This window comes from Schistocerca serialis, chromosome 10, assembly GCF_023864345.2.
Source record: "Schistocerca serialis cubense isolate TAMUIC-IGC-003099 chromosome 10, iqSchSeri2.2, whole genome shotgun sequence".
Classification (NCBI taxonomy): domain Eukaryota; kingdom Metazoa; phylum Arthropoda; class Insecta; order Orthoptera; family Acrididae; genus Schistocerca; species Schistocerca serialis.
In genome coordinates, this window is record NC_064647.1 from 79,629,233 (window position 1) to 79,773,411 (window position 144,179).

The following is a 144,179-nucleotide window of genomic DNA, read 5'->3' on the forward strand; positions in this document are numbered from 1 at the left end:
GACGCTCTGTAGCGCCCTTGGATTACGTTACTCGACACGGCTTACCCTACTCGACTTATTCCTCAAGACACTCTCTACAGCCTTTGAATTTCGCTTCATTTCTGGAAACACCCTGCACCTCGTTTTCATTTGACTGGCCCGTAAATGTTTATCTTCAGAGTTCTAACTCCACTGGATCACAGTTTGCTAATTACTGGTTCGTTAGACGTCCAGTAATTAATATAAGGGAGCATTGTCAATGAGTTACGTGTTTATTTTGAAAATAAAGAAACATACATCATACTTACTTTTGAGCCAACGTGTTGTCAACATAAATTTTCTGAAAACAATCATCCGTCCGACCGCAGTTGTAGGCACACGAGTTCTTACTAAAACCTCGTAGCTCACGACATTATTGTGCATTAAATGGATCTTGCTGGGAGTGTTGGCTGGCAGACAAAGAAATTAGATACCATTTGTGGTCCTATAGGGAGCACAGTTAACTCGTTGGCCACATATAGAAAATTATTAAAAAAGCAGCTAGGCAGCAGCAAAATGTGATAAATATGTGCATTTTTTGAGGCTTGAGCAAAGTTTTTAATTTTTCTTGCGAAACTTGCATGATAAGGTAAATAGTGTAATGTAGCACATAGTCCATCGACCAAAAAAAAAAAAATATATAATGTGCTCTTAAACTACTGTCGTCGTGAGAGTATATAGACAGACTGGTCAGAGACGGCCGCTACTTAAATAGGGGAGTGGCAGACTGCAAGAAGGGCTTGTAGAAGGAAGCGACTGTGGACAGGAGGAAGCAAATAATAATAAAGAAATGAGTATAATACTTTAAAAGTAAAACAAAATACAGCAACACACGGCATTTAAAAGTAAACAGGGCACACGACATTCAGAGAACCTATGATCTAAGACAAGTCGAGTTTTGGAAAGCCAGTGATGGAAAACAAGTGGAAATAACAAGTGCATCTCCACATGCAAACAAGATGTTTACACGACATGAAGCCTCATATACATAGCATGGCCTGTGTTTCTACTAAGTGAAGCTCACATATATGACGACAAGTGACTGCGCTAGATTCATACACATTTCAACACATCGAACACGTTCTGAACGCAAAAAGAAATCCAGCAGACCTCAGAAAACATGTTCCTACGATTTTCACCAATAATATTGACGAGATACACAGAGGAGACAAAAGTCGTGGGAAAGCGATATGCACGTATGCAAACGGCGGTGGTATCGCATACACATGGTAAAAAAGGGCAGTGCATTGGCGGAGCTGTCATTTGCACTCAGATGATTCATGTGAAAAGGTTTACGGCGTGATTATAGCTGCAAGATGGGAATTAATAGACCTTGAACGCGGAGTGGTAGGTGGAGCTAGACACATGAGACATTCCATTTCGGAAATCGTTAGGGAGTTCTATATTTAGAGAACCACATTGTCAAGAGGAATTACCTCTCACCAGGGACAACTCAATGTCTGACAGCCTTCACTTAATGGCCGGGAACAGCTTGAGAGATTGCAGGGCACTCTCACATCTGATTCGGTGAAGGGAATACGATCTATGGCGATTTGACTTCATACATTCTGATGAAATGATGGGCAGCAGTTTATGGTCTTGTTTGTGTGCTCTAGGGAAAGAAATACGGTAAGCTTTACCTGCGTCCAAAGGAACAGGGTACTGACTTAAACGACTGCAGTAAAAGCACAGTGTTGGTGGGGCGACAAAGCGCTTTTTTTTCTGAGGAACGATGAAGAGACATTTCCAGACAGCCGCGTGCAGCGGTCACACTGTGCAAAACACATTAGCTTTGGTGCCAGCTGTCCAGGTATACGGCCTAGCGCCAAAAAGTCGCCGACAGCGCATTGTAGGCCTTGTTAGTGAGCAAGCCGCCAAAAGAAATTTAAACGTTCTGCAAATGTCCATGGGACAGGGAAACTGGGGCCCAGATGTCGAGACACTGTTTCAAAACATGTTTCGTCAATGCAAGTTTATGGCCATTCTTTGCAAACTTTGAAATGTACGCAACAGGGGAGATAACAAGCTGTTTATGGAGGGCTGTGCTTCCACCCTGTATTGTGTTCGCAAAAGACACAGAAAACGTGTGGGAAAGAGCCGCGAAGCTGAATTTTTTTCCATTTTCTGCCAATTAACTTTAAGTCTCTGATTGGTCAAATCGGTTTGCAGTGCCAAGACCATTCACCGATCTTAGAATGCTGGGCTCCAGCTCGTGATTGGCTTGTGCGAAATTGGGGGAAGTCAAAAAAGAGAAATGTGATTTCGGAACCGAGCTGAGGAGGCAACACAGAGAAAGGGAGATCAGCACTCTTGTACAAGTCTCTTGTAGTGGCGCTTTGCTAGTAAAGAACTGCAGGTCTCTACCTAAACGGTGAGACTTGTGTCCTTCGCTAGTGTGCGACTTAGAGCCTGTGACAGTCACCTTCTGAACCATCAGAGGTACTGCTTATATAATCATGGTCACAACGAGTGATGCGTGGGCGTACTTATTTGTCTTGAGTGGGTCGTGTAAACATTTGACGTATTCCAACACGCACAGTCGTAGCACAGAGTCAAATTGGTTTGGCAGACCACCAAACGGTTCCACCTGCACACTGGAATCTGTCTGGGTTTCAGAGGCTCTTAGGGAAGTACCTGCGTTCTGAATTAACCGAACGCGAGACCGCGTACTTGCATTTTTCGGGAACGCGCATTTAATAACAGATTGCCGCCGTCCATGACTTCAGTCGCCGAACGAATCGTAGTGTGGCGCCTTGACCAGTAGGATAGTAAAGTATTCGCTGCTGCGACGGAGGGCTATAATATATATTTCTCAGCACCCTGGTCTTTCGAACCATATTTTGCCTTGTTTTGATATGGTAGAATATAGATGCTTGGTGGTGGCGTAGTTTGATGCCATAACCTGGATGGAGTGAGATAGAGCGAGTAGTGTTCTGGTTAGTGTCGTGTGTCGATCCCTAGCAGATCACTTTGTCCACCATAGATCCCATTTTAGTAAGGCTTTTGTTAAATAAATATTTTTTGTACGATGTTTCTTTAATAATTTTGTTGTCTTTTCTTGTTTAAGATCAATAAATCGATGCCGGCCGCGGTGGTCTAGCGGTTCTAGGCGCTCAGTCCAGAACCGCGCGACTGCTACGGTCGCAGGTTCGAATCCTGCCTCGGGCATGGATGTGTATGATGTCCTTAGGTTAGTTAGGTTTAAGTAGTTCTAAGTTCTAGGGGACTGATGACCACAGATGTTAAGTCCCATAGTGCTCAGAGCCATTCAATAAATCGATTGTGAATCAGACTAAAACTTCTCCCTGAGTTCTGATTAACAGTTCCTTCGCATTTTTATGGCAGTATAAATCAGAGACATAAGGAGTAGCTTTTTCATTTGGTGTCCACTGCGTAGATCTCTTACTTCATTAACAGTAATCTTCTTTCAAGCTTCTTTTACGTAGAGTGTCGGTGCTAATGGACAACCAGCACTGTGTGAAATAACCGCAGAAATCAATGTGCGACGTACTACGATAGTATCCTTTGGGACATTGCGGCGAAATTTGGAGTTAATGGGCTGTGGCAGCAGACGACTGGCGCGAGTGCCTTGCAGACAGAGAGACATCGCCTGTATCTCCGCTCCTGGCTCCTTACCGTACCAGTTGGTCTCTAGACGAATGGAAAACCATGTCGTGGTCAAGTAAGTCCCGACTTCAGTTGGCAGTTGCCGATGGTAGGGTTCGACACAACATAAAGCTATGGACCCTGGTTGTCAACAAGGCACTGTTGTGGTTCCATAATGGTGTGGGCCGTGTTTACGTGGAATAGACTAGGTCCTCTGGTCTAGATGAATTGGTCAGTGACTAGAAATGGTTGTGTTAGGCTACCTCGAGACCATAGACTTAATATTCCCAAACAGGAATGCGCCATGTCATCTGGCCACACTTATTCGCGCCTGGTTTCAAGAGCACTGGGGACAATTCGAGGGAGTGATTTGGTCAACCATATCGCCGCACCTGAATTCCATCAAACAGTTATGGGACCTAATAGGTCAGTTCATGCATAAAATCTTGTAACGGCAACATCTTCGCAATTTTGGAGGGCTATAGAGATAGCATGGCTCAGAATGTCTGCAGGGGACTTACAACGACTGCTGCACTACGCCGGGAGAAGGAGGTCCTATACGATATTAGGTGGTATTGGATGACTTGTCAGCTCAGTGTACTTTGCGTCAGTCTGTTGAAGGCGCCCGGTGGCCGAAGCACATCAACGAATTATTAAATATGTCACTGAGACAAATACACAATTAAATTATGTGATAATAATAATAATAATAATAATGGCGTGTGACGAGGGCCTCCCGTCGGGTAGACCGCTCGTCTAAGTCTTTCGATTTGACGCCACTTCGGCGACTTGCGCGTCGATGGGGATGAAATGATAATGATTAGGATACTTTCTTTTCACTTTTTTTTTCACTAGCTGCTTATATTTTATGACCCACCGTATTATTTCTTATGGTGGGTCGTATGTTGCCACTTAGCCGCTGTGACTGGGTCCGGGGTCCGGTGTGACTGAAAGTGACACCACACCGGCTCCCGTCCCCACTCACACCGTTGCCCGTGTCCCGCCACGTGGAGGCGGGCTCTATTTGTTTACATCCATTTGATATCTTTTTTTTGTGCAGCATTAGAAAAACTTATAACTAATACAAAATCAATTGAGATATTAATAAACAAAACGAAATTAAATATTTAGAAAGAAGGAAAGAAGAGAATTGAATAGAGAACAGATAAGTATAATATTGCCCGTCACCTGGTTGTGGGCGGCGGCCCGGATCTTGGAATGACCCTCAAGGCGCTGGCCATCGCTCACCATGCCTTTAACGTCTACCATCCTAAAAACTAACTTAACTAGAAGAGATTAGGGTACGTTAAAGCTAGAAACTAAGACTAAGACCTCCATGTCCAACCTGCTAAACTATTTACGATACACAATAGAGAGGTAACTGATTTTGTGCTTGGCGATTAGGACAACACCCAGTCCCTGAGTGGAGAAAATCTCCGATCCAGCCGGGAATCGAACCCGGGCCCTTAGGATTGACAGTCTGTCGCGCTGACCACTCGGCTACCGGGGGCGGACAATTACATTATGTAAGTGGAATTATGACCGCTGCATCTGCTTTTTCGTTTGTGCAGTATATTTCCGGGAGGAATACCATTACGCAACATAGAAGAAATTTCGTAAGGATAGTCTACAAACATGGAATCCACCTGGTTACTCACATCTGCGGCTGTTAGAACAGGTGATACAGTTTTATTGAGGCAGAAATTAATGGTTCTACATCTACGTGATTACTCTGCAATTCACATTTAAGTGCTTGGCAGAGGGTTCATCGAACCACATTCATACTATCTCTCTACCATTTCACTCCCGAACAGCGCGCGGGAGAAACGAATACCTATACCTTTCTGTTCGAGCTCTGATTTCTCTTATTTTATTTCGATGATCATTCCTACCTATATAGGTTGGGCTCAACAAAATATTTTCGCATTCAGAAGGGAAGGTTGCTTTAATGACTTCCATCCCAACTCGCGTATCATATCTGCCACACTCTCTCCCCTATTACGTGATAATACAAAACGAGCTGCCCTTTTTTGCACCCTCCGTCAATCCCACCTGGTAAGGATCCCACACCGCGCAGCAATATTCTAACAGAGGACGAACGAATGTAGTGTAAGCTGTCTCTTTAGTGGACTTGTTGCATCTTCTAAGTGTCCTGCCAATGAAACGCAACCTTTGGCTCGCCTTCCCCACAATACTATCTATGTGGTCTTTCCAACAGAAGTTGTTCGTGATTTTAACACCCAGGTACTTAGTTGAATTGACAGCCATGAGAATTGTACTATTTATCGAGTAATCGAATTCCAACGGATTTCTTTTGGAACTCATGTGGATCACCTCACACTTTTCGTTATTTAGCGTCAACTGCCACCTGCCACACCATACAGCAATCTTTTCTAAATCGCTTTGCAACTGATACTGGTCTTCGGATGACCTTACTAGACGGAGAATTACAGCATCATCTGCGAACAACCTAAGAGAATTGCTCAGATTGTCACCCTGGACATCTATATAGATAAGGAACAGCAGAGGTCTCAGGACGCTTCCCTGGGGAACACCTGATATCACTTCAGTTTGCCGTCTATTACTACTAACTGCGACCTTCCTAACAGGGAATCACGAATCCAGTCGCACAACTGACACGATACCCCATAGGCCAGTAGCTTGATTAGAAGTCGCTTGTGAAGAACGGTGTCAAAAGCTTTCCGGAAATCTAGAAATACGGAATCAACTTGAGATGCCCTGTCGATAGCGGCCATTACTTCGTACGAATAAAGAGCTAGCTGCGTTGCACAAGAACGATGTTTTCTGAAACAATGCTGATTACGTATTAATAGATCGTTCCCTTCGAGGTGATTCATAATGTTTGAATACAACCCTACTGCAAACTGATCTCAATGATATAGGTGTGTAGTTCGATGGATTACTCCTACTACCCTTCTTAAGCACTGGTGCGACCTGCGCAATTTTCCAATCTGTAGGTACAGATCTATCGGTGAGCGAGCGGTTGTAGATGATTGCTAAGTAGGGAGCAATTGTATCAGCGTAATCTGAAAGGAACCTAACCGGTAGACAATCTGGACCTGAAGACTTGCCCGTATCAAGCGATCTGAGTTGCTTCGCAACCCCTAAGGTATCTACTTCGAAGAAACTCATGCTAGCAGCTGTTCGTGCTTCAAATTCTGGAATATTCCATTCGTCCTTTTTTTTTATTATTCGTGCAAGACTTCCTCCCTTGCTAAATCTACGAGATCGAAGTTAGATCGCGAAAAGAAAAGAAAGAAAGAAAAAAAAAGAAAGGTTGGAGACTTCGTTAGGTGTGCGACGAGCAGGAACGGCGGAATAAAAGGGATGCTTCCGCCTCTCCGTAGCGACAGGTAGGGAACAAATATATAACCCGTAACGAGTGCAGCCGCCGCAATATCAGAGCGGCGCCGCGCCGCGCAGCTAACAACGCACTTGGCCGCGTTATTACTGTGTGTGCGTGTCTTATTGCTGGCTGCCTGCCTGCCCGGATTCTCCAGGCCGCTCCAGCCCGCGCCTTCCAGTGGTCGGGCGGGTCGAGGCGTTGTGGGCGGTGGGCGGTTTTTCTATCGGCGACACACGCCGAAGCCACCGCCGCTGGTTGATCGCGGCTTTCTGAAGGAAAAAAAAAAAATAAAAGGGCCGGGGGGGGGGGGGGGGGGGGGGGCATCGACGTGGCTGGCAAGTCGCGAATGGCGGCGGAGCGCGGGAAGACGCAGTTCTTTTATTTCTGCACCGCTCACCTCACGCCCGTCGCTGGCCTAGCTTTCTGTCTTCCTCCCCGATCCTCTTTCTCTCTCTCTCTTTCACACCAGACCACCCCCCACTCACCCCCGCCCCTTGCTTTCTCTTTGCAATTTCCGTCACCTATTCAGCAGGCACGCCCCCACCGCCCGCGCGTCTGACACACACACACACACACACACGTCCGCACATGCACACCTACGCACCTCTTTCTGCCCCCCAGTCTTTGTCGCAATTTACCGGTGACAAGTGCGGTTCTCGCGAATTCGTCTCCCAGCAGCCTTTGAGGACGTCCCATCAGTCTCTCCCTTCGTCCCTCCCCCCCCCCCCCTCAAACTCTATCTTTTTCTGTTTTTATTCCACATTGTACCCCCACCCTTTTCTTTCCTCCAGTATCGTACCGTGAGGCGACAAGAAGAAAGAGGGAGACACACACGCATCGGAAGATGGAGAAATAAAAAATCTCGTTGAGCACATCCAGTGACAATGCCAGCGACCTGGTCTCTCCGAGTTCCTTTGTTGTCGGTTGTGCCAGATTGCAAGGTGTAGCGATTGACTGTCTTCATCAGAAGGCAGAGCAGGCAGCGTAACTGGAACGACAAGCGTACAACCGACTCGTGTCCTACTACGAAAGACTCTGCCACATTAACTGTATTGATTACCAACGATACAAAACGCCTTGTACAAAACAACGGAACTACTGCTGTAAAACATTTTTGATACGTCGTGGTATGGGAAAACTTAACCAAAACGTAAGGTAAGCAGAGCTCAAGGCTGCAGGGAGTGAAAGAGTCGACCCAAATGAGATTACAGTTTCAAACACAATTTAATTTTATTAAACATTAAAAATCACATGTTGATTGACCAATACAATAAGTTACTGAAAGGAATGACTTTAATCATTCGGCCAGAAGGGCTAATCAAATATAACCACAAATGCTGTTTTGATAATGCTACAAGAATGCAAAACCAACAGTTAATTTACTTCGCCCAAAGGAGCAGTAAAGACCAAAAGACAAATTCATATACCAAAGATTTTTTTTTTAATGAAACAAGCTAACAAGATAAAATTAATAACCAAAAAGAGGTAGTGACGTCGCCACTCGGTCTGAAGGGCCGAAATATCAGTAGTTATAAATATTTGTGAATGGTTGAAGTTAGTGAGTTACAACTTAAAACCAGCCCGTGCTCCTCACCACTAGGAAAAATTTACAATCAGCTCTGCTAGGACTGCCTGCTTTAGCAGTATGGCACAGACCAGCAGAACAACTAGAAACTTCACCAACGTGGTGAATCGTCCACATAGGGCATGACAGCAACTCTCTATAATACATAAAATAAAAATTACTAAACATTGAAACACATAGTTCAAAATATAACGCTTATCTAGGCAGGAACTGTTAATGACGCCCACTGGCCTTCGTAAATCTTCGACTTAGTAAATGTGACGGCCAGTACTAAATAATAACACCACTCAGCAAATTGTAAAATACAAGATCGTTATTGCACTTGGGTCAGAATAAAATTTCAACCACAGATAATAGTTTAGGTTCAGTTACTAAGGCACAGAGAGTTAACACTCTTTTCTAGTGATAGTTACACTTGACAATATAGCAGCAGATCATTGAATCGGGATTTCAGGCACGCCAGAGTCTACTAAAATGGCGAAACACCATGGCACACGACCTTAGAGCACAACACACCCGACGACACGAGTAGAAGTAGTGAGAGACACATCAAGTCAAGAAATTCTCACCGTTAGTCCAGAAGGCAGACAAGCATTCTGCGACAGGTTGCAACCAGCACCAACTCGAGTTATGTCAATCGCCCAAGTTCCGTCATAGCAACGCGGACGCGCCGCGTCAACAGTTGCCACGCCGAGCTTCCTTATCACACAGCCCGTCCAGAACGGCTGCCGCCGTCCCGAGTACACACGCTCGTAGCAATCACGTGCGTTTACAGGCAGTTATACCACCTTTCCCGCTACATTGCGCTGCCACACAACCGAAAACTAAACTCCCCGTCTCACTCCGGCAGCAGCACTCGATACTCTCGTCGTCAGCAGGTCTCTCCCAAGAACGCAGCGCCCTCCGAAATTTAAAAGTAAACGGGCCAATCGCGGCAGAGCAAAGCCAAGGTTCCGGAAGACGACACATCACACCTAGGCAAAGATGAAGATGATAAGGTTCAATTTTATTTCAGTAATATACATACTTAGCTATTGCCACTCTCAATGTACTCCCTTCCTCTGCCCCTACAACGCTGAAGACGAGTTTTCCTTTGATGGAAATAGCGCTAGGCGTCCCCATCTGTGAACTCCTTGATCACGCGTGCCGCTTTTTCTTTCACTGCTTCAACTGACTGAAATCATGTTCCCTTTACTGTAGATTTGATCTTGAGAAACAGATAAAAGCCACATGATGCTAGGTCAGGCGAATAAGGTGCGTGGTCTAACATGTCTCTAGAAACATTTTAACAGACAGTGCGGCAGGAGCTGGTGCGTTGTGTTAGAAACCATTACTTGTTTCTTCCACATTTGGGTTTTTTTTTTCTTATTTTCGCACGGATTTCAGCAAGAACTTCAAAGCAGTAATGTTGACTAATAGTTAGACCTTCAGTAACCGAGTGAAGAAACACAGTTCTACGAGTATCGGAAACAACAATCACCATCACTTTGAACGTTAATTTGCTCATTCGAGCTTTTTTCACTCTCGGTGAATTGGGCTCTCCCAGTGCATGGATTGGAGCATAGTTTCTGAACCATAAGTAAGAAATTTGGAGATTTGTGTTAAGTTCCTGAGACCAAAGTGCTGAGGTCATCGGTCCGTAGGCTTACACGCTACTAAATCTAACCTAAACTAACTTACGGTGAGGATGACACACCCACCCATGCCCGAGCGAGGACTCCAACCTCCACCCGGAAGGTAGGGGGTGGGAGGAGCCGCGCGAACCATGGCAAGACGCCTCAGACCGCGCGGCTACCCCACGTCGCCGTAACTAAAACTGTAGATGGAAACAGAGATTGCAGTTTATCCAGCAAATGATTAAGAACGTAGGTTGCATGTGTGCTCTGGGATGAAGAGGTTGGCACAGGAGAGGAATTCGTGGCGGGCCGCATCAAATCAGTCAGAAGACTGATGGCTTAAAAAAAAAAAAAAAAAAACTTTACTCTGGCAATTCCTACACTTTCAACAATCGATCGTATACTCAATTACTCAATCGACGGTCAGATCGAATCGGATTACCTACTATCACGACATTTTCATCGGTTTTTTTATCATGAGGGGAGTCCCAGGCGTGAGTAGTCTTCAACGTCTTCTCAGCAATCTTGGAAACGCTTGGTCCACTCACAAACTCACGAATGTGATAAACAACCTTCGCGATACACTTGTTTTAGTAAAAGATAGGTTTCCGTAACAGTTTTTCTTTATTTCACATGAAACTTCACGATATTTCGCTGCTCAGATATAACACTTACCATTTTTCCGGCAAAATAAAATAACAGCTCTTACACAATTGAAGGCCACGGGCACACTCATTTGCCTGCAGACACCAGAGATGCTGCATTCTACTCAGGAGGCTTCAGGTTTCACAGATGTTGGCCGTTCGTCTGTGGCGCATGCGTACTTACTCTGTTACGGCACCAGACCCGTAATTTTACAGCCACACCTCGTATGTAAGCTCACCGGGCGAAATTTTACCCACGATGTAAATATTTCTGGCGCTGGGAGCCACCTCAGTTGAGATACGATGCATCAGCTGAGGCATAACGTCAGAAAGTAGACTGAGATACAAAAAATGGTATTGCGGCTATACCTTTCATGAGAAACTGGGTCGACTTGATAGCCTCGTAAGCTGACTGGCTGTCGTGATTGAAGATGCAGGGACTACCCTGGAGCCAGAGCGCCAGAAGTCATACATTCAGTTATTAATCTTTATTACAGCATAGTTCAGATTCCGTCGCGTACATGCGTGAAGTTAGCAAGAAAGAAGCATTTTATTTTTTATTATTGCTGCTTACTGTTGCGTTTTAATACACAGTTCGCAGACAGACTTCTCCTGCCTGGTATAACCAGGTTATCATTATCTAGCCCCTGTTTTAAATTCAGGGGAGCACATTCCTATACCTGATTTTCTTAGTAAGTACATCTGTAAGTTGGCTCCTCTGATAAGATGCTGCCCTACACCTGATAGTCTTAAATAATTGTGACTGTACAATTTAAAAGATGATGAATGAAAATGTTTAGCGAACTATTATACTACTTGTCATGTGTGTCCTTGTTGCATTTGCTAGGCCATTAGAGGCCATAAGGGTCTTCTCGTACCTGTGATATGCACCCACAGGTGCTTCATACTAGCATCTCACAGATTTTGAGCATATTATGTCTTTTTCATTTTTACTGTCAGCATTAGTTTTCCCAGAATGTGTTAATGATGGAGCTGTAATCCTAACGTACTCTGGCCTGCACGTATCTCCTTAGCCAATTGTTGCTGACGTTACACTTACAATGTCTGCATGACATTGTCATGGTATAGATTTGAGGATGATTCGGTAAGTATAGGAACTAGACCTGCACGTATTGCTACCTTCAGCAAGATAATTCATTTGCATGTACAAATAAACTGTAAATGTGGTAATGTAAGATGTAACAGTATCAATGATTCAGGTGAATCGTCATTCTGTGCCCTATGTTGAGATGTTACGAAAATGCTTGTGGTTGTTTTCTCTTAGGCCGGTAAATAATTTTTCCATTAGGTAATAATCAGTCCATTGTCAATGCTTTCAGTGACTGCAGTGTTGTATTTCAAAGAAGATTTAGCAACGGATGTAATGGCTTACTTACGCCACCTATTAGCCAAACGCGTGACTACCCATATTCGCCGCGCGAGGTAGCCGCGTGGTCTTGGGCGCCTTGCCACGGTTCGCGCGGCTTCCCCCGTCGGAGGTTCGAGTCCTCCCTCGGGCATGGGTATGTGTTGTCCTTAGCGTAAGTTAAAAGTTAGATTAAGTAATATGAAAGTCTACGGACCGATAACCTCAGCAGCCGGCCGCTGTGGCCGAGCGATTCTAGGCGCTGCTGCTACGGTCGCAAATTCGAATCCTTCCTCGGGCATGGATGTGTGTGATGTCCTTAGGTTACTTAGGTTTAAGTAGTTCTAAGTCTAGGGGACTGATGACCTCAGATGTTAAGCCCCGTAGTGCTTAGAGCCATTTTTGATAACCTCAGCAGTTTGGTCCATAGGAACTTTCCAAAAATTTCCAAATTTTACCCATCTGCGCTTCAGCCCAGTCTTTCCCGATGGGCCGCAACTTACGAGGTGCCGCGCACGAACGTGTTTGACAAGCCAATGTCGCGCCTTTTATTTATAAATGGTGTGTACTCTCATTATGGTTGTGCGATTCGTACACAGTAATACAGGTTGAGTCAAAAGGCACTTTACAACTATGGAAGGATGCAGAAATTTATTGGGATAACTTACACAATCGGTAGATGTGTCATTTTGTAGCAAATAACCTCAAGATACACATAACAGTGTCAAGCGCCATTTTGGTTCGATTTGACTACCATCCGTGATGCGGCAAACGTTTCACCGGTAATCAATTTCTCACTCGTTGCAGCAAATCGGGCGTAACTTGTGCAACGGCACCATATGTTCTAGTTGAGCCGTAGTAAAAACTGCTGTTTTGAAAAGCGCGCCGCAGCGCGTAGTGTAAAGCAGTCGCCTTCCGTTTCTGGCGGTGGCGCCGCTGTGGCAATCGCAGCTTTGGTGTCTTCCTCTGGTGTGAAATGGTTAAGGTTGCTTGTTCACGTGCATTTAAGGGGAGCTATGAGCTCGTCAGGGGGTCAGTCAGTCGGAGGCAGTTAGCCGGCCGTTGTGGCCGAGCGGTTCTAGGCACTTCAGTCCGGAACCGCGCTGCTGCTACGGTCGCAGGTTCGAATCCTGCCTCGGGCATGGATGTGTGTGCTGTCCTTAGGTTAGTTAGGTTTAAGTAGTTCTAAGTTCTAGGGGACTGATGACCGGAGATGTTAAGTCCCATAGTGCTCAGAGCCATTTGAACCACTTGGAGGCAGTTGCTCAACCAGGGCAGTCTGTCAGACTGGATGAGTCTGGTCAGTTGGCCAGCCAAGTTAGTCTGGGTTCAAATGGTTCAAATGGCTCTGAGCACTATGGGACTCAACTGCTGAGGTCATTAGTCCCCTAGAACTTAGAACTAGTTAAACCTAACTAACCTAAGGACATCACAAACATCCATGCCCGAGGCAGGATTCGAACCTGCGACCGTAGCCGTCTTGCGGTTCCAGACTGCAGCGCCTTTAACCGCACGGCCACTTCGGCCGGCAGTTAGTCTGGGTCTGTCTCTCGTCCGCATTGGTGAGGCGGTTAGTGTCTGTCGGTCGTCCGGAATGCTAGTATGTCTTAGGCCGCCAGTCTGCTCTAGTTTGCTCAGGCAACGGTCATTGGCGGTTGGATCGATCGGTTGGTCGGTCGCGCACTGAGACACCAGGTGACTTGTCCGCCTGGAGCGTCGGAGCATGTGAGGTGGCCACGTGAGTCCAGTGGACCGCGCCGTATAGCGAGGGGTAGTGGTTTCGCGGCCAACTCGAGAGCAACAGGAGTCAACCGACGACGTCGGTCTGGCCGGGGCGAGCTGCAAAGCAGTGAGGCGGGAGATAGGCGCGCCTTCCTGCGTCTTGAAGCGGCTGGCAACGGACGGTTCGGGAGAGCGTTTTGGGGGTGCTGCGCCAGGTCTTTGCCAGAAATCGCAGTTATTAGAAGTTAAGTGATTAGTGATATGTTGTTTCAGTTACTTGTTAAATTCTACTTGTGTTCTTGGTCAGTCTCTCGTCCCCAGCTTGCTCATCTGTCTCCCGTTCGTATTGGTTAGGCAGTTAGTGTCTGTCTGTCTGCCGTACGTTAATAGCTGACCCTGTTATGTTTGTCGGATTCGGTGTTAACGAATTTATTACTTAAAGGCCGAATTCTTGAAATATGTTTTTATCTTGCCTATCATCTTGCGAGGTGGTATATGTATAATGTAGAGCATGTTGTACATATTATGTAAGTCTGCATTTTATGGGTTTTATTTAAATAGTCATTTTAGGTTATAAGGTTGCCACCTTTCCACCGTAAGAGTCCTTTAAATAAAAAACAAATTGCACTTCCGGTGGCAAATAATTTGAGTGTTGTACCATTTTTAAATCAAGTTGCACCTTCGGTGGCAAGTTAATTTTTTAAATCTTAGTGTTTTGTACCATTTCCATCTCTCCTACGGGGTGCATAGTTTACGTGTTTGTATGAGTGTTAAAAATGTTTTAGATTAAAGTAATCTGGTGTGTTGCAGGTTTGCACCAGTGTACTCTTTCAGAGGTTGTTGTGAGCGGTCATGACTACGGCCGTGTTGAAAGGGAGCAGGAAAGCTTCTCAGCCCGAAGGCTCCTACTGTTAATATTGTTCTTTCTGCCTCTAAATAAAATTTTAACTTGATATTTCGAGGGTGCTTTTCTGCTTATAATTTTAAATCTGTTTTTGAAAAAGCTTTTAGGAATAAAATTCACATTTGTCAAAAGTAATTTCATTTTTCATCAGTTACTTCCTGGCAACTACTTCCACGCCCACCTAGTGTGATTAAATGTGTTAATGTTCTTGATGAATCGCTAGTAAATAAAGTAAATTCTTTAAGAAAAGATGTTGAGAGTAAAATTTCACGGTTCACTATTCTTCAGGTCAGCTAAATTGTTTGGTAGAGGAGGAACATGGATACGGTCTTTAGTGAAACCCCTGTGGTGTCAAGGCTGGGGAGCGAGGTGACCACACGACTGGCTTTTCATGGCCAATCAGCCAACCTGGGAAGCGATTATAGAGAAATCCGTGAGATGCACCGTCCTGCTGGTAGTAAAGCATCCCATCTCGGTTTTTTTGTGGACTGCGGCCTAAGCTCTCCCTAACATTTTCGAAGGGCGACCTGGTGGTTCATCATGTCACAGGAACAACACGTCTCAACAAAATAGTTGTGCCAAGAATAAATTGTAGGCCTACTTGGAGGTTATTCAGCGAAATCGGTGCGAAATTTATGCCCAACAGTTGTTGCAGAGTTCATGTCACGAAATCAAAACACACAGCGAGCGTGATTTGCAAGAATGAAGATAACCATTTTAACTGTGCTGCATAATGGCGCTGCTGGCGGTGGGCTGGAGTATGATGTACTACGTGAATCAAACTTGAGGTTCTTTGTTACAAAATGACACATCTGCCGATTCTGTTCTCAATAAATTTGTGTATCATTCCAAAGTTGCGTTAGTAGGCTTTTTAGGTTTTTATGTTGGTAACGTCACCTAGCGCTCTGTATGAAAATCACTGGCTGTGCTGTGTGCAGTCTGTGGCTGGTTGGCATTGTTGGAATATTCGCCATTGTAGTGTTGGGCAGCTGGATGTGAACAGCGCGTAGCGTTGCGCAGTTGGAGGTGAGCCGCCAGCAGTGGTGGATGTGGGGAGAAAGATGGCAGAATTTTGAGAGCGGACGATCTGGACGTGTGTCCGCCAGAAAGAATAAATTTGTAATACTGGATATCATGAACTGATACATGTATTATGACTTTTGAACACTATTAAGGTAAACACATTGTTTGTTCTCTATCAAAATCTTTCATTTGCTAACTGTGCCTATCAGTAGTTAGTACCTTCAGTAGTTAGAATCCTTTATTTAGCTGGCAGTATTAGCGCTCGCTGTATTGCAATAGTTCAAGTAACGAAGATTTTTGTGAGGTAAGTGATTCATGAAAGGTATAGGTTAATGTGAGTCAGGGCCATTCTTTTGTAGGTATTACTGAAAGTCAGACTGCGTTGCGCTAAAAATATTGTGTGTCAGTTTAGTGATGATCAGAATAAGTAAACAGAGAAATGTCTGAGTACGTTCAGTTTTGCTCAGCTGTTTGAAAATCAAATAACGTAAGGGGTTTACCAGCACAGCAATTCACTAATTTTTCTAAGGGGGCGTTTCATTTGTTAAGTCCTTTTTCACTCACCCTGTATTTCCAGAAGATATGAAAAAACAAAACAAGAAACCTGTGATTTAGTCATTATGTTTTTCCACTTATATACTGATTGTGCAGTTATCCATATTGTTACAGGAATAGTTTTCACCTAGTATACTGTACCTCCAAAAGTGACAACTAGACACTGTGAAAACAGCCGGTCGTTGAGGAAATTTCAAACGCGATCTTGTTATTAATCGCCAAATATCAGATCGCGACCAGAAACATGTGCAACTAATATAAAATTCAGATTTCGTTTATAATAATGGTGGGACACCTCACAATAATAAGCTGTCACCCACTCTGTTAAGATGCCATTTCAGTACCAATTCTGAATAACATTAGAATAAATACACCCAAATCTGTCCATGTGTCATCGGATTCCTGCCGTTTGACAGCTATTTGTTGTGATTCGAACGGACCAATTCAGCCGTTAAAACGTCTTAGTAGAGGTACTTCATAGTACCGTCATAAGGAATGGCGACTCAGCAAGCGGAGATTAATGAAACAGTAAGATGTGTTTTAGAAAATGTATTTTAGCCATCAGCTGTTTTATTTAACGTATGTGTCATCTAGCGGTTTCATTCGTTTACCATGATCACTGTATGATATCTTTTACCTTACGTCGAATGGCGATGCTCTATTAATGAAACCGGTGGTTGATACATAGGTTAAATAAAACAGCTGTTGGCTCTCACATGATGAAATGAAATCTCGTGTGTCTATGGCCTCCCGTCGGGTAGACCGGTCGCCGGGTGCAAGTGTTTTGAGTTGACGCCACTTTGGCGACTTGCGTTTCGATGAGGATGAGATGATGATAACACAACACCCTGAGCTGAGAAAACCTCCGACCCAGCCGGCAATCGAACCCAGGCCCCTTTGCACGGCATTCCATCACGCTGATCACTCGACTATCGGGGGATACCAGTTGATGAAAGCATTACAATGGGGATTATGGTTCAAAAGAAGAAATTAATGTGTTTAAGCTGGTAATATTAAACTCGTGGTTATTGATTTTATGTGTGTAGTGTCTCTGTTTATATGTCTGTGATGCACAATATCAGTTTCCAGAGCGGTGGCGACTAATCCCACAGCGTACGTACACTACTGTATATGAAAATTGCTACACCACGAAGATGATGTGTTACAGACGCGAAATTAAACCGACAGGAAGAAGATGAAGTGATATGCAAATAATGAGCTTTTCAGAGCATTCACACAAGGTTGGCGACGGTGGCGACACCTACAACGTGCTGACACGAAGAAAGTTGCCAACCAATTTCTCATACACAAACATAAGTTGATCGGCGTTGCCTGGTGAAACGTTGTTGTGAGGCCTCATGTAAGGAGGAGAAATGCGATCCATCACGTTTCCGACTTTGATAAAGGTCGGATTGTAGCCTATCGCGATTGCGGTTTATCGTATCGCGATATTGCTGCTCGCGTTGGTCGAGATCCAATGACTGTTAGCAGAATATGGAATCGGTGTGTTCAGGAGGGTAATATGGAACGGCGTGCTGGAACCCAACGGCCTCGTATCACTAGCAGTCGAGATGACAGGCATCTTTCCGCATGGCTGTAACGGATCGTGCAGCGACTTCTCGATCCCTGAGTCAACAGGTGGGGATCTTTGCAAGACAACAACAATCTGCACGAACAGTTCGACAACGTTTGCAGCAGCATGGACGATCAGCTCGGAGACCGTGGCTGCGGTTACCCTTGACGTTGCATCACAGACAGGAGCGCGTGCGATTGTGTACTCGACGACGAACCTGGGTGCACCAATGGCCAAATGTCATTTTTTCGGATGAGTCCAGGTTCTGTTTACAGCATCATGATGGTCGCATCCGTGTTTGGCGACATTGCAGTGAACGCACATTGGAAGCGTGTATCCGTCATCGCCATACTGGCGTATCACCCGGCGTGATGGTATGGTGTGCCATTGGTTACACGTCTCGGTCACCTCTTGTTCGCATTGACGGCACTTTGAACAGTGGACGTTACATTTCAGATGTATTACGATCCGTGGCTCTACCCTTCATTCGATCCTTGCGAAACCCTACATTTCAGCAGGATAATGCACGATTGCATGTTGCAGGTCCTGTGCGGGCCTTTATGGATACAGAAAATGTTCGACTGCTGCCCTGGCCAGCACATTCTCCAGATCTCTTCCAAGTCAAAACGTCTGGTCAATGGTGGCCGAGCAACTGACTTGTCACAATACGCCAGTCACTACTCTTGATGAACTGGGGTATCGCGTTGAAGCTGCATGGGCAGCTGTACCTGTACACTCCATCCAAGCTCTGTTTGATTCAATGCCCAGGCGCATCAAGGCCGTTATTACGGCCAGACGTGGTTGTTCTTGGTACTGATTTCTTAGCATCTATGCACCCAAATAGCGTGAAAATGTAATCACATGTCAGTTCTAGTATAAAATATTTGTCCAATGAATACCCGTTTATCATCTGCATTTCGTCTTGGTGTAGCAATTTTAATGGCCAGTAGTGTAATTTCGTACACTCAGACAACTTACTCTCGTGGAGTAGAAGCAGCTGCCGACTCCGACGGTTGTCTGTAAAATTCTTGAAACGTAAGAGAAAGAAAACTTATGTAGGATCTTCTCGAACTGGAAGACTGCGATTCGATGATTGCCTGCCAGTGAAATGAGTTCGTTTTCGCAGAGAAAACTTTCTCTATGCTTTTGAATTTGACCGTGTTATTGAAGCAGGTTCTACAGCATACATCGACGACCAAATGTTCGAAGTCCTATAGAAGCTTGTCGTACATTACAGTTCATAACAGAATCTTTCGATCAAAAACAAATACGCGAAATTACCTTTGAAATGCAACAGACTGTGTTATGGCTGTTATTAAACTCCACATTAACGGTACATGTCATTTACGAATCTCAAAAAACACAATATGGCGACTGACAGTGATCGTTTCATTGCACACACTCCATACACGTCCTCTGGTTATCCTGTCTCGCAACAAAGCCAGCTCACATACCGATTTCATTGCATTTCTTCGCTCGCCATGGAGCAGCGCGAAGTCAAGGAATAAATATTATGCTCGCGCAGCGAAACGCACCGCCACGCGATGTATATAGACTTTGAACAAATAACAATTGGAAAGTCGTTAAAGCAAACGGCTGCTTGATAAATGTCTCCTAAGCGCTGGTGCGGGCCAAGGGATGCTACGTGGGATGTGTGATTTCATTTGTAAGTGTAGTTTCTACAATGTTTGTTATTATAGACCTACTGTTTGTGAACAATACGGATGATTGAAACTGGCAGATTAAAACTGTGTGCCAGACCGAGACTCGAACTCGAGACCTTTGCCTTTCGCGGGAGGATGTAAAGCTATGAGGATAGGGCGTGAGTCGTTCTTGGGTAGCTCAGACGGCAGAGCACTTGTCCGCGAAAGGCAAAGTTCCCGAATTCGAGTCTCGGTCCGGCACACAGTTTTAATCTGCCAGGAAGTTTCATATCAGCGCACACTCCGCTGCAGAGTGAAAATCTCATTCTGAAAACGGATGATTGTATTCCACATTTCATTTACATTCGTGAACGTTTATTGCAACGAGCTTTATGATGAGTTTACGGCTTTCTCTCATTAATGTGAAATTAAAAACCGACATACTGCTGGATTTTACTCTTAACCAGTTGAATATTAGTGAAAATTAAAGGCTTGTTTCTAAGGTTATCTCGGAAGAAGGCCGCACCACGAAAATTAACTGATTAGATCCTGGGAAAAGTCACAAAATGAAGTAAGTTGTATGGGACTATCACCAATGAAACAAAATAGATAATTAGGATGCAGACGTTCCATCACGGATCGCAAGTCAGAATTAACATGTAAAATAGCGCAACAATAGACCTGGAAGAGATCAATATAAGACTCAAAAACTTTAGCACAATTTACTGCTGCTATTCATTATCATCTCCGCGAGCCTCATACATATTTGAATATAATGCTTGAACATTGCTCACAACGGAAATTCATAACGCCGAATCAACATCCCAAAAATGCAGCTGGTTTAATACACTGAAACAGAAAGCAGTGCAACTGTTCGTTACTGCCAGCTTGCTCAGCGTTCTAGCAGCACGGACGGGTGTAAATACCTGGTTTGGAACAGTTTTATGCTGTACTTCCTACGACCCCTACCAACAAAACTCGAAGAACAAAATAAATACCAACTAGTTTATATCTATTAAATACATTGGCGCGATAGCGGTCTTTTGTTGCGAGATAACATTGGTGCGGTAGCGGTATTTTGGTATAAATTTACATATAAAAAACCGTCACAGAATGTTCGATTGCCGCTTGGCAAGAGGAACGAGGAACTGAACAACATTACGCTCACCTCGAAACTCATACGGGAATCATACATACTTCAACAAGGAGAAGAAAACCGAGCAAAATCGGTTGCCTCCGTCGTACCTGTTGTCAGCAATTTCGCCTCTGCGTCTTCATCTCCTTGTGACTAGTTCCCATTAGCCGACCGTGCCATGACTCCGACGCACGTCATTATTCGTTTATTCGCTACTTATTATTCCACTCATAGTTTAATTTGCGAAAGGAAAACTGCATAAAGATATACACCGAAGTGGCCAGTAGACTGGTATCAGAAGATGCGAGGCCGCAGTAACTGCTCTGTATGTTACTGCGCGGCCAACGCGCGCCAACTGAGAGTGAAGTGTCAGTGGAACATCAGTGATATAGTGTTACAGCACACATCACGTGAAAGACAGTCTAGCTGATAGGACATTGTTTCCCTACGTTAGGGTTCAAATGGTTCAAATGGCTCTGAGCACTATGAGACTTCTGAGGTCATTAGTCCCATAGAACTTAGAACTACTTAGACGTTACACACATCCATGCCCGAGGCAGGATTCGAACCTGCGACCGTAGTGGTCGCGCCGTTCCAGACTGTAGCGCCTAGAACCGCTCGGCCACTCCGGCCGGCGCGACGTTAGGGAACTTGCAGCATATGTCAGACAGCGTCCGCAAGACTATCACCTAGAGTATTCAAAACTTTCTTCTTAACAGACAGTTCACCACTGGTCGTTCGTGACTGTAACTTATAGGTTAGGAATGCTTTTTGTTAGGTACGAAGGCGGATTAAATATAAACGGGATTTTATTTTTTATTTAAATTCATTTATCGAAAAACTCAAGGCAATGGCAATTTATTTTTCCACATTGTCCCCTGTTTTGGAAATGCATTTGTCCCATTGTATGGGCAGCTTTTTGATGCCCTCATCATTAAAAGAACTCGGTCGTGTCACCAACCATTTGCGCACGAAGTCTTCCACACTCTCGTCATCTTCAAATCGTCGCCCTCCTAGGGCTTCTTTAAGCGGTCCGAATCAATGGAAATCGCAGGGTGTTAAGTCAAGGATGTAAGCATGACAATGGAGTGTAGTCCAGTGCATTTCCTGTAGCTCGGAGACAGTTAGAGCTGCAGTATGGGATCGCGCATTGTCGGGGAGGAGGATGGCCTGTCGAATCGATTGGTCTCGTCTTTTGCCGTGATATGCAACTCTAGCCTTGTTCAACAGTTCGCAGAAGTAAGCAGCATTGATTGTGCTTCGCTCATGCAAAAAATCAATCAGCAAAATGCCTCGCTGAGCGATAAACACGGTTGAAAGAACCTCGGCAGCTGACAGTCGAGTCTTGGCTTTCACTGGTGCCGCCTCCCCTTTCCTCCACCACTGGCTTGTTTGGAATCTGGAGTGTAGTGTTGAACCCACGTTTCGTCGCAGGTGACGATTCGACTGAAAAATACGTCACCTTCTTCAGCAAACCTTGCTGTAAGCCTCTGGCAGACCTCCAAACGTCTCAACTTCAGATTTTCGGTCAAAAGTTTAGGGACACATCTGGAACACACTTTACGGAACTGTAGATCGTTTCTGATGATTGATTGACAGCTACCACAACTGATTCCGACTTTTTGTCCAATTTCTGATACTATCGCCCGTCGATTGTCGTCAATAATGTCTTTAACCGCTCGAATGCTTTTGTCTGCAATGCTAGTCCCAGAACGGCGGTCGTGTTGCTGATTTTCCACACGTTCTTGTCCTCCCTTGAGCTTTTTATGCCAGGCAAACACAAGCGTAATTGATAATGTTTCATCACCGAACTGTGCAGTCAACCTTTGGCAAATTTCCGCCTCTGTAACATCTTCAAGAGCAACAAATTTGATAGTTATGCGTTGCGCAATTGAGGGGTGCACCTGTTGCTCAGACATCGTGAGTGTCACTGACGAAACGGCGGGAAATATCTAACAGCACGGTCCCGCTTAAGCATAGTAGAAGGGCGGGACCGGTCCTACCAACTGTTAATGTTCAGGAACAAAAATCCCATTTGATCGCCCCTCGTATATGCGGTATTCAGTTACTGTATTTATTTTCCTGCTTGAACTCAACGAATTTCTAAGTCCGTTCTCGTGGACTAATCTGACTTCTAAAGGACTGTAATTACTGCAGTTCCAAAGAAGGCACGGCAGACTGGTATGGGTATTACAAACCCATCAGTTTAATAAGTCATGGTTCCAAATTCAGACACGATTTGTATGTAAGATAATGGAAAAACTGGTAGAAGTCGACCTCGAAAAAGATCAGTTTGGGTTCTGCAGAAGTCTAGGAACACGAGAAGCCACACTGCCCTTACGACTTCTAGAAAATAGAGCTTCATAGTACATGTAAATTTAGAGAAACTTTTCGACAATCTTAACTGTAATACACACTTTGAAATTATAAAGCCAGGAGTGGTAAAATACGGGGAGCAAATATTAATTTACTAGTTGGTCGGAAACCAGACTGTAGTTATAAGAAAAGTGCGGTATCGGCCGATGTCCGGTCGGCCACACTATAAAGTACGCGAGCCACCAGTTACGCCGCGTTTGGACTTCTAAAGGCGAGTGTACTTATATCCGAAAATTCAAGCACTGCCCCTTTCCGTGTGTTTGATAGTTGAACAACCTTTACAGACTTTCGTAATGGGCAGGGCTCGCCATCTTCTGAATAGACATTGTACTGACAAGCGACAGATTTATACATCTTTTGTATCCGTATAGATTTCTACATACAAATCTAGTTTTGGAAACTGACGCTGGCATTACGGCAACAATGTTATATATTATTTTTACCTTTTGATATTAGATGCAGAATAAAGGAATATATGAAATCTCTGCTCACCAACAGCATCTGTTCCTTGCTCCCGTATCCACGACACTGCATACAAAGGAAGACACAACAAACAGAAGGATATTGTGACGGTACGTCACATAAATTGACCATTGGAGAAAGGGAAATGAAGTTTTTGCTGTGCGACTTGTGAACTATAAATTATTTCAAGACTGTACGTGTGCGCGATGTATAAGAAAGATGAAAAAAGTTAAATAATACCCCCAAAAATCACAAACAGCGATGTGATGTAAAAATAAAAGCACGTTCTTTTTATCTGTGTAATGAAAATGAACATGACCAGAGACTATTGCTTTATTGAAAGCTCTCCTGTTCTTGTTTCGTCTAGAGTTAGGCCGCCACTGTAGCGCTGGATAATATTTAATGTAAATTTGGTTGTAATTTAGTAAAATACACTCATAATTGTTATTAGAAAGTGTGTATTATTGACTTAGTTGTCACTCCTCACAATCGCAACCATTAATTATAATTAACAACCTTTTTACAGAACTTCGTAGTGCAGGGAGCTCATCGTCCCTAGCAGGATACAGTCGGCCATTACGCTGACTGTATTATTTAATTAAAATTTCATGTCATTATATTAAATGTAAATGTGAGAGGTTTCTCTACCTTGATCTTACAATAGTCTCAAAGTTAACAGAATAAAAATGGTTTTCGTTTATTAATATTTAGAATACTGAATGAGTTCAGTAAGTTTCGACTTTGGGCGCGTAACGGCAGATGAGATTCTCTTCAGTTTTGCCTTGCAAATAATGAGCAAGAAAGATTGAAAATATTTTTATCCAATAGACTCCACATTATCTCAGTTAACCTTTATGTAGTTTGGTACATAAATGACCAGTAGCCCCTGAGACCTATATTAATAATTACAGTTTCCGTAAGAATACGCATATTTTATTTTCTAAATAGCAGCGCTCATGCAAACTATTTATTAGAAGGCGGTGAGTCACGCGTTGTGTTTAAAAAAATATTATATCGTACATACTTCGGGGCAGCCGATGTCCGTACGAGTGTTATCACGGTATAAGTTAATTAAAAGTCTCACAATATTTCAAGCCACCCCAACTGAAATCATAAAATATATAATTATAAAAATAAAAATATATAATTATCCCGTGATAAGAGCCCATCCATATCCATGTAGTTATACCGTGATAATACGAAAAGGACGAACTAGTAGAGAAGGGAGTGAGACAGGGTTGTCGACTCACCCCACAACTCTTACATCTGGACACTGAGCAAGTAATATACAAAAACACGGAGAAATTTGGAAAGTGAATCAAATGCCAGGGAAATAAAAACTTTGCCATTTACAGAGTGCACCGAAAGCTGCTGAAAATGACAAGTATTTGGAAGAGCAACTGAATGGAATGGATAGCATCTTCAAAAGAAGTTATAACACGAGCATCAATAAAAGTAAAATAAGGTAACGGAGTATAATGCTAAATCAGCTGATGGTGACAGACTTAGTAATAACATACCAAAAGTCGTGAGTGGTGCTTGGCTAGCTGAGCTGGTAGAGCACTTTCCCGCTGAAAGCAAAGGCCTCGAGCTGTAGTGTCCGTCCGGCACTCTGTTTTATTCTGGAAGGAAGTTTCGTATCATCGCATACTCCGCTGCAGAGTGAAAACTTCATTTTAGACACCAAAAATAATCGGTGAGTTTTGATGACTGTGGCTGAAGTAGTGAGGATATAAAGTGCAGAACGCCCATAGCAAGAAAAGCGTTTTTCAAAAAGAGATACGTATTTGCTAACACTGAACACAGATCTACGTATTAGGAACTCTTTTCTGACCTATTGTCAACATTTTGTGTTCAGTTTTTAATATTGAGATTTGCGTCACGGCAGGGGATACTCGTGTTTAAACACTTACCTGACGTACCTGGTCTGCCGAAGGCGATGGTATTTCGCAGTCTTGCCGATTAAAAAAAAAATTAAATGGAGGCATGTGATTAAAAAGTGACAAACGTAATTCACAAGTAGCACGGCATCTAGCTAAAGGTACGTTAAACGGTAAAATACTTTAGAATCATAATAAATTAATTAATGACATGCAATATCAGCCGGCCGCTGTGGCCGAGCGGTTCTAGGCGCTTCAGTCCAGAACTGCGCTGCTGCTACGCTGGCATGTTCGAATACTGCCTCGGGCATGGATGTGTATGGTGTCCTTAGGTTAGTTAGGTTTAAGTAGTTCTAAGTCTTGCGGACTGATGACCTGAGATGTTATGTCCCATAGTGCTTAGAGCCATTTCTCTGCAATGTCAATTTTTGCTAGCAGAAATTATCGTATGTTGTGAAGTTCACTTGTGTCCGATGTATGTTTGGGTGAATATTATATGTGCTTTACGAATGCAATGAAAATAAGTAGCAGAGAAACGTTATCAAGTAAGTAAAATAACATAAAAAAAGGATTGATGAAGGTGGATAGTGCCACAACTATTTTGGTTATGATTAGCGACACTATGCTTGTGGTGATTGGGTGGAGACAGCCCACACATGCAGGAATGAGCGGCTCTTATTTTAAAGGAAATCTCAATATGCGATATGTTTACCCTGCGTATTTCTCGGGTGTCCGGCCGGGTCACGTCGTAATTACTGGACGCTGTTTCGGCAGACAGGCTTGTTACCATCTTCAGGTATTCCCTGATACCGCTTATTTTGCTACTTAATATGCTGGCCGTTACCCCCTCCACCACTCCGCTCCTCTCGCTGTCGGTGCGGGTGCCACGGTGGATGTTGGCGATGGTGGGGGTAGCGGCGCACGGCTACAAAATCTGTTCTCCAGTGGCCGCGCTATCGCTGTCGGATGCGGAGTTCACTGTACGGCGAACGCTTTTCTTTTTCTATGATCAATGCAGGGTTTCACGCCTGTCTCAAGTGTAGGTCGCCATCTTTGTTAAAAGACCATCTTGGATCCTGATGTCAGTGACTTCTTTAATAACGCAATCCAAGAAGGAGGAAGATTGCCTAAATACACTCCTGGAAATGGAAAAAAGAACACATTGACACCGGTGTGTCAGACCCACCATACTTGCTCCGGACACTGCGAGACGGCTGTACAAGCAATGATCACACGCACGGCACAGCGGACACACCAGGAACCGCGGTGTTGGCCGTCGAATGGCGCTAGCTGCGCAGCATTTGTGCACCGCCGCCGTCAGTGTCAGCCAGTTTGCCGTGGCATACGGAGCTCCATCGCAGTCTTTAACACTGGTAGCATGCCGCGACAGCGTGGACGTGAACCGTATGTGCAGTTGACGGACTTTGAGCGAGGGCGTATAGTGGGCATGCGGGAGGCCGGGTGGACGTACCGCCGAATTGCTCAACACGTGGGGCGTGAGGTCTCCACAGTACATCGATGTTGTCTCCAGTGGTCGGCGGAAGGTGCACGTGCCCGTCGACCTGGGACCGGACCGCAGCGACGCTCGGATGCACGCCAAGACCGTAGGATCCTACGCAGTGCCGTAGGGGACCGCACCGCCACTTCCCAGCAAATTAGGGACACTGTTGCTCCTGGGGTATCGGCGAGGACCATTCGCAACCGTCTCCATGAAGCTGGGCTACGGTCCCGCACACCGTTAGGCCGTCTTCCGCTCACGCCCCAACATCGTGCAGCCCGCCTCCAGTGGTGTCGCGACAGGCGTGAATGGAGGGACGAATGGAGACGTGTCGTCTTCAGCGATGAGAGTCGCTTCTGCCTTGGTGCCAATGATGATCGTATGCGTGTTTGGCGCCGTGCAGGTGAGCGCCACAATCAGGACTTCATACGACCGAGGCACACAGGGCCAACACCCGGCATCATGGTGTGGGGAGCGATCTCCTACACTGGCCGTACACCACTGGTGATCGTCGAGGGGACACTGAATAGTGCACGGTACATCCAAACCGTCATCGAACCCATCGTTCTACCATTCCTTGACAGGCAAGGGAACTTGCTGTTCCAACAGGACAATGCACGTCCGCATGTATCCCGTGCCACCCAACGTGCTCTAGAAGGTGTAAGTCAACTACCCTGGCCAGCAAGATCTCCGGATCTGTCCCCCATTGAGCATGTTTGGGACTGGATGAAGCGTCGTCTCACGCGGTCTGCACGTCCAGCACGAACGCTGGTCCAACTGAGGCGCCAGGTGGAAATGGCATGGCAAGCCGTTCCACAGGACTACATCCAGCATCTCTACGATCGTCTCCATGGGAGAATAGCAGCCTGCATTGCTGCGAAAGGTGGATATACACTGTACTAGTGCCGACATTGTGCATGCTCTGTTGCCTGTGTCTATGTGCCTGTGGTTCTGTCAGTGTGATCATGTGATGTATCTGACCCCAGGAATGTGTCAATAAAGTTTCCCCTTCCTGGGACAATGAATTCACGGTGTTCTTATTTCAATTTCCAGGAATGTATTTTGGTGTTGCGGCAGCCAGTTTTTACACTATGATCGGCCGTGGCTGATTTGGTGGTCCGGTGTGTACGCTCGCGGCGCTTCTACTGTGAGTACAATTTTCCTAATGCCAGCGAACTCTCACTCTTCACACATAACGCGGCATGCAAAATATCCTGAAAAAGAAACGCGAAACAGAACAGTCCTGTGACGTAGTGTGACAATCGCCTACATCCAACGTCAAAGTCAGTCAACTACTCACAGACGGCAGCACTAGCAGTGGAGGGCATATAATTACGTGGGGGGGGGGACACGGAGAAGAGTGCAATCGTTGTCGTAATGCGGAAACTAAGCGATTGATCTGGTGTCCGAAAGGTCATGATCATTTGTTTTCGCACCAAGGGTGGAAGCACTTCCGAAACGGCTCAGTTTGTAAACTGTTCCCGCTACCGTGGTTTAAGTATACGTGCGTGGAAAAATGGCGTTATCCAAAAGAGGCGCAACACAGGCCATGGACGACAGAAGTGAAAAACAGCTGCGGCTATGTGAGCGGGCGAATAGGCGTGCAACTGTTGAGCAACTGACCGTCCAGATGTGCCAGAGACCTACCAAAAGTGTCTTTCTCGTTCTGGAAACATCTCCAAGGCTGTGACTAAGCCAAGTCTCCGCAATACCCTTTCTTTCAATAGTGCTAGTTCTGCAAGGTTCGTGGGAGAGCTTCTGTAAAGTTTGGAAGGTAGGAGACGAGTTACTGGCAGAAGTAAAGCTGTGAGGACGGGGCGTGAGTCGTGCTTGAGTAGCTCAGTTGGTAGAGCACTTGCCCGCGAAAGGCAAAGATCTCGAGTTCGAGTCTCGGTCTGGCACACAGTTTTAATCTGCCAGGCAGTTTCATATCGGCGCACACTCCGCTGCAGAGTGAACATCTCATTCTGGAAACATCCCCCAGGCTGTGGCTAAGCCATGTCTCCGCAATATCCTTTCTTTCAGGAGTGCTAGTTCTGCAAGGTTCGCAGGAGAGCTTCTGTAAAGTTTGGATGGTAGGAGACGAGGTACTGGCAGACGTAAAGCTGTGAGGACGGGGCGTGAGTCGTGCTTGGATAGCTCAGTTGGTAGAGCACTTGCCCGCGAAAGGCGACGGTCCCAAGTTCGAGTCTCGGTCCGGCACACAGTTTTAATCTGCCAGGAAGTTTCGTCTCCTTAACAACCTTCAGCTGTGTATGGGCCTCCGCAGCGGGCACCTGATTCATGCGCCCGTGGTGACTGCTGTTCGTCGGCAACGAAGACTGGAATTTGCACGCCAGTACCGCGACTGAGTGGAGAGAGGTGGTCCTTTCAGATGAAACATGTTTCATGTTCCATCGTACACACGACCAACGGTGTGTACACTTTGAAACGTCTGAAAGCAAGTGGTTCAAATGGCTCCAAGCACTATGGGACTTTATAACATCTGAGGTCATCAGTCCCATAGACTTAGAACTACTTAAACCTAAGCATATCACGCACATTGATGCCCAAGGCAGGATTCAAACCTGTGAATGTAGCAGCAGCGCGGTTCCGGACTGAAGCGCCTACAACCGCTCGGCCTCAACGGCTGGCCGTCTGAAAGCAAAGGCCCTACAATCAGGAGGGAGTGATTTGATCTGGGGAAAGTTTTTGTGGCATTCCCTGGGGAAATTCGTCATTGTGAAAGGCACAATAGATGAACAAAAGTGTGCACCTACCCTTGATGACCACGTCCACCTCTCCCTACAGTTTGTTATTCCTCGGCACGATGGCGTCTACCAGCAGTATAATGCAACGTTATATAACTGGCAGTGAATGTGAATGGTTCGAAGAGTGCAGAGGCAAATAGTTTCAGAAAAAAAAATCTGCGTGTAATCATCAGAAAAATTCATAAAATTTACCTTGATGGCGTGCAGAAGACGGTCGTCAACTGTATGACACAGTCAGGAATCATACTCTCTCACAGACACACACAGAGGCTCTACAGCAAAATTACAGATCTCGGCATATTACGACATTGTAGTATCTGAATATTAAGTAAAGACAGTGTAATACAACGGCCAATAATGTGATTGGCGAGTAGCAGCTCTGGCTGTTTGCCACTGAGTGTGTTTGGACTGAAACATATCTATTATTCCATTCTTTATTTAATTTTTCCAACTACAGTTTCATTAAAAGAAAATCTTGATACCGGAAGCCAAGCTGGGAGCCCCCGGTGAACGTGGAGTGAGATGGGCGCCAGATGTGAGGACCCGCCCAGTTCTGCCAGCGATGAGGTCGGTAGCAACGACAGCGCGCACTCCTCAGCTGATGAGAGTACAGGGTATACGGAAAACGAAAACACTCCTACTCTGAAACAGAGAACAGAGTAAGCAACTTGATCTCACCTCCAGCAGCAACACCACTGGCTGGCGACACTCAAAACCACACCAAAACATTCGGTAGACTGTTGTCTTAAAAATCAAGCAGGATCAGATTAAATAGCATTAAATGTCATAGCTACATGCACAATGGTTAAAAAAATTAACAGTCAAGTTACACTCGTACTTGAGAATTTTCCACGTGACAATAACAAAAGCTTCTTAGTGTAGACAGAATGGCGACCGCTTTCTGAACTTCTCCCGCAGCTACTTAACCTTGAGAGATCACTTATTAACTTCATCGAGTATTTTTGTTATTCGGTCGTCAGTTTCCTGACTGATTCAAATTAGTCAGGAGACCGGCGACAGGCAGTCTCCTGAGTCAAATCTTTCCTCTCAGAGTAGCGCTTGCAACCTACGTCCTCAATTATTTGCTGGATGTGTTCCAATTTCTGTCCTCTTCTACATCTTTTACCGTCTTCAGCATTCTCTAGTACCACGGAAGCTATTCCCTAACGTCTTAACACAGCCGACCATGGTGGCCGAGCGGCTCTAGGCGCTACAGTCTGGAACCGCGCGACCGCTACGGTCTCAGGTTCGAATCCTGCCTCGGACATGGATGTGTGTGATGTCCATAGGTTAATTACGTTTAAGTAGTTCTAAGTTCTAGGGAACGACCTCAAAAGTTATGTCCCATAGTGCTCAGAGCCATCTGAACCATTTCTTAACACATGTCTTATCTTCCTGTCCCTTCCACTTGCCACTGTTTTCCATATATATTCCGTTCCTCGCCGATTCTGGAGAGAGCCTCCTAACTCCTTAGCTTATAAGTCTACCGTATTTTGAACATTCTTCTGTAGCACATCTCAAATACTTCGAGTCTCTTCTGTTCCGGTTTTCCCAACAGTCTATGTTTCACTACCGATCAATGCTTTGCTTCAAACCTAAATTGTCACAAACTTCTTCCTCATATTGACGCTTATGTTTGATACTAGAGGACTTCTCTAGGCTAGTTTTACCAGTGCTAGTCTGAATTTTATGTCCTCCTGGCTCCTTCCTTTGCGCTTTATTTTGCTGCCCAGGTAGCAAAACTCCTTAATTTCATCTTCTTCGTGATCCGAATTCTATATCAAGTTTCTGGTTGTTCTTATTTCTGATGCTTCTCATTGCTTTCGTGATTCTTCGGTTTACTCCATCCGTATTCTGTACTCATTAGAGTGTTCGTTCCATTCAACAGGTCCTGTTATTCTACTTCGCTTTCACTGAGTATAGCAATGTCGTCAGTGAATCTCATCGTTGTTATCCTTTCATCCCGCATTTTAATGCCGCTCTTGAAGTTTTCTTGTGTTTCCATCACTGCTCCTTCGACATAGATTGAACGGTAAGGGTGAAAGACTACATCCCTGTCTTACACCCTTTTAAACGTGAGCATTTCGTTCTTCGTATTCCATTCTTACTGTTTCCTCCGAGTTCTCGTACATACAGCGTATCATCCATCTTTTCGTATAGCTTACCCCTATTTTTCTCAGAATTTCGAACATCTTGAATGACTACACTGTCTAACGCATTTGCAGGTGGACAAATCCTGTGGATGTGTCTCGATTTTTCTTCATCATCGACTCCGCTATCAACCGCAACGTCAGATGCCTTTACCTTTCGTGAAGCCAAACTGACCGTTATCTGATACATCCTCAATGTTCTTTCCCAGTCTTCTGTATATGCTTGTCACCAACTTGGATGCATGAGCTGTTCAGCTGACACTCGCACTTGTCGACTGAATTTAACGTCATTTAAAACTATGCCGGTGGGCACTTACAACAAGATACAAAACCCATGGGATAGGAATACGCACACATACCGATGGTGGCAGTATCCCATAAAAGGGCAATGCATAAGCGGAGCTCTCCTTTGAACTCAAGTGATTCAGATTCATGTTAAAAGGTTTCCACGTGATTATGGCCGCAGGACGGGAACTGCGAGACTGTACGCGGAATGGTATTTGCAGCTAGATACATGGCATAGCCACGCGAAGTGGCCGTGCGGTTGGAGGCGCCATGTCACGGACTGCGCGGCCCCTCACGCCGGGGGTTCGGGCACGGGTGTGTGTGTTGTCCTTAACGTAAGTTAAAGTAATGTGTAAGTCTACGGACCGATGACCTCGGCAGTTTGGTCCCTTAGAAATTCACACACATTTGAACACATGCCATATTCCATTCCGGAAATCGTTAGGGAATTCAATATTCCGCTTTCCATAATATCAAGAAAGTGACGACAGTACCAGATTTTAGCCATTACCTCTCACCAAGAACAACACAGTGGCCGAAGGCATGCAGTTAACGACCGAGAGCAGCTCGGTTTGTGTATGGTTGTCAGTGCTAATAGACTAGCAAGTTCCCCTCTCCTCCCCCCCCCCTCCACCTTCCTGGGTTGGGGTTGGGTTGTTTGGGGGAGGGGACCTAACAGCGTGGTCATCGGTCTCGGTCTTATCGGATTAGGGAAGGACGGGGAAGGAAGTCGGCCATGCCGTTTCAAAGGAACCATCCCGGCATTTGCCTGGAGCGATTTAGGGAAATCACGGGAAACCTAAACCAAGGTGGCCGGACGCGGGATTGAACAGTCGTCCTCCCGAATGCGAGTCCAGTGTGCTAAACACTGCGCCACATCGCTCGGTGAGAAGCAAGGCTACGTGAAATAACAGCAGAAATCAGTTTGAGACGTATGACGAACTTATCCGTTAGGACAGTGCAGCGAAGTTCGGCGCTAATGGCCTATGGCAGCAGACGACCGACGCGATCGCCTTCGCTGACGGCACGACGTCTGCAGCGCCTGTGTTGGGTTTTGATCAAACTGGTTGGACCCTAGACGACTGGAAAACTGTCGCCCGGTGAGATGAGTCCCGATTTCGATTAGTAAGAGCTGATGGCAGGGTTAGAGTCTGGCGCAGTACCCACGAAGCCATGGACGCAAATTGTCAACAAGGCATGCGCAAGCTAGTGGTGGCTCCATAATGGTGTTGGGCTGTGTTTACGTGAAATACACTGGGTAATTGTCTGGAAATGGCAATGTTCGGATACTTGGAAACTATTTTCAGCCATTCGTGAAGTTCCCACACAATAACGAAATTTATTATGGAAGACAATGAGCCATGTCACCGCGCCACAATTGTTCGCGACTGATTTGAAAAACATTCTGGTCTATTCGATCGAAAGATTTGCCCATCCAGATCGCCCGACTTGATCCCATCCAACATTCGTGAGACATAATTGAGAGGTCAGTTCGTGCACGATATACTGCACCGGCAACACTTTGTCAATTACGGATGGCTACAGAGGCAGCAATGCTCAATTCTTCTGCAGGAGTCTTCCAACAACTTGGTGGATCTATACCACGTCGAGTTATTCCACTGCGCAAAGGGATGTCCGACACTATATTAGGAACTATCGCATGGTTTTTGTCACCTTAGTGTATGGCAATATGCTCTACCTATAGCTTCAACTAGGTTTTCGGTTTAGAGCCTTTTTATAAACCAACCAGAGAAGCTGGAAAGAAAAAAATAGCTACAAAGAACGTCACGTGGGAATGACATAAGTACGAAGTGCAGGGGGATAAAACGAAATGGCTGCATGCAAATGTGAAGATCTCGAAACAGAAATGATTGTCAGAAGTACTGACAGAGCATATAGAAAAGTCAAAATAACCTTCGGTGAAATTAAAAGTAAGGGTGTTAACATTAAGAGTGCAATGAGGGTTCCGCTATTAAATGCATAGGAAAGAGTGGATAGGCGGAAAGAAAATTGAAGGCCTTCATGACGAGGAAGACTTGTCTGATAAATTGATTGAATAAGAATTAAAACAGCTTCGGAATGCTTATCATCGAAAACAGCAGAAGGGACAGATAACATTCCATCCGATTTTCTAAAATCATTTGGGGAATTAGCAACAAAACGATTATTGGCGTTGGTGTGTAGAATGTATGAGACTGGCGATATACCATCAGACTTTCGGAGAAACATCAATGACACAATTCCGAAGACTGCAAGAGACGACAAGTGCGAGAATTGTCATGCAATCAGGTTAACAGCACATGCATCCACGTCGATGACAAGACTAATAAACAGAAGAATGGAAAAGAAAACTGAGGAGCTGTTACATGACGATCAGTTTGGCTTTACGAAAGGTAAAGGCAACAGAGAGGCAATTCTGACATTTTGGTTGATAATGGAAGCAAGACCAAAGAATAATCAAATCCCGTTCATAGTACTTGTCGAACTGGAGAAAGCTTTGGCCATGGCAAAATGGTGCTACATGTTCGAAATTCTAAAAGAATTATGGATAAGCTATAGGGAAACACGGAAATACAATATGTTAAGAACCGAGTAGGAACAATAACAGTGGGTGACGAAGAACGAGGTGCTCGGATTAAAAAGGGTTTAAGACAGGGATGTAATCTTTTGCTCTTACTGTTCAATCCATAGATCGAAGAAACAATGACAGAAATAAAAGAAAGGTTCAAGAGAGGAATTGAAATTTGAGATGAAAGGATACCAATGATAAGATTCGCTAATGATGTTACTGTTGTAAGTGAAAGTGAAGAAGAATTACAGGATCTGCTAAAAGCAACGAACAGTCTAATGAGTACTGAATATGAATTGAGAGTGAATCGAAGAAAGAAGAAAGTAATGAGAAGTGGCAGAAATGAGAACAACGAGAAACTTAACATTAGGATTGATGGGCACGAAGCAGATGAAGTCTTTCTACCTAGGCAGCAAAATCACCCATGACGCTTGTAGCAAGGACGATGTAAAAAAAAGCAGACGAAGACCGGCAAAAAGGACATTCATAGCTAAGAGACGCCTACTATTATCAAATATAGACATTAATTTGAGGAAGACGTTTCTAAGATTGTATGTTTGGAGCACAACATTGTATGGCAGTGGGTGCTGAAGAAGAATGTTGAAAATTAGGTAGACTGATAGGATAAGGAATGAGTAGGTTCTCTGCAGAATCGACGAGGAAGGGAATATATGGAAAACACTGACAAGAAGAAGGGGCAGGATGGTAGAAGTATTAAGACTTCACGGAATAAAATGGTTCAAATGGCTCTGAGCACTATGGAACTCAACTGCTGAGGTTATTAGTCCCCTAGAGCTTAGAACTAGTTAAACCTAACTAACCTAAGGACATCACACACATCCATGCCCGAGGCAGGATTCGAACCTGCGACCGTAGCGGTCTCGCGGTTCCAGATTGCAGCGCCAGAACCGCGCGGCCACTTTTTTTTTTTTTTTTTTTTTTTTTAATGCATCCTCTGCCAAAAAGAAAGAAAACAAAAGATTTTAAAACAAATCACAAATTGAAAGGAACAGGGATGTTGTTTTTATTTATTTATTTATTTTCAATAAGGATCACTCTGTTAAAAGGAACATATAGACCATTTCATCGTATAGTATGTGCATTACATAGTGAGTGGTGAGAGAAGCGTGATGTTCATCATCAGCTGTCAAATGTGCACACCGACTGCACCCGGCACATTCCAACTGCGTGGGGGGTCAAGGAAGACTGCCTGAAGATAATTGGCAAAGGTTTTCCGATAGTGTGACCATCTATGAACCTCACTGTGGGCTTGCTGCAAGAAATACCAAAAGTCAAGTCGCGACGTGGCAGTATCCCCATAGAGGTACGCGATCGTCCAACCTTTGATCCAGATGATCGACTGTGATTTAGTCGCCGGAAAGTAGTCACTCTCTGGATGTAAGAAGGAAGCAGGTGTAATATGTTGCGGGGTCACACGGAGGTAGCAAGCCACCATCTGTCTTCCTAGGAGCCAGACGTCCTCCACCGCGATACAAGTTAAGCGGTGATGGTCGTCATCCACTTGGTGACATTTTCGGCATAGTGGAGTGTCCACTAGTCCAATTGCATGGAGCCGTTGGTGGGTGTTGAACTTGCCACAGGCGACAGAGAACCACAGTGCCCGAACGAAGGTAGGAAAGAATTTTTGGTGCACATGTCTCCAAATCTTCGGCCAATGCAACCTGGGGTGTTTCAGTTCAATTACATTACAACGTATCCGTCGTAGCAGCCAAACATAAAAATCCTTCGCGCATGGCGGTCTCGTGCGCGGAAGCTCGTCTCTGATATAACTAAGTTCCACGATAAATATTGAGACATGCGCAAAATGTGGCGTAATGTTGCCCACCGCCACCGGAGGTGTGAGGGACGCTGGAACCAGGAGATCCAGTAGGCGGGATGTAAGGGAATCACGCCCGCTACGCCATTGCTTATACATTGTGGCTAGAAGGAGCGCCGTCGCTCGGCAGTGAACATTCGTAAGTCCGAGTCCCCCCTTGTCCGTAGGGAGAGTGAGCGTTTCGTATCGCACCTTGAGGGGCGATCCAATCATCACGAAATAGCCTAGTGCTGATTGAAGTCGACGTCCGAGCGTGAGTGGTAGGGGCAGGATCTGCGAAATATGCACCATTCGAGAAACCACATAAGTGTTCAGGTACTCGACTCGCTGCAAAGGATCAAGGCGCCGTAGGAGATGTTGTCGGACCATGGTACGTGTTGTCTGTAAAATACGTCGGTAGTTAACTGCTGCACTATGTTTTACAGATGAGGTAAAGTCTATGCCGAGATAGCGGAATCGTTGCACATAAGGAAACGGACTGATTTCTTCCGGCGTAAGGCCCCTTCCCACCGGCATTGCCGCCGATTTGTTCATGTTCACTGCACTACCCGCGATCACACTGTGGTCCAACAACAGTTCAAGGACCGTCTTCACCTCTTCCTCAGAACGAACGAGCTGCAGGAGGTCGTCCGCATAGGCACGACATTTGAAGGTGTAGCCCCGTAGTTCCATCCCAGAAAGAGAATTGGTGAGCCTCCCAATTAATGGTTCCAACGCTATCGCGAACAGCAGCATCGAAAGAGGGCAGCCCTGGCGAATGGATCGTCGAATTTGAATGGGCCCTGCTATACGCCCATTAACCTGTACCAAGGATTGTGCGCCCCCGTAAATCCTTCTAATGAGACCAGTAAAACGGTCTGGAAAACCCATTTGTTCCAGTACAGCATACAGATAGTTGTGGCGCACCTTATCAAAAGCACTGTCAAAATCAACCGCCACCATCGCCGCTTTAAGCCGGCACTCCTCCGCCAGCGCTATCACATCACGGCATTCGCCAGTAGCTGTTTGCACATTCACCGATCCACCCGGTGTCGTCTGTTCCGGAGAGAGAACGCTACGAATTAACATACGACATCGGGACGCTAGCAACCGTGCAAAGATCTTACAGTCGGCATTAAGCAGGGTGATGGGGCGATAATGTGTGACCGTAATTCCTGGCTTCGGTTTATGTACTGGCACCAGGAGGCCTTCCATAAAAGTCGGTGGAATAGGCGCATCGGAATTTAACATCTCGTTGTACATTTCCGTCCATCGCGGTGCCATTTCGTTTCGAAATTCGCGATAGAATTCAGCAGGAAGCCCATCAATGCCTGGGGACCGATTCAACGCACCTTGTGCGATCGCATCATGTACTTCCTCACAGCTAATGGCTTCCAGTAAGGTTCCCGCGGCTTCCACCGTCAGTGTACGGGAGACGGACGTGGCTATACGGTCGAGGTCATCGAAAGAGGCTGCTTCTTCCCGATAGATGTGTTGGTAATGGTCGACGAATGCAGAGACAATGTCCGCTTGACGCGTCACTCTTCGGTCTTCGCGGGTGATTAACTCCCGTACCAAAACGCGTCGTCGGTGCTTTCGTTCATTCACGACGTGGTGCATGGAAGGAATCTCGTGCCTTATCGTATCGTGACATCTGGCGCGCACCATGGTTCCCTGAAGATGTTTCCGAGCTAAAGCCTCTAGTTTAGCTTTTATCCTTTTGCGTTCGATCCAGATGTCCTGTCCCGGCGGGCCATCATCCAGGTCGCGCAGTGCTGCAAAATAAAAGTCGGTGGTACGGCGGCGCCATTCTGCCATCTCCCTGCTATATGAGATGAACGTACGGCGAAGCGCCGGTTTAGCACAAGTCAGCCACCAATCAAGCTTCGTCGCATACCTTCCAACCCTTCGCTCGCACATCGTCCATGTCTCAAGGATCCGTTGACGGCATTCAGGATCATGTAGATGTTGAATGTTTAGTTTCCACGGGGCCTTACTGTTCGACACCTTTCTACGGGGAAGAAGCACCGTACAGATGTAAGCGCTGTGATCGGAAAACGCCAATGGCCAGCGTTCCGCGTCCTGGACATCATTTGCATGAGCCCGTGAGTTATAAATGCGATCTAATCTGCTCGCCGAATGACTTGTCACATAGGTGTATCCCGGTGCAGCTCCATGTCGTAATTCCCACGTGTCACTAAGTACAAGATCGTTGACAACGATTCGCAACTCCTGGCTGATGTTTGCTTGCGGCCATTGGTCTTTCTGGCTGAGAACACACTTGAAATCTCCACCAATTACTACACATTCATAACGTCCATGGAATAATGGAGCAATGTCTTCTGCATAAAATCGCGCCCTTTCCCGCCGCCGATTGTTTCCCGACGGTGCATAAAGATTGATGATGCGTGTCCCAAACGTCGTGAAAGCCATTCCCCTGGCCGACGGAAGATAACACACGTTTTCCACCGGGAAGCCATCTCGCACGTAAACTGCCACCCCACTCCCATTGTGATCTCCATGTGACGAATAGGATTGGTAGCCTGCGATGTATGGGAGTGCAGCTATGTGGACTTCCTGCAGCAAAGCAATATCCACATCAGATGCCCAAACCGTTTCCTTCAATAGGTGTATTTTGGCCGGTGAACGCACGTCATTGATATTTAATGTCGCAATACGGTTCGCATGGCGTTGAATCCCACTCTGTCGAGGCGCAACAACATCTCCCTGCACCGGCGCCGGGGCTGAGTTAGAAGACGTTCTCTCGCCCCTCTCCCTTCACCTTCAGCAATTATTAGTCCGTCTTCGTGAGTGCCGGCTGCCTCTCTATGACGTCCGGCGCCTCCTCAATATCCTCATACCACATCTTTTCAGGCTGTGATATATTCGTGTCCATAGCCACAGCATCTGCGTCTGGAGAGCCAACTGGCTGTGATTTCTCTTCAGAATCACCACGTCCCGGTACCGTCAATGTGACTGACCGCTGTGGGTCGGATCGAACAGTTCCCAGTACCTCATCCTGTTTCGTAGAGGCTGTTGTGTCGTCTTGGTCCACAGGCACATCGTCGTCGGGGCAAGGGGAGTCATCCCGAGGAGATGTCGTGCGACGCCGCCGTTTCCTCCTTTTCGGGGAACGCTGTTTGCGTGATCTTCCGTCCGTGTCCTCAGATTGCAGGGAATCACGGCTGCCCGACAGAAAAGCATCCGTAGGAACTGGAAGTGTTTCGAGTCCCATCGTTGAACTTGGTGGGAGTTCGGTCGAAACTAATGATGTCGTCTCAGAGTGCGTTTCAGACGGAACAGCATCCGTAGTGGTTGGAACTGCTTCTTGTACTATCGGTGTGCTGGGTGGGAGTTCGGTCTCATCTGATGTTGTCGCCGTAGATTGTATGCTCGACGGAGCAGCATGCTCTGTCATCCCGACGTCTGCGACAAGGTTTCGGAGAGTGCCGTCTTGATCTTCCACCGAGGCTGTGTCTTTTCGGTCATCAGCGGACGCAGTGAGGGCTTTGGCATAGGTGATCGGTAGTACTGTCATCGCCGGCGACGGCTCCCGCACATCTGAAGGCAGTTGCGTAATCCGCCGTTGCATACAGTTCGACCTGAGGTGTCCCTCCTGGCCACATCCAGAACATGTACGTGGTTGACCATCGTAAATCACCACCGCCCGACAACCACCAATTGTCAGATAGGACGGTACATGCTTCTGAAGATCAATAGTGATCTGCCGGGGTATGTGGCGAATTGTGTCCAGCGTTCTGCTGTGTGACCATGTACTGTGCCGTATGGCTTAAAAGCCTCGATAACTTCGTCAGCCGGGAGCTCAAATGGCAGCTCAAAAACACGTATTGTCCGTATACCCAGACCAGCATGTTCTACAGTTACCGTGCCGACATTCCCGTCACTATGGCAAAATCGGAGACCTGCTTTTGTCGCCTGTAGAATTCTCTCACACGCCGCGTCATTTACCATCTTAACATACACCGTGGGACTAACGATGGACAGGTGAATTCCAACAATATCGTTTGGCGGTATCTTGACGTCCTCTCGAATGAATCGTTCCACTGCTAAAGCCTTTGGTCGTTCGTAGTCTTTGCAGGAATTGAACCGTAATGTAGTTTTCCTGTACTTGTTCGCCATGATCGTTGTTACTAGCTCGCGCGCAGACTAAGTCCACAAGTAAACAAACACTCGCACGCGCCGCACAGGCGGAAGTATCGGACATCCGCTTCGCACGGCCGCTAGCGCCGAACTATGCGCTCGGCTAACCTGTGACCCGCACGGGGGGCCACTTCGGCCGGCTTCACGGAATAACTTCGGTAGTACTAGATGGAGCTGTAGAGGGTAAAAGTTGTAGAGGAAAACAGAGATTGGAATACATCCAGCAAATAATTGAGACCATAGATTGCAGGTTCTGTTCTGAGATGAAGAGGTTGGTACAGAAATGGAACTCATTACGGGCTGCATCAAACCAATCAGAAGACTGATGACAATCCTCAAGCCACTCGCTAATGAAGACACGTCGTCAACTTAACATAAATACGTGGACGTGTGTTCAACAAACAAATAATATCGAAACTGCGACGAGAATACTCGAAGCAAACACAAAGCTACGCGGTGACGCCACAGAGCACGCACACTTCATCCAACACATAAACAACAAGATGACGACAAATTACAAACCGCAGATAGTTAAATTTAACACTCGGTGCATAACGGATGTTGCAAATTTTGAGTTATCGAACACCAAAGAGTGATCATCTAACACACAGTAGTGCCTTCAGTTTTAACTTAATCACAAAATGTTTCAAATGGCTCTGAGCACTATGGGACTTAATTTCTGAGGTCATCAGTCCCCTAGAAGTTAGAACTACTTAAACCTAACTAACCTAAGGACATCACACACATCCATGCCCGAGGCAGGATTTCTACCTGCGACCGTAGCAGTCGTGCGATTCCAGACTGTAGCGCCTAGAGCCGCTCGGCCACTCCGGCCGGCTTAACTTAATCGTTCAACATTCCACACAGTACCTATTCGAGCCCTTGTGGTCGTTCGTCTTGAACGACATGCAACTTCCTTCCTCGGCAACAAACTCATTACTCATGTTATGCCGCTGAAATACGGAATCAGATTTCAAACAGATGGTTCAAATGGCTCTAAGCACTATAGGGCTTAACATCTGAGGTCATCAGTCCTCTAGACTTAGAACTACTTAAACCTAACTAACCTATGGGCATCACACACAGCCATGCCCAAGGCAGGATTCGAACCTGCGACCGTAGCAGCAACGCCGTTCCGGACTGAAGCGCCTAGAACCGGTCGGCCACAGCGGCCGGCTTCAAACAGATACCTCAAGGATCTCAAAACCCAACAGCTAACACAAGACACCAGACACACTATAAGCCACTAAACTTTTACTTATTTTGGCTATCAAAATGTACACGACACATGTGTTCCGAATCACCGATCACACGTCATAGTGGAACCACTCAAAATGGAGCCATAACCGATTCCCTGCAAAACCACTCACTATGAAGCTATTTCCGATCTCAGAAGACGTGACACATGATATGATAGACAAGGAAAACATACGCTAATCAAACTCACTGACAAATCTGACAAGAGCTTCTCTGTTCCTTCCGTAGGAAATAAACCCGTGGTGCGGAGAGAAAATGATCGAGGCTAGCCAGTACATTCACATTTGAAGATATGTTAACAGCGAGTTTGACAGCGGAGAAAAACAGCTCAAAAACAGTTCCACTTCAAGATGCTTACTGCATAGGATTTAACACTGCACTGATTTCGTAGCACGTAGCTCACTACGTGAGTGCTAAAACCACTGTTACGGAAATACACGATTTTAATTGGTTTGCGCCACTTAGATCTGAATGTACAGCTGAAAGTACTAAGCAGAGGGAAACCTCCAAACGTTTCGCACATATGGCAGACCTAAATATCCCAGAGGATGAAACAATTTCACTAGACGTGGTGCCTAACCCTGCCGCCCACACGCGCGTCCACTGGTGCAAAACATGAGACCCACACAAAATTGAAAACTATTCCTACACGTGGTTCAAGCACCAAACAAACTGAACACGTATTCCTAAAGGCCGCTACAAACGCACGAATTTATCGGCCCGTCGGCTGGCCGACCGACCGGTTTCGTGGCAGCGTACGCACGTCTTGGCCGACTGCACGCAGCTATTACAGCGCCGCGTTGTTGTTGTGATTTGCTTGTCTTAAGTTCACTGAGTTTGCTTTCTACGAGATTCGGCTTGGTTTTACACAAAAACAAAAAACGTGTTTCCCTTGGCTGTTTTAGATGTAACAAGACCAAAAAAAAAAGGGCGAGAGAATCTTGTGAGCAAAGAAGTGGCAACGAAAGAAATTCACCCACGATCTGTACTTAAGCACCTGAGAATCGATGATTTTGGTAATTATTTAAGAATGGATGCATCATGCGTTTTGGAGCTGCTGAACATCATCAAACCATTCTTAACGAAAAATAATCCATTCGTGAGAGCGTCTGTAGTCTGGGAGGAGAGGCTGTTTGCTACATTACGGTTTCTGGCCACCGGCAAAAGCTAGGAGGACCTGAGATTCAACTGACGAAACTGCAAAAAGTATCCCACACTCTGATCTCTGTAACAGAGTGCTTTTTTTTGGGCTGGCCTCTTTTAACACATTTAACAATGAAGCAAGTACATTGTACGAGTTGAAGTCCACTGAATGTCGACATTTCGATATTTAGGTTTGATTTCCGACAAGCGTCGGAAATAAAACCCAAAAATGGAAATACAGAAGTCGATCGACTTCCCCACACTAGACCATTATGGATTCATTAAAAAATTGAAAAAAAGTTCTTTATTTTTTGCATCTATATTGCTATACTCCCCGCGCGACGTGTCTCACCATCTGCAGTCTTTAAATTTCTCCAGACACAGTGACTAAAGTCGAACTGTTATCGGGTGGTTGGCAGAATAGTGCTATACATGGCACAATTTTTTGGATGGTGTTTGGTGTTGCGGGGGGGGGGGGGGGGGGGGATCGCCCCATCCGAAGTCCCGACATAGGTCGGTCGAAACACCTACACACTTCCAGTTTCTCGCTCGGTCGGTAGGTAGGTGCATGTGTACAGGCCTTAACCACTAAGCACGCGTCTTTCGCTAAACCACTCCCAATGGAGACAACGCATTTCAGAACACGTGGTTGAAGATTGATTAGCAAAGTAAGCATACATTACGTTCACCGCAAACCACGGAGACGTGCTGTCGCTGGTCTATACAAGAAATGACTGTTACTACTGATGACGTAAGATAATAATGCTTCGAAAAGTCGACGATAAGCATGATCAAACAACAGAACAAAATGTTTGAAGCATTTCAGCTACACGGAAGCAAACTAAGGAGTAGGCAATCCCACTGCTCATGAAGGCGCGACGAAAAACAAGAACCTCTAAATACAGGACTTCCGCCTCGTGAAACAACGAGGGAAAGCTATCACACAACTGCAAGACAGGGCCCGTACAGCTGTCTGCACCACTGGCCATTAAAATTGCTACACCACAAAGATGACGTGCTACAGACGCGAAATTTAACCGACAGGAAGAAGATGCTGTGATATGAAAATGATTAGCTTTTCAGAGCATTTACACAAGGTTGGCGCCGGTGGCGACAGCTACAACGTGCTGACATGAGGAAAGTTTCCAACCGATTTCTCATACACAAACAGCAGTTGACCGGCGTTGCCTGGCAAAACGTTGTTGTGATGCCTCGTGTAAGGAGGAGAAATGCCTACCATCACGTTTCCGACTTTGATAAAGGTCGGATTGTAGCCTATCGCGATTGCGGTTTATCGTATCGCGACATTGCTGCTCTCGTTGGTCGAGATCCAATGACTGTTAGCAGAACATGGAATCGGTCGGTTCAGGAGGGTAATACGGAACGCCGTGTTGGATCCCAACGGCCTCGTATCACTAGCAGTCGAGATGACAGGCGTCTTATTCGCATGGCTGTAACGGATCCTGCAGCCACGTCTCGATCCCAGAGTCAACAGATGGGGACGTTTGCAAGACAGCAACCATCTGCACGAACAGTTCGACCACGTTTGCAGCAGCATGGACTATCAGGTCGGAGACCGTGGCTGCGGTTACCCTTGACGCTGCATCACAGACAGGAGCGCCTGCAATGGTGTACTCAACGACGAACCTGGGTGCACGAATGGCAAAACGTCCTTGTTTCGGATAAATCCAGGTTCTGTTAACAGCATCATAATGGTCGCATCGGTGTGACAACATCGCGGTGAGCGCACATTGGAAGCGTGTATTCGTCACCGCCATACCGGCGTATGACCCGGCGTGATGGTATGGGGTGCCATTGGTTACGCGTCTCGGTCACCTCTTGTTCGCATTGACGGCACTTTGAACAGCGAACGTTACATTTGAGATGTGTTACGATCCGTGGCTCTACCCTTCATTCGATCCCTGCGAAACCCTCCATTTCAGCAGGATAATGCACGACCGCATGTTGCAGGTCCTGTACGGTCCTTTCTGGATAGAGAAAATGTCCGACTGCTGCCCTGGCCAGCACATTCTTTAAATCTCTCACCAACTGAAAACGTCTGGTCAATGGTGGCCGAGCAACTGGCTCGTCACAATACGTCAGTCACTACTCTTGATGAACTGTGGTATCGTGTTGAAGCTGCATGGGCAGCTGTACCTGTACACGACATCCAAGCTGTGTTTGACTCAACGCCCAGGCGTATCAAGGCCATTATTACGGCCAGAGGTGGTTGGTCTGGGTACTGATTTCTCAGGATCTATGCACCCAAATTGCGTGAAAATGTAATCACATGTCATTTCTAGTATAATATATTTGTCCAAAGAATACCCGTTTATCATCTGCATTTCTTCTTGGTGTAGCAATTTTAATGGCCAGTTGTGTAGATCCGCACTACTCTATATCACTCGAGCGTAGTCCAGTGTCTGCCGCTGCACGCCTCATGTCACGAAAACAGCCGCCAGAGGGCGTCACTTTGATTGCCACGCCGTATACGGCAAGTGGCGGTATTTCAAACCCACCGGAGGGTGTGACCACGCTGTACAATGACATTACGCAAATGATTTTTCTACGCCTGCAATGAGCAGCAACCCACTGTGTCTCAACGCCATACAGGTTTTATGATGTCAGGCGTAAGGACACAACCCTGAGTTTTCGGAAATCCAACATTTTTAATTTACACGATAAATTTCCTGTAACACTTTTCAGTTGGGGCCGTCAGTCTTCTGATTGGTTTAAAAGGTTCAAATGTCTCTGTGCACTATGGGACTCAACTTCTGAAGTCATCAGTCCCCTAGAACTAAGAACTACTTAAACCTAACTAACCTAAGGGCATGACATACGACCATGCCCGACGCAGGATTCGAATCTGCGACCGTAGCGGTCGCGCGGTTCCGGACTGTAGCGCCTAGAACCGCTCGGCCACTACGGCAGGGGACTGGTTTAATGCAATCCAAAACGTATTACTCTTTTGTGCTAACCTCTTGATCTCTAGGAAGCACTAACACCCAAAGTGATAGATTTTTTATATGTTGTTATTGTTGTGGTCTTCAGTCCTGAGACTGGTTTGATGCAGCTCTCCATGCTACTCTATCCTGTACAATTCTCTTCGTCTCCCTGTACCTACCGCAACCTACATCCTTCTGCATCTGCTTAGTGTATTCATCTCTTGGTCTCCCTCTACGATTCTTATCCTCCACGCTGCCCTCCAATACTAAATTGGAGATCCCTTGATGCCTCAGAACATGTCCCATCAACCGATCCCTTCTTCTAGTCAAGTTGTGCCACAAACTTCCCTTCTCCCCAATCCTGTTCAATACTTCCTCATTAGTTATGTGATATACCCATCTAATCTTCAGCATTCTTTTGTAGCACCACATTTCAAAAGCTTCTATTCTCTTCTTGTCCTAACCATTTATTGTCCATGTTTCACTTCCATACATGGCTACACTCCATACAAATACTTTCAGAAATGACTTCCTCACACTTAAATCTATACTCGATGTTAACAAATTTCTCTTCTTCAGAAACGCTTTCCTTGCCATTGCGAGTCTACATTTTATATCCTCTCTACTTAGACGATCATAAGTTATTTTGCTCCCCAAACAGCAAAACTCCTTTACTACTTTAAGGGTCTCATTTCCTAATCTAATTCCCTCAGCATCACCGACTTAATTCGACTACATTTCATTATCCTCGTTTTGCTTTTGTTGATGTTCATCTTATATCCTCCTTTCAAGACGCTATCCATTCCGTTCAACTGCTCTTCCAAGTCCTTTGCTGTCTCTGATACAATAACAATGTCATCGGCGAACCTCAAAGTTTTTATTTCTTCTCCATGGATTTTAATACCTGCTCCGAATTTTTCTTTTGTTTCCTTCACTGCTTGCTCAATATAGAGATTGAATAACATCGGGGATAGGCTACAGTCCCGTCTCACTCCCTTATCAACCACTGCTTCCCCTTCATGCCCTTCGACTCTTATAACTGCCATCTGGTTTCTGTACCAATTGTAAATAGCCTTTCGCTCCCTGTATGTTACCCCTGCCACCTTCAGAATTTGGAAGAGAGTATTCCAGTCAACATTGTCAAAACCTTTCTCTAAGTCTACAAGTGCTAGAAACGTAGGTTTGCCCTTCCTTAATCTAGCTTCTAAGATGAGTCGTAGGGTCAGTATTGCCTCACGTGTTCCAACATTTCTACGGAATCCAAACTGATCTTCCTCGAGGTCGGCTTCCACCAGTTTTTCCATTCTTCTGGAAAGAAGTTGCGTTGGTATTTTGCAGCTGTGACTTATTAAACTGATAGTTCGGTAATTTTCACATCTGTCAATACCTGCTTTCTTTGGGATTGGAATTATTATATTCTTCTTGAAGTCTGAGGGTATTTCGCCTGTTTCATACATCTTGCTCACCAGATGGTAGAGTTTTGTCAGGATTGGCTCTCCCAAGGCCGTCAGTAGTTCCAATGGAATGTTGTCTGCTACGGGGGCCTTGTTTCGACTCAGGTCTTTCAGTGCTCTGTCAAACTCTTCACGCAGTATCGTATCTCCCATTTTATCTTCATCTACATCCTGTTCCATTTCCATAATATTGTCCTAAGTACATCGCCCTTGTATAGACCTTCTATATACTCCTTCCAACTTTCTGCTTTCCCTTCTTTGCTTAAAACTGGGTTTCCATCTGAGCTCTTGACATTCATGCAAGTAGTTCTCTTATCTCCAAAGGTCTCTTTAATTTTCCTGTAGGCAGTATCTATCTTACCCCTAGTGGGATAAGCCTCTACATCCTTACATTTGTCCTCTAGCCAGCCCTGCTTAGCCATTTTGCACTTCCTGTCGATCTCATTTTTGAGACGTTTGTATTCCTTTTTGCCTGCTTCATTTACTGCATTTTATATGTTCTCCCTTCATCAATTAAATTCAATATATCTTCAGTTACCCAAGGATTTCTACTAGCCCTCGTCTTTTTACCTGCTTGATCCTCTGCTGCCTTCACTACTTCATCCCTCAAAGCTACCCATTCTTCTTTCACTGTATTTCTTTCCCCCATTCCTGTCAATTGTTCCCTTATGCTCTCCCTGAAACTCTGTACAACCTCTGCTTCTTTCAGTTTATACAGGTCCCACCTTAAATTCCCACCTTTTTGCAGTTTCTTCAGTTTTAATCTACAGGTCATAACCAATAGATTGTGGTCAGAGTCCACATCTGCCCCTGGAAATGACTTACAATTTAAAACCTGGTTCCTAAATCTCTCTCTTACCATTACATAATCTATGTGAAACCTGTCAGTATCTCCAGGATTCTTCCATGTATACAGCCTTCTTTTATGATTCTTGAACCAAGTGTCAGCTATGATTAAGTTGTGCTCTGCGCAAAATTCTACCAGGCGGCTTCCTCTTTCATTTCTTAGCCCCAATACATATTCACCTACTACGTTTCCTTCTCTCCCTTTTCCTACTACCGAATTCCGGTCACCCATGACTATTAAATTTTCGTCACCCTTCACTATTTGAATAATTTCTCTTATTTCATCATACATTTCTTCAATTTCTTCGTCGTCTGCAGAACTAGTTGGCATATAAACTTGTACTACTGTAGTAGGCGTGGGCTTCGTATCTATCTTGGCCACAATAATGCGTTCACTATGCTGTTTGTAGTAGCTTACCCGCATTCCTATTTTACTATTCATTAATAAACCTACTCCTATTCCTATTCTACTATTCATTATTAAACCTACTCCTGCATTACCCCTATTTGATTTTGTGTTTATAACTCTGTAGTCACCTGACCAGAAGTCTTGTTCCTCCTGCCACCGTAGTTCACTAATTCCCACTATATGTAACTTTAACCTATCCATTTCCCTTTTTAAATTTTCTAACCTACCTGCCCGGATAAGGGATCTGACATTCCACGCTCGGATCCGTAGAACGCCAGTTTTCTTTGTCCTGATAACGACGTCCTCTTGAGTACTCCCCCCCCCCCCCCTCCGGAGATCCGAATGGGGGACTATTTCACCTCCGGAATATTTTACCCAAGAGGACGCCATCATCATTTAACCATATAGTATAGCTGCATGCCCTCGGGAAAAATTCTGGCCGTAGTTTCCCCTTGCTTTCAGCCGTTCGCAGTACCAGCACAGCAAGGCCGTTTTGGTTAGTGTTAGAAGGCCAGATCAATCAATCATCCAGACTGTTGTCCCGGCAACTACTGAAAAGGCTGCTGCCCCTCTTCAGGAACCACACGTTTGCCTGGCCTCTCAACACATACCCCTCCGTTGTGGTTGCACCTACGGTACGGCCATCTGTATCGCTGAGGCACGCAAGTCTCCCCACCAACGGCAAGGTCCATGGTTCAGGGGGGGGGGATTTTTTATATATATTCCAGTAATTGTCTTTCCTTGCTCTTTCCGTTTCCTAAGGTTCCGTCTAGTACCATACAAGCTATTCCTTATATCTTAATGCTATATCTTTATACATGTCCTAACATCCTGTCCTTCCTACTAGTAGGGGTTGTCCTCACATTCCTTTCAATTCTTATGAGGCTATTTTATTGTCAGCCTTCTTGTACAAAACTACATCTCGAATGCATAGATCTACCCCTGTTTTGTTTTTGTTTTTCCACAGTCCATGATCACTCCTATATAGTGCTGTGTCCGCCGCTAGTCTGCTTTTTATCTTGTCCTTGCTTCGTCAGTTATGAGCCGGCAGCTGTGGTCTAGCAGTTCTAGGCGCTTCAGTCCGGAACCGCGCTGCAGCTACGGTCGCACGTTCGAATCCTGCCTCGGGCATGGATGTGTGTGATGTCCTTAGGTTAGTTAGGTTTAAGTGGTTCTAAGTTCTAGGGTACTGATGACCTCAGAAGTTAAGTCCCATAGTACTTAGAGCCATTTGATTTTTTTTCGTCAGTTATGTTATATTGCTTTCAAGGTTTCAGAATTCATCAGCTTCGTCTACTTCGTTATCACCAATTTTGATGTAGAGTTTATTAGTTATCCCATCTCTGCTATTCCTCATTACGCCTGTCTTTGCTTTTTTCCGTCTATCTGCTCATTGGACCACATCGCTTTCAAAAGATCCTATCTTCCTCACTTTCACTGAGAATCGGAATCTTTTCAGCGAATCTGATCATTGATCACCTTTCACCGTGAATGTTAATCCAAGTCCTAAACATTTATTTCCATCATGGCTTCCTCGATGTAAAGATGTAATAGCTGAAGAGAAAGACGGCATTTCGATTTCACGGGCTTTCAAATGCACTTACGTCCTGGTCTTTATTTCATATTGTTCCCTCTTGGTTTCTATGTATAATATACACGTCTTATTCATATTTTTCCTCAGAATTTCGAACATGTTGCACTATTTTACGTTAAGTTTTGCTTTCATTACCAGTGACGGCATTACAACTGCCCGTTTAGTGCCTTTTCCTTCCCGACAGCATAACTGATCGTCATCTAAAGTCTCCCGTATTTTCTTCTTCATTACTCTGTACACCATTCTTGCCAGTAACTTGGATGCATGATCTGTTAGGTTGATGGTACGGCAGTACTCCCATTTATCTGCCTTGGATATTTAAGGCATTGTGAAAGAAGTACGATAGCTTGCTTCCTGCGTCACAAACCATACCAACACAGTTGAATATCTGCACATATGCAGATGAATTCAGATGACGGTAGTATCGCGTACACAAGGTATAAAATGGCAATCCTTTGGCACTGCTCAGGCGAGTCTTGTGAAAGGCTTCCGATGTAATTATGGCCGCACGAGGGGAATTCAAACACTTTGAAGGAGGAATGGTGGTTGGAACTACACTCCTGGAAATGGAAAAAAGAACACATTGACACCGGTGTGTCAGACCCACCATACTTGCTCTGGACACTGCGAGAGGGCTGTACAAGCAATGATCACACGCACGGCACAGCGGACACACCAGGAACCGCGGTGTTGGCCGTCGAATGGCGCTAGCTGCGCAGCATTTGTGCACCGCCGCCGAGAGTGTCAGCCAGTTTGCCGTGGCATACGGAGCTCCATCGCAGTCTTTAACACTTGTAGCATGCCGCGACAGCGTGGACGTGAACCGTATGTGCAGTTGACGGACTTTGAGCGAGGGCGTATAGTGGGCATGCGGGAGGCCGGGTGGACGTACCGCCGAATTGCTCAACACGTTGGGCGTGAGGTCTCCACAGTACATCGATGTCGTCGCCAGTGGTCGGCGGAAGGTGCACGTGCCCGTCGACCTGGGACCGGACCGCAGCGACGCACGGATGCACGCCAAGACCGTAGGATCCTACGCAGTGCCGTAGGGGACCGCACCGCCACTTCCCAGCAAATTAGGGACACTGTTGCTCCTGGGGTATCGGCGAGGACCATTCGCAACCGTCTCCATGAAGCTGGGCTACGGTCCCGCACACCGTTAGGCCGTCTTCCGCTCACGCCCCAACATCGTGCAGCCCGCCTCCAGTGGTGTCGCGACAGGCGTGAATGGAGGGACGAATGGAGACGTGTCGTCTTCAGCGATGAGAGTCGCTTCTGCCTTGGTGCCAATGATGGTCGTATGCGTGTTTGGCGCCGTGCAGGTGAGCGCCACAATCAGGACTGCATACGACCGAGGCACACAGGGCCAACATCCGGCATCATGGTGTGGGGAGCGATCTCCTACACTGGCCGTACACCACTGGTGATCGTCGAGGGGACACTGAATAGTGCACGGTACATCCAAACCGTCATCGAACCCATCGTTCTACCATTCCTAGACCGGCAAGGGAACTTGCTGTTCCAACAGGACAATGCACGTCCGCATGTATCCCGTGCCACCCAACGTGCTCTAGAAGGTGTAAGTCAACTACCCTGGCCAGCAAGATCTCCGGATCTGTCCCCCATTGAGCATGTTTGGGACTGGATGAAGCGTCGTCTCACGCGGTCTGCACGTCCAGCACGAACGCTGGTCCAACTGAGGCGCCAGGTGGAAATGGCATGGCAAGCCGTTCCACAGGACTACATCCAGCATCTCTACGATCGTCTCCATGGGAGAATAGCAGCCTGCATTGCTGCGAAAGGTGGATATACACTGTACTAGTGCCGACATTGTGCATGCTCTGTTGCCTGTGTCTATGTGCCTGTGGTTCTGTCAGTGTGATCATGTGATGCATCTGACCCCAGGAATGTGTCAATAAAGTTTCCCCTTCCTGGGACAATGAATTCACGGTGTTCTTATTTCAATTTCCAGGAGTGTAGATGCATAGGACATTCCATTTCCGAAATCGTTAAGGAATTCAATATTCCGAGATTCACAGTGTGAAGGGTGTGGCGAGAATACCAAATTTCAGGCATTAAATCCCACCACCGACAACGCAGTGGCCCTGCGGCCTTCACTTAACGACCGATAGCAGTGGCGTTTGCGCAGAGTTGTCAGTGCTAACAGACAAGCAACACAGCGTTAAATAGCTGCAGATATCAATGTGGGACGTACGACGAACGTATCCGTTAGGACAGTACAACGAAATTCGTAGTTGATGGGCCATGGTGGGAGAGCACTAGGCGAGTGCCTTTGCACTCCAACGACGATGTACGACCTTGCCTGCAGCGCCTGTCCTGGGCTCGTGATCATGTCGGTAGAACGCTAGTACCGTGGCCTGGTCAGATGAGTCATCATCATCCTGGACAGTTTCCAGCCACTGACTGGGTCTATCGGGAACACAAGCCTCTCCATCGTGTTCTGTCTTTCCAACATTCCCCCTCTTCCACCTCCGTCCAGTTCTCTCCTCTTCTCGTCACACATTCCTTCACTCCCTTCACCCATCTATCTCTTGGCCTTCCTCTGGGCCTCTTCCCCTCCAGTTGCAGATCAAACGTCCTGTTTGGAATTCTTCCCTCATCCATTCTCTTCATGTGTCCACACCACTGCAGTCTTGATTTTTCTATCCTGCCCTGTACTGGTTCCTCCTTTAGTCTTTCCCTCACATACACATTTCGCAATCTGTCTCGTCTTGTTACACTCAACCTGCTCCTCTGAAACTTCATTTCACTAGCCTGTATTCTACTTTTGTCGCTTTTGTGCATTACCCATGTCTCACTTTCGTATGCCAATATGGGGACAAAGTAGGTTCGGTATATAATTCCCTTGGATTTCTGTGGCACCTCCTTGCTCCAAATAAGCCACCTAATGCATTTGTAGAACTGCCCTGCTTTTCTGCACCTTTCATTGCGTTTCCCCCCTTACTTTCAATCATGCTTCCCAGGTACTTGAAGTTCTCTACCACTTGTAGTTTTTCCCCTCCACAAGTTATATCCACATTTGGCCTATTCTTCTTCCTTGTTGTGACAATTACTTCACTTTTCTTTGCAGAGAAATGCATTCCATATTGTGCTGCCGTTGCCTCCCATACATCTAACTGCTCTTGCACCTCCTTCTCGCAATTTCCCCATAACATCAGGTCATCGGCAAAAAGCACTGCTTTCATTTTATGATCTCCTATTGCATCTGATACTTGCTGTAGGATTTCATCCATACCAATAATAAACAATAAAGGCGAAAGTGCACTTCCCTGTCGCAGCCCATTTTCCAGCTTGAACCATGCAGTACGTTCCCTCCCCACTTTCACACAACTCTCACTTCCCTCATACATTTTTCTGACTTTTCGTGTTATCTCTTCATCTATCCCTTTTGCGTTCAGCACATCCCAGAGCTTGTCCCTACAGATACTGTCATACGCCTTCTCAATATCTAAAAAGGCCATGATTCCTTCCCGTACTCATAGCGCCTTTCCTGCAGTTGCCTTACCGCAAATATGAGGTCCGTTGTTGATCTTCCCGGTCTGAAACCATACTGCTCCTCTTGCAGTCTACTTTCAATACTGCTTCTTATTCTCTTCTCCAGGATCTTTTCATAGATTTTTCCACAGTGGCATAGCAGGGTGATTCCTCTGTAGTTCTCACATCTCCTTTTATCCCCTTCCTTGAAGATTGGGACTATAATTCCTTTCTTCCAATCCTCAGGAATTCTGTTCTCCTTCCACACCACCCTCAGCACTCTGTATATAGCCGCTGGGTTCCTACTTCTCCTGCTGCTCGTATCATATCCACTGTTACTTCGTCCCAACCTGGTGCCTTGCCCCCTTTCATCCTCTTTATGGCTTCTTCCACTTCATTCCAAGTTAGATCATCAATTTCCCCACTATTATAATCGTCTGCTGCCTTAGGCTCTCCAACGCTGTTAGTTACCCGCTTGGCGGTATTCAACAGATCTTCAAAGTACTCCTTCCAAATCTTTGTGAGCTCATGCATTTCCTCCACAACTCTTCCATTATTATCCATGATCCTCAGGCACTCGCTTCTGTCGTTCCTCTTATTTCTTACCATGGTGTAAAGTACTTTTTTGTTCCCTTCACTGTCCTCTTCTAACATTCTTGTCCATTTTTCCAACTTCTTCTTCTTCTCCGTCCTTACTATGGTCTGTGCCGCTTTCTTGCTTTCCTTATATTTTACCCTACCTTCCTCTGTTCGGGTCTGGAACCATTCTCTGAAGGCTTTGTTCTTTCGAAGTACTGTCAGATGAGTAATGATTTTAATTGGTAAAAGTTGATGATAGGGTTTGTGTGAGGCGCAGACCCCAAAGCCATGAATCCAAGATGTCAACAAGGCACTGTGCAAGCAGATGGTGGCTGCGTAGTGACGTTGCTATGTTTACGTGGAAGGGACTGGGTCCTCTGATGTAACTGAATCAATGAGATGATACAGTTGCTGAAAGGTTCAAAGAAAACTTGAGTTTGATGTCACTGTTTGTTTAGTTGTTTGTGCAACAGTGTTCTGACCCGTTTTGTATACGACGGAGGATCAGCTCCGTCGTTTATTAATTTAATTTGCTATAAATCTCTCAATTGCTGCGATACTATTTATCTGAATTGAACCCACATCTGGTCTACACTTATATTGTTAATTTGGAAGGAGTTGAGATGGTCTCTCAGGAAGGCGTCAAGTGAATTACTATCTACTTTTTTTGGATAGGTATATTTTTCGTTTATTTTTGGAGGATCTGGGGGTTACAATACTCAGTCTCGCTACGACAACCCTGTTTTCACTCATTCCAGCATCCGTTTTGATGTTCGTTATTAACTCAGGATTATTTGTTGCTAAGAGGTCAAGTATGTTTTCACAGCCGTTTACTGTTCGGGTGGACTCATGAACCAACTGCTCGAAATAATTTTCAGAGAATGCATTTAGTATAATTTAGGATGATGTTTTATGCGTACCTCCGACGTCTAGGTTGCCGTCGTCGCTGGCGGCGCACTGTACCTGTGTACAGGTCGTTGAAGGCCATTGATATTGTCCTGCTGGGCAGTTTTCCAAACAGCAATTGATTGGAGGACCAAGTGTTTTTCGTGGACTGCGTCTGAACTTTACTTGTGACGTACAAGCTGTGTTTGGAGGCTCAACATGGCTTACCTTGGCTGTTGTTAGGGGCAATCATGCAGACTATGGTGGCCTTGAAGCATTTCCAGTTCCTAACATTTTGGGCTGGAAGACGTGGAGTATAGCTGAGACAGCAGGAATACTGGCAAAAGTACCATATGGTACTTTTGTTCCTAGTATGCCATTTGTTTTGTCTACCAGAAGAAAGAAGAAGTTGAATGCTGATGAGTACCTTTTTATATGGGCTAAAGTGGGCAATAACAATTGTAAAATAAAGATCAGTGGTGACTGTATGTTATATTACAGACAATAAAAATTCCGTGCTGCGGCGCAGTGTAAACCAGCAGCTTGTCGCTGAAGTAACATCCTGGTACGCGCCTGCCCCATCGCGCAGCAGCAACCGCAAATTCCGCCCATGCGCCTTGGGCGCGTCCAAGACCGGATGGAATTATTCAGAGTCACTTGCCTAGTAAAACTGGTAGGTCGGTAAAAGGATCCAATTACTACTTTATTCCAGTTGCCAACAATGACCTCAGCCCGTACTAACTCACAGGAACTATCTACATCAATTTCTCGACGAGACAAACTACTTCTAACAGCAACAAACACGTCATCGCCAACCGTGTTTAGCCTATCCTTTCGCAACACTGTTCGGTTCTTCGCAAAAATTTCGACTGAGCTTATCTCTGGCTTTAGCCAGCTTTCAGCGCCTATAACGATATAAGCATCAGTGCTTTCTATTAGCATTTGGAGATCTGGTACTTTCCCCACATAGCTACGACAATTTACAACCGTTATACCGATGGTTCCTGTATCTAAGTTCTTCCTGTGTTCGGCCTGCACCCAAGTACTTGGAAATTATGGAGCAGCACCTAGAAAATAATACTGCAAGAGTTATTTTGCTTCGTCCTTAATTTTTCTCAATATTGTTACTCTTCATGTACTCTGGTAGTACGCTAATTTCCCATTTTCCACACAACGAAAATATGTGCATGAAAATTTTGTAAATGCAATCTATTTTCGAAGGTTTTACTATAACTGAATTTTGCGACTGACATGGCGTTTAACGTTATTGGCAGTCGCTGGGCATGTAGTCTTCACAATTTGCCGCGCCCCACGGAACGGTTGAAATATTATTTTCGCTTAGGCGCCTCGCGGATTAACTATTTAGTAACAAACTTGGCGCCCGCTCTAGCTGCGTAAGCGAATTTCCGTTGCTTGATGTTCCTCAGTTTGAAGTTGGCAGCGCGCGGCTGCCGATTCGCAGCTGTTTGGGAGCGGAGCGCGCGCTGATTGGTCGGCGCGGGCTGGCAGGCGGCGCTGCCGTCGCAGTAATTGCTCAATTTGCGCGGCCGCTGCGAGAGGGCGCGCCGGCAATATGGATACCGTTAGAGATATTCTTTTTCGCTTTTTTCACCTCGCCTCAGCGGCAGTAATATTATTGGTTCGGTGGATCGGCGCATGGGGGCGCGAGGAAGCGCTCTGGCGTCGCTACTGCCGCCCGTCGATCGCTTCGGTAATGAAATTAATTTGGCGACCGAACGCGCGCGGGGCTCCGGGACTACGTCATAACGGCTGGGCCGGAATGCGACAGATTTCCTGTAATATGCGCGGGGAATGCTAATATTCGATTACTTTCTTAGACAGAGGAGAAAGCGTTCTAATGTAGGAGGATAGGTGTCGGTATTTCTTATCTGTTGTTGATAGCGTACGCGATTTTGGTAATACCACATGACATACACTAAAATGGCCGCATCCATCTCGACAACCTTGTACCTTACTTTGCTTCTTCCTCTCCCATATAACTTGTAGGCCTATATTGTAATAGTATGTGTTTCCATTAAGTACTGCTTGATACTATCCATCTCTTAAATTGTTATATAACATTTTTGGTGTATAAGACATGTGATGATTGCTCGATTTGAGATTTTTCTCCTACTATCGATGACTAAAGATTCTGTCTGTGTTCGCAGTATCTGTTTTAATATATGGTTTACTACACACTAGCGTCTCTTGAGGAAGCTACTCAGTTGTTACCTAATGATGACACAGTAATCGATAAACCGGTTCAGACTTTAAAAAATTGACCACTGACAAGTAGGCTTCGCACTGTGAGGGTTCTGTTCAAATTGAATTATGCATGTAGATACTTCAGCCAGCCCAGGAATCCAGAATCTCGACGATTTTTGCCGGATGTCAGTATCGATATTGGTGAGATATCGGTCCCGGGAATTTCGTGACCATATCAGAATCTCTACAGCAGTTCCTCACAGTAGCCTGGACATACAAAAGTAAAGCATTGGACTTCAGTTTGCATATGTAGAGAGAGAAGATGTAAAAATTTTTTTTATTTACTTGCTAAAACATGACTGCAATTTACTTTTTAAGCTTGATGCAGTAAAATTTTTATATTGTGCTTTTGACGGATGATGATGTAGTGTAAATCCTAAACGCAAAAGTATATTTTTTATGTGATACAGTTACAAAGTAACAATATTCGGATTTTTTTGCTTTTACTAGTTCTGTGAAGCCTTGCTTCTTGCCAATTTCCATAATTCTAGTTCGACAGAAAGCATCCTATAGTATTTTATTAGTAAGTTTTCGAATATCAATATATGTGACATAAATGGCCGTACCTTGTATTGACTGTATTGACCGACAACTGCACATGTTTGACACCGCCAAGGGCTCGTGGACCTTAGTATGTGGCATAAATGTCAACTTGATACGTGTACCCGTTCATGGGGAAAAAAGACGGACAGAGAAACAGGCGGATAACAATTGACAAAAAAAATCTTTCTGTCGTATAATTAGAAGTTAACATCTTTTGGATCCTTTCCTTTACTTGTACTGGGTTTCTTAACAAATTTCGTGATTCTAGGTCACAGGACGCACCATATAGGTTTAAAGAGTTAGTTTCAGAGCGTTAAAACGTGACACAAATGGTCGTATTGCATTGCATTCTCTTAGAGGCGATTAGTTTTCGGAAAGCCAAGAGGCTATTGACGTTACTAAAAACTAAAACTCCTCCCGAACAGACCATGAAGGCCCAACGGTACCGACCGGCCGCCGTGTCATCCTCATCACTGGTTGCGGATATGGAGGGGTATGTGATCCGGACATCGCTCTCTCGGCCGTATGTCAGTTTCCAAGACCGGAGCCGCTGCTTCTCAATCAAGTAGCTCCTCAGTTTGCCTCACATGGGCTGAGTGCAACCCGCTTGCCAACAGCGCTCTGCAGACCAGACGGTCACCCATCCAAGTGTTAGCCCAGCTGGATAGCGCTCAACTTCGGTGGTCTGACGGGAACTGGTGTTACCACTGCGGCAAGGTCATTGGCTATTGACGTTAGTATGTGACATAAACTTCAACTTGATACGTCTACTCGTTCTCGAGAAAAAATGGGTCTTAACAATCCGACAGGTACGAACCTTCCTGGCAGATTAAAACTGTGTGCCTTGCTGAGACACGGACTCGGGACCTTTGCCTTTCGGGGGGCGGCAAGTGCTCTACCAACTGAGCTACCCTCGACCCTCGCACGAGTGATGACCCGTTCTCACAGCTTCAATTCTGCCAGAACTTACCTTCCAAACTTCGCAGAAGCTCTTCTGCAAACCTTGCAGGACCAGCACTCCTGGAAGAAAGGATATTGCGGAGACATGGCTTAGCCACAACCTGGGGGTGTCTCCAGAATGAGATTTTCATTCTGCAGTGGAGAGTACGATGGTAGATTAAAACCGTGTGGCGCAATATCCTTTCTTCTGCAAGGTTAGCAGAAGAGCTCCTGTGAAGTTTGGAAGGCAGGAGACGAGGTACTGCCAGAATTGAAGCTGTGAGGTCGGGGCGTGAGTCGTGTTTGGGTAGCTCAGATGGCGCCGGCACGGTAGCTCAGCGTCTTCGGTCAGAGGGTGAGCTGCTTTCTGTAACAAAAAAAAAATAAATGACTGAACGGATGAACGTGAACAGGTATCATGGGACATCCAGCCCGGACACATGCAACGAACATTAACGAACAAAGTGAGATAAAAAAAAGATGGTAGAGCACTTGCCCGCGAAAGGCAAAGATAGGGAGTTGGAGTCTCTGCAAGGAAGTTTCATATCAGCGCGCAATCCGCTATCCGCTGCAGAGTGAAAATCTCATTCTGGAAATCGGACAAAAAAAAAGTGTTTCCTTTATGTGATATAACCACAAATTAATAATTTTCTGATTTTTTTCTTATATTTTTAGTGCGAAAGCTTGCTTCATGCCAAATTGCATGTATCTAGGTCGACGAGAAACACTAGATAGATTCTGACGAGTGAGTACCAAGATTTCACACATAAATGGCCGTACCTTTGATTGCACTGATTTAGAAGATTAAATTTTTTAAACCATCTAGGGACCATAGACTTTTGTATGCGACAAAAGCTGAACTTGGTACGTCTACCCGACCTGAGAAAAAGGATTATTAACAATCGGACGGATAACACACAGACAGACAGACGGACAACAAAGGGATTCTGTAAGGGTTCCGTTTTAACGGACTGAAATACTTTGGGCGGAAGTTTATCATGTTTGAGAAAGTTGTACTCAAATAAACAGAATAGGCAACAGCAGGCCTATGTCCACCTTGTTCAATACGTGATCAAAAATATACGACACACCTTGGTAATGCGGAATTGGGCACTAGCTGTCACGGCAGGTGGACGCGCAAGTATAAAAACGTACGAGCAGTACTGTGTTGTCAGGAGAGCAGTAGTAAGAACAGAACGTATCCACCAGCAGCTCTCAGTAACCTTGAACTTAGGCTTAGTCATTAGATGTCACCTGAGTAACTAACCCGGCAGCAATGTTTCAATCCTAGAGCTGACCTAGTCGATTTTTGGTGAACTGATGGTGAACTGGAAACATGAAGGCACAAAAAGAGATACACGAGGACCTAGCAGGCCTCATGTAGCGACGGACACGGACCGTCGAGGATTGCTGAAGTTACGTTATAAAAAAATCTCGCGAAATCGACGGAAGGAATGATTCGCGAGTACTGCCACCAGGACAGCCAGCAAAGTGACTCCGCAGGGGTGTACAGAGAATGGGTTGCGATCGTCAAGCAGCGTTATGTTCTGGCACAAAAGTGTTTCCTATCTGTAACTAGTGTGTCAAGCTTTCTTCTGCTAATTAATGAACGAAGAAAACAGAATTTCCTTTATCACAGCAACATTAAGATAACATATTTGAAACAAGAGAAAAGAAAAATCTGTAGCACACTGAAAGAGACGGTCTCGGCTGCAAAGTTATTTTTAGTACAAATAACGCGTTTCATCTAGTTAAGGTTTTCTCAAATTATCTAAAAGAAAAGGAAAAGCAAGGATGTAATCACACAAAATTACAAGTTAAGGGCCATGCTTCTACGCTGCGCTTAACTTTTAAAAATTAATTTAATGTATTTAAAAGAGGAAATTAGCATTTATGAAAGGCTATCAAAGCATTACATATCAGCAGCTGATGCGGTGGCTAGTCAGAACGACGGTAAAGAAACATCTGATGGAAGAACCGTCGAACAAGATACACTTGAACGAAACGAAGTGTGTAAATTAAGGACAAACACCGGGGATAAAAATTTGAAGGCAGACATGAATGGGAGGAAGAGGCACAGAGAAATGAAGTAACGGAAAATACCTTAAAATAGTCAGAGTCGCCAGGCGAAAGATCTTAATAGTGCACTGCGCAAAATAAGGAAGAAACCTGGGAAGAAACTAGACAGATTTTATAACGTACATCGAATGACCTGGATGTCAGGTGACTAACCGGAGTGGCCGAGCGGTTCTGGGCGCTTCAGTCTGGAACCGCGCGACCGCTACGATCGCAGGTTCGAATCCTGCCTCGGACATGGATGTGTGTGATGTCCTTAGGTTAGTTAGGTTTAAGTAATTCTAAGTCTAGGAGACTGATGACCTCAGAAGTTAAGTCCCATAGTGCTCAGAGCCATTTGAACCCATTTGACTAAACGGTCTAATAGGCGACCGCAATGAAGCTAGAATGCAGAGGAAAACAGTGTTTCCAGCGCTAGTAGGAAGGTACAACAATATAACGCGCTAGTCTCGGTAATACTTAATCTAGGTGTAAGACTACAGGAAAGTGCGACTACAGGCAACAAGTAAAAGTGATTACATAGCACCTTCACTAACATACATGATAGCACCTAGGATAAAAACTCAAAATGCTTGAAGATTAAAAGAAACTGACATTAAGAAATATAATAAAACAAATGCTGCCACAAACACAAAAGAATGCAAAAGGTTACAAATGGGTGTAGCTCAAATATAACCAAAATAACTATAAGCATGAAAATAATGTAGGTATTAAGATAGTAATAGTGCACTGTGCAAAATAAGAAAAACAACTGGGATAAAATTAGACAAATTTTATAACAGGTATCATAAGGTCGTAAAAGGTCTGCTTCTTAGTGACCAACCGCTCATTCAGAAGGCCACCATTACTACCAGTTAAATATAGAGAAATTTACATCTCTAAACAATAAGTTTTGTTTCTTCCCCTTTTTTAAAATGAAATATACGTATGTTATCTGAGATCAGTGGATGGTGACGACTTAGTTTCAAGTGTTCAGCAGATGACGAATGGTGTGTGACTTGATCTTTCTTCTTCAATGTCGGCCGGTGTGACCGAGCGGTTCTAGGCGCTACAGTCTGGAGCCGCGCGACCGCTACGGTCGCAGGTTTGAATCCAGCCTCGGGCATAGATGTGTGTGATGTCCTTAGGTTAGTTAGGTTTAACTAGTTCTAAGTTCTAGGGGACTGATGACCTCAGAAGTTAAGTCCCATAGTGCTCAGAGCCATTTGAACCATTTTTTCTTCTTCAATAAATATTCTCTTAAACATCCTACCTGTTTGTCCAACGACAGTCGATCATATATATCCCAGAACCATCAAATTTGTCTCTATATGGTTGTTCATTATGAATCTAACGTTTTGCATTTCATTAGCCGACGAATGAGCAATATTAATTTTGTATTTTTGTGTTTGGCTAAGTGGTACGAAAGATTTCCTATTGAGGGCATTCTCACGAATTTTTGAGCACCGCCAAATAATATGTTCACTCGGTCTTTTATTGTTCCATATTTTTCCCATAATTTGTAAATTTAAATACACCTGAAGACACTTTACGCTTCACGTACATCAGTTTCCTTATCACTGATACACTGAGCACTTAAATTTTTGAAGACAGATCGGAGTGAAACGGACAGCGTCATGTAATTTCATCTAGCTCATCTAGCTCCCCCTGGGAGAGGGGGATGAGGAAGATAGGAGAGAAAGAGGAAATAAGCTAGGGGAACGGCAGGGAGATAATAGTGGAGGTGGCTGACTGTGTAATCCTCATTACACTGACGTACTCGGGCCGAAAGTGTGCTCGTACTCTTTTATCCCCGCTTTATAGTGGGAGGGAAGCAAAAAGGAGACTTGTAATTTTATCAGAGTGTAAGGAAATATTAACAGAAAGAGAACAACCCTTTCTCCCCTCTCCCCGTGTTTTGTACTAATCCGTCCTGCACAGCTGCAGTTGATTACCTTTCACAGCCACCAATTTCAACAGCTCGATACTTGCAGGGTGCCGCCAGTCGGCAGAAGAATTAAACCAAAGAATGTTTCAGCGCTGGGCGGTGTCACGTGTGGGGAACAGCAACGTAATGAACTTATTGTTCCGCTAACTGTACTGACGCGTCTGCCAGAAGCGTGCTTCGTCGTGGTAGTTGACAAGTTAAAGAAGTGCTCTGAGATCCGGAGATTAGCAAGTCAAGTACATAAGGGAGGGGCGGCTGGTGCTACGTCACCCTCCCTGGGCCTGCTACCACGCCAGTGGAAGTCCTGCCTGCGCTGTGACGTCACTGGTACCCACACCAGCGCCGTATAAGATAGTCTTTTGTGAACAAGTTATACACAACTGTAACCAGTCACTTTTTTTGAATAATAATGCTTTATTACATGAACGGGTTTTCGAACCTTTTCAGGCTCGTCTTCAGATGGTTTCGGGAGAATCCGGGAAGTTACATCATTACCGGTAGTAGCATAATGCTGGGTGCTGGTTCTATGGCAGAAAGATGGGTCACACTTTAATGTATCGCCATGACTACAGCTTATCCGTCGATCTGGATGTAAATTTAGTTTTTACTTACTGCGTCAGTATAGGCGGCTTTTTTCGGGTCTGTCTGCCTCCATTTTGATGTCCAGAACACTTTCACACAAGCTATATTAGTTTACACTTTGACAGTGACACTTTACCAGCATCCAGCATGCGCTTTACAACTTTTGCTTGTAACAACGATCTTGACAGAAAGATATGGCATACGCCTACTTTGTACAGAGATGTGATTTGTTGTTCTTTACATGTGTTAAAGTCGATATAAGGGCAAGTATTTTAATCAGAATGGCGATAACATGAGTGCGCAAGATAAAATAAATAAATAAATTATTACAAGAACAAATTTCAGGTGATCTGATATCTTATTTCTACTTGTAATATACAGGGGGCGGGAAGGAGGGGGGGGGGGGGGGTGTCTTAGAGGAACCCTCTATTCACGCACATGTTAATGTTGCACTCCTACGTGATGAAGCCACAGGGGGGGGGACCATGAGGGTTGAAAGAAAAGCACGAGTACCTTTGTAGTGTCGTATGACTTTCAAATTTCATTTAAAAGATTTGATTTTGAGCGGTTCTTAGTAGTTTTACCGTGTCTGTCAGAGGAAAAACTGCGATTGCGCTGCACTTTAAAACTGTGAGATCACGTCCAACGGCGATGTAGCTCCCCATTGAACTTGGAGAAGGGCTGAAACGTCCGAGGGAGTCAGCAGTGTCCAAGATGGTCAAGAACATCCTCCAGTTTCTCATCGCGGTTCGAACTGTCGTTTCATACTGATAAATGAGTGGGAATCAAAGACCCAGAAAAAGGCATGGTTTCATTAACGCTATTTATCCCACCCCTTAAGAACTTTTCATGTCGGTTCCGAGTGGGCGGTACTCCCCTATTCGCGGAAGTTCAGCCCCCAGCTGCAAGTCTTAATTCATTCGATGCCACATTGGGTGACTTGCGCGCCGGTGAAGGGGATGAAATGATGATTAGGACAACACAACACCCAGTCCCTGAGCGGAGAAAATCTCCAGCCCAGTCGGGAAATGAACCCGGGCCAGCTTGCATGGGAGGCGAGCACGGAACCACCCAGCTCAGCAGGCGGACTGTGTCGCGGTTCCAATCTCAATCACAGAGACGTCAAAGGAAGGGATGAAATGTGGCTACTAGGGGCTGTGACGACCTTCTCATCGTGTGATAGCCCACGGTGCCACCGGACAAAATTGTGGTGAAATTCGGTGCCAAAGTCACATCATAAACCCTCCTTACGGCTTACATGAACTTCCGAGCTGCGCCCGTATTTTCGTACGTGTCGACACCTGGCTGGAGTGTCGCCGAATCCAAGAATGACGCCACAGGGCGCAACGCTTTTGCATAATTTCAGAGGACGCTTGTAGGCACCTTTGAGCCAACCTGAAACTTAAGCGTCCAGTGGCAGGCAATTACTGGTTTTCGAAAAAGTGATCCTTTAGCTCTGCTGCGCACTGTACACTACTGGCCATTAAAATTGCTACACCAAGAAGAAATGCAGATGATAAACGGGTATTCATTGGACAAATATATTATACTAGAGCTGACATGTGATTACATTTTCACGCAATTTGGTGGAACATTTTCGGTATCCAGAAAGGCCCGTACAGGACCTGCAACATGCGGTCGTCCATTATCCTGCTGAAATGTAGGCTTTCGCAGGGATCGAATGAAGGGTAGAGCCACGGGTCGTAACACATCTGAAATGTAACGCCCACTGTTACAAGCACCGTCACTGCGAACAAGAGGTGACCGAGACGTGTAACCATTGGCACACCATACCATCACGCCGCGTGATACGCCAGTATGGCGATGACGTATACACCCTTCCAATGTGCGTTCACCGCGATGTCGCCAAACACGGATGCGACCATCGTGATGCTGTAAACAGAACCTGGATTCATCTGCCATTCGTGCACCCAGGTTCGTCGTTCAGTACACAATCACAGGCGCTCCTGTCTATGATGCAGCGTCAAGGGTAACCGCAACCATGGTCTCCGAGCTGATAGTCCATGCTGCTGCAAACGTCGTCGAACTGTTCGTGCAGATGGTTGTTGTCTTGAAAAGGTCCCCATCTGTTGACTCATGGATCAAGACGTGGCTGCATGATCCGTTACAGCCATGCGGATAAGATGCCTGTCATCTCGACTGCTAGTGATACGAGGACGTTGGGATCCAGCACGGCGATCCGTATAACCCTCCTGAAGCCACCGATTCCATATTCTGCTAACAGTCATTGGATCTCGACCAACGCGAGCAGCAATGTCGCGATACGATAAACTGCAATCGCGATAGGCTACTATCCGACCTTTATCAAAGTCGGAAACGTGATGGTACGCATTTCTCCTCCTCACATGAGGCATCACAATAACGTTTCACCAGGCAACGCCGGTCAGCTGCTGTTTGTGTATGAGAAATCGGTCGGAAACTTTCCTCATGTCAGTACGTTGTAGGTGTTGCCACCGGCGCCAACATTGTGTGAGTGCTCTGAAAAGCTAATCATTTGCGTATCACAGCATCTTCTTCCTGTCGGTTACATTTCGCGTCTGTAGCAAGTCATCTTAGTGGTGTAGCAATTTTAATGGCCAGTAGTGTATTTTTCCGTTTAATAACACCGTTTAGTAACAGATGTTTCATTGAGTGCAATTGGGTGTCCGTTTCCTAGACCACACTCAGCTACTGCTGGTATCTCGGGGTAGAGTAGGCGAAAAAACCGCAAGTGTTCAATACGTTGCTATTTAATAGTACACACAGTCATTCCAATATGAAACTGTCCACACCCACACTATCTTCTGTATAGTCTTTGCGTTCTGAGGCATACATTACCTTTCGCCGGTGTCATGAGTTGTGGAACTTTTACTGGAGGCCTCGTAGCGCAATACCTTTAAACAAATAAACATCATAAAATGCATAAAGTTTATTTGTATCGATAACCTACTGGCAATATAGTGTACGTTGGGAACCACATGTATTAATGATTATTAATATGTATTAAATACCAGGTCATTATAATAAAAGTGCAGCTACCCACGGAGGGCCAGTGTGAGCTGAAACTTGGAAGACATGCTAATACGATACAGTGGAACCGACGTACGCTGGAGGAAAATTTGTTCCAGTTTCGGTCACCTGGCGCAAACCTGGCGTTGTACACTGTTTGTGTGGCGTAACATTCACACCGCCATTTGACAAGCGATAACGTGAGTGAACATTATCGGTATCGAGAAGAGACACTGACAACTTGTTTTATGTCAACAGCAGTAATTACAGAAGTGCACTGAGACAGTATCGTTGACAGAAGGGTCTGAGAATATGGCTGATGTTTCATATGGTTTTGAGAAGATGATAATGAAATTGGAAAAAAACAGGTGAGCTTTGAGTGGCACCTGGAAGAGGAAGGCGTCCTATCCCGGTCGGAGTTACGGGGTTTCTGTTGCTGTAACTGGGCACGCAGCACGGGCCCTGGGTAGTCCTAGTACTCGTGCACTGCCACAAGTTTTTCCGTCTATAATACGCTGGTAATCATATAAGACCCAGACGGTGCAGCAAGGAAACCCTCATGATCCGCAGCAACGTTCTGAATTCTCCCTTCGGTTTCTGGCACGGATCGATGTTGATAACATGTGGCCGGGCTATGTTTTATCGAGTGGCAAGGTCATTTTACATTACAGGATGCAGTGAATACAGGGAACTGCCGAATTTAGGGTATTGTTAAATCGTATGTCGTGTGCCAAGAGCCACTGTAGTCACTGTATCTGACTTTATGCTGTGGACTTAAAATTACCTTTATTCTCGGTCCTTCTTCTTTGAAGGGAACACACCCAGAGGGCCTGTCATGTGTGTCGTGACGTCTATCGAGACCCCCTTGTACAGCAACTGCGTGAAAATCATTGTTTTCATGCACCTCATACGTTTAGTACAATCTTCAACGAAGGTGTTATTTCCCAAGATTTTCCAGATACTCTAATGTGAATCGATGTGACTTTTGGCTCCAGGGTTATCTAAAAGAACGCGTTTGCTAGATACGCGTCAGGTCTCTATCTGATCTGAAGACCAGTGTACAGAAACATGTTGCTCATATCCCACCGGAACTGCTGGGAGCAACTGTTGATCACGTCTTTTTACGGATTCAGCATCTCGTCGACATCTCATTTGCTCATATTGGACAAATTGTGTAAGCTGTGGTTAATAATAAAATCATTATATCTTTCTCACTTGTTCGAGCTTTTCTGCCTAAGTCCCGTTCCTAGCCCATTACACACGGAAACATTTCTATACGTCTTCTTTGAATTCGTCTGGACGTCTGTAGGAATCAACATGGATTCCGGAAACAGCGATCGTGTGAGACCCAACTCGCTTTATTTGTTCATGAGACCCTGAAAATATTAGATGCCATTTTCCATGACTTCCGGAACGCGTTCGATACAGTTCCGCACTGTCGCATGATAAAAAAAGTAAGAGCCTACGCAATATCAGACCAGCTGTGTGGCTGGATTGAAGAGCTTTTAGCAAACAGATCAGAGCATGTTGTTCTCAATGGAGAGACGTCTACAGACGTTAAAGTAACCTCTGGCGTGCCACAGGGGAGTGTTATGGGACCATTGCTTTTCACAATACATATAAATGACCTAGTAGATAGTGTCGGAAGTTCCATGCGGCTTTCCGCGGATGATGCTGTAGTATACAGAGAAGTTGCAGCATTAGAAAATTGTAGCGAAATGCAGGAAGATCTGCAGCGGATAGACACTTGGTGCAGGGAGTGGCAAATGACCCTTAACATAGACAAATGTAATGTATTGCGAATACATAGAAAGAAGGATCCTTTATTGTATGATTATATGATAGCGGAACAAACACTGGTGGCAGTTACTTCTCTAAAATATCTGGGAGTATGCGTGCGGAACGATTTGAAGTGGAATGATCATATAAAATTAATTGTTGGTAAGGCGGGTGCCAGGTTGAGATTCATTGGGAGAGTGCTTAGAAAATGTATTCCATCAACAAAGGAGGCGGCTTACAAAACTCCTCGTTCGACATTTTCTTGAGTATTGCTCATCAGTGTGGGATCCGTACCAGGTCGGGTTGACGGAGGAGATAGAGAAGATCCAAAGAAGAGCGGCGCGTTTCGTCACAGGGTTATTTCGTAAGCATGATAACGTTACGGAGAAGTTTAGCAAACTCAAGTGGCAGACTCTGCAAGGGAGGCGCTCTGCATCGCGGTGTAGCTTGCTGTCCAGGTTTCGAGAGGGTGCGTTTCTGGATGAGGTATCGAATATATTGCTTCCCCCTACTTATACCTCCCAAGGAGATCACGAATGTAAAATTAGAGAGATTCGAGCGCGCACGGAGGCTTTCCGGCAGTCGCTCTTCCCGCGAACCATACGCGACTGGAACAGGAAAGGGAGGTAATGACAGTGGCACGTAAAGTGCCCTCCACGACACACCGTTGGGTGGCTTGCGAAGTATAAATGTAGATGTAGAATTCACAGCGCCAGGTCAGCCGGCTGTGACCACTCCCACAGCTACACACATACAGCTGGTGGAGAAAATCAGGAAAACACCAAAGACACATTACCATGTCTAATACGGTATAGGAAACAGTTTCCAGTGGCCCAGGAATGGATAGGTACAGATCCTGTTTGGTTTTAAAGGGAAACTTTGCAGTTCTGCCTGCAAAATATTAGCAAGTTCACGTGAGGAGGAGAGAGTTGAATAGCGATCATGTGCCCTTCTCTCCGAAGTCGTCCACAAAGGTTAAATAATATTGAGATCTGGTTACTGCGCTGGCCAGCGGACATGGGACAATCCATCTTGGACACTGCGAGCTGTGTGAACAGGTATCCTGTTGTCCTGAACCGCAGCATTACCACAGGGGACAAACACTGTACCATGAGATGGACCTGACCAGCCAAAATGCTCAGATAATCTTTGCCAGTAATGCGACGTTGCAAAGTAACCATGGGGTCCTTGGAATACCACAACATAGCTGCCCAAATCATGGCCGGACTCCGCCATGTTTCACTTTTGGCGCATAACTAAGCCAAAAGTTGCAAACAGTGTGAAACAATACTCACCCGACGAAAATACTTTCTTCCACTGCTCCATAGTCCACGTTTTAAGGCTTCGGCGAGACGTTTTCCTGCTACGGACACTTGTATCACTGGTGAGTGGTTTTGGAATTGCAGCTCGCCCTGCGCATTCCTGCTTCTGGAGATCGCTTTGTAATGTTTTGGTGCCGACAGCGTTCGAGAGAGCGCCACCCAATCCTGCAGTCACTTTTGCAATTGTTGTCCACTTATTTTTTGTGGCAATCCTCTTCAGCGGCCGTCTGTCACGATACTCAACATACACTTTCGCCTTCTTTGTGACTTAGCGGTGATGTTGCTGCAGTATGCGGTAAAACCTTCGATACGCCGCCTCTTTAAAAACCAAACATTTCCGCACCAAGACTTTGCCGACATTTGAACTCACTTACCTCCGATATAATGCACCCACAATCACACACAACATTGTTTTAGCCACGACTGTCACTTCAGACATAAAGAGGACGTGTCACAGGTTCCGTTCGTGTTCAAATACAGCAGTGCAATCTGCGGGCTTGGCTAGCATTTGTATTCATGCATTCATTACTCGCCGTGTTTCCATGTTTTTGAGCAACCTCTGTACGTTCCTTGTTTGACTAATACACCGTGAACTACTCGCACCTCTAGTGAGCTGCTAAATCAGTCGATCTTAATTCTATAGAAGATATTTCGGTCTATTCGGAAAGGCGGATGAAACAGCTCTAAGCGATCTAACCATTAATAGTGGCTCAAGCTGGATATGACGTAACGAAAGGAAGTTGTGGACTCCCTTCCTCGTTGAACTGATGCACGATCAACGCCGTATTAACGGGATTGTCTCAGCGTTGCCTAATTTGTCCGCAATGTTGAACGGGTTCTATAGTCTGTCGGTAAACTTAAGAGCGAGCGAGCGAGGCCCCACTCTGCCTACCCAGCTACGTCACAAGGCGCTACTACAGGCTGTTTCACAACGTAGAACCGGCCCTGCCGCGGCGCGCGCTTTGAATCTGTGTCGACGCCGTGTATAGATCCGTCTCGGCTGCGTTTATTTTTAGACAAATGCATTAAGAGCATAAGAAACACAGAAAACGATAGCTTCTTCCGAAACAAAACATTATAGAATAAATATTATTAACATAAGAACGGAAGTCAGCATTCTACTAAAGCATAGAATCAAATGCCTGTTCATTTGAATATATGTTCCTCTATTGCTATTCGTAAATCGAACCCCATATAATGCAATCAGTCCTTAGAATTTAAGGCTTGTTCTCATTTTGTGTTTCTACTGAAAGGTAGAAGTTTTCTTTGAACGACTGCATTGAAACTTAACAATTCTTGCAACACAAAGAGTGTTTAAGAATTAAGCAGAAATTTATAATTTTGTGTGTTGCACCACTTTTTTGTCACTGCCTTTGTAAACATGCCTCAAAAGTATGTGTACGATGTTATGCATATTGGGTATTTACTCTGTTGTCAGCTGTCAGAAAGGTTACATGTATTTTGGTAGCATCAACGATTATTTATTTTGTATAAAAATAAATTAGAGAATCTGTATTAAATTTTGTTATAAGAATGGAATAAAGTGTATGAAATTTTTAGAAATGGTAAACATTGCTTTTGGTGATACTGTTATGAGTAAACCAAGGGCACACAAGTGGTGTAAACATTTCACAGCAGGCCTTAAAGGACAGCGATTATACAAGCATGGATGAGATTAAAAATGCACAGTTAAGATTCAAATGGTTCAAATGGCTCTGAGCAGTATGGGACTTAACATCTGTGGTCATCAGTCCCCTAGAACTTAGAACTACTTAAACCTAACCAACCTAAGGACATCACACACATCCATGCCCGAGGCAGGATTCGAACCTGCGACCGTAGCAGTCGCGCGGTTTCGGACAGACGCGCCTAGAACCGCTGGACCACCGCGGCCGGCCCACAGTTAAGAGACCTATAAAGTATGCCGAAGAAACAGCTCCTAAAGTGTTCCGGGAACTGGGAAAAGCGCTGGTATAAGTATATAGTATGTATTCGGGAATATTTTGAAGAGGATAACATTGCTTTAGATTAACAAATTAAGTTCTAACCAAAACATAAAAATGAATATGCGAACGCACCTCGAATGTGAAGCTTTTTGCTTAGAAGTCTAGAATCGTTGTACATCTTTCGAAGGAAATTTCAGCAGTGTTTAGAATAGCTATTGCGCACATGTTTTAGGCCATATGTCTTAGAATCAGGTGAATAGTGACCGAGATACAGATTTAGTGTTCCATAAGCATCAAAGGTGTCTATACCGATGGGTTTCCTCCCAACACTACTAGTTTTCCTTCGTGGCGATTGCAGTAAACCATGCGGCTTTTTTTCCGTTCAATATTTATGTGTCCTGACGTTTACAGAGATTGCAACCCTTTGATTGGGACTGATAATATTAGCCAATAGTTCTTTTTGGGCCGCCTCTTTAATACACGCTGGAATAACATTAGAGACGATCGAATGCTCGTTACTCCGCAAATACCTTCACTTCTTCGTATTTTGCACATTTTCTTGCAATGCTAGGCGATTATCCATCACTTCCGGATATCGGAGTACATCAGTAAGTATATAATGTTAACTCACTGACATTGGCAACTAACAAGGGAGCCTCCCCATCGCACCCACAACAGATTTAGTTATAAGTTTGCACAGTGGATAGGCCTTGAAAAACTGAACACAGATCAATCGAGAAAACAGGAAGAAGTTGTGTGGAACTATGAAAAAAATAAGCAAAATATACAAACTGAGTAGTCCGTGTGCAAGACAGGCAATATTAATGACGGTGTGAGCTCAGGAGCGCCGTGGTCCCGTCGTCAGCGTGAGCAGCTGCGGAACGAGAGGACCTTGGTTCAAGTCTTCCCTCGAGTGAATAGTTTACTTTCTTTATTATCACAAAGTTATGATCTGTCCGTTCGTTCATTGATGCCTCTGTTCACTGTAATAAGTTTAGTCTCTGTGTTTTGCGTCCGCACCGCAAAACCGTGCGATTAGTAGACGAAAGGACGTGCTTCTCCAATGGGAACCGAAAACATTTGATCGCAAGGTCATAGGTCAACCGATTCCTCCACAGGTAAACACGTCAGATATATTCTATACGACACTGGTGATTGCATGTGCGTCACATGACAGGAATATGTTGTCGACTCACCTAACTTGTACACTTGGCGAATGGGTAAAAAGATTCTTCTACCTTGCCCGATTTAGGTTTTCTTGTGGATGTGATAATCACTCCCAAAAAGTGATGAAATACAAAAATTAAACTTTATAGTCGAGGGAAGACTTGAACCAAGGACCTCTCATTTCGCAGCTGCTCACGCTACGCACGGGACCACGGCATTCCTGAGTTCTGACTATTCTTGATGTTGCCTATCTTGCACATGGACTACTCAGTTTGTATATTTTGCTTATTTTTTTCATAGTTCCACACAACTTCTTCCAGTTTTCTCGATTGATCTGTGTTCAGTTTTTCAAGGCCTATCCACTGTGCCAACTTATATCTAAATCTGAGGGGAGTGCGATGGGGAGGCTCCCTTGTAAGATCCCACGAACAGAAACGACGTATATCACTGCACGCCGATCTAAACCGCTAGACCGATAATGGGCGACAGATTTTGGGTGCCCCTGTAGGCCGGTGGCATCCTTCTCCCGGGAAAGGCCACTTCCCACACCAAAAGTGCTGCTCGCTCTTGAGTTTACAGACTATACCGGTAACGCCTACCCCTGATGCTGCAGGCAACCCAACTACCGACCACGCGTTGCGGGTTGCCGCGTTACAGGGACAGCCATTGTGTTTATACCAAGACCGACTCAAAGGAAGGCCTCGGCGCTTGTTGGTGACGTCACGTCAGCTAGGCACGGCGAACGCCAGGTCTGTTGCAGGCAGAAGTGCCTGGGCGTGCTTATCACTATAAATCTCTTATTTTTGGACAAAATGTTCGGTATTGTTTTGGATTCTGCAGTTTTATTTAGATGAAAGATTTTCTTACTATCGTAAAGCTACAAATGAAGATCATAGTTCTGTATTACTGAATCCTGTCGAAACAAACGTAGATCAATATGATAAGACGCTTTGCCCCATTGCAAGCTTCGGAAATTTTACATTCAAGTAACTATATTTACTTGATCCATTTTGTCATCGAAACTTACCCCAACTCCCTTACAATGAACTCGTTTCTTTTATTTATTTTCGTTTGACATCGTCACTGGAAATGTGAAGTAATTTACATGTGTAAATGTCCAACTGTTGCCAGTCACTAGATTACAGTCGTTTTCAACGAAAGGAATTCTAAACAGGAAACAAAATAGGCTGATCAATCGAAAATACTGCTGAGCTTAAACTTTTTTAAACATCCACATTAGGAAAGATAAATATTCCCCTCTTGCAACTGAAAGGAGAAACTTTATAAGATAAAAAATTATATTTGATAAAACAAGTATCTCTCTTTTGCCTCCTCTTCTGTCCCCCACCGCCTCCCACAACGTGTACAATCGCAAGATATTTCATTAACATTCAGGGCTCCTCACCCCGAAGTCAACCAAGATACCTAAAGAAGAGCACCAATATGTTCACAGTTTCTTGTAAAAGCAACCCAGTACAAACGTAACTTCCTCAGATTTACAAATAAGGTAAAGAAGCACGAATTCTGTTGGTGCTGGACCATGAAGTTGTTTTTGTATGTCATTCCTTAAAACAGGTGGAAATTTAAGTTCAGGAGTACACTATTTGTCAAGAATTGTAATGAATTGCACAATTAAGTGACTGCAGAAATCTCTCAGAACAATGTGTGTTGGTCAACTACCGCCAATAGTTTCACATTTTCCTGTGTCAGGGAGGGAGACACCACGATTATGAGTATGCCTGTAACAGACCTGGCGTTCGCCGTGCCTAGCTGACGTGACGTCACGAACAAGCGCCGAGGCCTTCCTTTGAGTCGGTGTTGGTTTATACCCGCGTCCGCGCTGGCCAGTCGCTATACTCCGAGGACGCTTTGGGCGAATGAGCGTTTCGACACTGTGATGAAGAGCTAAGCTTAGCAGAGCAGTGCGGTGGCCGCCACCCTGATGTCAGAGCAGACGGGGAGAATCCGAGACGTCTGGCGAGAGCCGGCCCAGCGCTGCAGAAGAGACTAGAATAGAGCAGAACAGCGCGGCGCCTGTGTTAACCTTCGCGGCGGGCGGCCATTGTGCTCGCGACGGCAGGAGGCGCGGCAGAAATTTCTGGCGCCCTGCTCCGCCTCGGACTTTGGCGCTGTCTCGGGCAGGCACCCCGCTCCGTAAATCAGGAGCGCCCCGTGTCGCGGCGTGTGACACCATTGTCATCCGGAAGGCCGGCTAACCCCTGGTCCACCGTCCGGGACAATGGCGCCCGCCCCCAAGACGGCGCCGGCAAATATTTGAACCACCCACCCCTTCCCTTCCACCCCTCTCTCTCTCTCTCTCCACGACTAATTAGGCAGCCACCGAGTATAATGGCGGCAGGGTGGTGGTGGGAGGCTGAGGTGGGGGAGGGAACCCCGGAGTGGTCCGACTTTGGTCTCTGCCGGAGTCGGGGTCACTACAAGGGCGGAGGCAGCAGCCCTAAGCCGACTAACGACCCGATCCCACCAGGCCAGCCGGCTGTTTGGCCACGTCTTTGTGATCCTCTCCATTACTGATGGGCTGTTGTAACCGCAACTTGATAGCATTCCTCGGTTTCGACTGTTTATCATTCATTATCAGGACGCAAATACTGACGAACTTAATCATAGCTAACACTTACTTCAAGAATCATGAAAGAAGGTTGTATACATGGAAGAACCCTGGAGATACTAGAAGGTTTCAGATAGATTATATAATGATAAGACAGAGATTTAGCAAACCAGGTTTTAAATTGTAAGACACTTCCAGGGGCAGATGTGGACTCTGACCACTATCAATTGGTTATGAACTGTAGATTAAAACTGAAGAAACTGCAAAAAGGTGGGAATTTAAAGAGATGGGATCTGGATAAACTGAAAGAACCAGAGGTTGTACAGAGTTTCAGGGAGAGCATAAGGGAACAATTGACAGGAATGGGGGAAAGAAATACAGTAGAAGAAGAATGGGTAGCTTTGAGGAATGAAATAGTGAAGGCAGCAGAGGATCAAGTAGGTAAAACGACGAGGGCTAGTAGAAATCATTGGGTAACAGAAGAGATTCTGAATTTAATTGATGACAGGAGAAAATACAAAAATGCAGTAAATGAAGCAGGTAAAAAGGAATACAAACGTCTCAAAAATGAAATAGACAGGAAGTGCAAATGGCTAAGCAGGGATGGCTGGAGGACAAATGTAAGGTTGCAGAGGCTTATCTCACGAGGGTAAGATAGATACTGCCCACAGGAAAATTGAAGAGACCTTTTGCAGAAATGAGAACCACTTGCATGAATATCAAGAGCTCAAATGGAAACCCAGTTCTAAGCAAAGAAGGGAAAACAGAAAGGTGGAAGGAGTATATAGAGGGTCTATACAGGGGCGATGTTCTTGTGGACAATATTATGGAAATGGAAGAGGATGTAGATGAAGATGAAATGGGAGATATGATACTGCGTGAAGAGTTTGACAGAGCACTGAAAGACCAAAGTCGAAACAAGGCCCCGGGAGTAGACAACATTAGAACTACTGACAGCCTTGGGAGAGCCAGTCCTGACAAAACTCTACCATCTGGTGAGCAAGATGTATGAGACAGGCGAAATACCCTCAGACTTCAAGAAGAATATAATAATTCCAATCTCAAAGAAAGCAGGTGTCGACAGATGTGAAAATTACCGAAGTGTCAGTGTAATAAGTCACAGCTGCAAAATACTAACTCGAATTCTTTACAGACGAATGGAAAAACTGGTAGAAGCCGACCTCGGGGAAGATCAGTTTGGATTCCGTAGAAATGTTGGAACACGCGAGGCAATACGGACCCTACGGCTTATCTTATATGAAATATTAACTAAAGGCAAACCTACGTTTCTAGCATTTGTAGACTTAGAGAAAGCTTTTGGAAATGTTGACTGGAACACTCTCTATCGAATTCTAAAGGTGGCAGGGGTAAAATACAGGGAGTGAAGGGCTATTAACAATTTGTTCAGAAACCAGATGGCAGTTATAAGAGTAGAGGGACATGAAAGGGAAGCATCTACATCTACATCCATACTCCGCAAGCCACCTGACGGTGAGTGGCGGAGGGTACCTTGAGTACCTCTATCGGTTCTCCCTTCTATTTCAGTCTCATATTGTTCGTGGAAAGAAGGACTGTCGGTATGCCTCTGTATGGGCTCTAATCTCTCTTATTTTATCCTCATGGTCTCTTCGCGAGATATACGTAGGAGGGAGCAATATACTGCTTGACTCCTCGGTGAAGGTATGTTCTTGAAACTTCAACAAAAGCCCGTACCGAGCTACTGAGCGTCTCTCCTGCAGAGTCTTCCACTGGAGTTTATCTGTCATCTCCGTAACGCTTTCGCGATTACTAAATGATCCTGTAACGAAGCGTGCTGCTTTCCGCTGGATCTTCTCTATCTCTTCTATCGACCCTATCTGGTACGGATCCCACACTGCTGAGCAGTATTCAAGCAGTGGGCGAACAAGTGTACTATAACCTACTTCCTTTGTTTTCGGATTGCATTTCCTTAGGATTCTTCCAATGAATCTCAGTCTGGCATCTGCTTTACCGACGATCAACTTTATATGATCATTCCATTTTAAATCACTCCTAATGCGTACTCCCAGATAATTTATGGAATTAACTGCTTTCAGTTGCTGACCTGCTATTTCGTAGCTAAATGATAAGGGATCTATCTTTCTATGTATTCGCAGCACATTACACTTGTCTACATTGAGATTCAATTGCCATTCCCTGCACCATGCGTCAATTCGCTGCAGATCCTCCTGCATTTCAGTACAATTTTCCATTGTTACTACCTCTCGATATACCACAGCATCATCCGCAAAAAGCCTCAGTGAACTTCCGATGTCATCCACAAGGTCATTTATGTATATTGTTAATAGCTACGATCCTACGACACTCCCCTGCGGCACACCTGAAATCACTCTTACTTCGGAAGACTTCTCTCCATTGGGAATGACATGCTGCGTTCTGTTATCTAGGAACTCTTCAATCCAATCACACAATTGGTCTGATAGTCCATGTGCTCTTACTTGGTTCATTAAACAACTGTGGGGAACTGTATCGAACGCCTTGCGGAAGTCAAGAAACACGGCATCTATTTGGGAAGGGAGTGAGACAGAGTTGTAGCCTCTCCCCAATGTTATTCAATTTGTATATTGAGCAAGCAGTAAAGGTAACAAAAGAAAAATTCGGAGTAGGTATTAAAATCCATGGAGAAGAAATAAAAACTTTGAGGTTTGCCGATGACATTGTAATTCTGTCATAGACAGCAAAGGAGTTGGAAGAGCAGTTGAACGGAATGGACAGTGTCTTGAAAGGAGGATATAAGATGAACATCAACAAAAGCAAAATGACGATAATGGAATGTACTCGAATTAAGTCGGGCGATGCTGAGGGAATTAGATTAGGAAATAAGACACTTAAAGTAGTAAAGGAGTTTTGCTATTTGGGGAGCAAAATAACTGATGATGGTCGAAGTAGAGAGGATATGAAATGTAGACTGGCAATGGCAAGGAAAGCGTTCTGAAGAAGAGAAATTTTTTAACATCGAGTATAGATTTAAGTGTCCGGAAGTTGTTTCTGAAAGTATTTGTTTGGAGTGTAGCCATGTATGGAAGTGAAACATAGACGATAAATTGTTTGGACAAGAAGAGAATAGAAGTATTCGAAATGTGGTGCTACAGAAGAATGCTGAAGATTAGATGGGTAGATCACATAAGTAGGAGTTTGCGGAACAACTTGACAAGAAGAAGGGACCTGTTGGTAGGACATGTTCTGAGGCATCAAGGAATCACAAATTTAGCATTTAAGGGAAGCGTGGGGTGTAAAAATCGTAGAGGGAGACCAAGAGATGAATACACTAAGCAGATTCAGAAGGATGTAGGTTACAGTAAGTACTGGGAGATGAAGAAGCTTGCACAGGATACAGTAGCATGGAGAGCTGCATCAAACTAGTCTCAGGACTGAAGACCACAACAACAACAATATTATATTTTCATCTGATGCATCAGGATTCATCTCTTTCACACAAATGTCTTAGCAGGCATACAGCGTTGTCAGTATTTCAGGAATATTGCTTGGTGCACTGATATAAAATTACGTAGGGTTCGGGATGTACGTTTAAAATACATAAAACACTTCAGAGGGTAGTTGTCGAGTTTAAAGAGTCCACGCGGTGCCCTTCTAGATTACATCAAAAACGGGGTCAGGTCTACAGAAATGCTTCACAAAATGTTAACATGTGAGAAACGCCGTTGTGCGTGTTCTGGCACCTCAAATAGGGCTCTGCAAGGGCACTGCGGGAAGTCTCTTAAAACTAGACAAGCGCAACTACACGTTGAGGTTCTTTTTTGTGCTTTAAACGGGATTTACTCCGTACTCAACACTATTTTACATTAGGCCAGCATGAACTGTTCGTAAAATACTGACCACGGTGTTTGCCTGCTAAGGCATTTGCATAGACTGCAGCATATATGTTCAGCACCTGTTATGCTAGGCAATCTGAAGAAGCTTTAAACAAAGTGATTGGATAAATATAAAGTAATGTAATGATTATAATGAATCCGTCTCGATTGCAAATAGAAACCGGATGTTGTCCTAGGTTTCGGAGCGGATAACAACGCCTTCATAACATTAATGTTGGATCATGCCTCTTTAGGCAGTTTGTAGTTTTAGTGTGTTCCGAAGAAGGCGTGGTTATCCACCCCGAAACCTAGGTCAACATCCGGTTTCTATTTGCAATCGATGCAGATCCTTTACAGTCATTAAATTATTCACGACTGCTGACGCACTGCAATGTTAAAAGTTCTCGTAAAGTAATATAGCCTGTTTTGCAGCCAAGACTGTTTATCTCTTGAAAACATTTATCAGTGGATGCTGTACCATACCGCCACGAATTGAAAAAGTTAAATAATAGTGTTTTAAATAATAATGTTGGGTCTCTTTGGAAAAGCGGATGGAATTTAGGAAATCAGCGAACGTAATTTGTGAAGCTCTAACAAATACGACCTCTAGGGGTACGAGAAGGGCTTGCGCTGTGATGTTTCTGCACAACCTTGATTACATTACACAGGGTCTTTCACTATGACGTTTTAAAAGGAAGACAAAAAGGTCCAGTAAACATCTGTTTTAAAATGTATACCTTAGAACTATAAGCACTTATTCATCCTCGATGCTGTGAAACACATCTCTTATACTGCCAGCTCTTTGCTTTCCAAATTGTGGGAGGAGGTGGTATGGACCGAAACAAGAAAAAAAAATTCCAGTAAACATGGCCTCTATAGAGCATATCTTAAGAGCTATGAGCACTGGTTCATCTTTGCTACTGTGAAACACGTCGCTTATACTCAACAAGTGCTCATAGTTCAAGTTACGCATTTTAGAGCCCATATTTTCTGGACAATTTGTTCTTATTATAATAAAAAATTCGGAAATCAGAGAGCTTGCATCTTCTGAGATGTGTTTCACAGTATCGAGGATGGACAAGTACCAGTCGTTCTAACCGTATGTAAACGCTGTTTTTCCTGGTTACAGGACTACCTAGCCATTAAATGGGAGAAAGACATCGAATAAAATTTTCGTTACATTGTCACTTCTTGGTCTCAAGTGAATCGCCAAGTCCGTACTACTCTGAAGTTATATTTTTTTATACTCACACGCAACCGCAGGCACTCTCAATTGCCAGCTGATGGTATTCACCTTAATCTGTCATCATCAAATTTACAAGTTACGCGTTTCAGGGTCCATGTTTACTGGAAATTTTTTCCTTGTTTTGCTGTAGGGAATTAGTTCCCATATTTTTAAAAATTCAATCTGAAAGTCCATGTAGATAGTTTTTGATGAGTGATATGTGGCGTAAATGGACGTATCTTTGTCTGCATTGGCTCAGAAGCTTAAATTTTTTACGTCACAAATAAACCGCAGACCTTAGTATGTGACGTTAGTGAGGAAATAGGAGATCTTAACATACGAACAGACAGACGAACAATGAAGTGATGCGGTGAGGTACGGGATCCTAAAAATGTAAAGCTCTTCAATTTGAAGCTAAACAGTTATACAATTGAGCCAATAATTCTGGGAAGGAAAACGAATAGAATTAATGTAAAATGCCTGGCTTTTGCAGACGATTTTGCATCTCTTTGGAATATCTCATTGAATCAGTTACTCGAATCATCTGAAAAGATAGCGAAAACAAAATTTTTGCCAAATATAAAAATGCACTAAAATACAACAAACAGAAACAGTTAAGGTAGAACAAGGAAGTAAATTTAAATAACTTTGATAAACTATACAGTAAAATGTACAGGAATAATCTGCAGTGATGTAAGAATTAATGAAATGGAAAGAGCATTTGATTTGACGAAAAGTATCTGCAACAGGAAAGGCATTTATAGAAAAGCAAACGTAAAACAGTCTGATAAGAAAAGAATGTTTGTATTCACGTGAATTCTTGACGAGGAAATATAAATTGAACGGAACACAGGTAGTCGAAAGACGGGTTATTAGAAAAATGATGGGTGCAATACAAATTATGAAAGGTTGAAAAATGGATATCTACGAAAATGTAGAGAAGCGAAGATTAATCTCCTTTGGACATCTCCGCCGAATGAACGAGAACAGGATAACCAAACAAATATCCCTGTATTTCTGGAAAAAGAAATTGACAATATAACAGAAATAAGAAAAGAATTAGAAAGAGAAACAGTTATTCGGAAGTAGCAGAAATATTTTTTAAGTATAAATTAGTAGATTTAGGAGGCTTTCAAGGCAGACGAAATAACAAATCGCGAAGAACATGGACAGAACAAAGGAAAAGATTACATGGAGACAAGATGAAGGAGTACTGGAGAAAAAGGAAATAACGCCAAAGAAAGAAGAAGAATTGTAGTTGTTACGTGATCCTAGTTGGTCAACACGAAGAAAAGAGAAGCGTTACTACACAGTTACCTGATCTGAAGACTATCACAGTATGTTTCAAGAATTTATTCCCATTGTCTGTTGCTGTGTGAGCTGCATCAAATTTGAACATAATGAATGCACGTGTGCTGTTTGCCTCTGTTTCCCTGCAGTTGTGGTTTTACGGTATCACGGTTCGAACAAGAACGGTAATAATGTGATGCCTGTCGTGTTGTTTGGGGCATGCTTATAGCGAGACAGACGTAACTGGATCCCCATAAACCGTTTGACAACGCAGCAAGAAAATCCTCGTGATCGTTATATATATTCTGTTGTGATGGCGACGAAAGAGTCGTCGCCAATGTTGACTGGTGGCCAGTGCTAAATAGAAACATCACAGCAGGTTTGTCAGTAACGTCAATAAGGTGCTGGCTGCATGGTCTGAATCTGCAACGGCTAAAATAATTAGAAGTCGTTGGTAAAAAAAATATATATATTGTATTTAACTGGTTGTACAGGATTCCTCTTGGCAGCATACAAATAATTATAAACAGATGGCTATTGAGGCCTCACTTAGGCCATACGTTACTAAGCGCCTTGTTAGAGGTTGCTTCCTATCAGCTGAAGGCCATGCTGCTTTACTACTTGACGTCCCGAGCAAGGGTGGACGAGACCTGGCTAGAAACTTGATACAAGCCGCGGAGCGGCGCTGGTCGCGACTCGTGGGTCCAACGATACTGATACGGACCGCGGTCGATAACTGCAACCCCTAACAAGAGTTGTAACGAACGTTGATACCACACATTCCACAGTACCTGTCCAATTCCACGACTGTGTCTTGGCAGATTTAGTTGCGAATTTGTGTATTTGTTTCTCAGTATTCCTCATCCTAGTACAACTGCTTATAGTGAGAGCAGACGTCAGGCGCAGTGAGATGCAACAAAAGCCCACCCCAGTGTTCTATGGCCCACATAATGCCTGCTGTATTTTGTTACTCGACAAACGTGTGTGTCCTAACAGCCGATCCCTTCTTCTAGTCTTTCATATCTCCCCAATTTTATTCAGTTCCTCCACATTAGTTACTCGAACTGCCGTCTAATGTCCAGCATTATTCTATTGCGCCACGTTTAAAAATAGGCGCTTCAGTGTGGAACCGCGCAACCGCTTCGGTTGCAGGTTCGAATCCTACATCGGGCATGGATGTATGTGATGTCCTTAGGTTAGTTAGGTTTAAGTAGTTCTAAGTTTCTAGGGTACTGATGACCTCAGATGTTAAGTCCCATAGTGCTCAGAAGGATTTGAACCATTTTTGTCTATCATCTACGTTTGATTTCCATACGAAGCTGCACTCCAAGTACTTCCAGAATAGTCTTTCTAACTCTTAAATCTATATTCGATATTATCAAACTTCCATTCCTCAGAACCGTTTTTCTTGGCATTAGGACTCAAAGATTTATATTCCACCTATTTCGGGCAGCATCAGTAATTTTATTACCCAAATAGCAAAATTAATTTTCTAGTTTTAGTGTCTCGTTTCCTAATCTGAGTCCCTCATAATGCTGTTAAATTCCATTACTATTGTTCTGTTTTTACCTTGAAGTTGATATATCCTCCTTTCAAATAACTATCCATTTCGTTCAACTAATCTTCCAAGACCTCTCCCTGACAGAATTACAATGTCTTCGGCAAACCTTTTCCCCGATCTTTAATTCCTTTTCCAAAATTTTTTTCGGTTCCCTTTACTGCTTGCTTAATGTACGGACTGAATAACATCGGGGATAGCTACAACCCTCACTCACTTCGCAACCACTGATTCCGTTTCATGCCCCTCGACTCTTGTAACTGCCGCCTGGTTTCTGTACCAGTTTTACTGTATATAACGTTTGGCTCTGTTTCTGCTACCTTCGAAGGTAAATTCCAGCCGCCATTGTCAGGAGCTTTCTCCAAATCTACAAAAGCTATAAACACAGGTTTGCCTTTCCTTATGGTGTCTCCTACGATAAGTTGTAGGGCTGTTACTGCCTCTCATATTCCTACATCGTAATCCACACTGACCTTCCACGAGGTCAGCTTCTACAAGTTTTTGCATTCTTTTGTAAATAATTCGTCTTTATTGTAACAATGACTTCTGAACTGATAGTTCAGTAAAGTTTGGACCTGTCGGCAACTCCCTTCTTTGAAACTGGAATTATTACTTTTTCCTGGTAGTCTGAGGGTATTTCACCTGTGATTCATCTTCAATACCAGAAGACATCCAGATGAAACGTACGAAATGGTGCGCCTCCTGAGATTTATTAATTGCTCAAGAGTTAGATGCACTGGACCAAAATTAAGATTAAGCACCAATCGTAAAATACATAATACAGTTTATCTGAAACCATAGAACAAAACTGAAATTCTGTCTTCAGAGAATATTTGATACAATTACCATAAGATTTAGTAGTGAGAACAATATTCCAATTAATACATACCAAGAGCCTTTAGGCTTCGTTAGTGCTTTGAAATAATAATTATTCTGAAACGATAATACCAAATCAACGCCCAAATTGAATTGTAATTAGAATTATGTATTAATACCTTCAGCTGCTTCAGTCTGGAACCGCGCGACCGCTACGGTCGCAGGTTCGAATCCTGCATCGGGCATGGATGTATGTGATGTCCTTAGGTTAGTTAGGTTTAAGTAGTTCTAAGTTCTAGGGGATTGATGACCTCAGATGTTAATTTTTTTTTTTTTTTGGTGGGGTTTAAGGGCGCTCAACTACTGAGGTCATTAGCGCCCAGTCCCAGTTGTTAGAGCACATGGAATCTAGTAAAACTAAAGGGGAGGGGGGGACACCAGAAAGTCCTGACAAAGATGCAGATAAAATAAGTAAAAAGGTTAGATGTCTTTGGACAAGCCAGTCAAAGTTATAAAACGCAGAACACGAGCAGCTGCTCGAGCGTCATCAGCTAAAATATCCGGTAAAGTAGATGGCAGGGACAGGACAACAGAGGATTGACTAAAGCGGGGACACTACTATAAAACATGGCGCACTGTTAATGCCTGACCACAAGGGCACTGCGGAGCTGGGTCACCGGAGAGCAGGTAGCGGTGGCTAAACCGGCAATGCCCAATCCGCAACCTGGTCAGAAGGACCTCTTCTTGCCGAGATGGTCGGGAGAAGGTTGTCCAAGCAGTTGGGAGCGGTTTTACTGCCCGGAGCTTGTTTCCTTGGAGGGATCACCAAGCATCCCACCACAACGACACAAGCCTCTTACAAACAACCCCACGAACGTCAGATGACGGGACACAATGGGAGGCTGGCCGAGGCAGGAGGACTGCAGCATTGGCTGCAGCATCTGCAGCCTCATTCCCAGGCACTCCTACATGTCTGGGAACCCACAGAAAGCTGCCAGGAGAACCATTATCAGCGAAAGAAGGGAGGGACTGCTGGATCCGTTGAACCAAGGGTTGGACCGGATAGGGAGCTCCAAGGCTCTGAAGAGCACTGAGTGAGTCAGAGCACAGTACATACGATGAATGGCGGTGGCGGCGGGCATACTGAACAGCCTGATGGAGAGCAAAAAGCTCGGCCGTAAAGCTGGAACATTGGTCGAGGAGCTGGTATTTAAAGGTGGCGGCCCCGACGACAAAGGCACAGCCGACACCATCGTCAGTTTTGGAGCCATCGGTGAAAATAAAGGTGTGACCGGCAAGACGAGCACGAAGTTCGACAAACCGTGAGCAATACACTGCAGCCGGAGTACCCTCCTTCGGGAGTGAGCTGAGGTCGAGATAAATATGAACCGGAGCCTCGAGCCAAGGTGGTGTCGGGCTCTCACCCTCTCTGAAGGTGGTAGGGAGGGCAAAATCCAATTGTCGAAGCAGGCGACGGAAGCGGACTCTGGGGAGCAGCAGGACAGACACATACAACACGTACTGACGGTCGAGAGAATCGGCGAAGAAGGACTGATAAGAGGGGTGGTCGGGCATAGACAACAGCCGGCAGGCATACCGACACAGCAGTACGTCGCGCCAGTCGGTCAATGGTAATTCGGCAGCTTCAGCATAAAGACTCGACAGGACTAGTGTAGAAGGCTCCGGTCGCAAGACGTAACCCCCGATGGTGGATGAAGTTGAGACGGCGTAAGAGGGATGGCCGAGCAGACGAGTAGACGAAGCTCCCATAATCCAGCTTCGATCGGACTATGGACCGATACAAGTGAAGCAGGACAGTGCGATCCGCTCCCCAAGATGAACCACTAAGAACTCGGAGGACATTAAGGGAACGTGTACAACGGGCACCAAATAAGAGACATGTGGAGACCAACAAAGTTTCCTGTCCAACGTGAGCCCTAGAAACTTAGTTGTTTCCACGAATGGGATAACAACGGGACCGAGATGTAAGGATGGCGGAAGGAACGCTTTATATCGCCAAAAGTTGATACAAACCGTCTTCTCCTCAGAGAACCGGAAGCCATTTGCCATGCTCCATGAGTATAGTCTGTCTAGACAACGCTGAAGGCAGCGCTCCAGGAGGCATGTTCTCTGGGCACTGCAGTAGATCGCAAAGTCATCGACAAAGAGAGAGCCTGAGACATTAGGTGGAATGCAATCCATAATTGGATTGATCGCGATGGCAAAAAGGGCTACGCTCAAGACTGAGCCCTGAGGCACTCCGTTCTTCTGGAGGAAGACGTCGGACAATACGGAACTCACACGTACCCTAAACTTTCGATCCGTTAAAAAGGAATCAATAAAAAGTGGCAGGCGACCGCGTAGGTCCCACCTGTGCATAGTGCGGAGGATACCTCCTCTGCAACAGGTATCATAAGCCTTCTCCAAATCGAAGAACACGGCTACCGTTTGGCGCCTTAGCAAAAAGTTGTTCATGATGAATGTCGACAAGGTCACAAGGTGGTCAACAGCGGAGCGGCGGCGACGAAAGCCGCATCGGACATTGGTAAGTAGCCGTCGAGATTCAAGAATCCAGACTAACCGAGCATTAACCATGTGCTCCATCACCTTACAGACACAGCTTGTAAGAGAAATGGGGCGGTAATTAGAACGAAGGTGTCTATCCTTCCCGGGTTTGGGTATAGGAACAATGACAGTGTCACGCCAATGCATGGGGACCTGACCTTCGGTCCAGACGCGATTGTAGGTACGAAGAAGGAAGCTTTTGCCCGCCGGAGAAAGGTGTGCCAGCATCTGAACGTGAATGGCATCTGGCCCCGGAGCAGAGGACCGGGACAGTGCAGGCGCATGTTCGAGTTCCCACATAGTAAAGGGGGCATTATAAGGTTCCAGATTCAGCGAATGGAAGGAAGGTCGCCGAGCCTCTTCTGCCTCTTTCCTGGGAAGGAAGGCAGGGTGGTAATGGGCGGAGATTGAAACCTCCGCGAAAAACTGGCCGAAGGCGTTGGAGACAGCCACAGGATCAATGAGGACCTCATTACCTGACGTCAGGCCAGGTACCGAGGAGTTGGCCTTAATGCCCGACAGCCGGCGCAGGCCACCCCAAACGACAGAAGAGTGAGTAAAACTGTTAAAGGAGCTGGTGAAAGAGGCCCAACAAGCTTTTTTGCTGTCTTTGATGACTCTACGGCATTGCGCTTGGAGTCGTTTGTATCCAATACAATTCGCCAACGTAGGATGGCGGCGAAAGGTGCGTAAAGCACGTCGTCGAGCACGGATAGCGTCTCTACAAGCCTCGTTCCACCAGGGGACGGAAACGCGACGTGAAGAAGAGGTAGTACGAGGAATGGAACGTTCGGCAGCATTGATGATAACAGCCGTGAGGTATTCGACCTGACTGTCACAACTGAGAAAATCGTGGTCCGGAAAGGTCGCCAGGGAGGAGTAAAGTCCCCAGTCAGCTTTCGGTATGTTCCAGCTCGAAGGACGTGGGGATGGGGTGTGGTGCAGGAGACGAACGACACAGGGGAAGTGGTCGCTCGAATAGGTGTCAGAAAGGACATACCACTCGAACCGACGGGCAAGAGTGGTAGAACAGATCGAGAGGACAAAGTGGGAGTAGGTATGAGTAGAGTCCGAGAGGAAAGTCAGGGCGCCAGTATTGAGGCAGACAAGATTGAGATGGTTGAAGACATCCTCCAAGAGTGAGCCTCTTTGACAGGATGCAGGAGAGCCCCAAAGGGGATGATGGGCATTGAAGTCGCCAAACAATAAAAACGGCGGGGGAAGCTGAACAATCAGGTGCATCATGTCAGCCCGACTAACTGCGGATGATGATGGAGTGTAGATGGTACAAACTGAAAAAGTAAAAGCAGAAAGAGTAATACGGACAGCTATTGCTTGGAGTGGGGTGGTCAATGGGATGGGATGGTAATAGACATCGTTCCGAACGAGCAACATGACCCCACCATGAGCTGGGATACCGTCCACAGGGGTGAGGTCATACCGCTTCGAGGTATAGTGGGTAAAGGCAATACGGTCAGTCGGGCGCAACTTGGTTTCGTGGAGACCAAGGACGAGCAGACAGTGCAGGCGGAGGAGCAGTTGTAATTCCTCCCGATTAGATCGAATACCTCTTATGTTCCAATGTAACAAGGCCAACGCTAGTCAAAAAAGAGGGGGAACGAGACGGGGGAAGAGCTGGTCACCTCAATGGCCGTGGAGGGCCAGGTTTCGAGGGAACAACGCTACAACCGGCGGGAGGCGGATCCTGTTCCATCGAGTCATCGCCAGCTGCGGCCACTGTCCCGGGTTGTGTAGGAGGGGCAGCAACATTTGACGACGAGAGGCCAGCTGAGCGCCTGGCAGCAGAGCGTCCCAGCGAAACTGAGGACAGCCGGGAGCAGCGACTCACGGATGGAGTGTCAGACGAAACGCGCCGGGGTGGAGAGGGGGATAGAGACTTCTTCTTGGAGGCCTTGTTGGAAGTCTGAGGAGGCACAGGGATGGTGGGCTGGACCCGAAGAAGGTCCTCACGTGCGGGGTCCATTTTGGAACGCCGGACCTCGGAAGCTGGGGTCCGGAACATTTTCCCGATGGACGCCTGAGAAGAGGATCGCTTCTCAGGCGGCGGGGGGGGGGAGGAGGAGGAAGGGTGGCCCCTGGGGCAGAGGGGGCGGGGGCCGCGGGGGAGGAGGATTTGAAGGGAGGGATTTGGGAGGCGGAGGCATAGACCCCGGATGGGGGGAAGAGGCAGAGGGGGGACAGGATAGGGGTGAGAATACCGTGGAAGGAGTGGACACGACGGAGGCAAACGAAGTGGTCAACGTCATGGGATGCAGGCGGTCATACTTCTTCCTGGACGATCCAAAGTTTTGAGTTCTTGAATCTTCTTCTCCTTCTGGTACGTGGGGCAGTCTAAGGATCTACTCGAGTGGATGCCAGGACAATTAACGCACTGAGGTGGTGGGGTGCGTGTATGTTCCTCCCGAAGAGGACATCCACAGTCTCCAGAAAGGGGCTCAGCCTCACACCGTGACGACATGTGCCCAAAGCGCAAACACCGAAAACAGCGCATAGGAGGCGGGATGTAAGGTCGCACGTCGCACCGGTAGCACATCACCTTTACCTTCTCTGGGAGAACGTCCCCCTCGAAGGCGAGGATAAAGGCCCCGGTGTCGATGCGACGGTCTTTGGGGCCGCGCTGGACTCGCCGGACGAAATGCACGCCTCAGCGCTCCAGGTTGGCCCTGAGCTCCTCATCAGATTGCAGCAGGAGGTCCTGATGAAAAATAACCCCCTGCATCCTATTCAGTGCCAGATGCGGGACAATGGACACTGGGATGTCCCCTAGTCGGTCGCACGCCTGGAGCGCGGCCGACTGTGTGGCGGAGGTGGTCTTTATAAGAACGGACCCCGAACGCATCTTACTGAGAGCCTCGATTTCCCCGAAGATGATGTGCTGAACAAAGAACATGGGCTTGGAGGTGGCGAACGTCCCCCCATCGGTTCGAGAACAGACCAAATAGCGGGGGAAGTACTTCGCTCCAAGCCGGCGGGCCTGTCCCTCCTCCCAGGGAGTGGCCAAGGGGGAAAGGGCAGGAGAACCAGAACCAGAGACAGTACCTTTCCTTTTGAAAGATGCGGCCGCAGAGAGACCTGATACGTGTTGACGTTTCATCTGCGAAACGTCCGCCCCGATACCACCCACTCCGACCAGGGGCTCTCCCCACGTGCGCCACCCAGCCTCAGCAAGGGCCACCTGGCAGGATGACCGTTGCATCTACTCCTTGGGTGACATGGGGAGGGTGCAGCTCAGGTATCGGCAGTACGATCCCTGTGTTGTCAGGGGGCTACAACCTAGAGGGTACATGACGACCCCAGCACAACGGGCTGGCTACCGTGCTGGATTTCGGGTGCCATGGAAAGTCCATCATGATCGTAGGTGCAGATGGGGACGCATTATGGGCGTAACTTGTACAACTCATCAGGCGTTTAGGCCCAATTTGAGGAATAGTGGGTATGGTTACAACGCCGTTACAATGCTGAGTGCCAAGGTCTTAGTGCACGGAGGATCAGTGATACACCACGTAAGGTGTCCTTCCCCAAAAGGCTCGTACTTCTTTATAATTTTGGAAAATGGAGGTCAAACCCCAAGGGGGACCATCACATGGAAGGCTGAAACGGTTGAAACTCCTTTTAGTCGCCTCTTACGACAGGAAGGAATACCTCGGGCCTATTCTTACCCCGGACCCGCAGGGGTGCCTCAGATGTTAAGTCCCATAGTGCTCAGAGCCATTTGAACCTTCAGCTGCTGACGGGCGTTGGTATATATCAACGGGAACAGGTGAAAATTTGTGTCCGGACTGGGACTCGAACCCGGGATCTCCTGCTTACGTGGCAGACGCTCTATCCATCTGAGCCACCGAGTGCACAGAGGATAGTGCGACTGCAGGGACTTATCTCTGGCACGCCTCCCATGAGACCCACCTTCTTACGTTGTATGTCCACACACTACATTCGTAGTGTCCCTACCCAACACACTCAACACACTCATTATTCGTGTCTTCTCTTCTACCGTTTTCCGGGCTACCGCTGATTTAGGAGGCACTGTTCTGCATCAGAATGTGGACGTTCAATGTCCGGGGTCACGCCCGTCTGAAGAAAAGCAGAGGTAGGCACCGCCCTCGCATCGATGTCCATTGCAGCGGGTGGCCTGGTCATCGTGCTCTGGAGAGGTGGTGGTCTCGTAGCCGTCGGAGGAGATGGTGAGGCCGTGGCAGCACCGTCGTTTGCAGTGGTGAGTGCCGGGGGGACAACAGGCTCTTCCCGAACTGACGCGTCAGGGCTGTGCACTGCTGTGGCGTAGCTGTGTGGTAAAGAAGGGAAAGTCGCTTTGGGGTTGAGTCACTGGTCGGGACCTGGAGCAAACGTCGGCGGAGACAGTCTTACCGAATGTGGCTCTCGGTGTCAGCAACCGGCACACGTCCGCGGCTGGCCATCATACATAACGGTGGCTCGCACGCCACCTATCAGCAGATAGGATGGTACATGCTTTCCTGCTGATCTGCTGACATCTTGGATATTCGGGAATCCAGCCGAATGTTCTCGCACGATATTTCAGCAGCGTGCCTCGCTGTCTTCTGCAGGTGCTACCTGAGACTGTCTCAGGAGTATCCAAGGATGGTACATGTTTGGAGAGTTCGATTTCGATTTGGAGGACACCATTCAGCACGTAGTATGTCGGGAAAGTCTGCCATTTTTCCGCGATGTACCCCACAACAGCTTCGACGAGCGCTTCTTATGGCGCTTTTAAAGGGAGGTCAAAGACCGGAATTGTACGAAGACCGAAACCCGCGTGATCTACCGTTAGCTCTCCAATACGCCCGTCAGAATGTTTCAACTTGAGTCCGTGTGCGTGTTGTCGAACTACCTCAGCACATGCTTCTTACGTCATCATTTTAATACAGACGATACTGCCTGTGATAGAGAAGTGAATACCTATCACTTCCTGGGGGTTCAGGAATGAATTGTTCAATTTCATAAGCGCGTGGTCGTGCAAGTTCGGCTTGGAATGTTACTTTAAGTGTCGCTCGGCGGTAACATTGCACCATGATGTGCAGTAGGAATGGACGCTACACAACTCGACGACGCGGATGTAAACAACTGCAGTGCACCGTCCGGTGCGCGGAGCCGGTCCGCAGGCGACCACGGCCGAAAGCCGACTGCCTTCGAACCTACACTTTTTTCTCGGCCCTTATACATTACCGATTTTCCCTGACCATATAACTCATTCTCGGCGTCAAGTTAGAATTCTCACGCTACCTTACTCTCGATTAATACACATGCTCGTACTCACATATCACATCTCTTTTACACTTTCATTCAATGTAATAATTAAACACTTTAAATCTGGAACAGTTCACAGACGACATAATATAACGGGAGATAAAAATTACTGGCTAAAATTGATTGTTTTTACTGCTTAGGATTCCATTGTCTGTACGATGACGACTCCTCTCAGCTGGAGCAGTAACTATTAGCATCTGCTCGATAGTAAGAACACAGATGCCACGAAGTAGATGTGACTGATTCATCATTAACGGTGTAAAGCTGCTTGCTACTGTCATACGTCTGCAGTAGCGCTGCGGGGCGAAAAACCACAGAATGACATTTTTCTAAAGAAGACAGCAAAATGATGGAATTTTAATGAACATGTGTCAAACGCATTGAAACAGTCCATGATACACACAGCAGCGTCATGAGGTGATGGCGTTTTGCCTGTAGAGATTCTGGTTTCCATACGACCCCATAGGCAGGCCTTGCGATGTACACTCTTTGAAGTAAAACTCGACCGGCGGCTAGCCGCTTCAGAGGCTAAGTCCGCGCCGATCGCGACATGGGGCAAATAAACTGACCAACTCGCTAACTCTCCAAGTCCGGCATTCTGCACAATCTGGCAACACTGTAGACTGCGGCACTTCCTGGAGGAAGTCTTGTCCGATGTTAGAGAAAACGTAGTTTGTTTACGACCGTGGTCTAGCGGTAGCACGCGTTCTTTCTGTATACAATGTCTGTGGATCGAGACCAGTTGGAGTAAAAGATTTTTATAGCCTCTTCTGTCTGGTGAAGACGCGAATTTAATGGTAGCGCAGATTCAATCTATTTCACTTTCTGACACACCGATAACAAAATTTTATCCAGTAAGCATTTTGCTGAATGCGGCAAAGCTCCGGGATCCAACTGCTGGCTACCGGCAGCGGCAGCGGCCATGGCGACAGCAGCGGCGCTGCACTCCGCCGTTCTTGATCGAAAACGCCTGCTACCGCTCATCGCTTTTGATAATTTAAAACGCTTTATTATTATTACATGTTGCTCCACAGAAAATTTCTACGATTTCCCTTCATGGTCGAAAGCAACGGAGATTACTGTATTACATTAATCGGCAAGAGCTGGGTATGGCCCGAAATTAATTTTATAGACTGGGACGAAATTAAACTAACACACTACGTTCGATGAATTTATAAATGCTTCATACCTCGCTTCTTTTTCTTCCAAAGTCAATTATTTGTCCAACTTTTGGCCAATATTCGGCTGTTTTGGTCAAGGCAGAGTGAGCTTCTGTGGTGTAAAGTGTATTACGGTTTCTGTTTCATTCCTCGTGGTAAGTCTATGCGATAAACTGAGTGAATACCTTGCAATGCATGCTCTGTAGCAGTGCAGGAGCACTGCATATTTCGAATTCGATGTATAGATTCATGAAGTATCTAACGTTGATGGGAAGTGATAGTTAATGTCATCAGATTTAAACCAGAGGTTTCAGAGAACGGAAAGGAATTGCTATGCCGGTGTCAGAAAAACTCTACACTTAAATGCTATTGCAAAAATTTAGAGGAGAGGAAGTATATTAATCAACAAGTTCACTTCATAAACAACCTCCTGACATGTTAGACCTATATGACGAACAAAGCTCAAATTCGTATCGTTGGCATGTAACCTCCCCCTCACTTATCGACCTTAATGACAGTGAAAAATTAAACCGCGTGTACCTAATGGTAATTTTGGAAAAGCAATCATCACCGAAGTTAACCTGTCGGTAAAGAGGGAGGAAAGGGTTACATCTAAATGAAAGGAAAAATGCAAGTGAAACTGGTGGAAAATAATTTTGAAATAGGGAGAAAGTTAATAAAGAAAGTAAATGTGCGGCCGTTACGTTAACAATCAACTAGCGGTAATTAGATATTTGAGATTTGGGGGAAATTACGGTCGCCAGTCCTATGGACAATTACTATAATAACTGAAAAAGAAAGGTTATTACACATATAATTAGCACTAGAGGCGTGGCAACTGAAGGTTGACACGTGCAGTGTGAAAACTGAAAGTTTGTCAGAAGTAATAAATTTCGCTACACTTAATTTAGCAAAAGAATTAATGAAACCGGAAAATCGAAAGTAAATTTAGTGACTGAAGTTAATAGTGAGCTTTCTTTCTGAAGCACATCGAAATACAGTTAGTCTTGGACTACCTCAACAATCATTTCTAAAGCTACTTGAATCTACGCAATTTAGAAAGAAGTGATTTAACTTTGAACTTGAATTAAACGATTCTGAACAATTAACAATAGTAAAATTTAGTACGTACCAAGCTGAGCTGCAGTCACAGGTAAGCTAAAATACGGTAACAAAACTCGCACTCTTAATTTGTGCTTGTGTAATCTAACTATTGTAGCCAGCTAATGCTTGAATTGAACTTTGAAATTAAAGCAGTGAAATGGAATTATGCTGGCGTTTGAATTTCAACGACACTCGGGTTCATTTCGGAAAAGGAAGGGACCCTGCTTGGCAATGCAATTGGGACAATGAGCAACAGAGGTTCATGCTAAGTTGCTGTAATTTTGCGAGGCAAATGGAACAATTTGAAAAGCTGAGGTCTGCCATACAGTTCTGAAACTTTACGTGCTTTTAGTCTTCCTTGTTGGTTGATTGAAGGTTTGAAGCCGTCGATCGAGGAGGTGGCGACAGTCACTCATTGTCGGCCGTCGCTGTTGCAGAAGCTGGATGTTGGCGCGCCTTCTTCTCGACACGGTCACCAGGCGAAACGGGCTCTTGATGTGCGCCAGCTAATGCTTCCCGTCCGCGACACCATGTCAGAAACTATCATCGCGAGTCGAGCGCAATTACATGCTGCCAAACCCCGAAAGCGCGGCAACTCGCGGGAGCGTCACACAACACACCTGCTCCACTCGCTACTCCAGCCAGACTCCTACTGCTCTGCCCGCGCTCCACGCGGCAGAGTTAACACTACCAAAGATCCTACACACTTTGATTCTTCACACGACCTATCGATGTAATCGTTCGATAGCAGTTTTCCCTAGGCAAGACCCAGCGTAAAAATACAAATAATATTTACGAAACAAACCAATTATACATCGACATAAGTGCATAAATATATATATATCCAAACAGTAAAGCAATTACAATATATAAAGAGACAGAAATGTCATATCTTGAGGTAACAAAACAAGGAAAAAATAATAGTACAATAGATGGAAATAGGAGGATATGCATTTCCGGCGTTACAGGCAGTCGGTTTGAATCTTTTCCGATACCAGTTTACAGTGAAGCACCTTGGCATTTGCAAAATTGATATCCGTGATATTAACAAATAAGTCGAAATTGCACAAAGATTTGTGTGTAAAGGCATTCCTCAGATTTCGTGTAAGGAATTTTTACTAGCAGTTTGCAACTCCATTAATTAAAATGGAATATTAAAAAGGTCGTCTTCAGCGGCTTTCTCCCAGATTGGAACTGCCATCTCATATGGCACTATCATCACAACGCATGAGGGAACCTCTGAGCTAACGACACAATGGCTATAAAAGGCGGACTATAGTCATTGCGATATTGCCTGAGCCTCAAAGCGCAACATTAAACACACAAACAGGTGTTACTTATGTGGAGAACGCCGTACTTGGAGTCCAGAAATTTAATATGCTTTCTGTCTCGTCTCACAGTGGGTTGTATTGTATGAGTCTTCGATGTGAAAAACGAACGCCATGTGAACTTAGCGAGGTAATACCGGGCTACACCCGGAAGAAAATGCACTCTCACAGTGTTGACAAATATTAGCTATGACGCTGTCTATTCTCAGCTCTCTTACGAGGCAGCTCTTCAGCGAAACGCTTGTCGTGATTGTCCCATACGATTCCTCAGAGGGGAGACGTGCGCGCACGTTTGGTTTTTACGCGGCGTTCTCTCCTGATAGTTTCTGAAGTCGTCTTGTGGGCTATGTATACATTTGATGCATTCAATTATCATTAATCCAGAATGATACAAGTTTCAGTTTCCGGCGTGGGAGAAGGCTGTTGACAACCGACATTATAGCATTTCAACGTAGGAAATCAAAACGGATGTTTCAGTGTTTCTCATTCAGCATAAAGCACGTGAAATAATTTTTCGTAACGTTCATAATCATCTCAAACTACAGACGAAGTAAAAATACATCTTAAGCTTATTTCAGTTGAATATAATGTACGATATCAAACGCTTTCCACCTCGATGCCGAATGTGTCCAAGTGCAGTCTTTTGCAGCATACATATAGAATGTCACAATTACCACGAGATTGAAGAAATATGTTGGTAGGGATGGAAGCAAAATGAGACGCAGTCAACAAATATTCGATTTCTCATGGTATTCATTAACACGAAAGTAATGTCGCACATATGGATAACGAAGAAGTCTGCGTCTTCATACGTTTCCTCCTTGAAATCTGTATGCTCTCGTACATACTAAGTAGATTGACCATTGTTTCCATAATGTTACCCTCTTATTTGGCCCCTAAATGATCAATAGATTCCAAATGCATGTCTCTGAATAAAAGTAGTTGTTCGAACCTTTCCTGCGTTGTTTTTTGTGCTTTTTTTGCTTGTAATTCATGAAGCAGACCATTGTGCCTCAACAACCGCCCCCCCCCCCCCCCGCGCCCCTCTCGAAGGTTAGGTCTCAAAATTAAACCGTTTATTATCCAATGGCATAATTTACTCAGACAGCTTCAGCACAAAACTATCAAACAAAGTCTTCCATTTACAGTTGCAACACTTTAACCAGCAGCTGACCCAAGTGTGATCAACGGTCATGGTCTAAAATTAGCAGCTCTCTGCTACTATGGCAACGTCCGTACGACATTTTCGATCCCGCAGCGCCAGTTTATCCGGTAACACTGTGTTAAATCAACCGGAGTAGTTGCAGAGTTGTACCAGCGTATTTGTCCTCCCATTGTCAACTTTATGTATCCCACTTCTCCTGTAGCATTGATTACGAGGTGCCGAAGTAAAGGAGTGTATTTACATGACGTAACATTCAGTATTCCCATACTTCAGTATTCCCATACTTAGCCTCTGCAGCGGGCGGCCGCCGGTCGAGTTTTATGTCGAAGAGTCTACTTGAAACAGCCTCCACATTCCGGTACTCTGACATAGGCATATTTCCACATTCCTGGAAAGTCGAAATTTTTATGCATTCAGTGTGAGCATCATGTGTTACACGACGAATATCAAACCGGTGGCTTGTTTCCTGGCAGACACGAAACAGCTGGTCTGTCGTTATCGGATACACAGCTTCGACAGTGCGATGTCGCAGACTTTCGTGAGTGTCAGGTGGTCTCTTACGTAACACGACAGATAAAAGGGACAAGGTGTGAGGCCTGGAGACATAGGAGGCCGCCGGCGATGAAGTTCATTTTCTGCTTCTCCCAGGTCTCCAGACTTCACACCTTGTCGCTTTTATCTGTGGGGTTACGTGAAAGACCGCGTTTTCATCTCCCCTATACCTGACACTCTCGAAAATCTGCGACATCGCATTATTGAAGCTGTGTGAACATGAATTTACTTTCAGTGTATTTTTTTTTTTAGGTTTACCTTATTTACTGGCGATTCATCAAGAACATTGACACATTTAATCACACTAGGTGAGCGTGGAAGTAGTTGCCAGGAAGTAACTGATGGAAAATTACTTTTAACAAATGTCAATTTATTCCTAAAAGCTTTTTCAAAACATATTTAAAATTATAAGCAGAAAAGCACACTCGAAATATCAAGTCACAATTTAACAAATGTAAATTTTATTCCTAAAAGCCTTTTCAAAACTGATTTAAAATTATAAGCAGAAAAGCATCCTTGAAATCTCAAGTTACAGTTTTATTTAGAGGCAAAGAACAATATTAACAGTAGGAGCCTTCGGGCTGAGAAGCTTGCCTGCTCCCTTTCAACACGGCCGTAGTCACGACCGCTCACAACAACCTCTGAAACAGTACACTGGTGCAAATCTGCAACACACCAGTTTACTTTAAACAAAAATTTTTAACAACTCACACAAACACGTAAACTATGCACCCCGTAAGAGAAATGGAAATGGTACAACCTTCAAATTATTTACCACCGAAAGTGCAATTTGTTTTTTTTTCCTTGTAAAAGGACTCTTACGGTGGATAAAACCCATAAAATGCAGACTTATATAAAATGTACATGATCTACCTTGCACATATATCACCTCGCCGGCCGCAGTGGCCGTGCGGTTCTAGGCACTTCAGTCCGGAACCGCGTGACTGCTACGGTCGCAGGTTCGAATCCTGCCTCGGGTATGGATGTATGTGATGTCCTTAGGTTAGTTAGGTTTAAGTAGTTCTAAGTTCTACGGGACTGATGACCTCTGATGTTGAGTCCCATAGTGCTCAGAGCCATTTGAACCATTATACCACCTCGACAGATGATACGCAAGATAGAAAAATATTTCAAGAATTCGGCCTTTAAGCAATAAATTCGTCAACACCGAATCCGACAAACATAACAGAGGCAGCTATTAACGTACGGCAGACCGACAGACAGACAGACAGATACTAACTGCCCAACAAACGCCGACGAGAGACAGACGAGCAAGCTGGGGACGAGATACTGACCAAGAACACAAGTAGAATTTAACTGAAACAACATCTCACTAATCACTTACCTTCTAATAAACTACGATTTCTGATGAAGACCTGGCGCAGCACCCCCAAAACGCTCTCCGAACCGTCCGTTGCCAGCCGCTTCAACTGACGCAGGAAGGCGCGCCGATCTCCTGTCTCACGGCGTCGCAGCTCGCGCCGGCCAGACCGATGTCGTGGGTTGACTCCTGTTGCTATCGCGTCGACCGCGAAGCCATTACGCCTCGCTATACGGCGCGGCCCACTGGTCTCACGTGGCCACCTCACATGCGCCGACGCTCCAGGCGGACAAGTCACCTGGTGTCTCAGTGCGCGACCGACCAACCGATCGATCCAACAGTCAATGACCATTGCCTGAGCAAACTGGAGCAGACTGGCGGCCTAACACATACTAGCACTCCGGACGACAGACAGACACTCCCACACTGACCCAGTTGACCAACTGCCCAGAATCGCCCCCTCGTGCCGGCCTTAAAATTTGATCCAAGCGACCGACATACTAGAACTCCGAACGACGGACAGACACTAACTGCCGCAGACTGACCCGGCTGACCAACTGACCAGACTCGTCGAGACTGACAGACTGCCCAACTGCCCATGGCGAGCTTATAGCGCCCCTTCAATGCACTTGAAGAGGCAACCTCTCCCCTTTCACACCAGAGGGAGACACCAAAGCTGCGACTGCCACAGCGGCGCCACCGCCAGAAACGGAGGGCGACTGCTTCTCACTACGCGCTGCGGCGCGCTCTTCAAAACAGCAAATTTTACCACGGCTCACTGTGAATCCGATATTGAGAGAGCAGTTGCTTCGTGTGCGGCAGGAAATGAGCCACCATTTTGATATTTGACGTGTAACACATGCTGCTCACATTCAATGCATATAAATTTGAACTTTTCTTCTTCCAGGAACGTTGGAAATGTGTTTGTATCTTTTGTAGTTAGGAAGAGTAATGAATCTGTTCCTTCTGTTGAAAAGCGCTGCACTTGGTGTGCAAAGTACAACGCCGGAGAAAGGAAATGCAAGGCCTCAGGGACAAGGCCATTTTATTGGAAAGTGATCCGACAGCTAATACACTATCGTAGGAATATACGATAAAAAATTTAAAGGGAACACACATCCTACAGTAAAGGGTCGCGACACAATGGGATCAGTGCAAAGTGCGCCCTGCTTCGGCGGCAACTGTGTAGTCTCGGACGCAAACGATCATAAAGGCGAGGAATGGCATCCTGCTACAGACTGTCCGAAGCACTTTTCATCTTTCTTTACAGTTCGGCAGTGGTTCTTGCATTCTCTACAGAACGAGTAAGTTTCCACTTCACCATGTCTCACACACATTCAACGGGCGTGAGATCTGGTGATCTCGGTGGTCAGTGCAGTTGTTGCGCAGCAGAAGGACCACGTTACTCGCAGGAGCCGTCTGTGGAAGTGCTGCTGAAAAGCACTTCACATTCCTGTGGAAGAAACGGCAAGAGAACGGGGATAACAAACTGTATAATGTTGTGGACACCGGTTACGTTAGCTAGCAGAAGCACCAAATGTGATTACTGCTTGTATCTGATGGCCCCCCCCATCAAGCCTCGGATGGAACCTGTGTCCTGGACGAATGAACTACGAAATAGGCGTCCCCTCAGGTCTACGCCCATACACGTGTACGTCTGTCCCCAGGGTACAGACAGAATCTACTCTCATCGCTGACAACAGACTGTCTATTTTAGACGTTTGTTTGTATACATGTCGAAAGATTTTAAAGTCTGACGTGAGCTGAGGCAAACTCTTTTACAGTGCCACTTGAAAATGGCCCAAAGGTGGAAACTGCAACACTCAAATAAATAATTTATGTAGTCAAAGGGCCGGCCGGAGTGACCGAGCGGTTCTAGGCACTACAGTCTGGAACCGCGCCACCGCTATGGTCGCAGGTTCGAATCCTGCCTCGGGCATGAATGTGTGTGATGTCCTTAGGTTAGTTAGGTTTAAGTAGTTCTAAGTTCTAGGGGACCTCAGAAGTTAAGTCCCATAGTGCTCAGAGCCATTTGAACCATTTTTTTTTTGTAGTCAAAGGTCAATATGATATCCTTAAAAAAACAACAACAGAGGGCCGTTCCACTGTCCAGTCAACTATCTCACGACACCACAGTAGTCATGCTTGGCTATATGGTGACGTCAGAGGAAGGAGACACAAGTGATTTTAATTCTGCTGGTAGCAGACGGTTCCCAGTGGTCCCTTCACAGCAGGTGCAATGTGTGGCGGGATCTAGTCCCTGGATGATGCGTGGATGGCTACCGCTGCGTGCACAATATGTCAATCGTACCATCTGCTTTACATAGACATCCAGAAGCTGGTGTTCAGGTGAAAGAATGTTCGCAGACTACTGGTTAAAGCAGTGACACACCATCGATTCACTGTGTTTAACGTGTGCGGCAGTCCGTCTGTACGTCCACCCAGCTTCCCGCAGGCGCGCAGTGCGACACCGGTGAAATGGCTGAAGCTGTTCAACAGAAGTGCGGAGTCGTCGTTGGAGCTTGATTGTACCCTAGAATGAATGGTCCAACGACTGTTTACTTCTGTACTCAGCACAGTTACTGCCTGCGGCGTGTGATATTCCTGGCTGTGGCCGCCAGTATTTTATCTTGTTTGAAGCTCGCCTTGATGCAGCGTAACACACGTGAAGTAGCATATGGTACAAAAGTGGATTGAGGTACGAGCAGCAGATCGTACAGTACGTACTATTCACGGGGGAGAGTCCGCCAGTTGTACTGAACTTGCTTCTGATTGGTCGGCACATTCGGGTGTTAGGCGCCAAAATGTCTAACTTCTCTTATATACTTTTCACTGTATTAAACCAAATTTTCAGTGTGTCAATCTCTCATGGTTACCATACGAGTCTACCGTTTTTGTTTATTAAATGTCACTAGTTTTGAGAAACATGAGAGTAACGATATTGTAAAGGAGTGCTTCGCAGACCTTCGGGTCGCTTTGGTGCGCCTGGGGGACGAAGTTCTTCGGCTGCGCTAATGACTCTGTTCCAGGCATTCTTCAGAGTCGGACGTGTATCTCTGTTTCGGACGGACGTGTCGTACTCTGTATCGGAAGTAGTCAGAAAAGTTACCGTACTATTAAGAAAGTTATGCGAAGTGTTGCAGAACACAATGTAAAAAGTGGTTATTTAAAATATCAACAAACAGGAGACATTAATGAGAGGTGTCGCTTACCGTCATTGTCAGTACTACAGATCTTGCCCTCTGTAGATACGGAGACTAACCTGGACAAGTGGCATCCAATATGAAGCACAATCACAGGTTCAAGTTCGAGATGACAGCATAGCGGCCTCCGCCAAAGAAGATCCCATGACCGACGAGCTGTATTCTGCCCTGGCGACACAACTTTAGAAGACGACAGGTTGGTGGACTCTTATTCAATCCCTCCAGATCTCTCCAGCATCTAGATCTGACTTCCATCATGACAACGTATAATTTATAAGCGTCGAAACGGAGGACGCACAGACAGACCTCCGGAACACCATCTGATCGCCGATCACCGTCACAAATAAATCACTAACGCTACAACCCTTCAGTGTGCACATAATTATTGCACCCTGGTGTCGCTGAACACAGTCGTTGAGGATATTGCATTTTGTCCGCAGACGAAGCTAGCAAAATATGCGATGACATGAAGATGAATGTAATACTTCGAATTTCAAACAGGGCACGTGCAAGCAGGTGTGTATACTGCCAAACTGTGGGTTTAAAAAGCTGTTGCCACAAAATACCGATGTAAGTTATTTGCAGAATAGAAAAATTGGCAGAAACCGACCTCGCGGAGGATCAGTTTGGGTTTCGGAGAAATGTAGCAACACGCAAGGCACTACAGACCTTACGAATTACAAGGTATGTTTGAGGGTCTCAGAAAATAAATGAAACAAGAATTACAAACAAAATACCTTTACTGGTCTTCAGAGTAGTCACCAGTAGCTACAACACAATCCTAACATCGACTGTTAAGCTGTTGGAAGCTGTCAGCAGACGCTTCTGTTGGAATCGCTTGAAGCTTCATGGTCACGTGGTACGTTAGGAAGCGTAAGTCTATCACAGGTAATTTAGGGTGGGAAAACAAAAAATACTGCAGCGCCAAATCTAGAGAATAGGGAGGGCGTTCAAGAATAATTACCTTGGCGTTGAGCGTGAAAACGTAAACGTCTTGGATGTCGTGCAACGGGCGACCACGATGGCTCGAGCAATTCCACAAGACGAGTCTGCTGACACTTACAACAACTTTACAACCGACGTCAGAAGTGTGTTGTAGCTAATGGTAAAGGTAATGTAGTAAAGGTATTTTGTTTGTAACTACTGTTTCCTTTGATGGCTCTCGATCTTCCACCATAACCGAGTCCATCAACATGAGGTAGCAAATATGAGGTGGCCAAGGAGGTGGAAACGTGGGTTCTACTATGCCAAGACTGCTTGGTAGCTACAACAGGAAAACACAATTAACTAGCAGGAGTACAAAATAAGAAAGTATTAACTACCTAACTATGCTGTAGTCCATGATCGGTTGGTTGACAATTATAGAAGACGCGTCTAGACTAAGTGTCTGTAGAATGACATAATTTACAAGTCACAAATCTTACAGTGACGAATTAGTCTCTCGTAATCTTGAATGTCGAATCCGGTGAATTTGAAGACTGACTTGGGACGGAGTTACAAAGACTTGATGGCAGAAATGAATGAGCTGCAGACGATAACTAACATCGGCGCTTGCTGACCACTGAGCTCGGCTACGAGCTGTAGACTGGCGCAACTGCACTACACTCCTGCTACACGTGAAGTGTCCTAGCGGCGCCTGTCCTGCCACTGGCTGTGTACTCTTCGGCTAGCAAAGCCGTTCTTCTGTTCCTTTTATGAAGAAAATCGCATCCGGTGGATCGATCTCTCAGGCGGCGGTGTGGTCGTACGACTGACAACATCACATCCTTTAGTTTCTGACACCATTCACTGAACGATGCAGACTCACATTTTATGTTAGAACATAAGATGAAAGGTAGATATACTTTTATAGTGATTATAGATTTGGAGGAAGCTTTTAACACTCTTGACTGGACCACACTCTTTCAAGTTTTGAAGTTTGCACGGAGAGAAGACGTCTGAATGCTATGCAAAGAATCCAAGTTCGATTCCCGATGCTGTCTGGGATTTGTCCTCAGTGGGATGGTTGGAACGACGTGTGCACAGCTTGGTGAAGCCTACTGCTAAGATATCTGAGTAAGAAGTAGCGGCTCTAAGGTCTGGGACACTAACAAAGGCTGGTCGAGTAATGTGCTGCTTGGTCAGTGGATAGTTTGTGAAAAGAAATTGCCCATACAGCATGCGTCATTGCCTCAAAATTATGTGTGAATTTCCTGATAGCTCACCCAGCTCAGAGTAAGCCTGCCTTTTCTTCCCAGTGGTTTTCTTCTCTTTCAGTAAGCGATGACACCTTCCACCAAGCTTCTTTTGGATGTGGCCAACACATTCCAACTTTTCTATTGTTGTATTTTACGGATTTTTATCTGTCATTGCTTTGAACGAAGAGGAGTCCCTATCACCAAGGTACTTAGTATACCTAACACCATACTGGTCCTCAGATCTGGAGAACATCCTCACAACGGCAGCAGTCTCCATGCCCCGAGTTGAGCCACTATAATTTTTAGAGCATGTTACTGCATCCTTTTCTTGTCACAATTTCGCACTGTCTTCATTGTTGGACATTTTCCTTGTTGCACACTGGCGGCAGTATATAGACATAATTTCTACATCTAAAACTTTACCTGAGTCTAGACAACTAACAGATGTAACTTCATACAGAGATGTGTGACCCCTTTTCATCCAGGTCCCATTTACAGACACGCACAGGTTAGTAACATTAGTAGGAGATTCACTGTCATGAATATCTACCGCAGGATCTACTTCTTTTTGGTTTATTTCCACCATCTCCTCCACTGCTTTCTTCTTAGAAACTTTGGCAGCATCACACACAGCATCAGAAATTTCTTTATTTATTTTTTCAAACCTTGCACAATGTGGAGGCACGTTCAGAAAACCACACAATAAATTACCTCCTTTCCTGCCCCGTCCAAGGCATCTCCGAGCATATGCTAATCTAAAATTGCTTTCATAGACACCAGTGTTAGGTTTTTTGGAGGAGGAAAATGAAAATTCTTAGCCACACGAATTACAAATTTATTTAAAATCACAAGCTATTTCCACTCTTCTTTCTTCAACAAGAATCATGCATTCCGTATTTTTACGGCTAACACATGAACATGAAAACTTTATAGCCTTGCAGAGAAACTCTAAATCAATAAGTGTGAATCCAGTGGAATCCGTATCACGCACCTGTACAATTCTCCTGTCTCAAATTTCAATGCTGAAGCTGAAAGATGGTTCAAATGGCTCTGAGCACTATGGGACTCAACTGCTGAGGTCATTAGTCCCCTAGAACTTAGAACTAGTTAAACCTAACTAACCTAAGGACAACACACACATCCATGCCGGTGGCAGGATTCGAACCTGCGACCGTAGCGGTCTCACGGTTCCAGACTGAAGCTGAAAGTTTATGTTCTTCATTTCGAGCTGCTTCCTCTTTTTTTTTTTTCATTGGTAAACCGATTTCCATGAAACATCCGTTTCCTAAAAACAGTTTTTCCACCATCCATTATGCAAAAAACTTGACTTCCACTTAAAAGGTTTGCGATTTCTACCTTCCACCTACTAATATGTGTTAGCAGTGTCAAAACGTAAATAAACCACTTGCAAGAAAGTTTTCAGGCAAAGATATAGATGTCAGCCAGAGATATAGATGTCATCCAAAGAAATCTAAAGAAAATAGTCTTCACACTGACAAAAATTCAGCTGAAGCAAGCAGTTTCCCAAATGTCGGAGAAGGTGGGAGTGGCCCCCAGTGCAGAGTTAATCAGTTTAACAATTTAAAGGCATTTCTAAATCTGCTATCACGATTAAATTCACACACAACATAGATTGAATTGTGTAGACCAAGAAAATAATATTTTTGAAAAATCGATTTTTGGACCAAAATCTATTACATGCCCCCTCAAGCAGCTAAACTTAACATTCCGAATAGTGTTTATCTTGGAATTTATATTTGTCATCCTCCTTTTAATCCTGAAACCAGAACTACGCCTTGGAACAATATACTTACTGCATATTTTATGTGTTATAGATAAAGTTTGGCTCATGTGTTTTACGGTAACCTGTTTCTTAGACTTAGCAATGGAATTCCACATTTAAAATATAATCAGGGGACGCAGCAAGATTTTACTTACTTTATTTCTCTTTTTCAAACGTACTTAATCCATTTCTGCCCAAGCCAGTTGTTAATGTTATGCACCCTAAGCCGATGTATTATGTTCTTTATCATAAAACTTTGATTATCATAGAATTATGTATTCTATCATGTTATTGATACATTTTATATTTTCAGTTGCACTACGTAGCAACAAGATTAATATTTGTCAGACAACACAAGCAACTGCATATTTCTTGAGTCGCCTGTAATCCATTAAAAGATCAGTGTTGATTCAGTTCGGCCATCATCTACTTTTTATCACACTGAGTTTAGTACTGCTACAGTAAATTAATAATAGATGTTTTCTCCTCAACCTAACAGAAACCATGATAGTTCAGTCCTCTTTTGTGAAGCTCTCTGGCATGATTTCAATGATTATGGAAGCTATTGCATTTTGGCACAAAATTTGAATGTTTAATATTTTCTACGATTATCTGATGAAATTTGCTGAACTTGACTACATGTAAGTCCACTCCTACTTATACTATATGAAGTATTGTAAACAGATCCCTGCCATAGCTTTAAGGTCACTACTAGGGCAAACTGTCTTTACAGCGACTGACGCCCTTTTGTAAACAATGTGAGTCAGCTCTCCTCTGAAAGGGAAGAAATGTACAGGGTGGGAACGAGTCAAGGAATATTTTAGGGGATTGTTTTAAAAAGCTTATTTCAAAGGCCCCAGTCAAATCTTTACAAGTTTTCTCCCAGAGCAACTTCCGCTGTGCCTTCCTGACACAAGTTGCCTGCCTTTCAGAACGGAGGCAGTTCCGTCCGGCTCAAGCTGCTGACAAGAGACACCTTGGACCTTTTACTGAAATCGCTAACGAATTCACGCCATCGGTTTTAGCCAATAGCGCCCGTCGAATACGGCTCACGTTTGTGGACGCTGGAGGATTCTGCAGTGCAGAACACAGTTGCTTCTCTGTCTTGTGATCCAGACCTTCTAGCAGAACAGACGTCTTTCTCTTTGCGCCCAATGGCTGGCCACCAACATAACATGAACCGCCTCCCCTCCCTTGTTCGTCCTCCTAGACTGGCCTCTCACTAGGCTGCCCCCTTGTATACCGCACACTGAAATACACTCCTGGAAATTGAAATAAGAACACCGTGAATTCATTGTCCCAGGAAGGGGAAACTTTATTGACACATTCCTGGGGTCAGATACATCACATGATCACACTGACAGAACCACAGGCACATAGACACAGGCAACAGAGCATGCACAATGTCGGCACTAGTACAGTGTATATCCACCTTTCGCAGCAATGCAGGCTGCTATTCTCCCATGGAGACGATCGTAGAGATGCTGGATGTAGTCCTGTGGAACGGCTTGCCATGCCATTTCTACCTGGCGCCTTAGTTGGACCAGCGTTCGTGCTGGACGTGCAGACCGCGTGAGACGCCGCTTCATCCAGTCCCAAACATGTTCAATGGGGGACAGATCCGGAGATCTTGCTGGCCAGGGTAGTTGACTTACACCTTCTAGAGCACGTTGGGTGGCACGGGATACATGCGGACGTGCATTGTCCTGTTGGAACAGCAAGTTCCCTTGCCGGTCTAGGAATGGTAGAACGATGGGTTCGATGACGGTTTGGATGTACCGTGCACCATTCAGTGTCCCCTCGACGATCACCAGTGGTGTACGGCCAGTGTAGGAGATCGCTCCCCACACCATGATGCCGGGTGTTGGCCCTGTGTGCCTCGGTCGTATGCAGTCCTGATTGTGGCGCTCACCTGCACGGCGCCAAACACGCATACGACCATCATTGGCACCAAGGCAGAAGCGACTCTCATCGCTGAAGACGACACGTCTCCATTCGTCCCACCATTCACGCCTGTCGCGACACCACTGGAGGCGGGCTGCACGATGTTGGGGCGTGAGCGGAAGACGGCCTAACGGTGTGCGGGACCGTAGCCCAGCTTCATGGAGACGGTTGCGAATGGTCCTCGCCGATACCCCAGGAGCAACAGTGTCCCTAATTTGCTGGGAAGTGGCGGTGCGGTCCCCTACGGCACTGCGTAGGATCCTACGGTCTTGGCGTGCATCCGTGCGTCGCTGCGGTCCGGTCCCAGGTCGACGGGCACGTGCACCTTCCGCCGACCACTGGCGACAACATCGATGTACTGTGGAGACCCCACGCCCCACGTGTTGAGCAATTCGGCGGTAAGTCCACCCGGCCTCCCGCATGCCCACAATACGCCCTCGCTCAAAGTCCGTCAACTGCACATACGGTTCACTTCCACGCTGTCGCGGCATGCTACCAGTGTTAAAGACTGCGATGGAGCTCCGTATGCCACGGCAAACTGGCTGACACTGACGGCGGCGGTGCACAAATGCTGCGCAGCTAGCGCCATTCGACGGCCAACACCGCGGTTCCTGGTGTGTCCGCTGTGCCCTGCGTGTTATCATTGTTTGTACAGCCCTCTCGCAGTGTCCCGAGCAAGTATGGTGGGTCTGACACACCGGTGTCAATGTGTTCTTTTTTCCATTTCCAGGAGTGTATATCCTCTTTATTTTACCTAATTTCCTGTTCTGTCATTTAACGGAAGCCCTGGATGACCACTCACCAGTCCTGATGCGTTCCCCACTGTACACTATCGTCGTAAGCAGAATCCAAGAACCTTCTTCCCCCCTCCCTGCCCATGTACAGAAAATAACTTGATTACACGTTCATGGATGCTCTGCAGATCACACTTAGGTGCCTGTCAGAGGGTTCATCGAACCACCCTTATTATAATCCTCTGTTATTACACTCTAGAACAGCTTGTGAGAAAAAAAGGAACACCTACACTTTTCCGCACTAGCTCTGGTTTCTCTTATTTTATTATGGTGATAGTTTCTCCCTTTGTAGGACGCCGTCGATAAACTATTTTGGCATTCAGGGAAGAAAGTTGGTGATTGAAATTTTGTGAGAGAATTCTGCCGCAACGAGAAACCCCCTTGTGTTAATGATGTCCACTCCAAATTCCTTACCACGTCCGTGACACCCTCTCGCCTGTAAATGTTTGTTAAAATTTGATATTTAATTGTGAATGGTGTTTGAATAATTACTTACTTTATATGTTGCGCCCTGGCCTTCCCACCCAGCAGCTCACCGCGCTGACGCCAAGATGGCGTACCATACCAATCAAGTTATGGCACAACTTACTTGAAGGAAGGGGTCGGTTTATAGGAGACGGTCTGAAGGATTAAGAATTCGTTAATTTGGTGATGCAGGGAAGTGCGTGTTTGTGTGTGTGTGTGTGTGTGTGTGTGTGTGTGTGTGTGTGTGTGTGTGTGTAGAGGGGGGGGGGCAGAGGGAGGGGGAGGTGTAAAAACTATAGAGGGAGACATCACGAATGCAGTAATCAGGCTCAGAACACATACCGTACCGGAAGTTTTTCGCGAGTCAAAACAGTTTAAGGCGAAGGTGTTATAAACACAACTAGCTTGTTTACTAGGTGGAGGGAGTTTAGCGGAGGAAGAACAAGTGTTTATTACGAACAGAGGAGTGGAAGAACTTTCATTTTCAACTGATCAGTCGGTGCAGAACGTGGAGGCAACTGTTCGTCAAATCGGCCGATTGACCGTTCTCAGAACTCTCTTATATGTGATACTCACAGAAACGCTGGGATAACGGAAAGCGTGCAAAAACTGGTCCCAAAACAGCTGACAGAGCAGCACAGCAAAAATCGGGTCAACACGGCCAGTGACTTTCTTGAGCCACATGAATTGGAAGGCTAGGATTTTCTGAGCTCTGTTGTGACTTGAGATGAAATGTGGGGCGCACATTACACGCCTGAGACAAAAAGACAATCGCCACAGTGACGTCTCATCGACTCCCCATATGCTAAAAAATACAAAAGCACCATTTGGGACAAAAAAATCATGGCGTCATTGTTTAGGTACGTGAAAGCCATCATTGTGTTCGAATCTATGTGTCTGGAAGAAGGCTGCAGTAGATATACAGAGATGAAGAGGATTACACAGGAAAGTCTAGCTGTATAAACCCAGTCTCTAGGGTGAAAACCGTAACAACGACAATATGGATCATGATGTGTTGAAACACAAGCTTGCAATGTTATATGAGGAATGCTCAAAAAGTAAGTGTGCTACATGTTTATAGTTTGTAGAAAAAAGTGTATTTGAAGAAACAATTACAGGATATTGTTGAATATTTTTACGCATAATCGCCATCCTGTTCAATCCTGTTCAACGCGTGCGGTGAGCCGTGCCATAAGTTTCTTTATGGCATCCACGAAGAACTCTCCCAACACCTTTTTCTCCCACTTCAGAACCTCTTTCTGCACCTGATCGATGTTTGAAAATTAATTTCACAGTGTGGCTTCAGGGAGGTGAAAAGATGGCAGCCTGAAGCCACAAAGTCACGGGAATTCGAGGGATCGTTTGAAATATCCCAAACAAGTGCGTCCACGAGGACCCTGGTTGCTGAGGCAGTGTGAGGACGGGTGTTGCCGTACAACAACCACATTACTCTCGTGAGCATTCCACTCATTTTCTTTTGAATGCTCCTTTTCATTTTCTTAGGGTCTCAAAATATCGTTATGCATATTACCCAGACACATAGATTCGAACACAATGATGGCTTTCACGTGCCTAAACAATGACGCCATGATTTTTTTGTCCCAAATGGTGCTTTTGTATTTTTTAGCATATGGGGAGTCGATGAGACGTCACTGTGGCGATTGTCTTTTTGTCTCAGGCGTGTAACGTGCGCCCCACATTTCATCTCAAGTCACAACAGAGCTCAGAAAATCCTAGCCTTCCAATTCAAGTGGCTCAAGATAGTCACTGGCCGTGTTGACCCGATTTTTGTTGTGCTGCTCTGTCAGCTGTTTTGGGACCAGTTTTTGCACGCTTTCCGGTATCCCAGCGTTTCTGTAAGTTTCACATATAAGAGAGTTCTGAGGACGGTCAATCGGCCGATTTGACGAACAGTTGCCTCCATATTCTGAGCCGACTGATCAGTTGAAAATGAAAGGTCTTCCACTCCTCTGTTCGTCATAAACACTTGTTCTTCCTCCGCTAAACTCCCTCCACCTACTAAACAAGCTAGTTGTGTTTATAACACCGTCGCCTTAAACTGTTTTGACTCGCGAAAAACTTCCGGTACGGTATGTGTTATTCCTTCCGCCAGTAGGAAGCAGGTCACAGCACGCGGCTCGCACTTGGCAGGATTTCTGGGTCACCGAAAGCGTCTACTTTGACCAATGACGTAAGGGTGTTGTGGTGTGTGACGTCATTACGGCGTGGAGTTTGAGTTGGTTGTGTTTGTAGATGTCGTGTTGTTGTGTTTTATGGCGCCCTCTGTGTGTGTGTGTGTGTGTGTGTGTGTGTGTGTGTGTGTGTGTGTGTTTGGGATGGCCGACCTACTTTGCAGCGCCGAAGTTTTTTGGTTGTAACTAATTGTTTTTTTGGGTCTATTTTTTCGAGTTGTAATGTTTTATGTATCTATTGTGTACTGAATGTGTTTTAATTTACGTACTTTTGAATTTTTTAGGTGTTGCGGTTTTGTTTTTGTATTTCGTAGTTGTAGGTGGTTTTTTCGTATCAGTAGTTATAGTTGACCTATATAGGTCAAGGAAAATGACCGATATTGATTTTCGTAGTTTTATATGTGGGTATTGGTGTTTTGGTACCGTCAGCTGTGGTCAAGGGAAATGGTTAAAAAAATGGCTCTGAGCACTATGGGACTTAATTGCTGTGGTCATCAGTCACCTAGAACATAGAACTACTTAAACCTAACTAACCTAAGAACATCACACACATCCATGCCCGAGGCAGGATTCAAACATGCGACCGTAGCGGTCGCGCGGTTGCAGACTGTAGCGCCTAGAACTGCTCGGCCACTCCGGCCGGCTGAAGAGAAATGTCTGATTCCAATTTTGTAGTTTTTGCTGTAGGTGTTGGTGTTTTGGTGTCATAAGCTGCGGTTGACCTATATAGGTAAAAGGGAGTGTCCGATTCCTGCAGATTTTGTAATTATTTTTTCCTTTTGTTCTTCATTTTTTGTGTTTTGGGATCGTGGTGTGTTTCTTTTTACTATTATATTTAGTTTGTCCCCTCCTTAAAACCCCCAATTTCCCGCGGTTGTCCGGTTAATTTGACTGTATTTTTGGAGGGAGATGTTATTGTCTTATTTATACGTATTTTCGTGTTTGTTGCCGTGTGTATGTAGTGACATCATAGGCGCCATATTGGAGACGTATAGAATAGCCATTTCCGCCATATTGATGACGTCATGGGTCAAAGCAGACGGGGGGAATCGGGCGCTTCCGTAATCCCGGATTTCTTACCTACATAATGCACACAACTGGACACTACGACGTGAAATGACGTACTAACGTTTTCCTGCGATGCTCGCCCTGGTCAGGGGATCCCCCTCTGCCACTTAGTGTCGCCAACTCTAAAAATAAAAAACAATGACAGTACACTTTCTTTCTGAACGTGCCTCGTACTGTTACTAACGTAGAAATTCTTCCAGTCCATATGCGGCGTAACAGCAAACCAGTGCTTAACAGTATTTTTCAACGACGCGTTTCGCCTTATTTAGGCATCTTTAGGTTATCTTTTGTAGATGGACGCGAGAGGCACCAAGATCTGCATATCGCGTTCCCGTTCACAGGAGTGAGTAACAGTAAGATGGGGGTTCAGGTAGTAAGCATTATGCGTCCATCTACAAAAGATAACCTGAAGGTGCCTAAATAAGGCGAAACGCGTCGTTGAAAAATTAAAAAAAATAAAATTGCAACCAAGACTGTTTTTAACCAATACTGTTACTAACGTATTGAATAAATCGTGGTCGGCCGGCTACATCAGCTCCTTACAAAAGTGAATATTCAGTCCACTCGCGGCGCTTTAATGTATTAATTATTCTGCAACTGTGGGAAAGTTGAAGGTGTTCTAACTTGTGTCGGCCCCACCTGGGTCCACTACCAGCCAGTCCCTGAGAGCAATTTGGAATTCTGCCTGGGCGGGCAGCCACCGCTGCTGGTTTATTCAGAGCAGAAGCCACGGACGGGAAGAGGGAATCCCCAGGCGTGTCTGGCCAACCACAACTGGCTGCAGAGGGCACTGCCAACCAAGAACGCCGTGGCCGGCTCCCACCGTCCTAACGGCTCAGTGGACATCTTTTAAAAAAGAAGTACACTGATTATCTGTGGTAACCAGGTGCTCAGTCCCTGGAACCGGCGTTTAATTTATTCACTCCGCAACTAGTTTTGGAAGGCTAGCCTCCAGACACGCGAATAATGCGTAAAGGTAGAACCGAGGTCGATCGGTGGTGGAACATCCGTGAACCGAGCTTTTGGTAGTTGGGAGTTGGGGGCTGTGTTTATTAATTGTGGTGGTTGAGCTGAATATCGTTCACTGAAACTTTCATTTGCGGCAGGATCAATAATCAGGAAGGCTATAGCGGAGAATTCCATGGTGACAGCGGCACCGCCAGCTTGAAAGGTGCCACCGATCCCCCAGTAACGACAGCAGATGCCCCCCTATAACTGAGATCGGTGGCCCAGTCACAATCTCACTAACCTCACCAGGCAAGTCCACCTACCTTCCTCTGAAAGGACAGTTAATTCGTAACCCGACAGTCAGGATTGAGGGCTCACCAGTTCTCCGGCGACGAGAGACTCGATACCTTGGAATCATCATTGATGAAATGTGGTCCTTCCGAAAGCACATTGACACCGCAACTCAGAGAGCCCTTCAAGTACTCAGTAACATCATTTCCATTGGACACAAAAGATTTAATCTCCCACCACATCTCATCAAATTATACCACAATAGTATACTCACATCAATAGTGGGTTACGGCTCGGGAGTCTGGGCACACAGACTCACGAGGGTGGTGCCTGCCATGACAGTGAGAAGGGTCCAGCGGAACATGATAGTGAGATCAGTGGGGGCATATAGGACTACGCCGGGAGGAGCCCTGAGTCATAATGGGGCTCTGCCCCCTGGACATCAAAATTCGGGAACAGGCTGCTTGTTACTGGGCCAAGAAGGGGAACATAGAGAAAACAGAAGAGATTTTAGGCATCAGGGCTGGGAACAGGGTTGAGATCAGATTAAGAGGAGACCAGTTATGGAAAAAATCCTGGGAAGCTGAAGAATCCGGACGTAGAACTTTTGATCTTCTTCCAGATATTAGGGAACGGACGGGAATGGCATACTTCGAACTAACCAGGGGACTACTCCACTTTCTCACTGGTCATGGACCCTACGCGACATATTTATGTCGATTCGGGGAAAAGGCTACACCCACGTGTGACTGTGGTGTTCCGGAGGGTACTCCTGACCATCTCGTTCACGAGTGGCCCCTTTTCAATGATGTAGCTTCAATGTTACGTGACCAACTGCCACACCACAACACATACAGCTTACTTAGACAACACGACACTTTTCAGACCATCAACAAATTGCCAAACGTGGTATCGCAAAAAGTTTTATAGGAATATCTGTGTTTCTCTGCCTCGTGATGACTGGGTGTTGTGCGCTGTCCTTAGGTTAGTTAGGTTTAAGTAGTTCTAAGTTCTAGGGGACTGATGACCATAGATGTTAAGTCCCACAGTGCTCAGAGCCATTTGAACCATTTGAATATCTGTGAGACTTGAATTAGCAAGAATATGAGAAGTATTTAAACACCTATAGAGTCTGGTACCCTATTCCAGTTGTAGGACTTAGTTTTTAGACACTATCCTTAGGAACCTGCAGCGATCAACATCTTGGCCTGCCCAGTGTCAGGGGCACGCTCATTGGGGTTAGCTCAATGAGCAAGGCTCTGTAAGTAGGTTTATATCTTTCAACTGACACATTTGTAACGCCGCAGGCTTTAGTGACTAGTTAATAGTTAGGTTAATTAAGTAATTCACATACAATCAAACTCAACTAACTTTGCCCATTGCAATTATCCTGTAGCTCACTTTACTAGTTACTTAACTATAACTTAAGATTTAGCTCCAATTGTAACCATTGTATCATCATCTGGACCCACTAATCATATAAGGTAGTGGGTTAAAATTGTATAATTATTTGGAAATAAAGATTTTTTAAACCTGTTAAAAACAGCAGGCAACACAATACATTAAATCAATTCGATTGGTAAGAAAAATTTATATCAAGAATATTCTGAAGGGATTTTACGTTTAAAATTTCATAAGTGCAACATTAACAAAGTTTTACAGCCTTCAAGACTACACTCTAAATCCACAAACTCTCGTTTGACAAAAATTTCAAAACTGACTCCAAATGCTACCATACTTGAAAGATGTGACAGTAGGCATTCAAATTTTGATCATTAATGTGATTGCTCAAGTCTCCCTTTTTAACAGGCTTCCGCCATAAAATAATGGAAGGCAGTTAATTAGTAATTTGTTTAGTTTACCTCGTCGAGGAGAATCACTCATGCCACAAGCAACAACTAATGAACCCCGATCAGCAATCACACCGGACACAACACACACACGTAACGCACAACTACGAGAGCCCAGTGCGCCACCTTAACCAAACGACGTTACGCTCTACTCTCTCTACATTCCATAGAATCAGCAGCCCAAGCCAGTCACGGAATTTGAATAGCTTAACGCACCTTAAGCTAGATTTATTCTAAAGTAGGCCAGCTTAACGGCCCTCGATTTCCAGTAGTACCGGTTATGTCTGATATTAGTATACTAGCCTAAGGGACTGCAGCGAACTCTATATCTCGGTGGCAGTTCTGTTGGGCACAAAAAAATTTTTTTGCACTAGTTCTTGTAGTAAAATAATACTGTTAAATAGCATGGAAAAGCCGTGCAGACTTCGCTTTATCACACTTAAAACTTCATTTGTTTTGTTCACACTCAATGTGGCCGACCATAAGTACACTTCCTGCTATTTTTCACCAGAATTCATAAGCTGGCAACACTTTCGAGGGCACTACCACTAACGGGAAAACCCTCCGCTTTCATCGCTCGTGCGGCACCCAAAAGATAATATTGTAAGAGAAACACTCTTGGCTACAGAGCAGCCTTCATTATTTTATATATTGCCAGTTACGAGTTTCGACTTGTTTAAGACATCTTCAGATCGGCTGGAATAATAGGTGTTAAACACATATGCTGCCGTCCGTGAGAATGTCTTAGCGGGAAAACACTGTTGTCAATGTTTTAAGAACATTACGTGGTGCCATGACATAAAACAGAACTGAGTAAACGGTCACCAACATACTGAGATTTTTTATATATTGTACACGTCACTTCTCGGGCACCAACCCGCTGAGGTTTTTCATATATCTCAAAATGACTTCCGTGTACTCAACAGTATTTTATATTAGGCCACCACGCAATGTTCTTAAAATATTGACAACTGCGTTTGCCTGCTAATACATTTGCATAGACGTCGGCATATGTCTTTAACACCTGTTTTTCCAGCCAGTCTGGAGATGCCTTGAAAGAAACTAAACGCTTTATTGGCCGAATATAAAACAATAAGGCCTGTTTTGCATCCAAAACTACTTATCTCTTCAGTACATTTATTTCTAGTTGCCGCACCATACTGCCATGAACTGGAAATGTTCCAAAAGATAAGTGTCAATAGGAATCCCAAATACAATAAAATCTTGCACGATCAACACAGATTAGTAAATTCTGCAATCACGCTCCCACACAAGGTCGTAAAACGTCACTATAGGGCACGCCTAGAGCAGACGGCATAAAGAGGGAGAATGCAGAACCCACGACTTGCTACTGAGTCAAGCAAGACAGAATAACAGCTACACCATACGACGAGGCAGCGACTCAAGATTGGGGACTTTTTTCGTAATTTTGGGAAAAAATATTTTTTTAAGGGGGAGCTTCAGGGGAAACGGGAACCTAAGGGAATTTTTGGAGAAGAAAATTTCATTGCTGGGGAAACTGAGGAAGTATTTTATCTGTTCGACCTTACTACTGATACCATCTCTGATTTTCTACTTCAAACAACATGTAATTAGTTTTCGAGACAGTCGTTAGATGTAAATTCGCCTCCATATCAGTATGTACAACTTTCCTTTTGTGGGAGGCGTTAGGCTCACCGCGGTGATACTATACGTGACGTCACTATGACGTGTACTTCAGCCAGCCGGTGTGGCCGAGCGGTTCTAGGCGCTTCAATCTGGAACCGAGCCACCGCTACGGTGGCAGGTTCGAATCCTGCCTCGGGCATTGATGTGTGTGATGTCCTTAGGTTAGTTAGATTTCAGGAGTTCTGTGTTCTAAGGGACTGATGACCTCAGATGTTAAGTTCCATAGTGCTTAGAGCCATTCTTTTGTAATATTAGTTTTTGCACAGAGCCATTTGAAGCATTTGAACGTGTACTTCCCCAGTTTCGGACGTGCCGTACGTGTATCGACTTTCCTGGTCGTATCGAGTTCAGCGCAGACGCCATACTGGATTTCGTCATTTCAGTTCTCTTTTCTTCTTTCTGAGTTTTCTGCACCATGCGTCGTCTCTGGTATTCCTATGTTCATCTCTTTCTTTCCTTGCATAGCCCTTGTTTGCGTCGACGTCTCCAGTGCCACGTTCTAGAAGGCCATCTTTCCTTTGACGTTCATCTAAGACGTCCATACAATGTTAATCGTTTAGTTTCAATTGTGTCTACAATTGTGTAACTTCTATCTGTTCTCGTAGCACTCCATTTCTTATTTGGTCTCTTCTTGTTACTTCACAACTTCGCACCCAAAACTCAATCTCCATTGTCTGTAATTTCTGGAGGCTTCCCACAGTTCAGCAACAGAGCGATATTCTCAATTATACTTTTATATTCTCCATTTCAAGCTTTTTGATGTCGTTTTCTTCCATATAATAAACTGCTTAATTGCCACCTTCCCCTTTTCTATTCTGTGCTTTATTTCCTCGTTGCTTCTACCTTAACCCGAAATTAATGTCCCTAAATGTCTGTATGAACGACTACACTTTACTAGACATCCATCGTCCATAACAAGATCCTTTCCCACATCTCCGGCAACCAAGTATACAATCTCTGTAAAGTTAATTTTCATGCCTCACTGCTCGTACTCTTCTATAAGCTTTCTTAACATGTAAGACACATCCTCTTCTTCCTCTGCGAAGATAACCTGAACGTCAGCGAAATTTAATAACAGGATGTCATCACATACTCTAATTTCCAAATGTTTGCACTTCCTTAGCCAGTTTCTCAGAGCTTCGTTCAAAAATATTTTGCAGAGGGTAGGCGCTAGACAGCATCCTTGTCTCATTCCTCTGCTAACCTTTAAGTTTCTATCACAGTAACATCCAAACTTTAACGTGACAAATATTATCTAACGTCTTGTGCATGACATATATGAATGTTCTAACTTTTCACTGCTTCTCACATTCTGGAAAGTGGTACAGATCTTCCACAAGTTTACAGAAACCATGTGTGTCTCTAGGTTAAGTGCCATTCACTAGTCAGTCACCTGTCTAATGCTGCAGATAAAAGACCTTCCTGCCCGAAAGCTCTTCTACTCCTGCTCTTCTACTTCTTCAATTTCTCTCTCAATTCTAGTTTTAATTATCTTACCATATAGTCTCGATACATAACTGTGGAGAGTAATGCCTCGATAATTTGCTCAGTCATTCTTGCTTCACTTTTTAAGTACGTTTATGATGAACCACTCTTTACCGTACAGGGGTTTCCCTTCCACTAAGACAGCGCTTAAATAGCTTTACGAGATTTTCAAATAACCCGTTTGGACCGTCCGTCACCAACCCCATGTATACGGTTCCAGGTCCTGTTGCTTTGCCGTTTTTGAATTGTTGAACTGTATCCTGTGCTTCGGCTGTCATTATCACCTGGATTTCGGTGTCACGTTCGTTGTCTGCAAATGAGCAAATATCCCGAAATTCAGAACGATCTTCTTTCCATCTATCTAGGCTTATTAGCTGTACGTTTACACCATTTCTGTCATTTGCTCTTAGCTGTTTTGTCACGTTCCATGCTTCTTTAAACTTTGAACTCCCTATGCAGTTATTAATTCTTCACATTTAATGTTCCAAGTGGCATTTTTTGCTCTATTTACTGCTTTCTTTGCCTCTCCCCTTAGTCTTACATACCTGCTTTTATTATCAATCTTATTGTTCATAAAATATCTGTTATAAACCTCCTTTTCCTCCTTCACCTTTTCGGCTATATTATCATCTCACCAATCAGTTTTAAGTTTGCCAGACGTGTTCTCAACTTCTCCGAGACTTTCAAAGCCATATTCATTAACAGCTCTCACAATTGTCTTATACGCTACTTCCACTGTTGTGTCAACAGATGTAGCTTCCCACTCAATATAAGCTTGTAAGGGAATACAATTGAAGGATCCTGCAGTAAGCTTAACTAATGCTGTGGTTGATTCAGTTTCTCCCCGTTCTCATTACAATCGTTTTGGCACTTACTAATTTCTTGAAAGTACACACCGAAGCGGGAAATGGTGAGATCCACATTCTGCTCCCCTGTAGATTTTAAGTCTTCCACCTTTGTACGATTACTTTCTTTCCTTATATGATAGTCAGTTAAAGATAGTGTCTTTATTGTAGGCTGTGTCCAGGTATATTTATGAATCTGTTTGTGTTGGAAAAACCGTTCCATATCTCAAGACTGCACTGTGCACAGATTTCTACCAGCCTTTCTCCATTATGACTCACAATATCCCCAAATTTGCCAGAAACCTTGCTAGGGTCCTGCTTATTTACTGGTCCATTAAAATCTCCTAAAAGATACCGTCCAGAAGGTTTGTCACATCGTTAGAGAAATTATTCTTTTCGGCGTCAGAAGCATTATTTGTGGGTTCATATGCTCCAATGACTGCTCCGTCGTTTCCTTTCAGCTTCATGTCACACAGTCCAATTTCTTAATGTAGCGTTTCCAATTTTTGTGTACCCCAACGGATATTCCATTTTTTGACCAATACTCTTCGTTTACTTCACCGTAAATATGAACAGAAGTATTCAGTTTCTCCGCTCCTTTACCTTTCTTTTCTGTTTTAGTGCTAGGATTTCTGTTTCCTTAGCTGCAGTGCCCTGGACGTTTCATGTACCAAAACTGATGTGCCTTTTTGTTTCCTGGGTCGATTCCGTTTAATTACGATCCGGTTCTGAGGCTTTACTCTTGGAATTTTTGCAGACTGCAGTTTTCCGAGTGATGGGTAGCAGGGAAAACACCTCAACGCGCAGCCTGGACAACCAGGTGGTTTTTAATCAAGATTTTTTGTCCTTTATACCGATTGTCGCTCAAGGACTCGGTCCACCCTGTGTTTTAATCATAATTCCTCCGACTCCATTGTACCGAGGTCCACCCTCTCTAACGTCGCTGTTGTTGGAGATAGAATAGGAAAATGAAGACACCCTCGAGCGTCGAAACGTGACACTGTTGGAGTCGGAAAAAAAACGAAAGTTCCCGTGAGAGGCCGATAGGTAAGCAAAAAGAAGAAGTCTGACACACGTAAGTGGAAGGAATGTCGTACCTAGCTAAGGGTCCATGCGGTTTCCACCCACATATTACCAAGAAGGGAGCCCCGTAGCGGAACTATTCGTCCGAAATCTCACCAGTCTGGCATGAGTAGCACTGCCAGGAGCATTGCTCCTACTAGCATAGCTCAGTGGATCATTGAGACGTACTAACCTCCGCACCAATGTTAAGGTGGAAGTCTATGAAGCTTTTATTTAGTAGGCTTTATAACGCAACGAACTCATTTGCTATAATTAAACGTAAGGTAATGAGAAATGGGTCGCTACCAGCCTTCACGGGGTGTAAGTAAAAAGGGCAGCCCCGTGTTTAGTGGACGTACGTGTCGAGATGCGAAGTGGGATGTAAATGGTACGTGAATGATAACTCAATAAGTCAATGAAAGTAAGCATAAAGTAAACAAATGTGGTGCCCGTAGAGAAGGTCCTTTTCTGGTCAGGCTATCGTTTTACGATTGCAAATTAAAAAGTTTAGTTATTTGCAATAACTTTTTGATGTGTACGATAATTCTCGGCGAATTTCAAATATGAAGTCTTCACAGCTTGTCAGCTGAGTAGCGTCGTCGTCTCGTAGCAACGTTTCAATGGAATGCGTCTCCGTCATCTTCAGGTGAAGATGATGGAGACGCATTCCATCGAAACGTTGCTACAAGACGACGAGGCTACTCGGCTGACAACCCGTGAAATCTTCATATACGAAATTCGCCGAGAAAGCCTGCACTCGCACAGATATGGTTCTACAGATGAATGTTGAAAATTAGGTGGTCTGATAAAGGACTGAGGAAGTTCTCAAGCCGGCCGGAGTGGCCGAGCGGTTCTAGGCGCTTCAGTCTGGAACCGCGCGACGGCTACGGTCGCAGGCTCGAATCCTGCCTCGGGCATGGATGTATGTGATGTCCTTAGGTTAGTTAGGTTTAAGTAGTTCTAAGTTCTAGGGGACTGATGACCTCAGCTGTTAAGTCCTATAGTGCTCAGAGCCATTGGAACCATTTGAAGTTCTCAACAGACTCGGCGAGGAAAGGAATGTATGAAAAACACTGAGAAGAAGAAAGGGTACGACGACAGGAAATCTGTTAAGATGTCTAGTACTCGTACTAGAGGAAACTGCAGAGAGTGAAACCTGTAGAGGAAGACAGAGATATTCAGCAGCTAACTGAGGACGTACGTTCGAAACGCTACTCTGATATGAGCAGGTTGACACAGGAGAGGAATTCGTGGTGACCCGCATCAAAGCCGTGAGGAGACTGATGACACAGGATAAAAACAGTACACGAAGTGTATTCAAAAAGTATCGGAAATTTCGTAATTTCGCTGCTTGTGTTCGTCCTATTAATGCGATTTTTGTTGTTTGTTGGTAAAAATGTCGGAAACGTATCTGCACACTTGTAGTCTTATTGCATTTTTTAGTCTGTCGTCAGTTGTGAAAAACGTTACACATGTTTGCTTACGAGTGGCGTTTACTGATTTGTTTTAAAAAAGAATCAGAGAATTTACATTAAATTTTGTTATGAAAATGGAATAAAATATAACAGTTATAGAACTGTTGACTATTGCTTATGGTTATCTACTAAGAATAAAACAACAGTTTACGCGTGATATTAGAGTTTCCAAGACGGGCTACGAAGAAGTTGAAGTTGAAGTTGAACTTTCTGGTCGCCGCAGGACATCGACAATAGATGAGAATGTGGAAAAAGTGAAAGAGATGATAATGAATTATCAACGAAGCACAGTCAGAGAAGTAGCTGACGATGTTGGTATATCAAATGGCTTTCATTGCAGATGGACCATAATGTTCAACCTCCCGTGGGAATACAGAAGAGCTGCGATAGAAGACGAATAATGGAGAGGGGACACTGTAGTCTGCGGCGTGTGGAGATTTGGGTCGGATGGGAGTATGCATGGATAGTCGAAGCGAACAAGGCGACCGCTGGTGCAGTGCGGTAAATCTAGGTTCGAATCCCGATCCGGCACAAATTTTCGGCTGTCGCCATTGGGTTATTTCAATGCACTTTTGCAACAATAGTCGAAAATTACTTTCCTCAAGTTCATTTAATGGGGGTACGATTCGAGAACGTAGTTCTTCAACGAAAACTTGTGGCGGTGGAAATATTCATTAAGCAAAGACGAGGTAGGAGAATAATAAACTCGTAAAATCCCAGCTGTACGCAGATGTAATATAATGATAAAGATGTCCTTTGTGAGTTAATACAATTCAAAAGACCATGTGCTTTGCATCCTCACCGGATATGACTACCAAGCGAGGTGGCCCAGAGGTTAGCATTTGGAAGGACGACGGTTCAAATACGTGTCCGGCCATCCCGAGTTAGGTTTTCCGTGATTTCCTCTAATCCCCCGAGGCAAATGCTGGGATGGTTCTTTTGAAAGGTCATGGCGAATTTCCTTCCCCATCCTGCACACAGTCCGACTTGTGCTCCGTCTCTAATGACCTCGATATCGGCGGGATGTTAAAATCAATCTTCCTTCCTCCCGGATATGACTCACAAAAGGAAATTTGCGAAATACTATTAATTTCTGATGCATTGTCTTACAAGGGTAAGAGCACTGAGATATGACATTTCAAACCTTAGATTACTAAATTAAAAATGGGTGCTGATCCCCACTTATTGTACAGGGGCTGGAAAGTCAGCTAACGTCCAGCGTTTCCGCTCCAAATAACGACTACAAAATGCGTCGCGGAAACAAATAAATCTTCATGATTTAATTCATAACCACGTGAATGAAGGGCAAATGTCCGAAGACAGCAACAATCTCAGGTATAATCCACCAGAAAGTCGATTGAATGCGCCCATCTCTAGGTCACGTCTTAACGGATGTCCGCTGTCTAATCATTAAATGATGTTTTAGATTCATTACATTGCTTTACGTAATTTTCTGGCAGCGTCGGTTTAAAGTTGTTGTTACTAAATATCGTGCTTTAGTTTTCTTCTTCTGCCTACGTTCAACAATCATCTGTCGTGTTATTCTATGCCTGCCTAACGTCTGAAAGCTAGCTGCACAACTCATCGAAAGATAAGTTTTCACTAATTGTTGTTATACCATAGTTAGCTGTAGTGCTTTATACTTTACTGCAAAAGTAGCGTCATTTGTGACAAATGTAGCCGCCGTTGCAGGTTAATTGGTATGGGACAAACGCGTCAGGGTTTTGGGTTGATGTTTCACAGGGGAGAAGGAAGCGAGGAAGACAGAAAAACTGGCAAATGAGGATCTTGCATGGAGCTTTTATGTAGCAGAGGCAAAAAAATTGTGGAATACGAATGAAAGATTTGTGCCATCCAGGAAGCATTAGAAATGACATATTTAAAATTAGATCGGTTGAAGAGTGAAAGAGTCAATGGGAGCAAAAGGAGAAAACTTCGGAAATCCCATTACAAATTCCGGTTAGCAATCAGTTTGACTTGTTAGCTGAAGTAGCAGAAGAGCTGCAATCAGTTTTTGGGCCCAGTAGAGTTCAGTAGGCACAGGGAGACGACTTAAAGGCTGGCTATGTAGAAAAGTCACGTAGAAAGACAAGAGTCTTGCTATTAGGGAGCAGTCACGGGAGTGGTGTAGGCAAAGCTTGCTACATGAAAAGCTAGGTGTAGAAAGATTATCATCTCATAAGCATCGTGAAACCTATTGTTGTTTACATAGTTCCACGGAGTCAGCGCGTACACAACCTTCCCACTAGAGCGCGCCCTGCTAAGCACAACAGCGCAGGCGCAGCACTCGTCTGTCTCCGCACTACCAGATGGCGCTGCCATAGAGACGGACCAAATTCTGCTTCCGCCGATCCGGTATTAATATGTAACGCAGCCAATGAGATTGCTGCTAATGTAGAACCTTTTCTCCTCACGGATCACACTCGCGCAGTGATACATGAATGCGCGAGGTATTATAACGACTATAGAGACCTCCGATTAGTCAGTCGGCATTTGTCTGCACCAGTCTGTACCTGTCTGCATTAGTCTGTACCAGTCTGTATGAGTTCTACATTTGTCTGTACCAGTCTATAGTCAAGTTTCAGTCTGCGCCTAATAAGATTACCATATTCCTGTACATAGCCATGAAGATAAATGTATAGACACTTTTGTCAAGTATCAGAGATATATGTGAGAATAAGATTAACGTAACAATACCAAAGGAACTTCAGATCATCAATTGTAACTAGCATCCAGCACCAAGTTAAGTAATTTTTACGCTTGTTATTATTTTAATAAATGTGTGTGAAAATTAATCAAGTTCTGTTTAAAGTTGGTCACCGTCAATCTGCTACTCTAAGCGTGCAAGTGGCATTTCTATCGTCTGACCTAACGGCAGAAGATAAACACACCACAATAAGACCACGAGACATATTGCTGACACTCGCCTACTTTGTTAGAGCGGCAAGTCAAATAATTTGATGATGTGTGTACCGAAGGTCAGACAGTACACACACCACACCTATTGACAAGCTTATCCAGGTGATGGAGAACATAGGGACCTTGTGTAGAGATTTTGATGCAGAGGATTATGTACTTATAGTGGGAGGAGCTGGACCCAGTCTGGCTACATACTTAGAATATAGCATCAAAGGTGACCTGGAGGGAAAAGGAGCAGCAGCAGCACACACTGAAGTGGGGTTTGTGGTGGCTTTGCAGCGCCATGACCAGATCGGAATAACTCACCACAGTTGCTTGCCGTGTGGACAAAGAGCTGAGTGAATTGCTTTGGACTGAAACAAAGTCTCATATCTATGCCATGCCTGTTGCTGCGATTGGGAGATGGGGTACACAAATGATGGCTTTAGTTGAATAGCAGAAGGAAGGAAAGATCAGCTGAGCACTTTGCAGGAAGTGTAAGCACACAGGACAAAATCACTGAGGTTTCTGGAGACAAAAGAGCAAGTCTTTTAGGTTAGAGATAGTGGAGAATACTCAGTATTGTAGAACACTCAGTATAATGTTGTTTACTGAAACTGAACTACACTTCTCGAACAATCACTATATACACACAAAAACAAATAACTTGTAGATGACCATTCATCAAGAGCGTCAATGAGGTCTGTCAGAGTTGGCCCTAGCTCGACGAGGAACTGGCTGCACTGCTGCTGCGCTGGCCTTATAAAGCCGGCGGAGACCGCCGGAGTACTCCAGTTTTCCCTGTATCTGTGAGGCGACCTCTGCAGAAAATGGTTTTCGTTAGTCTCTAACAAGTTTTGTTTGTTTTGAAGAATTGTTTTCCTCTTGGTTGCGCCTGCAAGTGCTTGTATATGTTATATGATACACAGGGGTGTCTTGAGTGTAGTCTGCCTGGAGGGGCCATCTGTGGCAGACGTAAAAGGTAGGTTGCAGGCTGTACTGAAATAAATCAGAGCAGCAGAGAAGCGTAATGTATATATAGAGTTTCTAGAAAAGTAAAATTAATTTAATTTATGATAACATTAGAGTGTTCAAAAATAAGATAGACGAGTTTCTTGTACGCCTAGAAAAGCGGAAAATCCTGAAGTGATCGATGTTCCGTGCCTCTCTGAACGCCACGTATCAACAGGGATATAATAATAGACTTGCATCATTTCCGTTTAAGGTTAACATGGAGAAGGGAAGAGTCGTAACAGATGTAAAAGTTGGATACAAAGCCAAATACACCCATGTTCAGAGATAGGACGTTCATATTCACCAGACAGGTACATTAGTATGTTATGCAGAAATGATTAGCATTCCAGTCACCTCGGTTCAGCATGTGTCCAGTTGCCTAGTAGGCATTGGGTCCGTCACGGCCCCTGATAATTTGGTCCATGCGTGACGGCATCGACGGACTTAAGGCGCCAATGGTGAGCTGTTGTATAGCCACCCATGCTGCATTCACCTGGTTCAAAGTTCAAGTGTGATGGTTGGCATTGGGATACAGCGCTGCATCCATCGTTTTAACACGTCCTACACATTTTCCATTGGCGACAATTCTGGTGGTCTGGTGGACCAGGGGAAAAGGCCGACATCCTGTGACACCGAGAAGGCGCCTGTTCGTGCAGCAACATGTGGTCGTGCATTGTCTTGTTAAAAATGGCGTCTGTAGTGTAGTGCAGAAAGGGTTTGGCTACAGGCCGCAGGACGTCATTCACGTAGGTCACACAGGTCACAGTGCCCTGAACACTCACCAGTTGTGATTCGTAGTTGTACCCAACAGTACCCACACCATACAGCCATGAGTTGGCACTACACGTCTTGCGCGGATGCTGTCACTGTGATGACGTACACCCTGTCTGTGGCAAACCAAAACGCGAATCGTCGGAAAACAATATCTGATGCCATTCCTGCCCCCAGGGACGTCGTTCCATACACCGCTGCCGTCTTGCACGTTTCTGCACATTCGACAAAGGTAGGCAGAGAAGAGGACGACGCGTACGTTACCCATGTCGTAATAAACGGCGACCGACTGTCACTTCTGATAGTGTGCAATGTGTTACACTGTTCCACTAGAGCCGAGGAGGACGCCATTCTATCGATGAGATGTCGATCTTCTTGCGGGGTGGTTCAAATGGTTCTGAGCACTACGGGACTTAACTTCTGAGGTCATCAGACCCCTAGAACTTAGAACTACTTAAACCTAACTAACCTAAGGACATCACACATACCCATGCCCGAGGCAGGATTCAAACCTGCGACCGTAGTGGTCGCGCGGTTCCAGACTGTAGCGCCTACAACCTCTCGGTCACCCCGGCCGGCCTCTTGCGGGGTGGCCTGGATGTCGATCATTTTGGGGGTGGTCTGGTTGGTGCGACCTGACCCATCTCGCCGTGTTCTGCGGCCTTCCGTGGACCAGTCTACTCACACCCGTTGCGCTGCTGTAGCACTTCGTCCAACACGAGCAGCATTTTCCCAATGGATCCATCGCAGTCTCCCATGCCAACAATTGTCCTCTTTCAAACCCCCTGATTTGACGGTACGGTTCGCGCATACGACTGCGAGGCAGCCTGCACGTGTGCTCACGTCACACCGATGCATTACCTTCGCTTTATAGAGACAACGAGAGGCGCGGACAGCTTTTATCGGTAAGAGGTGTTGCGCCGCGCCCGGCTGCTGTGGCCGAGCGTTTCTGGGCGATGCTGCTACGGTCGCAGTTTCGAATCCTGCCTCGAGTATGGATGTGTGTGATGTCCTTAGGTTAGTTAGATTTAAGTAGTTCTAAGTCTAGAGGACTGATGAACTCAGATGTTAAGTCCCATAGTGCTCAGAGCCATTAGACCCATTTTGTTGCGCAGCGATATCGATGATGACCTTGAACCTGCCAGCCGACATGGTTCAAATGCTAATCATTTTTGCAGAAGACACTGCTGTACATGTCTTGTGAATATGAAAATTAATTAAAACAATATGGAATATAGTCAAACTGGAGACATGCCGGACTGAGTGGCCGTGCGTTTCTATTCGCTATAGTTTGGAGCCGAGTGACCGCTACCGTCGCAGGTTCGAATCCTGCTTCGGGCATGGATGTGTGTGATGTCCTTAGGTTAGTTAGGTTTAATTAGTTATAAGTTCTAGGGGACTGATGACCTCAGATGTTGAGTCGCATAGAGCTCAGAGCCATTTGAACCAAACTGAAGACAGGTCAAGAAGTCAGCATACAAGATACCATAAAAGTTACAGTAAATGACAATGTTGTGACTGATGATTCACAAGTTGCAAGTCTTTTTAACAGTCGCTTTCTACATGTAGCGGAAAAAAATAGGATTAATTTGCTCAGCTGAAGAAGTAAGAGAATATATAAAAAATTTCATTCTATGAAACTTTAAGCACTGAAATTAATATTCTAAAAATTATAATATAGAAAATCTCATGTGATGTTAACGGAATTTCAAACATAATTCTGAAAGTTTGTTCCAATTTAATAAGTAATCTGCTTAGTTATATATGTAGTGTAACATAAGCACAGGGACATTTTCCAGAAAAGTTAAAATATGAAACTGTTAAACCTCTTCATAAGAAAGGTGGTAAAACATATTTAAGCAATTATTATCCAGTTTCCTTGCTGACATCTTTTTCCAAAATGTTAGAAAAAGTAATATACTCATAAGAAGCTCCATACCTGAGCGGAAAGAATTTACTTAGGATAACACAGTCTGGATTCCACAAGGGTTGTTCGACTGAGAATGCTACTCATACGTTCACTTGTCAAATAGTCGAACATTAAATAATAAAATATCGCCAGTTGGTACTCTTCATGACCTTTTCAAGGCGTTTGATTACGTAGATCACGTTACTCTCTTAGAAAACGCAGGTTTTATGTAACTGATGGCTTTACACAGAGCTGGTAAAATCACACTTCACAAAGAGAATGCAAAAGCTTGTGCTGAATAATTCAAACAATGTCAGAAAGGTGGAAAATTTTACTGAGTGGGGAGAAGTCACAAAGTACGTCCAACAGGGATCAATTTTTGGTCCACCACTATACTTTATATGTGAATGACCTTCCTCTTACATTGGTACTTTTGCAGATGATACAAGGGTTATAACAAATCCCACCAGAGAGAGAGCAAGAGAAGCGATGGTAAACGGTATTTCACAAAGAATTATTAACTGGTTCTCATAAAATGAACTCTCCATAAATTTGGAAAAGTCACACTATATTCATTTCTGTACAAAAAGTAGAGTCATACCAGCAAATAATAACACACATAAAGAAGAGTAATTAAGTAGGGTAGAATGTTCCAAAATATTTGGTGTACAGAATGACGAGAACTTGAACTGTAAGGAGGATACTGATGGGGTTCTCCAACAATTAAGCACCGGGTCGGAGTGAAGACAGGTTGCAATCTGTTACGCACAAAGGAAGACGATTGCGTGGAAGAGGCCTATGTGCAAAAGCCCGAATGCAAATAATGGAGCCGGCCGCTGTAGCCTAGCGGTTCTAGGCCCTTCAGTCTGGAACCGCGCGACCGCTACGGTCGCAGGTTCGAATCCTGCCTCGGGCATGGATGTGTGTGATATCCTTAGGTTGGTTAGGTTTAAGTAGTTCTAAGTTCTAGGGGACTGATGACCTCAGATGTTAAGTCCCACAGTGCTCAGAGCCATTTGAACTATTTGAAATAATGGAGTTGTTGGTTAGGACGGAGCAGTAAATTGGCGTATGTTTCATGTTACTCACGAACTCCTGTGAAAATTGTATTAAAAGGACTCTGTGACAGCAGTACTGTTAATGCACTCTCTTTTAGAGCCAAAATAATGGAATACACTGATCTATTTGTAAACATCTGTTAGAGTGTACTAAAGCCTTTTTACTCAGTGCCTACTCCTCATTGTTTCTGCTCGCAAATTTCCTTTCATTTCTGTTTTTAATTTACTGCTCCACAGTTCAAAAGTAACATAAATTGTTATTGCTTCAAGTAACTGTTTGAGCTGCGTGAATCACTAAATGTATTAAATTCAGTAATTTTTGTGTAACATTTTACGCCACATTGCGCTGACGTGATATTCTGACAGCATTTAATTGCTTCTCGTAAGCAAATGAGCTATGGAGTGGTGATTAAGTAATCTTTTTCAGTTACGTCCGCCTGCTTAGCTGAGTGGGCATGGGTTCGATTCCCAGACGGGTTAGAGATTTTCTCCACCCGTGGCCTGGGTGCTGTGCTGTCATCATCATCTCATCAGCGCTGATGCCCAAGTCGCCCATTGTGGCGTCACCTGAGATAAGAATTGTACCCGGCTTCCGAACTTACCCGGATGGGGCCTTGCGGCCATCAGTGCCACATGATCATTTCATTTTTCTTCCAGTTACGATTTTTTGCACCATACTTCCAATGATTTAAAAATTTAATTATATTATTGTTGTTACTCATTTGTAGTGCCAATCGTCAGTTTGCTTATATGTGTACTTTTGCTTAAGAGTAACTTTTTGAGTGAGAAGTACATGGTTGGCTACCTGGAAATTAGGTCCTAGCATTCCAATCCTGCGTACTCGAGGAGTATTGGTGCCTATATTTCTTTCATATAAAAGAAGTCACTATAGTGCAGGATTCATGTAGTTACGTTTCCGGATCTGTTTTTTTCTTTTTTTCTGTGACAGTTCAGACATGTCATAGAAATATGATAGTTATGTTTGGCAACCGTTAGTGACAGAACATCTATTCGGAATATCTTTCTATCAAGAATTTTATTTTGAAGTTGAAGTAAATTTACGCAAAATTTATGAGTTAGTCAGTCAGGATAGATGACAGTGACACTGAGGTCTGGACCTGGCAATGAATTGACTGACAGTGTGTGAAGAATTTGTGTTGCATAGTAACTACGAAATGAATATTGAATATTACAGTGACATCTGTGAGAAACTGACTCGGATGGCCGAGAGCGTAAAAGTGCTCTTTCATTGGACAGTGGGAGACGCACGTACCTCCGATCGAATGTGCGTCGCGGATTAGTGACGGAGGACGCGGTGCTAGCCTGCCTGGATATGTTTTTAGGCGGTTTTCCACATACAAGTAGGTAAACAGCAGGCTGGTTCCCAGGTGTCGCCTCAGATGCACTTTGTGTAACAGTTTGAGAAACTATGTCACCTTCGTCCATGTGATTACACTAGACACAAACAGAAGGGCTACACGGATTCTTCTCCTAGCATGGAGATGAGGGTGGAGTCGGGGAGGGGAGGGGTGTTGGTAGCAGATTTAAAATGCCTTTGCTGTTATGGGTCTCTGTGGCAGTTGAGAGGGACCTTGCCATCCCCAAGATGGCATTGGCTGCTTAGAGACCACCACAAAGAAATGATTGTTTCTGACAGATGAGTAATGCTGAGGGGTTTGGAATCTAAAATACGTATAGAAAAAGATAAGGGAAAGAACTCTGTAAGATGCTACGTCAGTTGATCTTAGTGATAAAGGTGATGAGGGAAAATAGAAACCAGAAGAAAGACTTGGCTAACGAAAAGATCACAGTAATTGATCGCCAGTCTGACTTGAAAATGAAAGATCTCAGGAGGGTGTAAATTCTATATGAATGAGAAATCGATAAAACAAGCTGCAAACAGCAATCAGTAATAGTAAGCTGGGTAACAAGACAGATACGTTAATTATGAAAACTGTCCAAAACTTGGAAAGATGTGATAATAATAAGGTGCATATCGATGAGATTTTCAGTTGATGCTGAAAAAGGAAACAGGGCATTTAAAAGAAAAAAAATTAGAAACTTAGCAATTGTAATCAGAAAAATTCGAGCCACACAAGGTTATTTAAAACAAAATGTTAAACTGGGAGGAAGTGTTGTTATTGTAAAGTCATGTTATAGTGACCGATTTTAAGGAGGCAAAATGTTCGCTACTGCAGTCTAAGTTCATCCACTTGTTCTTGTCGACAAAAGCCGCAAAATGTTTGCAATAAATATGCAAGAGAATGATCACATATGTGCAGTGGAATAGTTCACACTTGTCATATAACTAAAATAGTAATAAACAATGGAACAGTTGAGGCTTGTCATATAACTAAAATAGTTACAAGCTGCAGTGGAAGAAGATGAAGTGGAGCATGGAGTGATGCAGGAGCGGATGGAGGCGGCGGTAGTAAATGTCTGCACAGTTCTCGCACATGACACTGGGCGGCGCTGGCGGCGCATACTTGCCGTGAATTGCCCCGCACACCACGCTGCATGGAATGCACCTCCTTATCCTCCTCTTCGCCGCTTATTGCGACGTTTTTCACTGTGGACGTACAACGGGGCACTTCTTCTCCGTCGTCATACCATACACACTGGCCCATTTCTACAGCACGAGCAGTTGCATCGTATATTCTGGATCTCGCCGTTAAGGCAAAGCATATGTCTACACCTATGCTCAACAAATCTCTAAAGAGGGAACACTTGTAGATCCCACAGCTCCATTGTTCTCCCTCTGATATCCAGGAACACTGGCGAACCTATACTGACACAGACACATCATTTCCTTGCCGAGCCTTTGGGCTGGTCCAGTAGCTAGTGGGTAAGTCCCACTATATGGGATTCGGGGAAACGAAGCCTTTGTTATGTCTGGAGAGGTCAGTCTTCTACTGATCCCGGTAAGCAGATGGCGATCTGGCAGGACTATGTTGTTCTCATGGTCGAGTTATTTCCCTGGACTGACGAGTGCTTCGCAGTTCCTTTGAAAGAAAAACTTGAAATTTCTTCGTAGAAATCAGCTCTTGTGTGTGTGTGTGTGTGTGTGTGTGTGTGTGTGTGTGTGTGTGTGTGTTCAAAAAATGTTCAAATGTGTGTGAAATCAGATGGGACTTTAACTGCTAAGGTCATCGGTCCCTAAGCTTACACACTACTTAACCTAAATTATCCTAAGGACAAACACACACACCCATGCACCCATGCCCGAGGGAGGACTCTAACCTGATTAGGGCGGGCATGGTCTGTGAGGTGGACATAGAGGGGAGAAGAAAATGGACAGATAGAGAGGGAGAAGCAGGACATGGACAAATGGAGAGGTGGGAGTAGGTGATGGACAGAAAAAGGGGATAGGAGGAGATGGACAGACAAAGGAGGCAGGAGAGATGGACAGAGAGAAGGTGCAGGACGGGATGGAGAGAGTGAGAGAGAGAGAGAGAGAGAGAGAGAGAGAGAGAGAGGAGGAGATGGAAAGAGACAGACAGCGGTATTTTAAAAAAATATAGTAATAATTTTTAATTCTAGTTACCAGTTTCGGTCTTCAAGATCATCCTCAGAGTAAGGTTACTGATGAGGTGAGAGTACAGTGCACACAGCCGCTGTGCAGCACCGAACGGTAACTGTCATGAACTGCAGTCAGAACTGATACGAATTGATGTGTCGACAGAAGTGCCGACACAGTGTGATCTGAGGGGACCGCAATGCACGCTATAAACACACGAAGGATGGCGTGAGGTCTGAAACAGGATACGTAATGAATGCTATAAAGAAACGTACGTAGCTGCTGGAATACTTAACTTTAATCCATCCTTGTTGTATACATCGTTCTTGATGAGACATGCTTTATACGACAAGTATCAATTGCTATGTAAGGCTAATGGCGCCTTGCTAGGTCGTAGCCATGGACTTAGCTGAAGGCTATTCTAACTATCTGCTCGGCAAAGGAGCGAGGCTTCGTCAGTGTAGTCGCTAGCAAAGTCGTCCGTACAACTGGGGCGAGTGCTATTCCGTATCTCGAGACCTGCCTTGTGGTGGCGCTCGGTCTGCGATCACACAGTGGCGACACGCGGGTCCGACATGTACTAATGGACCGCGGCCGATTTAAAACTACCACCTAGCAAGTGTGGTGTCTGGCGGTGACACCACACGAATTATTTGGAGGAGGACGGAAAAACGGGTAGTATGCGACCTCTTGGAAAATCGGTTTGGGTTCCGGAAGAATCTAGTAACACACGAGCCAATACTGATACTACAACATAGAAAATAGATAGAGGAAAGGAAAACCTACGTTTCCAGCATTTTTAGGTGTAGAGAAAGCTTTTGACAATGTTGACTTTCAGATTTTGAAGGTAGCATGTATGAAATACTTGGTTGCAGCCTATCCCCGATGTTATTAAAATTGTACGTTGTGCAAGCAGAACCGGAAACGAAAGAGAAATGTGGAAAAGAAATTAAAACTTCAGGGAGGAAAACCAGAAACTGTGAGTTTTGCCGTTAACATTGTTGTTCTCTCAGAGACGGCAAATGACTTGCAAGAGCAGTTGAATAGAATGGTGTCTTGAAAAGATAATTATCAACAGAAATGATACATAGATAAAAGACTGTAGTTGAATTAAATCACGTGGTATTGAGGGAATTATATTAGAAAAGGAGTTTCATTATTTTGGCAGCAAAATAACTGACGGCGCTGGTAGTAGAGGGGGTATAAAATGCAGAGTGGCAATAGCAAGAAAGTTACCTCTTAAAGATAGATATCCGTTAAGACTGAATATTAACTGAAATATTAGGAAGTGCGTTCTGAAGGTATTTGTCAAGAGTGTAGGCTTTTCCGGAAGTGGAAAGTGGACTATAAACAGTGTAGACAAGAAGAGGATAGAAGTTTGCGTAATGTGGAGCTACAAGAGATTGCTTAAGATTGGATGGATAGACCGAATAACTAATGAGGAGGTACTGAATCGAATTGGGGAAAAAAGAAACTAATGGTACAACCTGACTAAAAAGAGGGATCGGTTGATACGACACACCCTGACGCCTCGAGGAACAGTCATTTTTTTAATGGAAGAATGTGTGGTGGGTATAAACGAAGAACGATAGAAGGAGTTGACTACAGTAATCACATCCAAATGTATGTATGTGGAAATAGTTATGCAGCTGTTTGTTATGAAGCATGATTAGTTTACAAACACATATCTCAGACGCAGTGGCCATTTAAGTCCACGTGCTCTTTTCTATAATTACTTTCGATCATTGGTTCCCTGTCTCAAAACATTTACCGTGTAAAAACTCTTGGCCACAGATGCCTGGAACGCAATGTATGTGGTACTTTCGCCTTGAATTGAGTGTCCCTAATAAAGTTATTCAGTCTTCAACTTTTGTAGGTCTGTCTCCCTTAGTTGCGAGTAGTATTACGATATACTGATAATTTTTACTTCTTGGACCGTCTGGCTACAATTTAACGAAACACAATTTTCGTGCCATACGCGTTTCGCCTTTATTTTCTGCAAGTCATCTTCAGTGGCCTGGAATATGTACATATTTTTACTATTTACATTATGGGGCAAAGTACCTTCAGGTTATATACAGTTCTGGTGGCTGGTTTTTGCTATGGTGTAGTAATATTTTAAATTCTACTTACAGGTTGTGTGGACGATTTTCTACTTATTATGTTTCTGTTCCATGAGCAAACACATCTGAACAGGCTCCCTACTACACTTAAGAAAAGAAATGATAATATAAAAAAATTATTCCTTACACAAAAGCAATCACAAGAAAGCTCACCAAAATAAATATTATTTCACGCCAAAACACACATGCATACACAAACAGATCACAGATACTTCAAAAATTACTCTCGAAAGTTGGCTGTAACATTCAATCTTCGGCTAGAACATACGACAGTCGGCATCACAAATCAATAGACTACATCAAGACTAGTGTTCAGTTCCTAGTGCTGTGAAATGTGGAAAAAGCCCCAGATGGCAATTATAAGAAGAAGAACGGCACCAAAAATGGAACAAATATGTAGAATATCGTTAGTTAGTTAGTTAGTTAGCTAAGATGATTTGTTTGATAATTAAAAGTTGTGTGGCCTCATGACCACGAAACAACAAAACATATCCGAATCTGTGGAAAAAAATTTATATTTGGGTCAACATTTGTAGAACTTTAATTCCTCTCCCTCAAACCCTACCCTATGAGGAGAGATGGAGGAGAGCTTCTGTAAAGTTTGGAAGGTAGGAGACGAGGTACTGGCGTAAGTAAAGCTGTGAGGACGGGGCGTGAGTCGTGCTTGGGTAGCTCAGTTGGTTGAGCATTTCCCCTCGAAAAGCAAAGGTCCCGAGTTCGAGTCTCGGTCCGGCACACAGTTTTAATCTCCCAGGTAGTTTCATTCCATTCGTCTGTTATCAAAGATGCAAGCTATGCCGGGTACAGGTACAGATCGTGAGGTAATGGGCGAGTTATGGCGCCCTGGAAATATTAAATGTTCGGAGTTCAGGCGACCGCACAGAACGCTCGTCAAAGCCGCGGACCCGGCAGCAAACACGTGGTCCCGAACGTTCAAAATTGTTCAAATAGCTCTGAGCACTATGTGACTTAACTTCTGAGGTCATCAGTCGCCTGGAACTTAGAACTAATTTTGTCGATCGCCATGTCTTTAGAAAGCTATTACTGTAAACTTAAATTGATATGAATTACAGGCATGTAATTTGAATAGTACATGAGTTATTGGAGGTCAAAGAGGCCGATTACTATCGATCGCATCAGGCCATAAGTACTCCACAGTTACACGAAAAAACGGTAGCAGCATGCTTGTAAGCCGGCCGCGGTGGCCGATCGGTTCTAGGCGCTACAGTCTGGAACCGCGCGACCGCTACGGTCGCAGGTTCGAATCCTGCCTCGGGCGTAGATTTGTGTGATGTCCTTAGGTTAGTTAGGTTTAAGTAGTTCTAAGTTCTAGGGGACTGATGACCACATCCGTTAAGTCCCATAGTGCTCAGAGCCATTTGAACCATTTTTTTTTTTTGTTCCCAAGTGTCGACTGGTTTCCCTGTTTCCCAAGAAAAATTAAACATTAATCGTTTGCTTGTGTCACGTGTACTTAGACGTACTAAAGAACGAAAAACATGCTATTCGTAATACCTATCATTTTTAATCTGCAACTGAAGAAAATAGTGATGTAATGGTGTTCAATACACTGCTTTCTGTTTTCTGTAGAAATATCTGCGCTTACACCCTCCCTGTACAATCAAGCAGTAGGATGACAGAGAGTGAGATAGCTGGCTAATCATTAAGAAGTAAAGCTCTGGAAATACCTGTTGTCACTGATAGAGGGCAGTGTGTGGGCTCTTTGACTGGAGGCGGAACTGCCACTGCTGTGACTGGAATCTTGTCGATTGGTAGCGGCGCCACAGGCCTAGATTACGTTACAGGGATCTGGAACGCATCCACCATGAATGATGAACATTCGAGCTGGTAATCGACTATGTTGCGTAAGCAAATGGTACGTTAAATTTGGGAATGTTGAAAAGGCATTGTGAAAACTTAAAGCACGGCTACCCGTGTTACGTCACACCAGCAGCAAGTGTTTATGTTCGAGAACTGAAACGTTTTATGGACGTGTTCGCGTACAAATGTCACCTATCCGCTAAAGAATTAGTTCACTCAGTCTAATAATAACAACAGTCAACAAATGTAAACTTTTTGTTTGCATATGGTTTGTAACTGAGCGGATTTATCTCATTTTAGTGTGCTGGAGTCCTGGTAAAAACAAGTTTTTTCTATCACGTCACAGTTAATAAATACACGACAGAACCAAAAACAGTACTGACGGACATTAACAAAATAAAAACAAACAAGATGTTGTAAAGTTGTAACTTTAATTTTCTTAGCTGCTGTGTAATGTTGTAACTTTAATTTAGTATGCTGATATCGGTGCTAATTGACAATGAAAGTGGGTTAAAAGCCGTGATCTGTCTGGGGACGTTAACCGTGGATTACTGGGCAACTGTTTCATCAGATATTTAGTCTAGGTTTACCAAGTAGACTAACATTAATGATAATCTTTTAATAGTCATACAAAACCGGTAATATATATATATAAAAAGAGAATTTAAATAAAAAGAAAGAAATCAGTTTATATTTGGAAATTTATTTTATGATTGTTCATTGAAATTTCAGCATATTATACGTGAGTTATAACTGAGCTGGTGCCTTATTTACGATTGAAAAATGTGAGATTGTAATCTTACGGAACGCATAAAATATGGAGCCAAGATTGGGAGACTGCATACGACACTGCATTCATAAAATAACTCACGAAGAACATTGAAACATAAGCAAGAAGAAATTAACCACAACCAACAGATTCAGTTTTTTACCCAAAGAAATTACGTTCATACCGCAATCCTGTCCGTCATGTAATTACCACACACTGGTATACTAAATTCACATTAACTCTTTGTGAAGTCTTCGCAAAAAGAATAGCTGAGGGCTACTTTGATGATTACACCACATGCTCCACGTGGTCAACTTGGTTTACACAAAGCGTACAACTCCACAGTAATTTTGATAATTAAAATACATTAGATCGAAAAGCAATTGACAAAAGAAAAACCTTGAACTGGTTACTAACGTCTTACTATTAACCTGATGGGTCAAACAGTTATATAAGCACGTGGTACTGGTCTCGCAAAGTACACTCCACGTGGGTTGAACATAAAGAAAAGTTGCTATCTTGTAAAATATTGTCAAGACGAGACGTTATAATCACACAAGCATTCACATTTAAGATTGATGAACTTAGAGTTACTGATCAACACGTGGTTCCACTTTACTCACAAAGTAATGACAAAGCAACTACCGCAAAATAGTATGAACTTCACACGACAATTACACTACGCTGCTATTTAAGATAACCTTAGATATTTTAGAGTTAAACCCGAAATAAAGATGATTAAATTTTCAGTTAGGCTGAACTTAACAAATCCATTGTCCTATGGACTTAGCAGACACGTGCTTAGCCGGTGATCTTACCACTTCAGACGCTCGGCCACGGCCACACTGCAACTGCCTGCTGCCGAGCGTGCTTCCTGAGGGTGGCTCACAAAGACAAACGGAAGGGGCCAGAGGGGCAGCTTCCTATACCAACATGACAATGGACGGACAGAACCATACTAAGGATAGAAACCTCTCTGCTTTAAGAAAGCGTAGCTACCTGTTCCGACGTTGGTCCTACTGTTCTCTAGCAGACAGCCTTGTCTGCTACCATCAAGCATGCAACTACAAACACATTTGATCATTCATCCTCTCACACAGAAGGGAAGGGGGATGACAGTATCTTATCATATACAGTATATAACAGAAAGCGGATGTAGGTTCCGTATGAGACTGTGTGACATGAATTATATATAAACTGTGTTTTAAAGTGTAGTAGTGTGACAGATCGTTCTTGTTTACATGTAAAAGTAACACGTTCCACTACTCAGTCTCCTCCCAGATAGTCAGAAACGCCACAGTACATTTAGAAGAGGAATTTATTCCATAAATGGCAACAGATTTAAGAAATTAAACATGAAAGGAATCCAACAGAGACCTTTCATAACCCCAACGCTCCGGGAAAAGACTGCGCAGGGAATTTTCTGGCCATGCTAGGACATTCCCAAGCAGGCTTCTCACACCCTACTTAAACCAAAAGTGTAAAAGAAAAGGCAAAAGGACACCAGCTACTTGCTAAAACACAATAATTTCAACACATCTTTAGAATCTACCAATTTCAAACAGAAAAAAAAGAACACAATCTGTGACACCTATTTAAAAGGTAGTGTAGACCTAATTCGGTCAGCAAGTAAAAACAATGGTTCCTGTGTCATTAATATGAAACCAATTTCTGGTTGTTACCCTTATGGAGTTCACCAGTATTTGCTCATTGCAAGAGCCAACTGATCACAGGAAAATTTATGACTGTTTATTAACAAGCAAAATTTATGAAAATAGCAAAGGTGCCACAGCAATTAAAAAAAGAACATCAAATAACATCGGTATTAAAAAGCAGAACATAATGCACAATCCGCAAAAGCAACTAAATGATAAGAGAAAAAACATGTTTTACAAAGTGGTTATCGCAAAAAAATTCTATATCGTATAAAACTAATAATTTGTAGAATTAAAATAACTATGTGGCACTCATTTAATCACTCTACTATATTTCAATTAGCTAGCAAACAATGAGCACTGTGTCATTATACTGAAAATACAATTAATTATGTGATTGTTACCCTTAAGGGGTTCCTCACTATAAATATGCCCCATGCAAAGGCTAATCGATCACAGTCCAATGAGAATGAATAGCAATCTGACTGATAAACTATGCAATGCCACATGAATGAATTTACGAAACAAAATAACACAAATCTAGTACATCACACAAGAACAAACATTGATCAATAAAACAGTACACTAGTCAACATCTAAAAAAAACACCAATAAATAAAACACCTTGCAAAATACAAGAGTCAAAGTCTAAAAAGAACAATAAATAGAACACCTGCAAAATACGAGAGTCAAAGTCTAAAAAAAATAATAAATAGAACACCTGCAAAATACAAGAGTCAAAGTCTAAAAAAACAAAAATAGAACACCTGCAAAATACAAGATTCAAAGTCTAAAAAAAACAAAAATAGAACACCTGCAAAATACAAGAGTCAGTCTAATAAACACCAATAAATCGAATCCCTGCAAAACACACGAGTCAAAGTTTCTGTGACAGAAACACACGTATATGCATTGAACTAAGAACCGTATAATCACTGTTCACTGATACACTCACTAGTTCCACTGTTCCGAGGCACAGTATAAGGGGTGGGGGAGGGGGTTCGTCGCCGCAGCTGTCAGTAGGGATTTTTGTCCATCTGTTGCGTGCAATCCCGCCGTCTCTGCCCTCTCATGAAGTTTCTCTTGGTGGTCTGTGTCACGTACATCTCGATTTGGTTCCATGTTTGTGTTGTCAAATTCGTACGGTATCCTCGATTGACACGCCAGGTTGATATTCCTGGGCAAGGATGACACTTAATGGCTCTTCTTTTGTGCCACCCTTAGCGACCAGAGAACATCGAACCATGATTTACTGTCGCTTGACAGTGGGCATCCGTCAGGAGATGTTGATAGGCGTCATTGAAGTCTGCCAGTTACTCTGGACAGTATGTGTCAAAAGGCTCCACGCCCTTTGTGTTGTTACCTTCTTGGGTTATCCTCAATTGGCTCGCCGGTTTGATATTCCTGGGCAAGGATGACATTTAATGGCTCTTCTTTTGTGCCACCCTTAGCGACCAGAGAACATCGAACCATGATTTACTGTCGCTTGACAGTAGGCATCCGTCAGGAAATGTCGATAGGCGTCGTTGACGTCTGCAAGTTTCTCTGGACAGTACCTGTCAAAAGGCTCCACGCCCCTTGTGTTGTTTCTCCGCGGTCATCTCGTCACGGTCGCGTGCGTGTGGTGCGTTGCCAGCAGATGGATTTCCGCGCGGTGGACCGCTCGCCCATCTCAGGTCATCGCCTCGAGGAAGGGTCGCCCGGGGCGGCCGCCCATTAGCTCCAGGTGCAAGGGAAAGTGTTTGCCGCGTACCTTCTTTTGTTGTCGGCCGCGCTCCCGAAGTGGCCTGGCTGACAGCGTGTCCTGCTGGGAAACCCGCCAGTTTACAACTAGTCCGGCTGCTCCCGCTGTCTCTTAAGAGTTTTGCCGGTTCGCTTTCACGTTCTCAACTGCATTCACAGAAATTTTTCATCATCCTTATGTGATTACACAATATCATACATATTACCACTTAGTATTGTCTTTCACAATTTTTAAGAACAAAGTGAGACTTAATTTTTTTTTAAATTAGATGAATCGACAATATAAAATAAAATTTAAATGACTTGACAATGTAAAAGAATAAAAATGAAATGACTTTATAATGTAAAAAAAATAATAATTAAATGAACTGACGATATAATATTTAAATCCACATCACTAATGTGGTTCACTTACGTTTTAATAAAGCAAGTGCTGCTTACTAATTCACTAAAATGAATAGGATTATGCCTTGTGCAAGTATAGGTCAGGACAGCATAGGGTTCACATGTTATTTACACACACATACATGCACACCTGTTGTCTATTCTACAAACTAACTACCCATAAACATGCATTACTCAATATTCTACTTCTATCCACTACTAGTTAAGCCAATAAGCTTCTTCAATGCTATTTCAACACCGTGTATATACCACTACAACATTGTTCTAATTCGTCCTCTTCTTGACGCTCGCGTCATACGTCTTGGCACATGATAAATATGGAGAAACTTTCCTTAAACATACACAGTAAAAAGAACAATGGTTATTTACACACCAAAACATTTATACCAGTTCGCACACCTAAAAAGAGACTCGCAATTATACATTTATCATACTCATATATTCACACATAAAACAGTAAGAAAATTTCATCTAAAATTACGTTATCACAAGAATTAATCACACAGATGGCTCTGAGAACGGTAAAAATGTCTGCACTATACCGGTTATACTACATTTTCTTACCCATTTTGCTGCGATTTCGTTCCTTCTTTAAGTTACCTTTCGCTTCCAAATCAGTTATTTCGCCTGTGGTGGTTATTCTGGATTCATTTCTCATAAATGGCAAAATTGTGGTCACCTCTATTCTGTAAAACAGTATCATCTTAACATATTGAACTTACAACAGACACAAAAGATCCGAATCCTCCTGCAGTTTAAATGACAAATGTTTTGCTTCATCCTTATTACCTTAAACCAAGCTTTCCTTCGTTCCCATAATCAAAATTATTTAATCATCCTCTACCTTCAAGAAGGAAATTTCCTCAGTACAAATCATATAGGCTGCAGTGCATCCCGCACCAGCGAAAACGGTAAGCTGTAATGCTCACAGCATCAGCAAAAATACATAAACGTCGCTTTTCTAGGACAAGTATTAACGCAGAATAATGTTTTAGGCTCTGGCTCAACATCAGTGAAGACTACAAAAAGGATCCACATTTCCGTTCCATTCTCCATTTGCTGGAAAACTGCTCGTATTTGACTGCCACAATATTATTTCAGGGCCACGTAAATTACACAAACCACAATTCTTCTTTCACCTTGAAGGGAATCAATCTACTTACGAAATCCACAGACAGCACTTTCCGTACTCAGCTATAAAGAACAAAAAAGACATATATCATCAATATTAACATATCATCGCATATTGGGAAGCCAATGGTTAAACAATCGTATTATCGCGTCCTGTTTTCAAGATTCCAGATTTACTCATTCCTTTCTCAGAGTTCTCCTGTCTTAAAATATTCATACAGCACGCATACTATAGTAAGAGATCCTCATTTATACTGACAGATACAGAATAGTAATAGATAGATAGTAGCACTGAAAGCAGAAAATCGGAAACAAGGCTACTAACAGCTGGGGACCTGGGTTTGCCAGACCCATAATACCCACATATCGGATATTCCCCTGAGTTTTGCATTAATTCAACACAGATCTTGCTTCTCTCAGGAGCGGCTCTTTTCAATTTACACACACAAAAAAAACAGCATTTCACTCGTTCACAAGGAAACCTTTTATCTTTACGTTTGAATCAAACTAAATCCTAATTGCACAAGGAAAGAAAAAAAAGCTAAAATCATCACTTCAATCAATCACATTGAAAAATCTTTATCATTATTTCTTCCAACATATTATTCAAAATGCATGTCACAAATTTAAACTAATCAATTCATTCTCTCCACCGTCCTCTCTACTCCCCACTGTCCTTTCTACACATTTGCCATGTCGCTCATTTGTTCCGATTGGGCGCCTTCTGCGCTGATCGTTAGTCATTGCCGGTTTTGCTCATTTCTATTTGCTGGATTATGTCTAGGGTTAGCCGGCCGAATTTCCACATCATGAGGTGCTCCGCCTACAGTCCTATTCCCACCGTGTTCACCGTGATATCGATTCTGGTTGCCGTACCTGTAGCGTTCACGATCTTGTCCACGTCCTCGATCATTTCCGCTGTTCCACCTGTGTTCGCGACTGTTACCCCAGTTTCTATACGGCCTGTCCCGATTGTTGTTCCGTTCGCGTCGCGACGACCAGTCACGCCGTTGATTAGTAATACGGCCGCGACTGCGGTCGCGCTGCTGTGCCCCGTAATAACTTTGTGCCTGATTAGTCGGGCAGTCTCCTGTATAACTGTTGCGTTCACGATTCTGTCCACGTCCTCGATCATTTCCGTTGTTCCACCTGTGTTCGCGACTGTTACCCCAGTTTCTATACGGCCGGTCCCGACTATTGTTCCGTTCGCGTCGCGACGACCAGTCACGCCGTTGATTAGTACGACGGCCACGACTGCGATCGCGCTGCTGTGCCCCGTAATAACTTTGTGCCTGATTAGGCGGGCATTCTGCTGTATTGTATTCCAACTCTTGGAGAAGCGTCTTAAACGTTTCCACGTCCTCTTTGCATCGTCCCGCAAGAATGACGTGCCGCAAGTGCATCGGCAATTTGGTGATGCATATCCTAATTAGTTCCGCAGGCCCGTATGGGCCGTATAAAA